Genomic DNA, 141011 nt, shown 5'->3' on the forward strand with positions numbered 1-141011 from the left:
CCCCTCCTCTCTCTCTCTCCCTCTCTCGCTCTCCCTCTCTCATTGGACCTGCAGATGTCATCTGTCATTCGTGAAGCGTAGGGAGAAGGACAATAAAACCTGGTTGTCTACTACAGGGGATGACACATTTTTCATAATTAAGAATATGCCACTTTAGTGTGCAGCACGCATTGCTTGACTATGTGGCTGTCTATTGATGAGTGAGAAAAATGACAAGTCTGGTGATGATAGGAGAAGGATAATTTATTTATTTTTTCTGCAACTTCCATTAAAACAGCCCTAATCACCCGCTGCATTAAGTGAGCAGATATAAACAGTCCTGCGGGATGAGGCTTCCAGGCCCTACAGGAGCAAGAGCTCGCTCATTCCTATTGATTTGCCCATATTGACTGCGATGTTTAAGGTATAGATTTTTCTATTTAAAAATCTATATCGACAATAATCTGGTGTGTAAGCGCACGGCGTTGACTGATGCTGGCCTGTAATTGACAGCGTGTAACATGTCGGTGCCGGGGAGGGAGAGGGCAGAAGGCGAGGAGAGGCATGCTGAGCTGAGGAGGCCGGCATGCGTGGCCGTGGATGGAAGGAATCGAGATCCAGGAGCAGGAGGAGAGAGAGGAGAGAAGGAGGACAGGACAGGACAGGAGAAGTGATCACTTGTGTCACACTGGAGCTCATCTGCTGACACAGAACCAGAGAAGAACAGGACTGATCTTGTGTTGTTAAAGGATGTGAATTACAGAGATGGTGCAGAGTTTCCACTCCTAAATATTCACCAAAATGCATTTGCAGCCTCTCATTTCTCATGCTTGGAACAGCAGTGGTCGCTCTTGTCTCCCTATGAATAACCTAATGATACACCCTCGTCCGCTCAGGAGGGCTTATTAAAAGCAGCAGTGATGAGATAACTTAATTGTGTGCATGCTGGGTATGCTGGCAGGCATTAGCGTTAAGCACCTATAGGTATCCATGGATTCTCTTATCGGGTGTTCATCCCTGCGCAGGCCGGCGGTAATGCACTGATCACCATTGGCATCATTATAGCCGGTATTATTAAGAGGGGGGGAAAAATCCAGAAATCAATACAGGATACCTTTTGCAGCGGTAGTGAAAACGAGGGAGATGGGGTGGGGGGGTAGGTGGGAGGGAGGGAGGCAGGGAGAGGAGAGGAGAAGGAGGAGGAGGAGGAGGAGGGGATGGGGATGGAGGGAGGGAGGTGCGGGGGTGGGGTGGTGATGTGTGAGTAGTAGCGGGTCCTCTCTCGCTTCAATGTTGCGGCCAGCCTAGTGGCAGATCGCTACAATCCTGGAGGGAGCCGGGTCGAATGAGCTATTGGGGTTCCCAAATAATAACGGGGACAAACAGACAGACAAAAAAAGACACACAGACGGATGGACGGAGATAGGCAAGTGTTCCGATAAAAACGCGAGATCATAGCCGGATTATATACGCTTTCTTATTTCCGTTGTTTTGTGTTGGTGCTTTTTTTAAAAATATATATATTATTATCATTTATTTATTTATTTATTTATTTATTTATTATTAGCTGTATTTATTTATTTATTTATTTATCGATTGATTGCGTTTTAATTACTGCCTTGTGACAGAGAGCGAGGGAGGAGGAGCGTCAGGGCCAAGAGCGCGCGTTGTGTTTGCGTGTGTGTGTGTGTGTGTATGAGAGAGAGTGTGTGTGTGTATGTGTGTGTGTGTCCGTGCAGCCTTTTCCACACTTGTTTATTTATTTGCTGATGATAGCCTTTAATGAAGCTGTTTTCAATGTGCTTGCGACGCGACCCACTGTTTGCGCGAGCAGATGAATGTCTTATGTAGCCTTCATGCAAAGGAGAGAGGACAAGGAGCGAGCAGCTAGAGACCAAATACAATAGATCAAACCAAATACTACAGAAATCCAAATAAGACTTTATAACTCCGCTGGCCTTTTACACTGTCTTATCCGTTTCTATGTATCATTATTTATTGTGCTGTTTTCAATTGCAAAGCAGATACCAAAGCTATCCCGGCCGGTGATGCTACAGAAGTAGGCTAAGCGACTGTTCTCATGCCTTTTCACACCTAGAGGAAACATTGCCGGTGCGGACTGAGGGGATAAGTTAAGCTCACGGGCCTCTATGTTTACTCAAGGAGAACACTTAAGCAGTGGAAAGGTAATAGAGAGACGCAGGTGCATCCACGACAGCCAAGTGACACACAGCCTTTTATTGCAAAGATACTCCAAACAGGCCTGGAATTGTAACCCAACTTTTTCTCTGTAGCTTGTAAAAGTGAGGTGTGATCTCCTCTCTATCCGTCTGTGTGTTAGTCTGGACTGTGGCAAACGCAAACTGCTGCACTCAAGGGACCATCGTCTATATATGTTCTATGCACATTCACACCAAAACTAATGCCGGCCACCAGTCGACATCCACAAATGTAAATAAAAGTGCGCAGCTGGGCTACATGTGTACACACCTAACGGCGAATGTTGTAAGCTCTCCATACCAAATATTTCCCCAAAGCTGTCTACTAGAAACACGGGCGAAGATACAGACTATTCAGAAGAGGAAGCATCTTATTTCAGTACTTCTGTCAGATTATTTGCATCAAAACAAGAAGCCGGAGGAAGATCATGTTTGTTCCATTGCCGGTGCCGTTCGTGTTTCAAAGAACTGCCCCTGACCTCAACGCCTGGCGTCTCAAGTCCCCTCTGGCTCTCCGCTCCAACTCCGGTAAGACATTTTTTCCTTTTTCCTCCCCTGCTACACCTCTTCCATGTCGGTCAGCCATGCAGACCCGCCCCGCCTTGCTCGGTCGGTGCCGATCACTTGCAAACGGGGTGAGCTTGTTGGTGCACACACCCACCCACTCACACACACACGCACACACACACACGCACACACACACTCACACACTCCGGATCCTTTTGGAAGCTTAAACGGAGTCCTTTACACTCCGCTGCTTTTTTTCCAATCATAGAAGCTCTCCTGAGCGCGCAGTGATGTCCAGACTGATAAAAAAAATATTTGCGTAAAACGTCCATTTTTGCTGTCCTTTCTTTGGAACGATGCGCCACGAAGGTTCCACTCGTGTGTTGGTTCATTTCCACGCCGCCTATATGCTCCTTTCTGCGAATATTTTTCTCTCCTGCCTTCGACCCCATCCTTCTCCTCTCCTCCACTGCCTGCGCCTGAGCCTCAGCCTCCGTCTCTCCCCAACTAGACTCTCGGCAGGCAGGGAATATTCATGCCAACTTATCGATCCTGCGGAGATCGATTCCTGGGCCGGTAGAAGCAGGGAGAGGGGGAGATAGAAGGAGAGAGTAGGTGCACGGAGGAGTACGAATGTAGGAGCGGAAATCTAGAAAACACCGCTTATTGCTCCGTTTATATCATGCTGTTATGCTATGATAGTTCTTTATCCTGTGGGTGATTTGCTTTTAGGTAACTCAAAATGTTTGCTGATATGCGGTAGTGGCTGCTTTTTGCGCCAGAGTTGCGTCCTGGCCATGGGGTGGAAGGCGTGCATTTTTGTAAACACCACTAGAAATAGACTTCCATTGACTACATCTCTGTGTCCCGTCGCTGCTTGGCTGATGCTCGGTTGAAAGCGGCTGAGCAGAGGGAGTGTGGAGCCAGGGAAGAGGGAGGGAGGGAGGAAGGGAGGGAGAGGGGGGAGGGATGGTGCCGGCTGGGGCTGGGGCTGGGGGCGCCGTCTGCGTTTCATCTGCGCTGAAGCGGAATAAAGGACGCATGGTGGTAGCAACCGGGCCGGCTTCAGAATGCCACTGACTGTCGCTGCGAGAGAGCTCTGTCTCAGTCCAGCTTCGACTGTTTTTTTCCAGACATGCAACAGCTGCTCAGCCTTGAACCCCCTCTACATATGAAGAAAAGGAACGTTGCTGTAGCTCTGTTTTTGTCCCGTATGCACAAAGTGAGGGGCTGCAAGGTTTTAAGGAGCCCCCAGAAATATCATGTGTGGTCACTTGTGACATATTTCACTATTAAAGTTATTCAGTAGTGCATACATACAGTACAGTAACGTACGCATCGGTGCGTAATTGTGCGTAAATGTGACTGGTGTGCACCTTAGCCCGTGGAAGGACTCTTAAAGGGCCAGGTACTTCCCCCCCCCCCCCTCCCCTACACACACTCACCCCTCCAAGCCCCCATCCAACCAAGAGCTTCCCCTCCCATTTCCAGATCAGTTCAAGCCCATTTGATTTCAAACATGCCAGGTATCAACTTTAGTCTCTTCCTCAGTCAACAGTGCACACAGCGTGTGACAGTGAAGGGATAGGTGATAGAGGAGAGGGGAGAAAGAGCGGAGAGGGATGAGAGGGACCTGTTACCTGCCATATCTCCAGAGAAATACACACTCAGAAGAGAGGGGAGAGAGGTTGGAGGGAGGACTGGGCGAAGGAGCGGAGACCTGAGAGGAGGAGTTTTCGCGCTCCGCACGTTGAAAAATGGCGAATGTCAGAATGAGATAAAAAAAAATGTAGAAAGAGAGAGCTGGAGAGAGAGCGAAGCGGGTGAAAGTAAGAGTAGATGACAGAGTGAAAAACGAGGAGGGAGAGGAAAACCCAGTTTGAGCTTGAGAGGTGAGAGTAAACCACGGATGAGCCATTATGTTGCAGTGTCCCGGGCCAGGGCCAGCATCTGAATAAGCAGGCAAACTGATGGGATGTATACACAAGCTGCTGGCTGCTGGATTCTTCAGATGGAGGGATAACAAGTGATTCACAATGCTATGCTGATTTTATTCCAATTTGATAAAACAGTGGAGGGTGCTGTCCTTTTTGAACTTGGATTGTTTGTCTCTGAAAGAGTCCGGGGTCAGGACAAAACATGACTGCACTGTTGATTGTGGAAAATTTTACATTAGAAAACAGCAAGAGTTGGCATTTCATTGGAAGTTTTTCAGAAATTTTAAGACAAAGATTCCAAGCTTCAGCTTCAATCTTATCTGTGCTTTTTCTGTCACAGAGAATGTGTTCATTTGTCTCCCACACACATAAGTTTCATGGCATTGTAGAGCTCTTGACTCAAGCTCTCAGTTAACTCCCTGCACTGACTGCTGACAGCTCCTTGACTCCTTTGAGTTGGAGCTCTGGTTAGGTTCAGAGGTCACAGCAAGAGTGTTTGACTCGGCCCCACCTGACCCTTCTCTACCCCTAGTGTTTTCATTCTCTTTCATGTTACAACAGGCCTCAAGCGCTCATGCACAATCCCTGTGGGGGCTCACACATCCGTGCACACAAACATTCATGCACACATTGTCATGAAACACTATCATATAGCATAAAACAGGCACGTTAAACCCTTTTCCACCTGAATAGCATGCCGCTCTAACTGATCCAGGTTTTGTTCTATTTTTAATGGCATTGTGTCTGAAGGTACAGGTCAGAGCCACTGCTACGTCAACTATTTGTGTGGTCGTGTGTGTGTAGTAAAGTGGTCTGTGAAGCGATCAACATTAACTGGTATATAAAAGTTTAATGGGACATAGAGAACCGCAGGTTTCCAACATAGCACAGGGCTTGATATGATATGATGTGATATGACGGGACATCAAGGAGACTGGAGACTGCTTTTCTCTCCCTCTGCCTCCTTTCCTTCTCTCTCTTCCACACACTAACACACACCTAAATTCAGTTCATCTCAGCTATGCACCTTCTGTCACACACCATTAAGCACCATCTCCTACCATATACCGTGTAACTCTGCCTGTCTTTAACACACGCACCCAGATACTTACACACACATCAGTTGTTCAGACTCTTTTGTTTTTTTGTTTTTTTTTATTCAGCTTCTGCATTTCACACAGAATAACACTGACACAGCCATCAGTCTTTTTCCAGCACAGCTCCTGATCTCATACGGCCACTGTGATGTTTTAATTCTGCACAGTGTGTGAATGCATTGCAATAGCACATCAAGTCTTAATCCATTAATCCACCTTTGTGTTTGTGTGCATCCCGGCTTCTTTGAAGACATTTCTGCACACATACAGGGTGGCTGCAAATGTCTTCAAACACTAAATCAAGTGAGATCATACATATTCATACCCATTTTCTGTCTGTGTATGTACGAGAGAGAAAGAAAAAGTATGTGCGCGCAAGCATGAGCACATGTGCAAACTAGTGTGTGTAGGTATAGATTGGTTTGTGGAGGAGCGCGCAAGTCGCAGTGTTAACATGATTGCAAATGACAAAATGTCAACCTGGGTTTGTTAGCAACATAATGGGGAATCAATAGACACGAGAAAGATGTCAATACTACATGCTTTATTGCATTAAGCTACCTCTCTCCTTCTCTGTGGCCCTCTCTCTCCTCGTCTTTTCCCTTTCCCTCCCACTCCCTCCTGCTCTCTGTCACAATACAATTCTCTCTCTCCTCCTCTCTCCTTGTAGTAGTAGAATTAGATTGCAGTGTATGAGCCAGCCATGGGGTTTTGAATGCAGGAGGCTGACGGCAGAATGCTCCAGGAACTAATGGGACTATTGCGTCGGCTATTTACGTATATTAGGCTCGCATAGATGTCTATGACACAGTTTGACAATGTGACGTACTATGTTAAGGCCATACATTTATATAGTGAGACAAACAGCATTTGAAAAGCAGCATCACACACATGCTCTAAGAAAATTACTAAAATGATGATCAGAGCATCATTTTAGAGCCTACCTGTTCTTAATTATGCACTTCAGGTGATCGGTTTATGCTACAATTGTAAAGTATTTGGGAATTAAACATGTTACATGGTTTTAAACAAATCCAAACAAATCCTGACTGCAAACACTTAATAATAACACCAGAGCTGCTGTTATATTTATACTACTGTAAAGTAAAAAAAAAAACAACCTTTTAATCCTATTAACTGTTTACCTTTTTATGGATTATTACAGATGTGTATATGCGCCAATAGCTTTTGCTTTATATAGATATATAAGATGTGTATGTGTGCTGTGTATTGAGACTAATGTAACGTTAATGGTGAATAGGTCCCACAGCTCATTAGCAGCAGTGAGTGGTATTGCATTTCTCCTGGGGATCAAGACGCACACACATACTGTATACAATACATCCTCATCACCCATTAGCCTATTGAAAACTATTAACACATGCACACACACACACACACACACACATACATATACATATATATATATATATATATATATATATATATATATATATATATATATATATATATATATATATATATATATATATATATACACATTCACATACTAGCTTCACACCAAACAGTGACCTTTATACAAATGCCCTTAAATATGCATGATCTGCCAGTAGCACTTGAAACGCACTCAGCAGGATGCAATGACAAAATTATGCAAACATATTCATCCAAAGAGTGTAATGAGTAGTATTTTACATTTGTCAACCACTATTCTTGATTGTTCTCGGTGAGGCCTGGTATTGGTGTATATACACACACACACACACACACACACACACACACACATGCTCGCTCACAGGAATAATTTTGCGTGGTCGGTCACTGTGTCCAGTGAAATACAGCCTAGCATTAGTCCTAATCAGGGGCCGGGTGAGCAGGCCACTTAATCAGACCTATCACCTGGAGAACACACACCGTGAGGATAGATGTAGTGTGTGTGCATGTGTGTGTGGGCAGTTAATCAACACATCAGTGGGAATAAATACATTCAAACCACCTGACTCTATTCCAGCCATTGATTTATCCCTTTCTTTATGTGTTTCTTGTCGCCTTCCTCTCCCTCTACTTCAGTAACATACAGATGATGTATACATACAGGGACTTCAGGAGTGCTTGACCTCTACGTAGGGGACATCCTGTTGTACCTTTGAGTGTGTTTAGATGCTCGGCCAGTGGTGGCCTGGCTGTGATCAAGGTTTGAGTGGACTTCACTACATGCTGCCAATCACTTACATCAGCCTAGGCAGTCAAAACAAGCTGTTTGAACCCCCGCTGAACATATTGAAGACTTGATTGGCTGATTTCGGTGCTAGTTTTCATTTGAGATTAGTCAAACATTGGTGCAGCAGGCTACTGACATTCTGCTGCTCAGAGGGACAGGCTCTTTAAACCTTCCTGCATGTCTTCATAACAAAACATGCACGGTCCGGACAGTCTATTTGCTGAGTCTCGTAAACACACCAACAATGTGTTTTCACCCGCCGCTGTCTCTTTTTTGTTGTTGATTGCTGCAGGCTGTCACCTCTGCCACCCCGCTCATGTGCCAGTACATTTAGATAATAAAAAAGCCCAATAAAACGCCGAGGTTTGATTGGGTGTCTCCCCTTAACCCAGCAGAGCGGACACCTAAATCAGGGGTCCTTCTCTCCATTTCATTTAGCTGATAAGATTTATGGTAATGAAGGGGTCCTATTAACCTTTGGGGTTCCATTGCTGTCCTTCAGAGTAAGGGGTGGATGAGAGTGCTCACTGATCGGCTTTTGAGGCAGAGGCAGGAAACATGTCTGGTATAACACACAGACTCACACAGCTTGTTCATCCACACACACACACACACACACACACACACACACACACACATACACACAACAAATACTCTCCAAAAGCTGCTCAGCCCTTTGAGAGAGTTGAATGCATGTTTAATCTCTCTCCTCTCTTTCTCTTCTCCACATTTTCCCTTTTCTTTATCCCCTCTATCCTTCCTGCTCTCCATCCTTCTCCCGGCAGGAGCGCTCTGTTCTGAAATTAATCTGTTGTACTCCACCACCTCTTCTTCCTTTCATTCCCTTGGCCAATCCCTTCCCCTCTTCTTGCTCTTCTTCTTCTTGTTCTTCTTTTAAAGGTGCATAGTCCCGCTCTTCCTCATTGCTTATAAAACCAAGTGCCAAGATATTAAAAATACTTCAATGAATTACTAAATGATGCTGCTTTTTACTGCAATTAATGTTTTATACAAGGCTGCAGGTTAAATATTTTATGTGATGTGAGGATATATAAGAATTTTTCAAAAGATAACTTTGAGTTAATTAATCATCTTTGTGTTTGATATGATTTTGTCAGGAGAGTAGGAAACTTAAAAAAAAATTATCATTAAAAAAGCTGAAAAATTACTCTGCCCACCATCCGTTCCTTAATACTGTACAGCTGCCTTCTTCACAAAAGCAGATGAGCACTGTGACAACTCTTCTGAACTGATTTTGGGGTGGAAATCTTGTTTTGTACACTGGCTGACTAGACATGAAATCTGAACAAAGCAGGTTTTTGTGGTCAGCATCATTTATTGTTTCTGAAATAATTCTATGCAACTGACATCTTTTTGCAACTGGTGTTTCGTCCCAATTCTTGCTCACTGTTTCCGATTGTGGTTGAGTTCATTTAATATTGCATGCTACCACAGTGTGCATGAAAACAATATATTTTGCATCCATAATTATAAACAAAATTACATATTCAGGCTAATTTTATCTGCTTGAATTAGCGTTTTTGACTAACTGATTCACTTTTGGTGTGTTGCTAACTACTTCAGCTCTTTCTCCTGCTTTTTCCTGCATGTATCCACACCAAACATATTCTGGTTGTGCATAAATATTAAAGGGCAGAGAAACACGGGGTGACAGAGGGAGGCGTAACCCCTCCTTCTTATGTACAAGGGCTGCACCCCTCTGTCCCTTTGTCTGCTTGTAAAGGGGACAAGGGAGGAGGTGCAGAGCAGGGGCTGCCCAAAGAGTGACTAAGTGACCTCTCTCTCCCCTTTCTTTTGACGCTCCCATGTTCTGTCCATTTTGTCGTGCACGTCCCTCTCCCTCCTCCTCTTTCATCCTCTTTCGTTCCCCCTTTTTTCAGCCTGGTTAAGTCGCCATGGCTGTTGGCCTCATATGTCCTGTTCTCTCTCTCTCCCTCTCTCTCCCTCTCTCACTTCTTGCATCTTTGACAGCAGCAGCCTGGTTGCCAAAGTGTCTGTAGGACACATTAAGGCCCATAAAAGCCTAGTCTGCGGTTGCACTCTTAACCACCAGTCAGAGGTAGTGTACAAAAGTGACTTTAAATGAGTCTGTGATTACCCTGGAACACGGAGAGATGCTCAAGTGGCCAAGAGTGTGTGAGACAAGGCCGGAGCGTCGGGAACAAGGAAAGAAAGAGCAACTTACCCAGTCTCTTAAGGAAAATTGAACAGACATGAATATTTGTTTTTTTTCACAGATAAGAACTCACAATGCTACCTGAGTAGAACAAGCTGCAAAAAGTTGTAACCTAAATTTCCTGCAGCCCACCCCCTTCATCCCCTCCCCATCATCCCCGTTCATAATTGGCCACATGCTGCCTTGAGTGACAAGTGTAATCATCAGTCAAATTATGATGGGGAGGAGAAGGTGGAGGCTGGGGTAGGTAGTGGAGGAAGAGAGGAAAGGCAGAAGGTGGTGGAGGGGGTTGAAGGGAAGTGCTTTGATCAGAGATAGAGAGGGGGTGAGTGGGCAAACAGACAGAGCGACAAGGAAACCTGCTGTCCACACACCTGCTGCTTCATAGATGGGCCACATTAGCACCAGAGACCTCAGCATACTGCAGAACATCCCACGGGTCTACTGGATCCACAGTTTACGGAAAAGTGTGGACTGGTTGTTGTTGAAGTGTAAATAGCCCTGAACTTGGACTTGTTTCTTTTCCAACCTGAATAGCTCCAAACTACCTCTGCTGTCATTACGATTGCAGCACAGGCCAGAACAATGAAATCACTGGGTGTGGTAGCACTCTTTGATTCTTTGGCCGACACACAAAGCCAGGTCCATGTTATATTTGGATGTACTTTGTTAACGAGAGCAGATGTTAGCTCTCCAGCCAGCTAATGAGGTTTACAGTAATTAGGAGTGCTGATGAAGCGCTTTGATTCTCCGGCTGTGGCGGCCCTCTCATTAGCGGCTAGCTAGCTAGTGCTGCAGCAGGCGCTCCAGTCACATCCTATTAGGCGGCTCAATGTACACTCTGAATTAGGAGCAGGAGATTAAGTGGAGATGAAAACTGTCTGCATACGCACAGATGCATACACACATATGTGAGTCCATGAGGGTACACACACACGTACACAAGCACTTCTAAATTCAGACTCTTTAAAAAAAGAACAGTTCAGTCCACATAGGCTGGCTTTTATAATGAAGAAAGTAGAAGAAAATTACTTGTCTAGCACTAACTTAAAAAATTAACTAATTCGAGCCTGTGTTGCACTCCCTTATATTTATGCCAGAAAGAGATTTTCAAATCTACTAAACAGGCTCGTGAAAGAATGATTAATAAAAAAAATAAATGAATGAAAAAAGAACATAAATGAATGAAAAAAGAACATAAATGAATGAAAAAAGAACATAAATGAATGAAAAAAGAACATAAATGAATGGAAAAAAAGAACATAAATGAATGAAAAAAAGAACACCTGCAACAAATAAAAAATGCATACATGTCACATTAGGATTTAACATTTCTTGCCATTTGTCTGTAGAATATTTTCCAGTGGTTTCTACAGATTAAAGGAATACAAAAAAAAGAACAACCTTGAAAATACTCCAATAACCCTTTTTCCTTCTGTTCAATTCCTTGCCATTCGTCAGTACTCTCTACATGCTCTCTCTGCTCTCGCCTCTTTCTCTCCTCTCGTCTTTTGTGTGATGGAGTGATTATTGAGGACGTGGCTCCTGTGTTTAACGCTGGTTGATGAAGTCTGCCTTTGTCTGTCTGCACTAACCTGTCGCAACCGGGACACCGCTTATAGCAAAATCAATACACAGAGTAGAAGAGAGAGAGAGAGGGAGAGAGGCCGGGTGAGGGAGGCAGGAAAAATAAAGGAGGGGGGCTAGTGTTTGTAGGTAGATAAATGCAACAAGACAGAGAGAAGTGGAAAGATTTGAAAGAAAATTTAAATACTTGACTGCTCTGTTGCCCCATGGTGTATGGCTGGTATCATTCATAGTGCCTTTGTGTGTGTTTATGTGTGTATAAATCAGGCCATTTATATGTATATGTTTGTCTTGCCTGTGCATGGCCTTGACCACAGGGCTGTTGTATCGCTTGTGATGTGTGTACATGTGATTGTTTAAGTGCGTGTACACCAACAGAATGGGACAGCCCCCTATCTGTGTGTGACCATCAGCTGTGTGTTTGTGTGTGTGTGTGTGTGTGCGTGTGTGTGTGTGTGTGTGTGTGTGTGGAGAGACAGCGAGCTTTGGTTTGCTTCCACTCCCCAGAGTCGAAGCCAGTGTGAAGAGAAGAGTGGAGCGACAGAGGGCCGAGGAGAAGGACGGAGGAGGAGAGAAGGGAGAAGGGGCGATGGGCGAGGGGAGGTGGTAGTGGTGGGGGGCTGTTGTGTGAGAGAGGCACAGCTGGGAAATGAGAAATGCAACCCCCCCCCACCCCACCCCTTCCCTCCCTTGCCTCCCCATACCACCACCTTACACTCACACATACGGCGCATACACACAGACACACACGATCCCATCTCTGGATCTCACCCTCAGGAAAGAAGGGGTTGAGGTGGTGGTGGGAGGGAGAAGAGGAGGAGGTGAAGGGAAGGGAAGGGAGAGCAGGGGGGATAGAAGAGATTGGAGAAGGGGACAGATAGGGGCATTAAAATTCATGGCCTTTTTTTTTTATTTTCCCTGCTGAAAATCATAGTTGTTACTATGAAATGAGTGGAACAGTGCAACAGTGGTGCCGGGGGGGACAGCGAGAGCAGAAAGAGAGAGGGGGGAAGAAAGGAGGAGAGAGAAAAGGAGGGGGGTGACTTTATTGCGATAGGCAGAAGCACCAGAGGCCAGGTTAAAGACCAGCAGGGGCAGAGAGACAGAGAGAGAAGAAGCACTAAGTAAATTCAGTGTCTTCTAAAACAGACATACAGCCCTGTAAAAGTATATTTACTATTGGCTATCATAATAATGTAATGCAATTTAAATCACAAGCCTCTCTCCTAGTACATTCCCTGCAGTCTGTTGAACTTTACCAACCTTCTATTCGACATGCTTTGCTTCAGCTAATTCCACCTTTCACAAACTGTGCGTGTGTTAATTGGCAGCCCGCAAACACAACTGACATAGGCTTTCACAACAGCAAAACAGCACACACACACACACACACACATACACATGTACACTACCACTCACACATGCACACAAACTCCAGACCATTTCACACTGAGTTGTTCAGCAACCCTGACCCTGTTTCCTGCTGCTGAAAGCCTCCAAGTTCAGGATGGCTTACCAGTGTTTTGATTAAGCACTGCCTGTGTGTCTCACACCACTTGATCAAAGAAGAAAAACAGTGTGTTTTTACTGGACCCTGGACCCAACATGTTGTGTACCAATCAAAGCTTTTAAAACATTTTTTTTCTTCCAGCGAAATTCTGACCGTAAATAGAAATACATCATTAAGGTTGCCAAACACTGCTTCAGAATTACAGCAAAGTTTTGTTTTTTTTTCCTCTGTTTTCTGACAAAAATATCCTTTTTCTTGATGTATTTTTTTTAAGCATGTATGGTATCAGATTCTCACCATGGAGTCTGTGTCTTTGGGATGTTTTGTTGGTGTTGTGGACTTGCACAAGTGTGGTGAGTGTGTATGTGAGCTTGGCCATCATGTACAAATGTGTCTGCATTGCTGTGTGCATGATAGCGTAGTTGTGCATTGTTGTGGTTGCGGATGATGTGTGTGTGTGTGTGTGTGTGTGTGTGTGTGTGTGTGTGTGTGTGTGTGTGTGAGAGAGAGTGAGAGAGTGAGCTGCGTAGGGGGTGATATATATTCAGGCAACTCATGCATTATGGAGAGTGCAGGTGAGAGCGTCTAAATGTGAACTGCTGGTATGTGGAGGGTTCAGGGCCCAATCTCACCAAAGCCTTTGTATTAGCATAGCATCTCCATTTCAAATCGCCCTGTCAAAGTCAGCAGCATGTTTATTCAGTAACAGATATTGATCAATATTATGCATACATACCAAATCTATATTGCATACCAACCCAAGCCTGTGATATGTATATGTGTTTGAAATATGCTGCATACAGAATGTGTGTTTGTTATGTGCATAAACTCAGTAACACTTTGTTGATCCAAATATATTTTTGATGCTGAAGTTGGTATTTGATGTGTTAATAGTATGCAGTAATGCTGATGAGGAGTTGAAGTTGAGAGCTGAGAGAGACCGGTTTACTGTTCACAGGAAAGGACAGAAGTGCATCCGTTCAGCTTCTGTATGTTTGGGAGTGTGGACATAGCGTTGTCTATAGGGATGAGGGGAGTTTGCTGAGGGCAAAAAGGCTCGCCCGTTCTTTCATGTGTGTTTGTTGCTCTGACACCTCAAAGGACCAAAGTGGTTGTTGTGTGCTAACTTCTCAGTGCACTTACCCAACGTCTAGCTTCTTGGTTGAAATGACCTCCACGTTCTCATATATACATTAACAGCCAGCATTCCAGGCTGATAGGTCCTCTTTGTCCATCAGCATGCTTTAGTTCCATCAATATTTCTTCATGTATTAAACCAGAGACCATCTCTGCCTCCCCATCATGTGTTGGTTTTAACCATCAGGCTGCACTAAATCTCTTTTCTCTAAATGACTGGTTGAGAGGTCAGAGTATATGGGGGAGGAGGACAATGCAGGCTTTAGTCGTGACGGAGCTTGCTTTTTCACCCTTAATGGGCAGAGGTAGCCCATTTGCTGAATGGGACACGACGGAGGAAACTGCTGGTTTGTCAGGGGCCGGACAATATCCCACCTCTGACACACACCGAACATGTGACTTTGTCCTTTTTCACTCTTTCTTGCCAAGCTTCACCCACTACTGTCACTAAATCTTGAATTTTTTTAGCATCTTGTCCACCTCTTTCTCTCTGTCCCCCCCTCTGTCACTCCCTCTCTCTCCATTTCCGTTCCCTTAGCGACCGTTTCCAAGGTGCCCATTCCCAAGGGCTGGAGGAGGGGTCCAGTGATGTCATGCATGCATAACTCTACACCTGTAATTCATGTCCTGTCCTCCTTTACACTTTGTCTTTGTCACAATTTTTCTGCCCCTGTTGCTTATTCAGTTGTTCTTTTTCATTTTTCCACACTATTCCTTTATCTTTTTAAAATGACCTCAAATAACATTTTTATTTTACTTGTCTCCAGATTCCTCGTACCTGGGCACCTGAAAGTACTTTTCCAATGTCTTTCCACAAGAATTAACTACACCTTTATTTGTTTTCTTTCACATTAGATTTGCTAAAATTTGGTGTAATGCTTCTATATTTTTTACTATATGGAAGAATGATGCTTATCTTTTCACTAGCTGTTAAGAGACAGACAGTTGAGCTGCCCTCTGTCCACAGTGTACATGACTCTCTACATCTGCTCCATGTTTAAAAGGTCATTTGTCAAACCTGACATTTTCTGCCCTTACCAAAGGTTTCCTCAATATCCAGCGCCGGCACCCCAATTCAGAGTTTATGTTTTCTCATCTATTTGTTTGCTTTGTATAAACCTTTTCTGACAATACGTTCTTCTTTGGTGTCAAAAGACATCAGCAGAATAGGACACTGAATTATATCATCTTGTAATGTTCAATAAACTAAGGAATGACAGATGTGGACCCCTGTGCTTATACGTGTGTGTAGGATGTGGGTCTGGGTTGCCTGGGTAATAGGTCCAAGGATTCCTAGAAATGTAAGATACAACCGGAAGTGTAGTGAGTGGGTACTTGCACAGACACTCAGCGGGGTCTGATGAGGGATTTTGGTGTGTGTGTGTGTGTGTGTGTGTGTGTGTGTGTGTGAATATATACGCATGCACGCCTGTGTGTGCACATGTGCCAGCAGGATGTTTTTACTCAGCACAGGTTGTCGTTCCCCTGTTTCCCCCTGTGTGCCTTTTGTTCCACCCCTATTCCACCATTTTGGTTTTTTTTTGTCCCAGACAAAAAGAGGCCCCACAGCAAGGCCCCCTACCTGAACACCTCCTCCCTCCTGATATTTTCAAAGCTCTGCCTGCCACACACACTACCACACAGTCCACATCTTTCCTCTCTCATTCTCACTGCCTCTTGAAATTGCATTGAAACATATCATAATTAATAATAGTATTGCAATAGCATGTTGACCAGAGTCACAGAAAAAGTCAAATTCATAATGTAAATATATTCTGTAATAGAGAGACAAAAAATACTTGGGCATTATTGCAATATGTAAATTTTGCAACACATAAATCTACATCACACCTAGAATTCTGTGTTTAGAGTTTGTTATTCATTTATTTCCAGACTACTTTATCCTCAAGAGGGTAGCAGGGATGCTGGAGTCTATTCCAGCTACAGACAAGTGAATTAAAAAAAAAACAAATATGTACAAGATTAATCACAAATTTTCATACTATTATGCTAATTATTACATCAGAATGATTTTTTTTAAACTATATCTAAAACCAATAATTGCATACTATTTCCTGGTAAATGTTACAGTATGGAAGCTGTGGACACTGTGTTAGCACAATTGTCCCATAATGCAATGCAGTCTTGGCAACAGTGGACAATGACAGGAGGGCCCAGCAGACAGTAGTATCACACCAATACCAGTGGAAGTGAGACTGGTCGGTTATCAAGGTCAGATGCTTTCAGGAAGTGAAAAATGCAACTACTTATTTACAAAAAAGTATGTTGAGGTTGGCATAGATTTTGTGTACAATATGTAGAAAATAGTGGGGATTTCAGTCGGACCATGTAATTTGGTTTTCCCTCAGACCTTCGCCAACTAGGTTCTCTTTTCATTAATGTGTGTTAGTTAACTTGTTTATCCATTTGTCAGCATTACACAAAAAACACTGCACCCATTTCATGAAACTTATGTCAGTGTAGGGCTGGGTTTAGGGACAGATTCTTAAGTTTTGGACCAAAAAATAAGGGTTGATCCTAGAGTTTTTTCACTTTTTCTAACCTTGACAGATTGCACTCTAACAAGTAACTCCCCAAAGTAATGGCTGTAAAAAATAACAACGCATCATAAGCACAAATCCAATAGGCCTAATAAAATCTAAATAGTTCTGTATACATGAATGCAGCTCGAGTAAATGCCACTCTTTTGAGAGACTATTTATTTTTGCTAATACAGACCTGATACTGTCCGTTTGCCGTGGGCTGCCAGCTGTGATGATGTCCGCCACTGTGAGTGGTCGGGTTTTTGTCTCACTCTGTTTTTACTTTCCCTCCCTCTCTCTGCTTAGCTGTGTGCTGTGGTGATGAGAGGGCACTAGTGGGCTTGTTGAATGAACTCTGTGGTTGTGCTGACAAATCAATGATAAAGAGTAATGACATCAGGAATGTAATGTATCTCTTTGTGCTTTCATTGACTCTCCCCCCTCCTCGTCTCCCCTCTTATCATTTATGCCACCCTGGGTCTTTGACTTTGCTTTGCACCATAAACTATGTTTCTATCTCTTTATGTTGTGCCGTTGTATGTATCTTTTATATCTGTCATTTGTTTCTCTGTATTGGTCTGTCTATCCTGTAACTCTCTCTCTCCCCCGTCCTCTTCCTCTCCCTCTCTCTCCCTCTCTCTCCCTCTCTCTCTCTCTATTGATCCAGTCATAGTTTTCTCAGTCTTCACAGTACTGGGCCGCTCTAATCAATACAGATAATTGTCTGCTCTCTCTCGATGCCAAACATAGTCTCCCCTTCTCCCCTCTCCCTCCCTTTCTCCCTTTTTATCAATGAACCCCGGTCTTCCCTCACCCCTCCTCACCCGCCCCGCCCGCGGCCCACCCCCCCTTCCAGTCAGGGTTTCCCCCTCCCCTAATGACGGGAGATAACCTGCTTTCTTTACCGATTTTCTCCCACCCGCCCTCCCCCACAGACATCCCTTCCTCACCCACTACCTCTCTTTCCTCCCTCGTTCATCGATTACCGTGAGAGTCAGGGCCCGGGCCGCCCGCCCTACAGATGTAAACACACTCAGTGCTCATGTTGTGGTTTAGTTGCCGTTCGACTGCTGCTCATGCGAGGGCCGTCTGGTTAATCAGCCAGATCAGCCGCTTTTCACCTGGTTATTGAAGGTTTCTGAGAGACTTATACCAGTGATTATCTGGAGGGTGAACTGGTGATCAGCTGCAAATATGACACCAGGGCAAACATCATCTTCCTGGCCATTCTCTTATAAGTCGATTAGATGGAACATTTTGGCATGAAAGTATTTTTTTACACTGTAAAATATGTCTCATTCACCCATTTGCATACCAGTGAAACAGTAGGTGGGACCAATATGGGGTTCAGTGTCTTGATCAAGGACCCTTCAACATGGACACAGATCGGGGATCACGCCTCCAAACCTCGGATTTGTAACGAATCCACTCCACTTCCTGAGTCACAGCCACCCCCTAGACTTATACTATATTTGGTTTGACTTCTTTACTGATGTTATATCAGATGTAATACATGAACAATCCCCATTACAACTGATAACCTTTAACATTACACAGAGATGTTTAATGAAAATTAAATAATGTTATGTGAGTTTATGCCACTGAATATAATCTAAATATATTAATTAATTAATATATTTAGCTTCAGTGATTTAGTTTCAGGACAGAAATCTCCTTGCCCAAAGTTAGTTTTTACTTTTCCCTATACCGTTAATTTTATTTTATTATGACACACCAGCAACCCTGTTTTACATGACATGCTTTCCAACGTCGCAGAGTTTTTCCCATAACATCTAACGCTGCCTACCTAAACTCTTTTTTTCCAGATTAACCAAAGTGCTTGCTTGTTCTTCATCAGCTTCCTCACCCACTGCCATTTTCTCAGCAGAGATGAGGATTAATCATGTAACTCCTCCCTTATTTACTTGTATCAACTCCCAAAAATATATTAAATATTCACAGCACCCCATTAAGCAAACATGCAGCCCTTATTGCTGAGCCCTGAGGACCTTATCTGTAAAAATAGTTTCTGCTTGAGTCATATTAGACAAGATTTTCATTGACAGCAGAGGAGAAAACAGCAGATCCCATGGCCTCATGCTACTCAGTCGTCATCATCATTATCATTATCATTTATTTCCACATCTTTTGTTATTGTTTTGATTCGGAGACCATTAGCTTCACAAATTACATATGGTGTGTTTGAAGTCTGCTTTTTATTTGGTGAAAACAACACAATTGTGTTTTTTTGTGTATGTATCTGAATGTTAGGGTTACTATTATAATTGATATGGGTCCATTTTATGTATGCTGAATCAGAAATTTGCCTTAGAGGTCTTTGCAGTTTGTTTAACATACAACTACTTTCAAATAGAGAAAAAAATGAAGAAAGTGGAGAAAAGGGAGAAAAAGACAATACATGCAATAATAATATTTATATACCGAGCAGACAAAGGTTGCAGACATTTTAATATTGAGTAAGAGGATGATGACATTTAGTAAACAAAGAGCATAATATGCAAAGTAAATATTAAATGATAAAAGATAAGAGTTTCTGGCAAAGCATTCTAGCCAAGTGTTAAGAGTGAAGGCTGGAGTGAACAGGCAAATGTACACACTCCAACCTCTGCAGCATTCATATTCTGTCTCTACATATGAAATCCTGTGTGTTTAATAATGCATCCACCCATCCAGCCAACAAGGCAGGTTATAGGCCTGCAGGTTGTTGCACAGTGTGTGTATGTGTGTGTGTGTGTGTATTCTTCTATGAATCAGACATGTAGCATCCAGCACAAGTCTCTAATGTATACTCTATCACTGAACTCAATCTGGAGCTGCACATAAACCACACAACCAATATCAATGGCAATATATATGTATACAGTATATGTATCCTATGTTTACACAAATATCTCATATCCACTCACATCTGCTGCGGCTGATAGCTGAGGCAATGCCGTGTTTGGTCTTTTCCACAAGAGGTGTAAGTGAGATGGAGTAGGAGAAAAACTGAAACATTTTCAATCATGGTGGATTTCAGAATAAAATGATTTGCTGTAATAGGGGAAAACAGAAGATAGCACAAGCAAACCATTTGTCTTTGAATTGGATCAGAGCGTGTTTTATGAATATGTTTGTGCGTCGGTGAAGCTTTGTTATTGGTATGATTGCCTGTGAATTTGTGTTTGTTTGTTTGTGGGCAGGGCTGCATGCATGTGTACATCTGAGACATGAGAGGGAGTCTGGAAGCGAAGCTCGGGTTTACACGTGTGTGTGATCTAACTAAGCAGGACTTAAAAGGGCTGACAGTGTGATGGGGAAGAGAAGGAGAAGGGTGGAGATGGAGGCAGTGGGGTATATTGTCCTGAAGGGAGGAAGGGGAGGGATGGGGCTCAGTGAGAGACAGCAGGGGATCCTCCCTTGCCCCCTGGGAGTTGAACCTACAACCCCCTAACCTTCCTCTAGCCCGCTGGTCATGGACTTGAACCCTGTAACCCCTGATGGACAATCTGTTCTCCTCCCCAGCCTCATCGTAGCACTGTGCATGCCATTAACAGATAAATAGGCTGTCTGTGTGAACACATGGACTCTTCTGTGTGTTTGGTCAGTTGGCTTTGGATCTGACGTTGGGTCTTGCCCCATTTTTATTTAATGCTTGTCAAACAGAAGAGGTTAAAAAAGAAGCAGGAAGCCTGTTATTTTGACTCCCTGATGTTAGTCTCTGCTTTTTTAGGCCTGTGTGATTTTTTTTTTTTTTTTTACACATTTTGTTTTATACCAGACAAGACAGCTATCAATTCTTTTCGTTGTCAATTAATTTAAGCTATCTTCTTGATCAAATGTTTCATTGTAAAATACAATAACATGTTGGTGATTATTTCCGAGAGCTGAAGATGTTGTCCTCAAAAATATTATTTACTTCACAACGCAAAGAAATTCAGTTTAGTGTCATAAAGGAGGGGAAATTTGAGAAGGTAGATTCTTTTTCCTTAAAACATGTTCAAATCAATGAATCAATTATGAAACTAGTCAGTGATTAATGTCAGTTGACAGCTAATCAGTTAACTCTGTACATAATGAGACAGAATGTGGAGTGGAATCCAGCGACTCTCAGTGGATCTCAGTGTCGCTCTAACGAGGACTGCCTGTGACACAGAAGCAGAGTGGTTTATGCATGCTCAGACCCAGCTCATTCTTCACCTGTCAACGCAATCATTCTTACCTTGGAAAAAAAAATGGAGATACCATAGGGGTGAGGTTAAGGTTGGGGAGGGGGACATTTAGTGGGGAGGAAAAGGGGAAAGATGTGGTGGAAGAGAGGAGAAGAGAATGGAGACTGATATATTCCTCCTGGCCATTTCTTGCTCTCCTTTATTTCTTTATTTCTCCCCTTGTTTGTGTTTGTGGGCTCTGCTTATCAGATCCCAGCTCCATTCAGGGCCTCAGTCAGGGGAAGAAACCAGACTCCTCCATCTCCCTCTTTCATTCAATCTATCTGTCTCTCGTTCTCTTACTCTGGCTCTCCTAACCTTTGAGAATAAGAGCCTTGAATTTGAATTTCAGAGCGAGCTGGCGAGTAAGAGGTGGGTTCGGAGGAGAGGGAGGGAGGGAGGGAGGGAGGTGGAGGGAGGAGGGGAGGAAGGAAGGAGAGGAGGGGGGCCGGGAGGGAGGCTGGTGGGGGGAGGTTGTTGGAGCTGCGGTCGTTGAGAAAGGGCCTGCTCAGCGCGTCCCCTGGCCTCTCCCCTCGGAGGGGCCCCGATCGATACAAACTCGGAGCAATAAAGCTTTCCCCCTGTCATCTCTGCAGAATACAAAGCAGAATAGAGAGAGGGAGAGAGAAAGAGTAGGGGAGAAAGAGAGAGAGAGAGAGAGAGGTGAAAAGCTGTTCCGCTAGCCAGACCAATTTCCTAACCCCCCTCCTCCTTGCTCGCTTCACCACCACCACCTCCTGAACACACCATCACCATCACCACCACCACCTCTATCACCACCTTCCTTACCTACTCCTTTTTTCTTATCCTTTTTATCCTGTTTCCCCAAATGCACAATATATACCCCACAGAACTGATATCTCTTCATAATAAATACAACATGAATAAAGTATACAATGGGTTCTCTGTTTCCAAAACTGTGGGAGAGAAACAGAGAGGGAAGAAGTGTTCAGAAAAATAGTGGTGTGGATGGTGGAAAGAAGTAAAACAGCGAGGGAGTATTATGGATGGAGAACAGGAAGATAGTTAAAGCTGGGGATAAAGTGTCTATATATGTATGGGGTAGGGGGAGGAAGAGGGACAAGAAGGGTCGGAGAGGGATTGGGTCCAAGAAAGATGGATGTAGCGATACAGGTAGAGAGGAGGCGGAGGAATATTGATAAGGGGGAGGGGGTGGATGGAGGAAAAGGCAAAATGTGCGGGGATGGGTTGAAGGAACGAGCCTGAGAGAGAGCGAGAGGGAGGGAGAGGTTAGGAGGTCAAACAGCAATCCCTGGAATTGAGAGCCAATTACTGTAATTGTAATCTGGATTCAAAGCATTGAGATACACTCCAGTGACAGGGCTCATGCACAAAAGAGACAAAAGACAGTGCGACTCTGTGTGTGTGTGTGTGTGTGTGTGTAAGGGTGTGTGTGTGTGAGGGTGTGTGTGTGTCTCCATCTCTTCACGCTGTGTAGATTGTTCTGTAAAAACTGCACATGTGCATGCATGTTTTTGAGTGTGTGTGTCTATGTCCATTCTTTGGCTGCTGAATGGCATCGCAGGAGTCGGCCTGCCAATCAACTATTGTACTCTTGTCAATTTAATAATATTTCTGAGCGGTGCTGACTGACCTCCGCAGAGCTACAGCCATCTCTCTGTGTCTGTGAGTGTGCTCCTATATATTTCTCTGTCTTCTCCCTCTTTCACCTCAGTCTAACCCCCCTCCCTCCCTCCCTCCCTCCCTCCCATCTCTCCCCTCTCTATCTCCCTCCCCCGGTCCCTGTCTCTCATTCTCTCCTTTATTAGAAGAAGATAGCGAGAATCCTTCATCTCTCCTCCACTAATTCTCTCCGTTATTGTCCCTCCGTTCGGGCCCCGTGCTCGCTCTTTCACTTGTGTCCTCTTTTCTTTTCTCGCTGTGATCTATATTGCTCGCCTTCTTTAAAACCGTGCCACGGCCTCCTTCCTGTCCTTTGCTGTTATGATTTTTCTTTTGCCTATTCTTTCTTTACTATATCACCTCACGTAGATGTCACAGCCCTATCTTTCTTGTTCTCTTTCCTCCGTCCGACCTCATCCCTCCATCACCTTATCTCAACCTCCACATTCACACCCTCTCTCCCTCTCTCTGTATGTATCTCTTTCCGGCCCACTGATGTTCCTTTCCAGGCCAACTCTTCCAGTCTCATTTTCAACCCTGTCCCTTTTTACTTTTTCATCATCATAGGCTTATTTTGTCAACTCTATGTCCCCCTCTCATCCCTCAGCCTCCCTCCCTCCCTCCATCCTTCCTTCCTCCCTCATCCCTCTCTCTTCCTCCACCCTGTTCGTTCCCTGGGGAGGTCAGTAATAATGGTAGTGATGGAGTGAGAGAGGGAGGTGCGATTATTGTCTTGTCGGGAGTCAGAGGAATCGATCGGCCCAGAAATATGAGGCGCGAGAAAGAGCCGCTGTGTCAGATACAATAACCACCCGCTCCCGGGGGCTTACACACACACACACATTTAGACACACATTCACACACAACATACAGACACGAATCTGTATTTGACACGAACATACACATTTATTTAGTTCGACGCAATTGCAGACACTGACACACGCACACTCGTACCATCTTTCTTTTTCATTAACGCAATGCACACACATCATTCTTCTTCTGTGGTGGAGGAGAGTGTTGAGGCAGCCCAATCATCTACATGCTTTGATCTGAGATAAAGCACAGAACTAGATCTGTTCTGATCATTCTTCATGCACAGATAAAGGGCAAGGCGAGGAAAATCGCTCACACACCTTTCACTCACGTAGCTATAAACAGACATAAACACACACATACAACGCGCACACCGCACACACGCTCACACTGAGACCTTTCACTGCTGTTGCCTGGCAACGTGGCCGAGTGTCCAATCCGAGCGGAGAACAGTGGCCAGTGATGTCACAGCTGCTGCTGACCAGCAGGTCTGAGAGAAAAAGAGAGACAGAGGAGGAGAAAGTTTGAATTGAGGAAAGAAAAGGAGAAGGTCGTACAACGAGAGTGATGACCATGATGATGGTGATGATGGTCATGAAGATGACTAGAGGATCTGAGGGAAAAATTCTAGAACAGAGAATGAGAACAAGCCAAAAGAGGAGATATGTATGTGGGCATAAACAGAAAAGCATCCCTTTAAGAGTCTGATTTTAATATGAAGACTGCGAAGGCTAAACCAACAATGCATTGTCAGTGTAACTTAACAGTTTGATCTAAAGTGGCCTCAGTGCTCCTTGTGCTGGCGATGAAGGCCGAGTCCCTCCCAGTAGACCCTCAACTCTTCTGTTAGGAAGGCAAAGAGGGCGAGAGGAGCAAAGAATAAAGATTTGAGCTTCAACCTTGGTAGCGCTGTGGGAGAGAGCGTTGTCTGTCTAGACAAGCCCAGCTCCCTATGGGCTGCCGAGATGATATAGAGAGGAAGGCGATGGTGTGAGAGAAGGATGGCGGGGCGGAGGGGCCGGAGGAAAAAGAGCGATTGAGAGGTATTAGGACACGAGAGGAATAGGTGTTGTAAAGGTGTAGGCGGTGAGTGTGTGTGAGAGATGGCTCAGGTCCCATGATAGCCAACAGTGTGAGTGTGTTTTAGCCCCTGCTGCTTCTCATACAAAACCTCAACCTCGCTAGTCTCCACACTGCTAGACCTACTGTTTATAATCCTACAACTCCTCATGGGGTTACACCTATTTACAGGACTGAATTTTAAATCTCTCAGCTTGCAGAATAGAGTCTTGCTGTTGGATTGTATAGGACTTGGTGGGACCATCACTGAGCCATGCTTTGTCCCCCTGTATAAGAAGAGGAATATGATGGATTATATGAATTAGAGTGAGTGTGTGCTGCAGGCCTGAGGCTGCGCTAGATGTACGGGGGGCCGAGCCATAGAGGAACAGGTTTGGAGACCTCAGAATTGTCCCTGCAATGACCCATTATACACACCATCTCCATCCTCCTCCTGATTTCCCCTCCCCATCCTTTCCTGATTGTTCTTATTTTCTCCCTGTCTTTCACATTCTCTCCCATCATCCTTTCCCTCTTTCTTCCTACTGTGCCTTTTTATAACTATTTTTCTATTCCTTATTTCTCTCTCTTTGTACCCCCCAATGCCCCCACCTCCCTGCCTCTCTCACCCTCTCTCTCTTTCTCTGTCCTTCTGACAGTGGAGTGATTGATGGTGCTCTAGAGGCTTCAGCCTCCCCCATCCTCCTCCCTAGGGTCCCACTATCAGATTGTGTGTGTATGTATGTGTGTGTGTGAGTATGTGTTGTCTTATGAACATAACTTCTCCGCAAGGCACACCACATGTAAACATATTAATATCCACCAATTAAACAAATTTAAATTATTTTTTTCCATTCTTTTCCCATTTGTTATTTTTTTTATAATAATACAGACAATAATCAATTTGTTTTAATATGTCATCTTTATTGAGATAATTTGTCCTTCGTCCTGTATCCAAAAGGAAAGCCTGGAAGTGTTGCTAGGCTCATCTCCATGGTAACGGAGGCTCAGACCTCCTTGGGGCAGGATGGCCCCCCATGGCCATGAACTGTAAGACACATCCAGAGCACACATCACCATCCTGGAGCTGCTCAAACAAATAAGCGCACACGCTGTTTGGTCGTTATTTGGGTAGATTGGGGTTTGAGCAAAGGTCACGGCCAAAGCCAGGCTGCCCAGACGACCTCTGACCCAGAGCAACGCCCCCTCCCCAGTCTGTCAGTCTGTCACCATAATCGGACAGAAGTGTCTGTTCAACGTGCATTTGCAATTATACGGCATTCATGCACTAACTGTCTTTGCAAATGATCTAATCCCCCATTTATTCAGTAATTAAAATTAATTATCCTTAAACATTTTTCTTCTGTGCAAAAATAGTCACTCTAGAAAGAAGACAAATGTTGTTAAATGTATTAAATATAATAAAATATAAATTCCAATGAAGTGGGCAAATCTTGCTTTGCTGGATTTCTTAAACTTACAACAGAAGTCTATCCACTGAAAGACTATAATGGGCGTTCAACATAGAAAAAAAATCTAAGCAAGTTGTGCCTGTTTAAATTAGACTTAGAATATTCTGAAACTGGGAAGTTGTCAAAGTGGTTTCACTGTTGAAAAGAGGAAAACGATCTTGTTCCTCTGCTGGGATATTATGCAATCCATTGTTTCAGCTGGTTGCTAGTTAAATGTATCTATCAGAATATTAGCTGAAATATGTTATTATAATAAACTTAGGTACGTTGTCTTAAATGATATCCCTTTTATAATAAAATACATGCTTGACAAGATTTTTTTCTTCTAGGAAAAAATATAAGGCACGTTTCCCCAGGCTTTTTAACCAGAATCAATGAGCCTAATGAAGTGGAAAAATTGTTCTGATACATTTGAGAAAATATCTGTCTTCAAGTCTGAGGCTGCATCTTTTAAGGGTCAGACAAGAATATTAGGGAAAAAAAGAAGTCAGCTGCAATCTTCCAATGCTCTAAACATCACAGAAAATTTTGCACAAAGTCATAGGTAAGCTTGACTTCTGATTCCTCAGAGCTGTAATGCTTTCTGATTTTGTTAAGATACACATTATCACATGACACAGTGCTTTCTATGCACTAGATCTCTTGGGTCAGATCTAAAGAAACAGTTGAGAAAGAGCTCTTTGAATGTACTGTAAGCAGTTCTTAGTGAGGGTCCATCCAGCAGTACATTGGACTGTTGTAAATCACCACATAAAGTATTTATAAGGTTAAACTTGGGAACTCTGCTGCCGTTAGCTTTTGAATTAGTGAACTTGGACCAGGGGAGAAGGTAGAATGAGGGAGGGGGTGATCAGCGGTCTGCCTCCTCTCCTCTTCCAGGGATGCAGTCATGTTTGTTCATGAGCATTAGAGAAGCAAGAGTGCCACCTTGTGGTTGGATTGGCCAAATGTTTCAGCAGCACATGACACTGTGGTGGGAAAATCTAAGGATTCTTTTTTTTTTTTTTTTTTTTTTTTTTTTTTTTGCTGAAACTTGCTATTTTGCTTCCCTAAAATCATTCCCTGATGTCAAATTTTATCTTCTTTAAAAAATTTAGTCTGTAGGTTGTGCTGAAAGGTTACATTTGTTTTATCTGCTGATGTTCCACATGTGGAGATTCATGGTGTGGGTGGCTGTGGTGTAACACTGTGTGCAGCCCACAGTGTGGGGCGGTCAGTGGTACAGTGTGTGAGTTTTTCCTTCCGTGCGGGTGGCTGGTAAACTTGGCTGGGGATGTCTCACATCTTCTGTCAACATCAAGACCACCTTTCACCCACAGATAGGACTCACTAACACCAACCCCATAGTTAGACTCCGACACCACCATTCAGAGATGATCATGACTCATGTAAATAAAAACAGGCTACTAGAGCATGTACTAGAAAACTCTGAGCTGACTTTTGAAGAGGTGTTGATGGTGCTTTGTGTCGTATGTCACGGGAATGTATCATACACTCTTTGGTCAGAATGTCAACTCTGCTGTTTTTCTTTTGCGTGAGTGAGTGTGTGTGAGTGAGTGGCTGTTTCCAGCCGCGCCATCACTTTCCATCGGCAGCCGTCATCCCCCTCTTTTTCACCTCTCGTGTATCTCTTCAATCTTCAATGTTTCTTTCACTTTCTCCCACTCTCTTAACCTCTTGCCTGTCCCCCTTTTTTTCTCTTGTGTGTTTCTCTCTGAGTTCCTACTCTTTTGAGGCTTACTTCCTGTTGTGTTGCAGGATGTGGGGAGGAGGAGGGGCTTTGGGGGTGTGTAACAGAGAGAGAGAGAGATTCTCTGTACCATATGATTTAATACACTCCTCCTTTTGGGTTAGAGTGACACAGAGAGAGGGAGAGTGAGAGTTTTCTTTACGTAGCGCGCACACACTCTCACACAGATATGACCAAGACAGCAGCAATAGCAGCAAAGGACTTCTCCAGTATGTGGTTGCCAGGTGAGTGACTGTCTGTGCAGCCCTCTCTGCTGGCCTTCATTTACCAAGACCAATTAAGCTTTGCGTGGGGGAGAGGGCACTGTGTGTGTGTCAGTGTGTGTGTTTCTGTGTGTGAAAGTGAGGGAGAAAAGGGACTGTGTTGATTAATGCCACTGGGTCTAACAAGCTCGGCTAATTAGAGAACATCAAAGAGTGAGGGGTGGTATGAAGAGAAAGATAGGGAGGGAGAGAGGGATGATGGATGGATGGATGGATGGGTGGACGCCTGTCGCAGGCAGAGGGAAAGGTCAGACACTTCGCCAGCCCATAGCATGCCTATGTGTGTGTTGGTGTGTGTGTGTGCCAGACTAAATGTTAAAAAAAATATAAATATATTCGGGGGAAAAATACAGAAAAAGACTTGAATTCTTTAAATATTTACAGTACAGCTCAGGTGTCTCACCACTATTCTTTGTTATGAGCATTTTTCATTTGTCATCAAAAAATGCTTTTTATAAAATTGCCAAGCTGTGGCAAAAGTGTGTGTTCATTTTATTAATACTTTCCTATTTGGCTGCTCCTTCCTGTGCAGCTTTAAAATAGATATTAACTTTCTGTGTGTTTGTGTATGGTGGGTTTGATTTCGGCTCTGTTCATTTTTATCTTGAATGTCATACATGAAGTGAATTTTAAAGCAATATCCAATTCATGTCAGTATCAACTGAAGATGAGGTGATTGAAAATAGGAAATGTCCTCAATAATAACATGGTTCTGAGTGTTTTAAAACTGATGTGATTATAAAGCAGAACAAAATGCTGCTCTCATCCTACGGCTTTGTTTTGGTGGTCAGATCAGCTGCTGTGGCAGATGTGGCAGATGTAGTCTCAGATGACCGGTAACAGGACTCAGAGAATAACACGCCACATTGTTATCTGACTCACCAATTACCAGAAATGAGTTTTTAAAATGTCAATTAGCTCATATTTCGCTGTCAACAGTCTTTTGATAGAATATCTTTAAAAAAAAAAAAAAAGTACATGTCTCTTAGATGATATGCTCTGATCATCAATGAGTGATTCATGGGTTAAAAATCACAGAGTCACTTCTTCGTTAAATGTGGTCACTGCTGGGACGTTCAGTAAGTCTAGCCAGAGTGACATATATTTAGCAAAATGCTGCTAATACTCCTTTACTTTACACTGCACAGACAATGAAAGATCAAATTAGGATAACATTTCAGAAGAGAAAAAATTTGAATTTAAATTTAATTATTATAAATGTTACATATTTTGTAGAATCATTTACACCTTCTGAAACATATTCTAGTTAATAGAACACTGCACTTGATTTATTAATTTATGCCAGAACTAAAGATAGAATGAATATAGGATAGTAAATGGTAAAAAAGTAGTTTCTGTCTAATTTAATTACTGTATGAGCAATCTTTTCTGTATAAAAAAAATGTATGTAAGAAAAAACTTTTTTCTGTAGACTGAATGTAATGTATTATTTATTCTGCATAAACTATAAATACGTACTCTGTAGCCCATAAAGTTGGAATAATTTCATTTTCAGACACATTCCTCTGTTTATTCCTATTTTTACACATCAGTTTCATCACCTTTCAAGAGAAAAAAAAGTAATCACCTTTCACCAGATGCAATGATTACGTTCTGAGTCCCAGTTACACTTTATCTATCAAAAATAAATCACATCATCACAACCATTTCATGAGAAGAGATAAAATATTTTATTCCAACTTTATTGGCAGCAGTGTTTACCTAAAATAGTACAAGAGTGTAGTTTCTAATGTGATTGTTTAATAGCAAGTGTCTTATTTTAAAATGGTTTATATGATATGGTTTATATGCAGTATTTTTTTTATTTTTATTTTTTTTAAATGATGATAATAGCAAACTTGTCAACACAGATTTTAATGAAAGGTCCCTGCCCTGATAGTCAGTTGTGACCTCTAGTTCTTTGCACTTTCATTAAACTGCTCTCTTCACCTCCTTGGTTTGTTTTCAGTTCCTTACCTGTTCATACATTTTGCATCTTATTTATATATTTATTTATTTTACCTCTAAATGCCAACCAAAGCACTCATTCTGGCTCAAATGTGCATAAGATGTTAAACTCTTAGTTTTACATGAAAATATTTCTTTACAATCACAGTTCAGGACCCCCTTGGCGCTGCTTTGTGTTTGGAATTCATAGTTAGCGGGCGTGATGACTCCCGTTCCCAGACACCCCCCTTGGCACTGGGGTTGTGTCCTGAATTAGGAAGTGAAGAGGGGTGAGGGGTGGAGGTGGTGGGCTGGTAGGGTTGGTTGCAGTGGAGTTTCATCTCAGCCAAAATACCCTGAGGAGAATAACAGAAACAGTCCAGACTGAGCACAGACACTGTTGTTCCTTGTTTCTTCTATTGCATCATTTATTCATGACACAGGATTATACAGCATTAAGTTTAGTCTGTTTTAGATACTGTCTGTGGCATGTACTGGTGTTGAGGGGTCAAAGATGAACCTTTTACCCTTGCTGGAAGATTAGCCTACGCTTAAAGTGCTTAAAAATGAATGAAATGGACACAGTAGTTACACTTGTACTGATGGAAAAAAAATTCTGCAGATGTAAAGTTGCAACAGGCAAAGCAGACACTTAAAAGGTGGACTATTTGTTTCTTATACATTTTAGCCACAGCTTTAGTTAAAAAGAAACAAAAAGGGAATCATGATGTGTAATTCTGTCCTGGTTAAATTGTGTATATGATTGGGTTTGTGTTGGGCGACTGTGTGTTCTGAAAGAGATAAAGGTTTTAGAATCTAGAGTGAAAGAGGGGGAAAGAGTGAGAGAGAGAAGGCTAATATTAATAGCCTCGCTGACAGTAAGTGTTGGGTTTAGCGCTCTGCGTTCAACCCGGTACAAGGGGAAGTCGGAGGGGAAGTGAGAAAAAGACACGGCATCTTGATATACTGTCCCACCACTGTATTACTGACCACATATCCACCATGCTACTGTCTGTAGGCCATTTGAACCATGAATCAATACACACCTTCCTGTGTGTCCTGTGAGCGGGCAGCAAGAGGCACACTTTAGAAACTATCCACATTACAGCTGTTTTATGACCTGGACAATCATTTTATAGAGTGGATTAAGCTTTGGCACTATACATTGCACATGTATGATGTAGCCCAGACTATTGCATGTGTCACATACATACTGGAAATATTTGTGGTATATTGTGATTCATCAGCAAATTTCTAAATACCTTACTTTCATCCCTAGTAACAGACTTTTAAGTAGATTCAGTGGTTTTACACTTGAGCAACACTGGACAGTTGAGGTCACTAATATCCATGCAATAAGACACCAACATGAGAGAGGGATGCAATGCTGGAATAACCACAAATTGACCAAAATAAGCGGACCATGCAAATGTTTGCATCCACAATCTTTGCAACCGAAATAGCTTTTTACAGAAGTCAGTTTATTTGAGGAAATCCTTGAGGTCAGGTGTGTGTGTCGTGTGTGTGTGTGTGTGTGGTGTGTGTGTGTGTGTGTGTGTGTGTGTGTGTGTGTTTGCTTGTTCTGACCCCAGGTTAAAACCAGAGTGGCAGAAGAGTGGAGGTTTTCTAACAGTTACCACTTCTCTCTCTCCCTAAAGACCCTGCATCTATCAAAGTCCACTGATTCTCACATCTGTTGCATTGACAGGAAGGGGTTTTCTTCTGCCTGCTTGTCAGCTTGTTATTTATAAACTGTCTTTATAATTAGTGCAGAAGCGATGGCTTGGTTATAGAAAATTGCTCAGCAGTTGTCAGTGGAGGAAGTTTCTGATTTTTCCATGTGTTACTGCTGCCCCCCAATGGTTGAAACTATGCTTGACCAGTTGCACAAAGTCAAATATTTTCCATTTTTGTCTGGAATATTCAAAAAAATGCCAATGAGCTGCCGGTAAAATTTTGTGCTCTCATCTGTAGCACGACAAACAACAGGATGAAGAGAGGAGCGATAAAGGGGCAAGGGGGGGAAGGAGGAGGGAGATGAGTGTTTATTATGCAGGTGGCAGATATAATTAGTTGGTCGTTGGGCAGATTTGCATGTTTTCACAAAAGGGAAGTAGCTCTGTGTGAGTGTGTGTGTGTATTTGTCAGAGACCGAGAGCAAGAACATGAGAAAAAGGAGGTTTCAGATGGACACATCAAAAAGTTGTCACACGGTTTGTAGTTTCAGACAAATAAAAAGCCTTATAAAGAGATATGTCTATTGGATAATTAAAAGGAAAACAAAACTGTTGCACACATAGCCTGCAGACATGCATACAACCACAAACAGACAAACAGACACACAAAAACATGCAGGCACTTACATTTTCCTGACTCCAGCCTTTCCTACATTTCAGCAGCCAGTGTTCTCCATTCATTTGTAATAATATATGAAATATTTTATTTCAGTGCTGATGGCCTTGGGACTGCCCCAGTACAGTATCAGCCAGGAAGTGATGTGGTCTTGTAGTGAATGACACACAGTGTGAGGCATTTTTGGTGCTGACTGCTCCCACGTGAATACCTCGGGTTAAATTTAGAAACCATGAAACACCTTTTTTGCAACCTACTCTACAACCACTAATTGGAAAGAATGAATTGAACTTGTGAGTGATTCAACCACATTGTTTGCTGTACAGTGTGTAGGCCTCAGTCTGTGACCTAAAAACAACTTACCCTATCTAAGATCAACGCCCTGGCCATCTCCTTTCCCCTTTCAATCAGTCAAATGTGCATAAGATCAAGATCACCCGCATTGTAAATGTCTAATATTTGGCATCTGTATGCATTTTTTGGTCTGACATAGATTTAAGAATCAGCCTGCTGACTTGTGGTTATCTGTGTTCCTCTCGTGACAGATATCAGGATGTCAAAGCCAGTAGAGGTTGAGAAAGTAGGGGCTGACTCACCACTGGAGAGCACAGGTAAGATGAGCTGCTGAGTGGCAACAAGTCAACACTCCCACATACAGGCAACACTTACAGTCTATATGTTGTAAATAATAACGCTTTACATACATTCCACCAACGCCGCCATTGTCGGATTGAACATACGGTTCCTTACCACTGTTGTCAGTTTTTGCTCTTAAGCTCAAACGCCTGATGAATTTGTCACTTTTTCCTTTTCCTCCCACACAGATTCAGAACGGAATGGACCTGAATCAAATCACCAGGTACATCTGACTCCTCTGGGTGTTTATCTAACACATCTCATCTACGTACTGTAATTTATCCAACACAATCATACAGTGGATGTTTTTATTAATATTTTCACAGTGAGAGTAAAGTATGAATGATTTTACTTTTATATATATATATACATATATATATATATATATATATATATATATATATATATATATATACACATATATATACATATATATACATATAATGAATGCTAAACACACTGAAAACACAGAAATTCAAGTAAAACCATGTATATAATGTTATTGATGCAGCAATTGGAATAAAACTTCACATTCATAAAGTTCACTGCAATGAGTAACTGACCAATCAATTTCTTGTCAACTCAAAATAATCAATAACTATGTTGCTAATCAATCAAGTGGTTTAAGTAATTTTTGAGAATAAAAGTAACCATTCTCTTGTTCTAGCTTTTTTAGATGTGAAGTTGCTTTTCGGTGAGCCAAAAAAGACAAGGCTCTGGGAAACAATGATTGACGTTTTTGATGTTTTGTGGCATCAGATAGACCAAATGACTAATCAAGAGAAAATAACTGAGAGATTAATCACATTTTAATGGCGTTTCTGAGTCACAAGTCATCCCTGTTTCTCTTCCTCCAGGCTCAGTCGATGAAAGTCAACCCCTTTCCACTTTCACCAACCCTGAGCAGCAGTAAGGTGAGTGTAATTATGTGGCTCTGTGTGTGTGTGTGTGTGTGTGTGTGTGTGTTTCTGAATTGCTGCATGTCCATACATATGTCTACGCCAATATTTGAGCATCTTTTGTCTCCCAACCACATAATAACTTTTTGACAGTAGAGCTCATTTCAATGCACTGAATTACTCTTTTGTCATGTTTGACTCTCCACCCAGTCATTAATGTAAACAGACCCACTGGGAGTAGAGTACAGAGCGTATCATGGCACTTTTCCTCACACAAAGGCCATTCAGAATTGAAATAAATTGTATAATCCTACAACTGACCAAAGATGGAATCTTTCTGATTTGCATACCACGGGAGATATGCAAATCAGTGAGCTGGTAGAGTCCCGTATGCTAGTTCAAACACGCCTGATCCTGGAAGAAAAGATCATCACTTTTGTGCAAGAAACAGAGGCACTGGTAGATTTCCAAAAGCCGAGTAGAGACACATTTCTGAAGAGCTTAGTTTACCCTGATTATTACTAAATTACACATTCATTTGAAATAATCAACACAGCATACCATGACCTTAAATAACCAGGTAAGCTATCGTTGTTTATGTTATACTCATAGAAGTTTGTAGTTTTTTTGGTATTGTACAGTTGAAGAATGTGCTGCAGCAATGGTGAAAGAACTGTTTTGATGGTTTAAGTTGTGCATATCTGTAAATGTTGACTAATGTTTTTTTTTTACTTTTTCCACTCTGTTCTCTGTCCTCTTCCCAGAACAAGATGGAGGAGTGTGGTGAGATGTCCCCGGCCCTTCCTCCTTCTCATGGCCCGACCCCTCCCAGACAGCCCTGCAAACACACACAGCTCATGCTGACCGGCTCTCAGCTAGCAGGGGTAAGATACAGTTATATGTTTACAGTGTATCCAGTACACACACAGACACACACACTTTGCTTTGCTTTGGTCTTGCTTGCTTCTCTTTTGCAGCTTTTTAAATAGTCATTTTCACTCTTTGTCTCTTCCTGTCCATTTCTTTCCTTCCTTGTCTCCTCTCCTCTCCTCTTTTCCTTCTCGTTGTCTTCGTCAGTTGACAGCTTTATTGCCGGCACAGCAGCAGTTGTTGCTGCAGCAGGCTCAGGCACAGCTCTGGCTGCAGCTGTGCAACAGTCCAGTGCAGCTCACGCTGCTCATGCTGCTCATGCAGCCGCCCAAGCTAATCAGCAAGCTCAGGCAGCCGCAGCAGCAAATCAGCAAGCCCAGCAGCAGCAGCAGCAGCAGGTGGGACAGGACTGGCCCGCAGGCTCAGTCCCAGTCCCAGGGACAGAGCACACAGGAACAGACAGCAGCCCAAAGTGTCTCTGTCCCACCTCCTCCACCACAGCTTACCCTCTCCAGCCAATCCAGCTCACGCACAGGTACTCACTGCACCTCAGAGAACTTCCTGATGCAAGGTTGATTGAGAGACCAATATCAAGCCATGGAAAAGTTCTTCTTGTATATATATTATATTTAATGACTCACAGTTTCCGACTTGTACGAAAGCTTTTCTTCTCTCTGAATACAATTACCAACATTTTCCCCCTACTTCTGTGTTAACTAGAATATTGAAAACATGCCAGTTTTTGTGTGTGTGGCTGAGCTCTAGTTTTATCACACCTCTACATTTATCACACTTTATATTCTCTCTGTGAACAGGATATCCAGCAGTTGCTGCAGCTTCAGCGTTGGTGTTGGTGCCCCGGCCACCCTCATCCCGTCTCCTGCCCAGTTCCTCCTCCCACAGGCACAGCAGGGCCAGCAAGGTGGGCACTGGAGCTGTTTTTAATGTTCTAAACACATTTTGTTGTGATTATTTTTAGTAATGTTGATTTTTTTTTGTTTGTTTGTTTTTTACCAGGACTCCTATCAACACCAATCTTATTCCGCTACCTCAGCAAACCAAGGGAGCCTGCTGTCTGCTCCGACTAGATTGGGACTCCAAGCACAGGTGTGAAACATTTAAGATGACAGTGATCAAAGAGGAATTAAAGTACATTTTTATGGTTTTCTTTTCTTATCATCATTTACTCTTTCAGTTAAGTTTGTGAGAATCTCACAGGTGAATGAATAGTTTCATTTTACTATTGTTTGAGGAACTGATAGTTTTAGCTTAGTTTGTATTTAGTTTTAGTTTTAATTTCCAGACATTAACAGGAAAGCCCTATTTTATAGCAGAACCATTGTTGTTCTTTCTGCCTGTTGGTTTGTTAACTTCTTCTTTTGTTTACTAATTTTTCTCTGTGGAATTGTTTCTCTGCCCTGCAGCGAGATAAGAGTGTGGAGGTGAGTGGTGGTGGAGGGGTGACCCACAGTGCCCTCCGTGACCCCTCACCCCGAGGAGCCCAGTGACCTGGAAGAGCTGGAACAGTTCGCCCGCACTTTCAAACAAAGACGGCATCAACCGGGCCTTCACCCAGGTGACGACACACATGCTCACAACACTGACTTAATGATTGTAGAAATGCATGAGCTACTTTCACTGTGTATGCATCTTCTGTGTTTTTTGACTTGTCTCGACTTCCTTTCTGTTTTTAATCTGTCCAGGTGATGTCGTGTCTGGCCATGGGAAAGCTTGTACGGCAACGACTTCAGCCAGACCACCATCTCCCGCTTTGAGGCCCTGAACCTGAGCTTTAAAAACATGTGCAAACTGAAGCCACTGCTGGAGAAGTGGCTCAATGATGCAGGTGAACCATCAGCAAAAGTCAAACTATATTCACATGGTTTTATTATAATGAACCTGACACACAGTGTGTCCTAATTATGTGTATGTGTACCTCAGCGACCATGTCCATAGACCGTACATTGCCCAGCCCAGTTCCTTGTCCCTCTCCATCTCTGGGCTTTGAGGGGCTTCCTGGTCGCCGCCGAAAAAAAGAGAACCAGCATTGAGACGAATGTACGTGTTCCCTAGAACGCGCTTTCATGACGGTAAGATCATTTTTTGGGAAATTAGAAATGAAAAATGCTGTTAGAAACTGTAAATGGAGACTTACTATCAGTTTGTTGTTTATCATTTACTTTAAAATCTGTTATTATGCTTCTCTTGTGCGGTAACTAAATAACTGACCAGAAACAATCTGCTCAATGATGTTCTAAAGAACCGAACAAAACAGTTTATTACTGTGTTATTATCAAACACTAAAGCATTGTTTGATAATACTAGACCTCCAATTGACTAGACACATGTTTTTTTTTTTTTTTTTTGTTTTTTTTTTTATTGAGTGATGCAGCTACATAACAAAACATGTGAAAGACATGACAACAATAATACAAAACAAATCAGATACTAAGTACATATCATTATACATTGGTTTGTGTGTATGTGTGTGAGTGAGAGAAAAATGAAAGAAAAGACAAAGGAATTTGTAACAGCAACAAATGATAAGGTCACAAACAAAAAATAATAATCATTATCATTAACAACAGTGATGATCATAATAGTGATGATATTACAGAAATCATAATGAACACAAAAGATGAAAGAGTAAATAACCAATAAACATAACAATAAATAATAATAATAACAGGAATTGACTAGACCTGACCATGCTAAGCCACGTCCTGTCTAATCAGTTTACCTATTGAGTCAGATAATGATAATGAATGAGACATGATAATGAAGATAATGAAATCAGGTGATATTTTATTTATTTTATTTTATTTTATTTATTTATTTAACCTTTATTAAACCAAGTAAGTTAGTTGAGAACTGATTCACCTTGAGATCCAGGCACATGTAGCCTAGTCTGAATATATAGAAGATAACAACTCTCATGGTGGAAATTGTCAACTCTTTGCTAGTGGACACATTTCACAGCTGCATGCTATATCCAACACAAACTGAAGCCTTTAAAATGTTTATCTCACCTCATCGCACAAGACTAAGTTGACAAATTAATCTTTACAGCACAACAGAAATGCTGGTAATAATATAATGTTATGCTTTATCTTTGTCAGTAAATCAACCATTCATTCTCATAACACCTTTGACAAGGTAAAATTCTGATGTATGTGTGCCTGAATACCTGGCTGATTCTCCTCCGGCAGAACCAGAACCTACCCAGAAGAGATCCCTACTGATCGCCGAGCAGCTCAACCATGGAGAAGGAGGTGAATCCGGGTCTGGTTCTGCAACCGCCGACAGAAAGAAAAGCGCATCAATCCCACCAGTGCCACCCCTCCCCTGCCCAGCCAGCCCCCCACTGCCCCGCCCAACGCACAAACCCCCCTGCTACAGCCCTCACATGGTAAAACCGGCATCTCTGACACAGTCTACTGGACCTGAATGCATCACAGTCCAGTTTAGAATCTCTCCTGTATATGCTTTAACCCTACTAACGCCAAAGGTATCATTTTTGATACATGAGTTTTGAAGCCCTCTACATGATCCGTGTGATATTTCTTTTCTGTGAAAAACCTAATGTATACAATTTGATACATGCAATACATGGATAATCCACCAGGGGGGGAGGAATATTCATTCACTAGATGCCTTTCCAGTGACACTACAAGATTGTGATAATGAGGAAGGAGGCAGAACTTGGCAATTTTCAGAAGGAATTATCAATTTGTTAGACATGTTTGTATTATATTATGTTTTTTGTTTGTTCAAAAATAATATATTTGAGCATTGAACCTGAGTATCAAATATGATACAAATTGAAACCATACATGGAAATTGATATTTGAAAAAATAATTTTGGGTTTGTTCAGAAGACCAATGAAGGCTCCAGTTTCAAAGAACTGGAAGTTTCTGTCAGTGACTTACTGGTTCAGGCTTTACAGGGTTAAAGATGGGCCCGTGGTAACAGTACAGTAGGTACAGAAATGACTAAATCAGTTTCCTCTTCTCTGTTTTGACAGATGTCCAGCCAGCTGTCGCAGGGCCGTGACCAGTCTCAGCAGCACAACAGTGACCACCATGTCCTCCGTCTGCCCTTTGACTTCTAGCCTCACCTCCACCCACCCCTCTCTCACCTCCACCCACCCTCCCTCAGCTCTGTACCCTCCCGGTGACTCCTCCTCCTCCTCCCCGCAGCACAGCCAGCCCAGCCACTCCCAGCCCACAGTACACTGAACCTCAACACAGGGTAAAAGATGCTCACGACATACATCAATATTCAGAAGTGGCAGAGTTGTCAGTAACAAAAACATATGTATAAAAAACAGTCTTTTACCGGATGTCAAACTTACTTTCAGCCTATGATGATCTCAAATGGACCATACCAGTAAAATAATAATGTAATCGCAAATATTAATGTCACTCCAAACTTTTCTCTATGAGTTAAATAACATTATGAAAATATTTACATCTACGACTATCTTTTTAAAACTGTGAATAACCTGAACACCATGAACAGCCTGAAATTTCTTAAGAAAAATATGTGCAATTTTAACAGTATTGTACCACAGTTTGGCCAGGTCACTCTTGAAAAAGAGATTCGCAATATTGATTAGGCTTTTTTACCTGTTTAAATAAAGGATATATATCATTTACACATGTGCATTACAACTTATAGATCACAGTGGATCTACAGATGCACAAAACATTTAGTAACAGGCAGAATATTGTTAAAATTGCACATATTTTTCTTAAGAAATTTGAGGTTGTTCATGGTTGTTGAGGTTATTCACATTTTTTGTGAAATTATAGTTTGCAACTGTAAATAATTTTATGTAATTTGACTTTTTTACACTAAAACAAAAATAATAATTTGGAGTTATTTGTTGTTTATAGACTATTATGACAGTGTTTTACTGGTTTAATCCACTTGAGATCATGTTAGGTCCATATGTGGCCCCCTGAACTAAAATGATTTTAACCCTTTAAGCACCAAAGTCACAATATTGAAACAAGCAACATTGACAACATTGAAATCTTGTTACCAAATTGAATATTAAAACATTAAAAAAATCTGGCGCTTAAAGAGTTAATGTCCTTGATTGTTAATGTCTTCAGTGTAATTTCTGCATTTCACGTATTCATCCCAGGGGCAGATTGGACCCTCTGGTGGGCTGGTTTTGGCCCATGGGCCGTATATTTGACAACCCTGGTCTGTTATATGTTTTACATTTCTTTTATTGTATGTTGCCCAATAGAAATGTTGCCTTAACATACCTGCCACTAAAGTTCTGTTGCCACCCAATATAATCGCAAACAATACAGTATGTTTATGCTGCTTTTAGTGAAAAGTTATAGTTTTTTTTTTTTTTAACTCAAAGAGGACCACTATATACACTGAATGCTGTGACAGCCACATACTGAATTGCTCTGACATCAAGTATTTGCATTTAGAGCAAAACATAGGCTTATAATGGAAAAAACATGAACAAATTCATCTAAATAAACTAAATAAAACATAGATTTTTGTAGTTTGGGTGAACTGACCCTTCAAGATTATGTCTGCTTTTCTTGGGAATGTTAATTTATCTTACTTGTAAAAGAAATCACTGTTAACTTGTCCACAATAGCCACCACAAATGATTATATTTAGGCAAAACACACAAACACACATACCATGCACTATGACTACACACAACCACACATTTACATAAACACATTCACCATGAATGCCACGCTCGGTTCACCTGCAGTTTGTAGTTAAACCTTTGATACACACACACAAATTTTGCTTTTGTATACATACACACACATACTGATATCCCAACATGCCTTTGGGCTTCACTGCTTCCTCAGCGCAGCAGTGCTTTCTAACCCTATATGTGTTTGTGTGTGTATGTGTGTGTGGTTCTTGTGTTCACAGCTTATGGCGTATGGGTAAAAAGAACGGTGACGTGTCTAACTACATCACCGATTTTGCTGCAAACTTGAGGTGAATACGACAAAGACATGCACGTTACACACACCATGCACAGACTGAGATGATTTAGATGTGTAGTTAATCCAAAATGCATATTCAGAGTTTGGTGTTTTCCAAGATGTTGTTTTCTTTCTATATTTCCAACCTCTTGTTTATATCTGTACTGGCTTTTTAAATGTACAGCACTGAATTTGTCCTCGACGTGTCCTTGCTGCTAAACCTGCTTCTTTCTCACCCTTCTCCTCTGCCTGTCTGTGTTATATATATGCCTGCACACGTATGGGGTGTATGCGCGTTTGTGTGTGTGTGTGTGTGACACAACAGGAACACTGTGATGGGAGTTAACACAGGGATGAACCAAGCCCTCCTCGTAACAATCCCCCTGGCCACTATCCAAGGTGTGTTGAGAGAGAGCATTGAAAGGCAAATGGGTTATTCCAGGAGAGAGAAAGAGAAAAAAAAACACACGAAGCTTAGCATCAGCACAACTGATTTATAATTTAGAGGTCAAACCAGAGGTAGAGGTGTATTTTATTATTTAATTTTAGCAAAAAATCTCAGGGTCACAGAATATATAAAAACAGAAATAGTTTGTGTTCAGCGTCTTTACATTTCTCCCCCACTCACACTGTTATACAAACGTTTGTCTGTCATACACTCCCACACACACCCGCCTCAACTCAGACACTCACTGTACACGACACGCATACTTACATCCACTCTTACACACCTTCCTACACTTGAGAACAAAACAAGAATAGCACAGAAGAGAAGAAAAAACTACTGACCACCAAACAGTCCCGAGAAATGGAAGATGTAGACGTATTAAAAAAGAGAAGTGTTATGATGAGTATACAGTTATGCATGGTAGGTGAATCAAATCATACTGGGTGAACTCCAGACATGGATGAATAGGCAGCCAAGCTGTTTTCTCATCCACAGTGACAAGGACTTAGACAGAAATGGCTCAAGAGAACAAGAATGACTTATTTCCTCATGTATGTCGCAGTCTTCATCTATAAATCCATCCCATCGTGTGTGTGTGTGACTGTTGATGATTATGGCAGCGTTGGCTGAGTTTCTGTTTGTGCGTCTGTGCTGTCTCATTCATCTTTAGGCATTCATCTCTTCATTGCGTAAGTCAAATGTGGGAATAAAAACATGGAATACTCATTTGCACCACAAGCTATTTTGAAAGTTTATGACTATGAGTATCAGTATCAGCAACCGGTTAACACGGTAAGACGAGTAATGGATTTGATATTCATTATAAATTACAATTATCGGTATTAGACATATTAGAGTGAAAACCCTTACACAGCAAGTTTTTTTTTTAACTCAACATTTCACAGCACATGTATAACAAGTGATTACAGGGAAAACAGCAGATCCATCAAAAGTAGCCTAAGCAGACCATAATACTGTCAGCATAGTGATGAGCGCACCCCTTTTATAAAGAGTATTATCTCCAAGCCTCTTATCAATGGTTGTTGTTGGAGCTGTACAACAGCAATTATTAGACTGTGTGTCATATGTGAAAGAAAGTCTGCGTGAAGTTTCATTTAGGGAAGAAAAACAAAGTCTAGTCATGCACCTTGTTTCCATAACGACATCATTTTCTACCTGTTGTCGCTCAGATACTGCAAGATGAAATTCATACACGTGGTTAAAAGATTTTATTGGCACTTGCAAAGTGTTGGGTGCAGAGAATTTTTTTTTTTTTTAGAAAAGTTTCTGCTCAGGTGGTGACACACATGTGTTTCCAAAGAGCAGCCGTGTTCAGCGTGGCCGCTCCCCTCTTTCCATTTAATAGTGGATGCCTATTCCCACTAAAAGTAACAAGTTGAGACACTATCTCTGAGTTGGCTGTGCAGCATGGAAAATTATTGACCTAATATATTTTACTGTGAAAACTGTCCGACTAGAAAGAAGGCAAATATTCTTAAATATATAATGGCTCATATTAAAAAAACAAGTAACAAATTGGAAAAAAAAAGAGAAAAAAATCACTGACATACAATGTGCCATAAAACTAGAAAACATGCCAAAATATAACCAAGGTGTGCTTATTACAAGCAATTAAAATACTTAATAGGCTACCTTAAGACTCAATATTCATATTTGCGAAGTTTTGCAAATGATCAAATAGTACTAAAAAAAATAATCCTGTGCTTTGTTGTGACATTAAACAAACCAATGTTTTGTTTGTTACTGGTGAATCTCAGTATAGTATTTAATTAAGACAAGGATAGATATATCTTAAAATGAGAAAAAAGTTTGATAGAGCATTGATGAATCATTAATCATCTGAATGAAAACTCATCAAAAGAACTGAATATTGATGATGACTTCTGTGAAACTGTCTGATCATCTTTCCTATTTGTTATTTTCTCTCCCTCAGCCCTAGCAGCCAGTGGTGGCCAGCTGCCTCTTTCCAGTCTTGAGGGTGGCAATAAAATGATGTTGGGGGCCTCAGGGGGCCAGGCAGGGGGCCTAGCCTCCTCCCTCTTCCTCAACCACCCAGCCCTCCTCCACCGGGCCAGAATCCCAGCGCTGGACTGGTCAGCGCTGCCGTAGCCAAAGCCTCCAGTCGTCCCCCTTTCCCGTCGGCCAGCAGCATCAGCCCCACCCCCTGCTCCCCCTCCCCCTGCTCCAGCCCCGCCTCTCCTGCTCCTCCAGTGAAATGGCACACAGCCCGCCCTCTCTGGGTGGGGCCAAGATTGAGTGACCACGCCAAGGGCCAATCAGAGAGGAGGAGGAAGGAGGAAAACAAAAAACCTCGCCTTTCACACCAAAGCTATCTCTTTCTCTCTCTTGCGCTCTTCTTCCGTATTTTTCTCGCAATGGCTCTCTCTCTCTTTCTCTCCCAGTCCTTTCGATGCCAAAAATACACAGAATGAAAGAGGAGAGACGAGAGAGAAGAAGTGGAAAGAGGAGGGGAGAAGGGGGGAAAGGAAAGATTGAAACCAAAAATCTTTATCTATCCAAACAGGAGGCAACGTGGGACTTTTTTGTCAATAACATGTGATATCGACATGGCACCTCTCCACTCTATGTCTCCAAAGGAAAACAAACCAATGACTCTTTAGCAAAGAGGCGGAAGAGACGGCAGAGATGCCTGTCAATGTGCATAAACCAAAATGACAAAAGATAACTTTACTATGTGACAAAGGAATGGTGGCAAGGACAGAAAAACCAAGAGGAGGACTGTGCATACTGTACGTTTTCCTTTTTCTTTATTACGAAAAGCTGCGGGTCTGAAGGAAGAGGAGTAGGGAGGATAGGTTTAAACCAAAATTTACCTGAGGAGGAGGCGAGGAGGAATACACAATGACAAAAAAAATGACAACCATACCAAAATCCCAAATACCAAAACCAAAAATACGGAGAGAAAAGCTTTATTCAAAGGACGTGTAAATACCGAAGCTATCCAGGACCAGGACTCTACTACTGCTACTGCTACTCACACATACTCCCATTGAGAACACCCTGCTATCAACCCATCTCATCCCATGTTTCGCTCATCTCCTGTGTCTTCATGCTGTTTTTTTTTTATTTGTTTGTTTTTTAGATAATTTTGTAAAAGATTGTTACTGAAGCTGAGCTGATGTTTGAATGTGTGTGGTCGTCTGCCACACCTACATGTACTGCTGTATCTTTACAAATCCATGCGTTTAGTCCTCTTTACCTACCTCTGGTTCTAAGAGCATAGAATAGCTTTCCTCTCGATTTTTATTTGACATTTCTTCAACAGAAGCTTGTAATTCAGTATCTATTTTTTTGCATTTGAGAGTTCCAGTGTGTTATTTGATTATTTATTAGTGTTAAAATCCATCTCCTATTTATTGTTGCAGCTTTGTTAGCGTTAGCTTTAGGGGTTGAATCATCATCTTCATGTATGTCATGCATCATGTTTAAATGTGACTATTCTTGACGAAGGGTTGATTGAGTGAAAAGAACTCCTCTCAGTCCCTCACTAAGTGCCAAAGATGAAAAAAAAAAAGAGTTGGCACACTGCGAGATGATTTCAAGGCGGGAATGAATTTATTAAGACCCATACATGTGATATTTTTTTGCTCCTAATCAGGCTACTCTCTCATCACTTGTAAAATAATCAGTGACTCCATGGCATAATGAACATGCCCTGGAAAGTTGGCACACCGAAATGATGTTAGTTAAGAGTGGCGACCATTTGAAAGTATGAAATAAGGCTGTGATTGGGGAGTTAAAGTAATAACCGTTGAGATCGAAGGCTAAATAAGTCAATAAAGCCAAGTTTAGTCACAGCTGGCTCTCATTCCTGCCTCGTCTATCAGCATAGATTCCCTGTACACCTGTCTGTCTAGACATGTTTACTGATATTTGTCTGTTTCCATCATCACTCCATCAATCACATTTCACTGTCATTTTCCACCTCAGACTGCCATTAATTCTCAAATGGAAACCAAAGCATTCTCAAGGCTGTGCTTTTCTTATAAAGAGCTTCAGCCAAGACATGACACATAAAGACACGAGGGTTGGGGTGGGGGGGGGGCAGCTGAGAACAGGACCCAAAGAAGCCACCCCCCCCTCCCCAGGTGTAAACCCCTCCACCTGACCTGTCCAAAAACCCACAGGGGGAAGCTTTATTAGGAAACTGATCCTTACTCCTAAACCCCCAAAGAGGAGTACGCTGGACAGGCAAAGGAGGGACACACTGTAATGAGTTGGGGGGAGGGGGGAGCAGGCATCACACTTTTTGTAAGAGGATACCAAAAAATTTACCCAAACCAAAAAAAAAAAAAAAAAAACCACAAAAAAAACACCAAACAACCCAAGGAATGACAGAAACAAACCAAAAAGAACCCTAACCAAATGTGGCTGGAGGGAGGAGGTGAGGAGGACGAAGCGCTTGAAGGGTTTGAAGGAAACGAAGCCCCTCGTTGGATCTGTCTGTCTGTCTGTTAGCTTATAGGGCTGCAGCCCCAATCTGAAACTGTGTAGCATGGTAGGACGGACAGACAGACAGGCAGATAGATGGATAGCTAGACAGGTGGACGGGGGAGAAGACGGACAAGACAATTCCTCCTGCTCTCTCCAGCTCAGCTCTCTGGTCCTGGATGGAGCTAAACGCAAATGACCTCACTGAACTGAATCTTCTAAAATCTGTTTTTATTTTTCTGTTGGTTGGTTCTGATTGTTTTATCTCTGCTGTGTCTCTTGATGCCGTTTTATGTACTGTACTTTAGTGCTTATACTCATTTGGAATAACGTACTCGCTTACTTACTACAAGAGCTCCTTATTTTTTTCGTAGTCGTGCTAGAGATTTTTATCAGGTGGTTGGAAAAAATACTGTGAAAATTTAGCTTCCAGATTTTTATTAGATAAAGAAACAGACTGTCTTGGCAGAAAAAAGACACACATAAAAAGCCAAAAACAAGAATAGCAAAACCTTAAAATGCCAAACCAAATACTGAACCAAACCAAACTTGGTAGAGAGGATCTGAGCGCCCCCTCTACATGAGGGCACTGGAGTGGATTTGTGTCAGTTTGTCTGAGGTGCAGCTGTGTGTTTTTCCTGTACAGAAGTGTTAACGCAAGGTCAGATGGTTAAAAAATAAGGGTCTGCAGTGATGTCTTGTCATTAATTTTGGCCCGCGGAGGCTCGGCTCTGACATATTTTACACTTAATGATACAGATTGACACACAGCACTGACCTCAGCCAAGGTGACGGGTTCAAGAGTTGGACTAAACGTATCCAAAGAATATTTGGTTTGATCCACACCAGAAAACAGTCGACACAAGGAGAATCGTTCATGAACCAAACTTAGATGTGGGGTTTGCGCCTTAAAGGTGAAACCTTCTCTCCACATTGACTCTTAGACGGAATGTATCTGTTAGTGCTTCTATAGATTTTGTAGAAAAAAGATCTATGTTCTACTGCTTACTTATCGCTAATGTATTAAAAAGAAAAAACTTACAAAAAAGACTTTGAGAAAAAGATCCTAAAAAACATTGATGATAATAACTTGATTTTAGACCAAAAATTTTAACTATCTCTCTTTGGATTTTTTTATTTCTCCTTATTAAGATTATTTAGACTTTTGATTGTACTATTTATTCAGGGTAGGGTTGATTTATTTGCTTGTTACCTTTTTTTGTCTTGCTATTTATTTGTTAATTTATTTCTAGAGGTGCTTTTTCATATTCTCAGATGTATTTGTGATTCTTTTCACCCCCTGCTGATGTTCTTTCTTACTTCTTTAAACCAAATATTACCAAAATGCAAACAGGGGTCCTTTAGGGACTTAATAAGAGAGTGTGGTTGACTGTGTTGTCTGCCATAGAATAAATCTCTTCCTCACTGAGACCACTCTCCTTATAAAGGAGACGGGACGCTCGCTGTAGTGAGAGGCAGCACAGTGTGGATGGACACCTCATGATTTACAGGGAAAAGAAAACAAATAAGATAGATCTCTGCCTTCAGGATACAACTGTTACTCTGTTTGTCCTGATCACGAACAGAGTAAAGCCAGTTTAGGTTCTGTTTCAGTAAAAAAAAAACTGAAGTATGATCTATCCTGCCTGAGATACCGTCCTAGGGGTGTTTCTGAAGCACAATGCTGCTTCTGTTCCTATATTTTCTCCACAGGGAGAACACTCTGAAAGCTTTACAGCTACACAACCAAAAAACAAAACACAAAAGAAGAAGATCAACCGGGGCAAAGGCTAAACATTTTAAACATGATTAAGAGGAAAGAAGGAGACAAAGGGAAAGAGGGTGATTTGGGATTCCTGACTGTAAGTTACCCTCTAACTTTCTGTCTTTTTGTCTTCTCTGTTTTGTTCCACTTTTCTATAAGTTGGTACTAACCTTTTTCCTTCATCCACTGTAGGATGTTAAAGAGAGATAGTTCATCATATACCTCATATCTTTGATGATAAACCAAATAGATGAATGCTTTAAAAAGCGGGGTTCAAGTGGGGATCAGGGTACCAGGCCGGTACGTGTGGACGGTGTGCTTGTGTTGGCCCGGCAGCAGACACAGTCAGACCAAAGGTCAAAGGTCAAATGTCCTAATGGAGGCAAACACAAAGGATTTGGATTGATCTCGGAAAGTAACAGATCATGGAGTAGATTGTAGTTTTTTTTCTCCGTGGGTTTCAGATTTAAGGCCAAAGGGTCGAACTGGTTCAAGCTCCGGTCTAAACACACACAACACGTCCCCCTGGAAAACACCCCCCCGCTGTCTGTGTTGAGCTTTGAACACAGCCCTCTCCTCATATCTGACCCTGACTGCTTCCTTCTTGTCAAACATCGGCTGTGGGCTTAAAGTTGCTCTTTGGCACAACACCTAGGATCAAATCTGTCCAAATGTGCTCTGGATCTGACTTTAAAAAAGCTTCCAGGTTCACACCTCAGAGCAACTTTATCACCAAGGTCACCCAGGCCCCTCTCGCCTTTTGCGTCTCTATTGCCTGATGAGGGGCGTACTGACCAGTCGATGTCCATGTCTGTCGGGGGGTACCGTCAGGCAGGTACCCGGGGAGTGGCTGAGACCGAGGTTCCTAGGTGACACATCCAAACACTTCTCATGACTGTGTGTGTTGAGAAAGTGGAAGTTGGAGGGAAGGGTGCACATGCTATCAAATTGTCTGGCCTCTCCCTTTCGTTGTTGTGCTCTCTGTCTCTCTGCAAGTATGAAGAGGAAGTAGTAGCAGATGTCCATTGCTCTGCTTTGTTTCTGATAGACATTTATCCATGGGTGTTAGGGTCTGAGGGACTGGGTGGAAAGTGTTGATCTCTGTGGTGGGGATACCCCCTTAGTGAAAATGATACCAAAGTCAATGCCCTGCCACGGGATTTAGCACAATGCACACACTCCCCAAAATCCTGCGCTCCACCTAAATGTTCAGAAACAACACCTTCCTCCTCATTTATTGAATGTTAGCAATTAGCATTAGCTTGTTTCCTATACCAGGGAAAACAGACTCAGACATGTACTTTATGGATGAAGTTAGCATTTAGCTAAGCATGAAAACTGGAACCTAAAAGACGCATTTAGCCTCAATGACAAGGTTCCAGGAATGCTAAAATTATTTGTTTTTACACTCTAGTTTTGTACAGTTTCAACAAGATAGATACAATGTCTTTATTTCCTGTCTTTAGAGATTATTTTTAGTTGATTTAATACCTGTTTCCCATCTTTTTGCTAGGTTAAGCTAAGATACGCTAAGCGCCTTCTTGCTCTGACTCAATATTTAGCACACAGCCATCAGTCTGTTGGCAAGGATGTGAATATTTCCTCACATGAAGGTCTTTCCTTTGATATGGTAGAAACCGAGTCAGTAAAAGGAGATTTTCAAGTTCATTTATTTTAGAAAACAAATATTTCTGGATCTCAAGGCGCTAGATGTGAATTGTGTCTGAGAGCGGGAGAAACAGCGAGTAGAGCAAAGAAAACAGCAACAAAAAAAGCTGCTACTTGTTCCCTCCACCCACTCTCTTCCACACTCTTCCTCTCCTCCATCGCCTTCTTCTTCTTTCTCTCTTTTCTTCTACAATACAGCTTTAGTCCAAAGGTTCTCCAGCAACACAGCAAAGCGAGTCAGATGTTAAAAGAATAAAACCAAAGAGCTCTAACATGACCTTCTCTCCTTCAACACAACTCTCTCCACTGCTTCCTTCTTCACCTTTCTTTCTCCATCCCTCCCTCCTGTCTGATCTCTTAGCCCTCTGTCACCTAGCGAGCCGGTCTTTGAAGCATTAACCTCAGCTATCCAAAGGGAAATAATAATAATGATAATAATGATGATAATTAAGATGATGATGATGATGAAATGTATATTTTTAAGTATTTGTCATTGGAAAAATAATCTTAAGCTTCTCATAATTATGATGATCATGATGATGAAGATGATGACGGCGATGATGATGATGATGATGATGATGATAATGAAGTTTCTCTTGGTATCTTTGTAGCTGTTCTGATCCTTCTTAAGTTCTTGTCCTTTCTGCTCGTGCTGCCAGAGTACTGCTTTACTCCCATCAGCCCCTTCTCACCCCCCTCCCCCTCCCCCTCGCCTTTCATTTGCTCTACCCCCAATGTTTGGTCCTAACCGTCTACCTGTGTGACCTTTGCCCCTGGTTATTTGTATGTGTGTGTGTGTGTGTATGTTTGTGTGTGCAACTGTGAGGATGTGTCAAACATTTACAAGGGGTTTCCCTGGAAGTTGGAGGTTTTCTTTGGAAACAGTCTGGTTCTTTTGCAAGCTAATAATGATGGGTAATCACATTTTCACCTGTGAGCGTGCGTGCATGAATGGGTGTGTAATTTGCAGGAAAAGTGGTTAGGGTGTGGTTCGCCGCTGCAGCAGTTTGCAAAAACGACAAAAAAAGATTCCCTATTCTTTGGACAACAACAAACCCTTGCACATGACCTGTAGTGTCAACTGTAACGTACTGTTTGCCAACTTCCTAGTACATGTAGCTAATTCCTCCTGTCACAACAGTTGATTTGTTTCCTTAACGTATGTGTGTGTGAGTGTGTGTGCAAGTATGGTTGTGTTTCCATCTCTCCTCCCTTTGTGTCTTCCATCCCTTGAGCAGTCTCACCCCCAACCCTCCACCTCGCCTCTCTTTCCCAACCCCGCCCCCCCCCCCCCCCCCCCCTTCCTTTCTGTCTACCCCTTCTTCTTCTCCCTTGTGGTAGCAAGTTAGCCTTTTAGTGTACTTATCTTGAAAACCAAAAAAAGACGAAAAATATCTCTGCTTGTTCATTGTACAGTGTTGTTCATTTTAAGTCATTTTTGTAACTGAAAGTGTTTCATTCATCCAAATAAAACAGGAGACAAAAACTGTACAGATGATCCTCCTGGCTCTTGTCTCATTCTTAGACTCTTTTTGAATGGGAAGACAGGGTAAAAAAAAAAAACATTAAAAAAAACAGCCTTTTTACTTCATTATACAATATTTGACAGTTTAAGTTACTTTTTATGGGGAAAATTTTGCACAGTGGGTGTTGAGCTTCTGACATCTTAACCCTCAGAGATCTAAACAAGTATCTCCTGATATAAGATGTTTAATAACTTTTGAACCACAAATACTATCAATGCATTAAACGCCGATAAAATGCAGTTTTTCAGCTATTTATTGTCATCATATTGGACCCATTTAAATGTTCAGCGGCTCTGTAGTGAACATGGTAACACTGTCATATTGTGTTGAAAAGGTCACTTGATTCAGTTTTCTAATAACCTTTGAATTTAGTCAGAGCTTTCATGAGCATCTGCATGATCAGTACATTACTTAAGAAAAATACCTGATTTTCATTGAATAATGAAAAATGCTGAGGATAACATTTTAATAAATGGTGATAAATCATAAGAACAAAGCATAAGAAAGGTTAAATGTAGATAAAATTCATTCGAAAGTCTCCACAAAAATAGCCCTAGATCTGTAAGGGTTAAAAAAAAAAAAAAACCTCACATGTCAATGAGTTGTTGACATCTCAGGCAAATCATGTCTCAGTCTATTAGGATTTAATCTCAATAAGCCTTAATGATCTAATCAAAAATCAAGATTCAAAAAAGGAAAAAAATATAGCAGATTCTCTCTAATCAATTAAATTTTATTTGTACATGAAGTCATTTCAGTTCAGTTTTATTTCTAAAGCGTCAAATCACAACATAAAATCATCTCAAGGCACACAACATAACAAGGCCACAACCTCCTAGTATTATACAAACAAAAATCCAACAAATCCCCCAACAGAAGGTCGGCAAAAAATCCCTTTAACGGACGTAAAAAAAATCTCTGTCAGTGCGAAGCTCTGGCTGGACTGCCATCTGCCTCAGCCGGTTGGAGTGAGTGGAAAGAGGGGAGGGAAAAGAAAAGGAAACAGAGAAGCAGCAGAACATAACACAATCAGACACAGGGTAGGTTCAAGGCCACATCAGGTGTGGACAGCTACAGAGGATGGAGGAAAAAGTACAAACTGTGAGAGAGAGAAAACAACGATATTGACATGTAATGGTGTAATGTATTAATATACTGGAATAATCCTGTTTTCAGACACATTCCCCTTTTTATTCCCATTTATACACATCAGTCATCACCTTTGACCAAGTACAATGACTACATACTGAGTCCCAGTTACACTTTATCCATCAAGAACAAATCACATTGTCACAATCACTTCATAAGAAAAGGTTTAAATATTTTATTCCAGTTTTCTCGACAACAGCGTACATGAAGAGATCCCCCAGCAGAGTAAATGTACGGCATAAATAACCAAGGACTTTACAATATGTACAATTTATAACAGGTTCAAGGAAAAAAAACTCAGAAAGAGCCATATCTCTTCCAGGACACACACACAGTGCAATAGGTGTTGTGTGTACAGAAATTTACACCGACTGTATAATATATGCAGCTATAACACCGATGTACCATTGTTAATAATCTAAGGATATGTATATACCTGGTAGAGCACATCCAACATGGCATATAGCCTTAATGTAGTGACCACTATCTCTAATAGTGTTAGTAGGTTTGTTATGAGCCTCACTTTTTATTGTGTTTTATGTTCAAGTTGGATGGACTGATCTTTTTACACTCAGACTGAAACACTGGTTTTCTTTTATTTAGGTCTGGTGTCCTTTACTGGTATTTACTGGTCTGTTGGAATGGCTTTAATAATTACAGTCTCCAGTCCCAAGATCTGTTTTCCCTATGTGTTCCAAAAGTCAGAACAGAACCAGGAACGAACGCTTTGAAGTGTTCTGCTTGGTACAACCTACAGAAGGAGCTAAAAAATGAAGGAGCTGGTCTCCTTAAATATATTCAAAGTCATTTTAAATAACTGAGAGAAAGATAAATCTGGATGTACATGTTTTTCAGGTTGATTGAATTGGGTTTTGGTTTAAGATGCTTTTAAGGAACATTGTGGTCTACTTTTAGACGCTTTTAAGTTGTTGTTGGTGTTTTATATTTATGTTTTTAGTATGGTGTTTTATGTATGGTTTTAGAATGGAGTTTTTATCGTGTTTTATGTCTGTTTTTTAGTGTGGATGTATGGCTGAACTTTCTATTTTCTCTAACTTGGCCAGGAAACTGTTGCAAAAGACATATTTAATCTTAAAAAGTAATCTTTCCTGGTTACAAAAAGGTTAATAGTAAAATAATAATAAATGCAAAAATGCCTCCAAAAATCTGATAATGGTGGATTTAGTAAGAAAGATCAAACCAGTATTTTGATTTAAAGGCTTCAACAACTTTTTCTGATAGCAGTTAATTACTTTGAGTGGGATACTTTTACTCCAATGGAGGTTTTTCACATTACTTGTGAATATATCCTCTACTACTGCTGTTCTATGAAACACTTGTTCTAGGCTGAACCACAGGCTTCTCCCACATTCACCTTGCCTTGCCACTTTGTGCACAGAAGAGGGCGCTGTAAGCCTGAACATCTGTGCTGCCACAGCTCTGAACAGAGCCAACTGATGTGCTCTTTGACCCCTTCACGCTCCTCAGATACATGCAGGTTGTGAGGCGATGGAAAGCTGTGATGGAAACAGCTGATAGAACCAGCTGTTGGACGCTTTGAGTGAGAGGAACACATGTCCCTGAGCACTGGAGAGGAGTTGTCACCCAGTAGACTTGTTGAGGGGAAGAGAGGAGGAGTCAGATAATCATGGCCCTCTCCTCCATTCATTTACTCTGAGCTAAGTCAGGGGACATCTGCTAATTAACAGGCAGTATTGTATATCCTTATACAAATGTCCTTGGGTGAATGTGTTTCTATCAGATGGGCTGTTTAGTTTCTTTACCAGTCTCTCTCCTTCCTCCTCCTCCTCCTCCTCCTCCTCCTTCCTCCTCCTCCACCTCCTTCTCTTCCTCGCCCTCATCGCCCTCTCTCTCTTGTTAACTGTCTCTCCTTCAGTCTGTCTCCCTCTCCCTCTCTCCTCCTGCCTCCTGCTGTGTGGCACAGTAGGTGGATGATTAGGTAGGATGCTGGAGTGTGTAAGTGTGACAGCTTTCAGACACCCACCTTCTAGTTGAGTCATGGCCGGCGGTGGTGAGCATGTGATCCTATCACCAGGGTGACGCGGGAAGATCTGTGTTACAGTTTGTCGTTGCTGTTTGTGGCTGTAATATAATTAATACTCATGCTTGTTCAGATTCATAACAGGGGAGGAGGATTTGAGGATCTTGTAAGATAAAACTACATTATTTCTATGATCCAATCTGTACCTCTTGTATCCTAGATTTTTGGTGCGTAATATTTAATTTACTTTGATTGCTTTTTTATCCTAATTTCAAACAGTTGTTATTTCTTCTTATTCCAAAATTAGACACATAAGAGCACTTAAAAAAAAGAAAAAAAGAAAAAAAAGGCTGTTGCTATGTAACAGCGCTGAGTCAAAATGTCATGGTATCTCTAGATAGTTATTACAGGAAGTAGCAAATTATGTGCTGCAGCTCTGATGGGCATCATAACTTTCTGCATGCTATTGTTGGAGCACTAATTGTTTGACTTCATCTCAAAAATGATATATATAGTTGCTCTCCATGACATGACGAGAGAAGCAGACTATGGCATGAAGCTGGTAATTGGAGAGGAACATATCTGGTTAGGCGAGGAGTCAGTTAACACAGTAGTAATTCTACTGGGTTTGGAAGAAGCCCAGTAAAGGTGGAATTGGCTCTGAATAAGGCCTCACTGCGTCAGTGGTACGAGAAGACAGAATACCAGCTGTCGGTTTAACAGGAATACTGCCAGAGAGAGAGAGAGAGAGAGAGAGAGAGAGAGAGCGAGAGAGAGAGAGAGAGAGAGAGAGAGAGAGAGTGAGTGAGAGAGAGAGAGAGAGAGAGAGAGAGAGTGTGTGTGTGTGTGTGTGTGTGTGTGCGTGTGTGTGTGTGTGTGTGTGTGTGTGTATGTGTTATTGCTTCTGCCAGTGAAAGACAGTGCCAGCGGTGAAGTGCCACTAGACAGATCTGGTTTCCTTCTGTAGGCTAAGGTGTGTGTGTGTGTGTGTGTGTGTGTGTGTGTGTGTGTGTGTGTGTGTGTGTGTGTGTGTGTGTGTAGGTTACAGTTGTGTGTTTTGTGTATTAGTCTGAGCTACCGTTGTTTTGCCTGTTGACCTCCTGCCCATTTAACACAGACGCAGACACATGTGGTGTGTTTTACTCAAACTTTACTCAGTGTCTTAACGCACTAACTAGTACTGTAAACTCATCAGCTAGCAAGTAAACAAGAGAAAAATCTTGTGCTTTTAAATGTGTGAATTCATTTAGTGTGTGTAGATCTTTTATCGAACATTTAACAAAGCTGTAAGTTATTATGGAGCTACATAAAAACATTAAATTTAATTGCTAAATGAACAAAGAGGTAGCGATGAACTTGCTGTATGAATTTGTTTAACCTCAGTCACTGTGTAAAAAAAAAGAAATATAAAGTACAGCACAGAATAAATATCTTTGAATATTTGAAAGAGGTGAGACAAGGACAGTGTTGCTGCTTTGTGTCACATTTGCAGAAAAATAACTAAATGAATGGACAGAAATCTTTTAGAAAAATACATTATGAATCATGAATCATTTCTTCCCTTTAAAAGCTTGACTGAATAGATTAAAGACAGACTTTGACATGTCTTATCAGGGGCGATGTAGTTAAACTACCACAAGGTGTGTGTTGACCGATTTTATCCTGATATCTATTTATATTTTCATATTTGTACGAATTAAAGGACCTCGGGTTAAATGTGGTTAAAACGAACAAAGATATAGTGGTGAAGTTATTTCAATGTAACTACATTTTTGGCCAATGCAGATAAAGGTATAAAGTACAGCATAGAATAAATCTGTACCATGTGAAATTAGAAAAGCAAGGACAGTCTCACTGCTTTTAGTCCATTCACTAGTTTTCTGTCCCTGTTCCTCCATCATATAGAAAAATAACTGCAGACTTCAATAAACAGGAAAAAGTACAAAAGCATGAATCAGTTTTCATTTAGAAAATGTCAGTAAAGAGGTTCAGAAAAACTTCTCTTCCGAGTGACACTGTAGTTATATCACATCAAGGTGTTTGTGGTTCAAAGAAAAAAGTGTCTGAAGCAAACATTTCTTCTTCAAGCATCAGGGTTGTTTCCTGATGCTGTTTGGTCTGATTCTCTCCTTTTGTGACAGTTTGGATTTTGACGTTTTTATAAATGATAGGGCTTGGGGTTAAATGCAGAATAATGCAGTGATGAACGTCATGTAACTGTGCTGCAGTGATATGTATGTACAATATGTTTGCCTCTTTGCTGTCATTCCTTCTGCCTTCAGCTTGTCAATAAAATGCCAAAAGCCTGAATGAAGGCACGATGCCGACCCTCCGTGGAAATTAACATGAGAGCGCAGGGGAGAGATAAGGATGTGACAGTCATTTAGTACAAGTGCCTCCTCCTCCTTCGTGCCTTCATCGCAACATCTGAACGTCACTCAGAAACAGACATGAATGTGGGCACAGCAGGGATGTGGTCCACCCCCTGAATGACACATACTTTAGCCCAGTGCACCCACTGCCCAGACAAAACCTCCGTAACACTCACGCCTCCTCTCTCTGCTGCTCTCTGCAGCCTTTCAAAGAATGGGTTTAAATTAAAAGGCTGATTTAGAACAGTCTGAAACCAAAGTTCTCAGATTCAAGGTTTGCAGTGTGACAAGTGGCTGATGAAAATGAATCTAGACCGTGAAAATATAACCAAAAAGATCTTTAAGCATGCTTTAACAATGATCAACAAGCTTAGTAGAATAGTAGAATTAGTAGAATTTAGATTTTTGATGTCAAATCTCAAAACGTGGGCTTTTTCAGCTGTTTGTATTCTTAACCCTCCCATTGTCCAGGTCTCAAATTTGACCCATTTTCTGATGGTTTTTTTTATCAGAAGTATACTTTTCTTTAATCTAATTGCCCTAAAAACACATAATGATGCCATACTATGCTCTTTGCACATAAACCTAATGATCTCTACTTTCATTTCATTATTAGTGCTCAGAACTGACCTGGTTTCATCTGAATGACTTGAACTATCACACGTATCTATTTCACACCGTTATAAAACAGACTTCATTCAAACTCTTGACAAAAACTTTCTTCCTTTTCAAATTTATGCTTAATAGATGTTATTGACATAAAATTCCACAATTTGTTTGTGAATAAAATAGTCATTCAGATTTGTTTTTTTTTACTGTGTGTTAATGGGTTGTCACTTTTTCTTGTTTTAGATGTTTTTTCGTTTCAGCTTGTTACAGATAAAAGTTAAACGGTCGACAGGAAGTTAAGTGTTAAATGAGCATTCATTTACACAATCAGTGAATCAAAGCAGCAGGCGGGACACATATAATTAGTTTGAGGACTGATGTGATGTAAAACATAAGCCGTCAAACCCGCCAGAATTCGCAGGTCAAAAAAAATGAATCAGTGCCACTGTATAACAGCTGCACCCACACTGTGAATGAGCCCACAGCAAAGCACCTCCACAAGGGACCTACACTATAGCTACGCAAAAAAACACAGAGGAACAAAACAATAACGCACACATACACAGACGCATGTATGAAGACAAAACCGACAAAGCAAAGGATGATGGTGATTATGACACATAGCTATGCCACCCACAGCGGTGCCTGTGCGAGGGCAGAGCACATCAAACTGAGCAAGTGTAACACATGCTCTGTGTCAGTCCTCCTCCCCTGCACTGGCATGTAATGCATGACACATAGCTGAACCACCTACAGGCCTGCTGTCTCCATGCCCAGTTGATGGTGACGGGAGGGGTGCTTTTGGGGGGAGAGGGTGGGGGGGGTAACATTGAAGGAGACGGAGCCTGCCGGATTCTGCCAGATTGTGCCGGATTGGGTGAAAGAAGGGGAAGTGTGTGTTTACAAGTTGGTGTGAGTGTTCAGGATGTGTTGGTGACAGGGCGCGATGATTACTTGTTTTTGTTAAATAAAATGTTTTAAAAATATCCCCAAATATCACTCGTAGTAGGGTGTATGAATGTACCCACCAAATGTCATCTGCTATTTCATCCCACCCCCAGTTCAGCATGTGAATTCATGTTTGAGACCAGTCCCTGGGTGTTATGTAGCTGAGCTCAGGGCTATTCTCTGCATGTGGCGAGCGTGCGGTATTGGATGGGTAGATGGGTGGGGTAGGGTAGGGTTGGGGGGTTGAAGGGGCTGATGGCCATGGAAGCACCTTTGGGTGATTCTATCCATGACTGAAGAGGGGAGGAATGACCCAGATGACACCCAGTGTGAACAGAATTATTATAATCTGACTTTTTCATTCATTTTTACATTTATTTATTGTTTCCGTTTGGTTTTTAATTTCAGTTTGATTGAGATTTATATGTGCATAAATTATTTTATATTTTTCTTCACGATCTCACTCATTTAATATAGTTTTTCTTATGTTTTAGTGTTAGTTTTTCAGGTACTAAGTGGGAAATCTTGAATTACAGAAGAAGTTAAATAGAGAACACAAGACATCAAATCTGATTTACAAATCACCTTTTGTTCTGCAAAGTCATTTTATTCATGTACACCATGATGCATTAACACTAGAGTAAAGTAAGCAAGTGATTCTTCTTGTTACATTAACATTTTTGCTTAGGTTCAAGGTTTATATATTTGTCATTCAGCATATTGAAAACATGAAAGAAAGAAAACTGTTTCTCAGGTCCATCATTTAAAATACATAAGAAGCACAATAACAATAATAAAACATCAACATAACCAAAAAGTCAACACTAAGAATCTGAAATTATATAATAAATAAAAACACAGAGATAAAAATGAGCGGCATGTTGGGATAAAGTACAGCAAAAGTGCAGATTTCACTATCTGTTCATATAAGTTTTAGTTTTCACATATAAGATTGACTGAATTAAGGTGGATCATTTTTCTCTCCATCTTTGTTATCCTCTCACATAAAAGCAAAAATATAAAAAATAAATAAATAAACTCAAGACAGATTTTTTTCAATCAGTTAATCATTGTCAGCTCCAACTGTAATTATTCCCTCATCCACTCACTACGATGTGGACAAGAAAAGCAGTGGCTGACTAAGAGAGCATCAGACTTTGGCAAAAGTTCATCTTGAGTGAGTGTTTAATCGTTGTTTTTGCTATGACTGGCTCCCATTCATGCAAGTAACACATAACCTGTTGAGAAAGAGGAAGAAGAGAGGAGTGTATAGTAAGCAGAAGAGTCAGAGAGACAGTGCATGGTGTGGAAACAGGTGTCCCCGCGACACAGAGTGTATTTAAATTAAAGATAAGGAGGAAGAAAAACAGCGAGGGGGTATGTGGAGAAATAGAGCGTGCACTTTGGTCATTGAGGGGCAGAGAGGGGTAAAGACAGAAAGAGGAAGCTCTGTACTGTGCCAATAGGAAGAGTTTGTTCCTCAGTGAGATACAGGAGACAGTGTCAACACACACGCTGTGCTCAATATAGCTACTGTCACACAGCCAGCATACCTCTCTCTCCTTTCCAGCCTGACACTTGCACCTTCCTCATCACCCCTCGTGCATATGCTCCTCTTCCCTCTCCGTCATCTGAACGAGTTACATTCCTCCCCTCCGTCCTCCCCCACAACCCCCGTCCATCAATGTCATGTTGCTGATGCTAAATTAACTGATCTCCCTGCCTTTGTTGTTTCTCCCCGTTACCTCTCCCCTCACTCTCTGTATATATTACAGGCTTGACACCCTGCCAGACATTGGTTTAATATAACACACATTCTCTGTGCCTTCCACCCGCTCTCACATTACCCTCTCTTTCCAGCTCCCACCATCCCGCTTTCATATGGGCACTGGCCGCTTGCTTTTTCCATACTTTACCCACCGCAAAAGGAGCTTTTTGTTCTTGAATAGCTCCCTCATTGCCATGGTAATCCAACAGAAAGAGAGTGTGGTTTGTGTGTCTAGGGCCTCGCAGATGAAAATAGTAAGTCACGATGGGTTTCTTGAAGTGGCCCTGAATCTGAAAACTCATCAGAGCTTTCATTAACAAGTCAGAATTTTACATTTATGTTTTTGTGTGTGCCCACATAGATGAGATTTGTATCAGTGTAACATCAAAATGTATCACCAAATCCCACATTTACTCCTTCTTCTTCCACCAGGTGAACTTCTCACTGTTGTCTCATGATCCCCCTCTTCCTCCGTCTCCGTTGTCCTCCAACGTCACCCTCCACACCTCCTTCTTTCCCTCCTTCACCACCGCACCACTCTGTGGTAATCCCATTACTCATGTGTGAATACCAGCTGGGGAAGAGAGGGGAGGCAGGGGAGGGAGAATGTGGACAGAGGATAACTGTGTGGAGGCCTCGAGTCTCAACTAGACCGTTTGTAGATGTTTACTCGAACTGTTGAAGGAAGAGAGAGACGTTGAAATTTCTAAGTGGCATTAAAAATTCTTTGACTGTAATTTTAAGTGTTTGAAATCAGACCCCTGATGAACTTCTGGGGAGTAAGGAGGGAGAAAAAGAAAGGCAGAGGGAGTGATATCTGGCTGTGTCTCCTGGCGGTTGGACTGGCAAACTTGAAAATAAACAAGCTCTTTGATGACAAAGAACCCATTGACTCTGTTATTCCCTCTCTCTCTCTCTCTCTCTCTCCCTCTCCCTCTCTCTCTCTCTCTTTCTCTCTCTCGCTCGCTCTCTCTCTCCCACTCCTTATTCTCCACAGCTTCGCTCCTCTCTCCCTCTCTTTTTCGCTCTTGCCTTTTTGGAGGGGTAAGGAAAGTGGGTGAGTGTGGTGTGTGTCAGGGTGAGGCATTAACCGCCACCCTGCTGCACTTGTTGTTCCCTCAGCTGCCGGCTCTTTCTTCCATCCGGTCTGCTCTCACCCTCTGTGCCTTTTTACTCGTCCTATGACCCATCTTCCCGTCTGCTTTCACCACCACACAGAAACTTAAACCTTATTCTTCTCGGTCAAGGTTCTCTACACGAAAGCTGAACAGACTTTTCATACAGTGCAGACTGATTTGCTGTTAATAAAAAATAATATATACAAAAAAAGGATAACTGTAGGAAAAAAAGGGATATGAAAAATCATTTGTGTACATGCATATGTTTCTGTGCATTTGCTCATGTCACTCATGGTATGACTCATCTCATACTCTATGTGCATATTACACCTCTGTAGATTGTTTAACGCCCCATCCAGGAATTATAATCCAGCCTGTTTTACACTGGTTGCTCAAATCGGTTTCTCTGTGCACATACTTTGTTCATGTGTGAGTGTGTGTCTGTGTGTCTGCTTGTGTGTCTGTACTGCCTGTGGTGGCACTGGTTAGTGGGCTACCACACCCATTGTCCATGGTAATTACACAGACTCGAGCCATCTGTGTTTTAGAGGCACAGACCAGCAGAAATCAGTGTGGATCTGTGCTGGCTGGATGACATGCTATTCAGTTGTGTTTATGGAAGTGTTTTTTTGTTGTTGTTTTTTTTTTTATTTCCATGTACATAAATAAGCAACTTCCTCAGCTGCCTCAGTTGCTTACATCCATGAGTGATTTCTGTGTAGAGGACTTGGGTCAGTTTTATGCAAAAATCCTGTGCACAAAACAGGTACATTTACAGGTTAATTCTCCTGTCAGCGCTCTTGACCACCATTCTGTTGAACATCTGGAGTTTGTCCCCAAATGCCGTCAATGGCAACTCACTGCTGTTAATGTGTGTTATGTGCTAATGCCAATGCTAGGTACTGTGTGTGTGTTAGAATGGGTAAAATGCATAGACCAAATTTCCCCACAGAGACAACAGAGTCAACTTTTAACCTTTAACCTTAACAAGTACTTCAGTGCATCTGTCTGCTCTTCTACAGTGGTGATAATCTAACGCTAGCTACTGTTAACTTAAACTAGGACTGTTGAGATGGACATTGACATTTGATGCCCAAACAACTTTACCTTCACCTGGTGATTGGCTGCAGTGTAGTCATAAATGTCCTTCAATGGTGTTCTTTTGGACTTTTAAAATCTAAAACAAAAAAGAATGAAAAAATTAACATCCAGTAATTTTTTTCTTACTGTGATTTTGTTGTTGGGAGACTGAATGCCTGCCTTGACCAGTTTCAGCTGGGATACACTCCAGCATCTCCATGACCCTCTTGAAGATCAAACGGTTCGGAAAATGGATGGATGATTTTGTATGTTTTAGCTAGATTTCATCAGATGGATATATATTAATTTGTCCCCTTTCTGGTCAGATTGCTTTAAATCAGTTCATTTTCTGAGTCACTTAGTCCCAGTGTACTAACCAAATGTGATGCAGAATCTGTCAGATGCTTACCTATATCCCCTTTTACACAGCACTTCTGTACAGGAATATTTCGCCTTTATTCCGGAAATACGTCTGTGTAAACAAAATGGTGGGATCATTTGGTCCCACCTCTGCCACGCCCCTGGAGGTAGTATCAGAGCTGTGATAAAGGTGAAATCATAATTCTGGAACACTATGTAAAAGGAACACCTCTCGTTCTGCTACCAAGGTGTTGTTTTGATGACGTATTGCGTGTGTGACCCCCGCACCAGGGGGATTTAAAAATGAGTGCAGGCTGTGTACAGTAAACAAACATATCGACGCGACCAGAAAGATGTCAAACTGGGGACACGCTGAGCTGTTGTCACTTCGGGCGGAGGACTCTATGTAAAGGACTGAGTACGTAAACTGAACCCACATGCATGACCCAGAGACGGACGTAAAAGTTCACAGTGTTTATTAAACACGAAATTCACTGACAGTTCTCTGATAATGAATATGAACAAAATCTTGAGAACACAGAATCCCGGATTCTTCTCAGGGTTAGTAAATCGGACCGGAGATGAAAACCCACAGTCCGGGTCGGTAAAGCACGTCGGGAATCCGACTAGGGAAAAGCAGAGGGAGGCCAGTGGCAGAACCAGGTCATACACGGGCAGGCAGGCAGACAGAAAGGCAACAGGACATATGGATCAGGCTAGTTCATGTACCGTTAAACAGGCGATATGGTCGAACACACGTTGAGTAAGTTGGAGGCAGAGGCACAGACAGGGGTTGGGCAAACAGGTGAAAAACAGAGATGGCAAACTGGGTCAAACACAGGCAGACAGACAGGCAGGATCCAGAAAACGCTGGTAAGTATCTCACAGGGAAAATACGAACTGGCGACGAACAGGGGAAAACACAGGGCTTAAATACACAAAAGGGAGGGAAGACAATGAGACACAGGTGGAACAAATTAGGGACAGGAAGCAAAGAGACCAGACATGACACACGACGAGAACTTAACAAAATAAAACAGGAAGTGACAGACAAACACACAAGACAGACAAAACCAGACTAACGTCTGGTGGCAGGCATGACACTCTATCCATGCTAACATTTGTGGGATGGTGAAAGATGGACTGACACTGGAGGGGTTAGCAACACCGCTATGCTCAGGGTATTTCCGATGTGCAAGTTGTACATCACACTATACGTTGCGCTGTGTCATTGCCCCTTTGATTCCGGAACGCAGGTCCACTGTGTAAAAGTCCAACCTGTCTCACCTCTGTTATTCCTTTGGCTTGGCTGTGGAAATTGGTCAATGGTGGGGAAAAGTTGGGATCACTATCTCACCTTTTTTCCAGGATCCCTGTGTAAAAGTGGCTTGTGTCTCTACTGGTCAGACTCTGATTCCATGTTTTATCACACAGATAACATAGTATCACTAGTTCCTGTTGGATTTTGGCTTCATCTTTACCAAGGGGTAAGGACATTGGCTATTAAATGAAGCCAATGTGGAAGTATCTTAAAGTTGTAATATCACTGATGGCCACTGCGGCTAGCTCTGGCTCTACTAAACTTACAGCAGACTTCTATCTAAAAATATAAGTTAGTATTTCTTTCCAGGAGTCATTCCATTCTCATATGTTTCATGTGGTGGCCCACCGTTAAATTTTTCTTCACTAAACTTTTAACATTTACTACAGGTTACTGTTAACCCCTTTAAGGAGTAGGGTTGCATTTGAGCCATGTTTAATAGGTTGAAGTTATGTCATTTAGATTTTGTTTCAATCACTTTCCAGTGAACAAATCTGATGTTGCCTTTCAAACGATGCCTAATGTCATGCTTATTAGATGTACAATTCATTTGTGTAAATTTAAATCCAACCCACTGCTACGACTTACATTAAGCTAGTTTTAGGCTAAGGTTCTCAAGAAAGAGTAGATAGATTAATAGATCACAAAGCTTTTATGTCTGCCATGTTGGTCTGGCATTGACAGATGTGTAAAGCAGCTCATTTGCCCGCCAAGTCAGACGTCCGGAGTTTGTTTAATAAAACACCTGATAAACAACTCCACTGTTGTTGTAGTTACAGGCTCCACTGACAAGACAGTGTTGTCACACAATGCTTGATGATATTTACTGTTTTACTGAGTGTCTAAGCCAGTGCTTTGCATTAGTTCAACTTTGACCCTTTGGGCTCCTGTGAATCCATCCCTTTTGTCCAAATGTGGTCACTTCTGGCTCAAAAAACACAATTCAGAAATAAATGAGTGATGTCATGATTCCTCTGTCAATTGATTGTATTTACATTACTAACTAGGATTTTTACACATTGGTTGCTTTTCCATTGACCCTCAAATTGCGTAACTATAGCTTGTGCATAAAAATTTGCCAAATGGAAAAATGACAATTTTGCCAAAACTCTCATTTTTCAATGAAAAGTTTTTGGCAAGAGGTGGATTTTCAGATGTAGCAAAATTGGTATATCATGTAAAACTGCAATGGAAAAGACCTTTTTCTGCAACTAGAGTCATGTGAACAAAAAAAAAAAAAAAACGGATGTTGATGGATGTTATAACAAGCAAAGAAGAAGAGTTTTAAAAGAAACATGGCACAGTATGTGTGAACGCACCAGGAAACCAAATCATTTTCAAATTTAGTACCCGATAGAGGGGTAATATATAATATTAATAATGAAGATCTATCTATCTATCTATCTATCTATCTATCTATCTATCTATCTATCTATCTATCTATCTATCTATCTATCTGTGACTTCTCGTGTCATCTTGCAATAATATGCAAATTAATGTATTTGTGATTTAGTGGAAAAAACAACATTGCGCGCTTCTGGTTTTTCGATATTTAGTAAATATCGGTAAAGTTTTGTACATATGTCCAATGGAAAAGACACTAGTGTGGGATAGTGGCAACACAGCATCCATTTTTATATACTTGGACATTCCCGGTGTTGCTTTTAGCTCTTGTTCTATGCTTTTCTTTTCTCTCTCCTCTTTCTACTCATCCCAACCAGTTGAGGTAGATGACTGCCTGCCCAAAACCAGGTGGGTTTATTAGGGAGGTTTTTCCTCCCCAGTTGCTCATAGGCTGTCTGTTGGAGCTTTTGTTGGCTTTCTTCTCTGTACAGTATTTTTAGGACCTTGATCTGAGTTTGCGAAGTGTCCTGATATAACCATGTATTATGACTGCTGCTATGTAAATGAAACAGGACTGAACTCAACTGAATTAGCTAATGCCTACAAATCACAGGTACCCAGCTTAACTTGGACTCCAACACCAACTTCACATTAGCATACAAGCAAGTACAAATAATAGAGGTGTACTATACGATATGTAAAACCACGTGTAACTGTTTTATCTCTTTGGTGAAAGTAATGTAACTTATTATGCTTGATTATTTTAAAAAAATCTTTCAACTCACAATAAAATGAGAAGTGCTGAAATCATACATTAATAGTCTACAGTAGGGAGTGTAAACCTCACAACTGTTTTCAGTGCTGCAATCTAAGTGGAATTAAAATTGAAAAGTTGTGATTTTCAACATTCTCTGTGGAAGATTTGTTCCTCCTCCTGCCTACATGAATCTGTTCTCTTTTATTCTGGGGGCCAATCATTTCTTGACATTGGCCGATATGCTTTCTAAGTTAACAACTGTTTTCAAAGGCAACAGTCATGATAAGACCTACAATACACTTATTTGTATTTCTCTGGTCATATTTTTCCACAAAAATCTTTACACTGACTTCCAAGTTATTCATTATATCTCTTTTACTTGTCTACAAAAATATTACTTACTTAGAAATGCAGTCTGCTAATGTTGAAATACAACCTGCTCTCAGCATAGCACAGATTCCAACACAAACTTTTTTTTTTTATCAGTAACTGTAATGGATTACTATTAAATATTCTCTTATTTCAGTACATTGCACTGTTGCGTGTATCTACTCCCCCAACACTGTTTATTTCAGATGGAAATCTCATTTGCGATGTTCGTTCCTACTTGGGATGACACAGTGACGATGGGGGATGGGGTCAGTTTTTGCATCTATAGGGAAGATAACTGGGGAGATTCAAACCGGCACCCATCCAGCAGCGAGCATTCACATATACACAAACACTTCAGTGACAAAATCTCTGCTCTCCCTTTCATTCTCCCTGTCTTTCTCTGCGGAGCGTCTGTCTGTCACTCTGATTAGGAACGGATGGAGTCTCATAAAGCGCGGAGGGGATGAAAAGGGCGGGATTGGAGATAAAGGCAGTTACAAATAATGTGGAACCAATGGGACAAGTCTCTTGTGTAATGCACTGTTTGTCCAACACCATCATCAAGTTCCCTTGCCAAGTTCCAGTCGGATCAATTTATAGGCTAAATGCTTGCAACAGTTTTGAAAAAAATGTAAAAATGACATTACAGATTTTCTAAACATGTATCAAACATTTTTAAAGAGCCGGTATTCAGCATTTAACAATTTACTCGACATGATTACATTAGAATTTGAATTTAAAACTGTTTTGATAGTGAAGCTCAAAATAGTCTACAACCTGCTCATTCTGATTAGGTATTTTAACCTCTTGTCTTTACTTTAACAGATGCTAATTTTGTGGGAGGAATGAAATAAGGGCAGAAACATGGAGAACTGCAAACAACAATGGAACAAAAAGTCTCATCACCAGCTTGAACTGGGATGTTGAGATTATGAGATCAACCCTGTAAAACCCTTAAGTTACAAGGGGTTTTAATATCCATCATACCTTTCTCCATATTTACGCTTAGGTAAGGATGGGAATCGAGAACCGGTTCTTTTTGAGAACCAGTTCCCGGTAGCTCAATTCCTTGGAATTGTTTGCCTGCCTGCTTAACAATTCTGCTTATCAATTCCGCCTTCGTTGCACATACGTGATGACGTCACACATACACTGCATTGTTTTGGTTTAGTATGTAGACAACATGGTGTTGAGGCAGAAATGCACCAAAGTACGGCTATATGTCAGCAAAAAGATGACACCGGAGCCACTTGTAACTCTTGCAAAGCTTCCATTTCTTCAAAGAGGGGAAATACCTCCAATACGCTAAAACATTTGTCCACACAGCATGTAATTCATTTGCAGGAATGTCACGTGTTTGATACACTACTTAGTGATGCTTGTGAATCTAGGGAGAGCAAACACCAGGGTGTCATCCGGGCCCAGTTCGGGGGGGGGGGGGCAACAAATGTCCTGCCCCCTCAAATAAAAGTTTCTGAAGGTAGGGAAAAGTTAAATGAGGTGCACGACAACGAGAGACATAGAGGAATTAGTACAGCGTCTTGACTTTCACTTTCACTTTGTACGGTCGTATGATGTGACTCGCCCTTGAACTGGGCCCGGCGTCATCTGTTATTATTATTTGTGCATACTGTGTTATATTTTCTGTGCAGAGAAGGAAATATAAAAGACATTTAATGCAAACAAACCTGTTTGTACTCTTTTATTCTCTCACCCAATGAGAATCGATAAGGAATTGGATCAATAAACTAAATCGTAATGGAATTGGAATTGTTAAATTCTTATCAATTCCCATCCCTACGCATAGGTTTCTATTTTATACTTTTGTTTCAGTTTTCATGATGGAATCTATAGTGGTATGATAATGTTTATGGAGAGCAATACAGTCCAGTAGTCCAACACTATTATTGTACTGAACTGCATTTACCTTTGATTACAACATACATTTGGTGTGACATCATTTTGATAGGGTTATGCAATGTTATTTTCTTCCAGAGTTGCATTTTGTTTTTCTTTTTGCCAAGATCTTGTGTTGATCCTGGGAGAGTTTGACCACTGTGGGAACTCTTCTCCTGCACATCCCAAAGATTCTCAACACGTTCATGTCTGGACTCCACCAATCCATGTGTGAAAATTACATTTTAAGCTCCTGAACCACACCTTTCACTCTTTTTTTTTTTTATCTTGATGAATCCTGACATTGTCATTTTGGAATATGTCTGGGTTGTCAATGAATAAAAACCTACCACTGGTATTCACTTCTGACCTGGTCATTCAGTACATTCAGGTTCAGCTGACTTCATTTTCTGGACACATAACATTACTGAACCTAAACCTGACCAACTGAATCAACCCCAGACCATCACACTGCCCCCACAGGCTTGTACTGTAGGAACTAGGCATGATGGGTAATTACTTCATCAGCCTCTCTTCTCGCTCATCATTCTGGAACAGGGTCAATCTGGACTCATCAGACCACATGACCCTTTTCCACTGAAACACAGTCCAGTCTTTATGTTCTCTATGAAACTGAATATTCCCCAAATAGCCTCAGCAATATATGGTTTTCTTAAAGCTTCATACCTGCTTAGTCTGAATCCCTACAGTTCTCTTTTAATTTCACTATTCAATATAAATGTAAGCTGTAATGTTGATTTTTTTTTTCTTTCTTTCTTTCTTTCTTTCTTTCTTTCTTTTTTTTTTTTTTTTTTTTTTTTTTTTACAGTTAAACCAAACATTTGGGGGATCTTCCTGATTTGATCCTCAAAGACAATGGTTCACCACTATCCTTCTAGGTTTTAATAATGCATTGTATAGCTTTTAACCCACTTTTAACAGTTTCAGCAACCTCCTTAATTGTTTTCTTTGCTTGATCAGGCCAATAATTTGACGCTTACATCTTTTTCATGACCAGAGGTTAGAGCTTCTCCTTGGTTGTTTACAAAGTGAGAATTTACTCGTGGTATCAGTTAGGGTTAAAGAACTTGTTGCAGCTGGGGCATATTAATCACCGCAGTAAATCTCCTATGGAAGGATGTGAACTGCTTAGTTAAATCTGCATGGTGACTTTTGTTTTTTGACTGAGCAGTGTATTTTCACAATTCATCTGTCCATCAACCTTGAGCTTGTGACTGAAATAATGACCTGATGAGAGAGAGTGAGTGATGAATGTGAGGGAGGGAAAGAGTTGGTAGAGCGTGGAGGCAGAGGAGCAATAAAAAGTGGGAAGTGGATGAATGTATGGATGGATGTGTGGTAAAGAATGACTACATGGAAACAGACAGAACTAAAAGAGTAGGAGCAAAGTAAAGAGGGAATGGGAGAGAGCAGATAAAAGATGTGGATCAGCCAGAGCGAGGAGGAGTAGGAGGAGGAGGAGTAAATGGGTAGGTGGGAGGGAGGGTGGCGCACTGTGTTTATCAGTGTTCAGAATGTACTGTGCTGTAGATTTGTCTGTAAATGTCATCTGCTCTGCTTGAGTTACAATAGAGTGAGCTCGCACACGTCAAAGACAGGTACGCACTTGCATAAACCCACACAGAGAAATCAAAGAGGAAAAGCTATTTGTCCACCATGCACTTAATCACCAACTCCGTCTCATTTCACTGTCTTTCCACTTGTCCTCTCTTTGATGTCTCTGCTCTCATCGGTAACTCTCTGGGATGCTAAGGAGCTCTTCAACTTCAGTAATACACCTCATTTAAAAAAAAGAGAAAAAAAAGAGGAAATTATATGTCTGTGAAAGCACAGCAAAACTCATGACAAGACATCAGAGAAAGACAGACAGACATGGGAACAGCGTGGTGTTTTTTCCCATCTCTGTTGTCAGCATGTGTGAGAAAATGCCTCACAGTCCTGCCCAGTGGTTTTTCCTGGTCTGAAGAAGACAGGACAGCAGTTTCCTGAATGTGAAGGTTCTGCATCCAATTTAGAGGCTGCTTCTCTCCCCCCTTCTTTTGGTCCAGTTCTTATCAGGCAGAACAGAATGGGTTTCCTGAGCCTGTCAGAGAATGGCCAGTGAAGGGAGGAGAAATCCTGTTTGTAAATCACACCACAGGGACATTGCAGCTGTCAAGGGACTTTGTTTACTTTGTTTTACTACTGCTGTCTTATCCTGTTGACAAGGCAGGGCAGCAGCGAGCATCGCTGATGTAACAACGCAGTCATGAGCACAAAAAAAGCGCCAGGTGCCTCCTGAGTACAAAAAGGCAAAAGAGGAGATGCACTTCATCTCCCATGTATGACGCCTCACCCACTCACATGCATTTCTGGATAACACATGACAGCTTCATATCAGCAGCACATGAGGAAGCAGGAGGTCAGTGTGTTTGAGCTGACAGGCTGAGCATGACACCGGTTCGCACAATCAACCACGCCACACCAAATACCTGATGAAGTGAAAGAGTTTACTTGACCTCACGTCTCTCTGCTCAGAGGCACTGATTCATATGAATTGTGGGAATTTATGTGCATGTGTGTTTTCGGCACAAATATGTTTGGTTTATTCTACCTTAAAAAGAGAAAAAAGGAGTTAATGCTCCACGAGAGATTGGCAAGAGAATCGGATGAAGCCTCATAATCAAATCAGCCACAAAGTTTTCTCTTCCCTTGTTTTTTATGTTTAAATTGATCATATTTTTGATACATTTTCATAAAATTGAAAAGGAAAAAGGCTTTTTTATCAAGTGGAGTCAGAATGAAAATTTGTAATGTTGAATTGTTTAGTTGTTTTGCAGCAGTAGTTCACATATGCAAATGCGATATGCAGTATGTACTCCTCACACATCACTGACCATATGAAACCTTTCACAAATTACAGCTACTTTATGTAATGCTGCTAGTACGAACCCAGAACCCAAATGCAGAACTAGGAGGTGGGTGTAAAAGTTTACAGAGTTTATTAAATTCAGGTATCACAAAAATACTGGCTGTGATAATGAACAGGATCTTGAGGACAGCAGCCAAGGAAGTCCTCGAGGGATTCGTCCTCCGGGCGAGGGACACGAACCCACGGTTAGTCTCCAGGTTTTGAGTCGGCACGCCGACTAGGGAGAAGCAGAGGGAGGTCAGGGACGGAAACAGGTCAAACACGGGAGAGCAAACAGACAGGCAACAGGACATAGGGGTAAAGCTAGCTCACGTACCAAAAACCAGGCGAAGAGGTCAAAATCCAGGAAGGCAGATGGAGGCAGACAAAACCGACAGGGAGCAGGCAAGACAGGATGACAAAACAGGTCGAAACACAGGTAGGCAAACGAACAGACAGGATCAAAACGCTGGTAAGTAGACTACGAGAGAATACGAACTGGCGTCTGATCAGGGGAAAGGACAGGGTATAAATACACAAAAGGGAGGGAAGACAACGAGACACAGGTGGAACACATCGGGGCGGAGTCAGGTAATCAGGGAAAAGGTGAACACGAACCAGGAAGGGAAGTAAAGACAACAGACAAGACACATGAGGAAAACTTAACAAAATAAAACAGGAAGTGGCAGACAAACATAAAAGACAGACAACACCAGACTAACGTCCGGTAGCAGGCTTCACAGTACCCCCCCCTCTAGGGACGGCACCAGACGGACCAGGGGCATCAGGATGGCGTCTATGGAAGTCCCGGATCAGGTCTGGATCCAGGATGAATGATGACGGCACCCAGGAATGCTCTTCAGGTCCATACCCTTCCCAGTCCACCAGGTATTGAAAACCCCTCCCACGGCGACGAGCTGCCATCAGGCGGCGGACAGAGTAGACTGGATCTCCGTCGATGAGGCGGGGCGGAGGCGGGGGTTGGGTGGGTGGAGCCAGTCGGCTCTCCCTAGCCGGTTTCACTTGGCTCACATGGAAAGTGGGGTGAATTCTCATAGACCTTGGTAATTTTAAACGAACAGAAACAGGATTAATCACTTTAGAAATAGGGAAAGGACCAACGAACCTGGGTGCCAACTTGCGACTCTCCACTCTCAGAGGCAGGTGTTTGGAGGATAACCACACCCGCTGGTCAGGGAGGTAAACTGGAGCTGGGGTCCGATGACGATCAGCGGCCAGCTTGAACCGTGCTGACGCTTGTAGCAGGGCCTGTCTGGCCCGGAACCACGTCCTCTTGCACCTCCGGATAAGCGCAAGCACCGAGGGAACACTAACCTCCCTCTCCACAGATGGAAACAGGGGTGGCTGATAGCCGTACACCACGTGAAACGGCGACAAACCAGAAGAAGCACAGGGAAGTGAATTATGTGCATACTCCACCCACAATAGTTGACGGCACCAAGAGGCGGGGTTCTGCGACGCCAACACCCGGAGCCCCACCTCCAACACTTGGTTTAATCGTTCCGTTTGTCCATTCGTCTGTGGGTGGAAACCAGAGGAGAGACTGACAGAGGCACCAATTAATGAACAAAACGCACGCCAAAATCTGGCAATAAACTGAGGACCTCTGTCTGACACAATGTCCTGAGGAAAACCATGTAGACGGCACACATTACTCAACAGCGCCTCTGCTATTTCCTTAGCAGAAGGCAACTTAGGCATAGGGATGAAATGAACCATCTTAGAAAATCTATCCACAACAGTCAAAACAGTAGTGTTACCGTCAGAAGGAGGGAGGCCCATCACAAAATCCAATGCAATCTCTGACCAGGGCCTCCTGGGGGTTGGCAGTGGTCGTAGCAGACCGGATGGAGATCTGCTTGAAGACTTACAGGAGGCACAAACAGGACAGGCAGCCACATACTCAGTTACATCCTTCTCCATTCCCCTCCACCAAAACCGCTGTTTAATAATAAACAGCGTTCTCTTAACCCCGGGGTGGCACGCCATCTTGATGGTGTGGGCCCAATGGATTACCTGGGAACAAAGGTTAGGGGGAACAAACAGCCGGTCTGGCGGAACACCATCCGGAACAGAGTAATTAACGAGTCCATCAGACAGTCTTTTCTATGTCCCACTGAAAAGCCCCCACAAAACAAGTGTCCGGTAATATAGTCTCGGGAATAGTAGGAGGGTCCTCAGAGTGAAACACCCTAGACAGAGCATCCGGTTTACCATTCTTAGATCCAGGACGATAAGACAGGGTGAAGTTAAAGCGGGTGAAAAACAGGGCCCATCTGGCCTGACGAGAGTTAAGACGTTTTGCTGACCTTAGATATTCGAGGTTTTTATGATCCGTCCAAATCAGGAACGGGACCTCCGTCCCCTCCAACCAGTGTCGCCACTCCTCCAGAGCCACCTTGATGGCTAAGAGCTCTCGGTTGCCGATGTCGTAATTCCTCTCTGCCTGGGAGAGTCTCCGGGACAGAAAGGCGCACGGATGGAGCTTGTTGTCCTTTAGCGATCTTTGTGAGATGACCGCCCCCACTCCTAGATCGGAGGCGTCGACCTCTACCACGAACTGCAGGGACGGGTCCGGCACGGCCAGGATGGGAGCCGAAGAAAAGGCTCCTTTAAGGCTGGAAAAAGCCTTGTCCGCTTCTGGACTCCATCTAAACACAGACTTGGGAGACGTGAGACTATGCAGGGGGGCAGCCACTCTGCTGAACCCCCGGATAAACTTTCTGTAGAAATTAGCAAATCCCAGAAACCTCTGAACTTCTCTCCGGTTAGACGGCGTAGGCCATTCCTTTACCGCACTAACCTTTTCTGGGTCCATCTGGACCCTCCCCTCTGCGATGATGAAGCCCAGGAACGAAACTGATGGACGATGAAACTCAAACTTTTCTGCTTTAACAAACAGCTGATTCTCGAGGAGCCTCCGTAGCACTTGACGAACGTGCTGAACGTGTGATTCCTCGTCTGGTGAAAAAATCAGAATATCGTCCAAATATACAAACACAAAAACATTTAACATGTCCCTGAGTACGTCATTGACCAGAGCCTGAAAAACAGCTGGGGCATTGGTTAAGCCAAAAGGCATGATGAGGTACTCGTAGTGACCGCTAGGGGTGTTAAACGCCGTTTTCCACTCATCCCCCTCTCTAATTCTAACCAAATGATATGCGTTATGGAGGTCCAGCTTAGTGAAAACTTTGGCCCCATGCAACAACTCAAAAGCGGACGACATAAGGGGTAGAGGATATCTATTGCGCACAGTAATGTCATTTAAACCCCGGTAATCAATACAAGGTCTCAGAGACTTATCCTTTTTGTCAACAAAAAAGAATCCTGCCCCTGCAGGTGACGAGGAAGGTCTAATAAGGCCGGCAGCCAGTGACTCGTCAATATATTTCTTCATAGCTTTAGTCTCAGGACCCGACAGGGAATACAATCTCCCCTTAGGGGGGCTGGTACCAGGGCGCAGTTCAATAGCACAGTCATATGGTCGGTGTGGAGGAAGAGCTGTAGCCTTAGATTTACTGAATACCTCCTTAAGGTCATGGTAACAATGAGGGACCTTCTCCAAGGCAGGAAATCCTCTTCACTCTTTTTAGGGAGGTTGACCGGAGCCACAGAAATCTGCGGAACTTCAGAAAATGTCACAAGAGAGTTAGTACAAACACGATGGGTCTCACATCCTCTTCCCCAAGACTGGACCTCCCCCGTATTCCAGTCAATATGTGGCTCATGTAGTTGAAGCCAGGGGAAACCCAAAATAAGGGGTTGTGAATCAGACTTGTACACATGAAAGCTGAGATTCTCTGTGTGCCCATCAGAAAAACGCACACTGACAGCTTGAGTACGGTGAGTTACACGACATATGACGTGGTCATCCAGGGCCCGGGCTTCCAACGGACGCTGTACAGGGACCAGATCAAGGTTCAGTCTCTTGGCCAGGTTAACGTCCATTAAATTAGCGTCTGATCCGGAATCGATCAGAACGGGCAGCTGTAGAGACACAGAATCAGAACAGAGAAAGACCAGTGGAAACTGACGAGGTGAGGATGAAAGACATACTGTCCTACTTAGCAGCGACCCCTCACCTGATTTGCCCTCAGGCTTCAGAGGACAGCTGGCGACTCTGTGGCCCCCTTGTCCGCAGTATAGACATAGACCCTCGGTTAGGCGACGTCGACGTTCTTCTGCGGAGATATGGGTACGACCCAGCTGCATGGGTTCCTCTTTAGGAGTTTTACCAGTTTCTTTAACAGGGAACCGAACAGACTCTCGAGCAACCACAGAACCAGACGAAGCAGATGAGTGATTCTCAGATCCTTCTGCCTGCCAAACTGAGTCCTGATCAGCGACCCGGACAGCCTCAGCAATGACGTCATCCAGAGAATGGAGCGGTTGACGAAGCGCCATCTCTCGGCCCACCGAGCGACACAAGCCGCTCAAAAAGGCAGTAATCAAGGCCTGATTGTTCCAGCCTGATTCTACCGCTAGGGACCGAAAATCACTTACATACTGCCTAATAGACCTTTCTCCCTGTCTTAGCCTCATTAGCTCGTGTCCGGCTAGTTGGCCTCTAACAGGGTGATCATAAACCCTTTTAAGTTCAGCCACTAAACATGAAAAAGACTGAACTGCCGGTGAGCCTTGTTCAAAAAGAGCATTGAAGTAGCTCAGAGGAGGGCCTTCCAACAAACTAGCAACATAGGCGATCTTAACAGAGTCTTTAGAAAAACGAGTGGGTTGGGAATCAAAAATGAGCTGGAGCTGGGTGAAAAAATTGCGACAAGTGTCTGGGTTACCTGAATACTTAGAGGGAGGAGGGATGTTAGGCTCATCCGAACCTCTCACAGGCGGATAGGTAACCCGTGACTCGCCTGAAGCGGCAGCGGCCGCGGCCTGGGTACTGGAGAGCAGCGTGACCTGTGTAGTGAGTTGGTTCATCTTGTCTAGCAGGGTGTGGAGGGCTTGGTCATGTCCCCCCAGTCGCTGCCCCTGAGACTGAATTGCCTCCCGGACCTGATTAAGTTCTGCTGGGTTCATGTTTTGGCCAGTTCGTACTGTAATGCTGCTAGTACGAACCCAGAACCCAAATGCAGAACTAGGAGGCGGATGTAAAAGTTTACACAGTTTATTAAATTCAGGTATCACAAAAATACTGGCTGTGATAATGAACAGGATCTTGAGGACAGCAGCCAAGGAAGTCCTCGAGGGATTCGTCCTCCAGGCGAGGGACACGAACCCATGGTTAGTCTCCGGGTTTTGAGTCGGCACGCCGACTAGGGAGAAGCAGAGGGAGGTCAGGGACGGAAACAGGTCAAACACGGGAGAGCAAACAGACAGGCAACAGGACATAGGGGTAAAGCTAGCTCACGTACCAAAAACCAGGCGAAGAGGTCAAAATCCAGGAAGGCAGATGGAGGCAGACAAAACCGACAGGGAGCAGGCAAGACAGGCAAAAACAGGATGACAAAACGGGTCGAAACACAGGTAGGCAAACGAACAGACAGGATCAAAACGCTGGTAAGTAGACTACGAGAGAATACGAACTGGCGTCTGATCAGGGGAAAGGACAGGGTATAAATACACAAAAGGGAGGGAAGACAACGAGACACAGGTGGAACACATCGGGGCGGAGTCAGGTAATCAGGGAAAAGGTGAACACGAACCAGGAAGGGAAGTAAAGACAACAGACAAGACACATGAGGAAAACTTAACAAAATAAAACAGGAAGTGGCAGACAAACATAAAAGACAGACAACACCAGACTAACGTCCGGTAGCAGGCTTCACACTTTATTGTAGTTTTAATAGGCTACATATGCATATCATAGTCATTTGACATAACTTGAAAATTTAAATCACCATACATCTTTGTCTAGAAAATATATATGTGGGACTATGTCACCTTATGAAGCAAATTCATGTCATACAGGGTGGGGAAGCAAAATTTACAATGAACATTTAGTTGTTTTTTCTCAGCAGGCACTACGTCAATTGTTTTGAAACCAAACATATATTGATGTCATAATCATACCTAACACTATTATCCATACCTTTTCAGAAACTTTTGCCCATATGAGTAATCAGGAAAGCAAATGTCAAAGAGTGTGTGATTTGCTGAATGCACTCGTCACACCAAAGGAGATTTCAAAAATAGTTGGAGTGTCCATAAAGACTGTTTATAATGTAAAGAAGAGAATGACTATGAGCAAAACTATTACAAGAAAGTCTGGAAGATACTATTAAAGAAGAATGGGAGAAGTTGTCACCCAAATATTTGAGGAACACTTGCGCAAGTTTCAGGAAGCGTGTGAAGGCAGTTATTGAGAAAGAAGGAGGACACATAGAATAAAAACATTTTCTATTATGTCAATTTTCTTGTGGCAAATAAATTCTCATGACTTTCAATAAACTAATTGGTCATACACTGTCTTTCAATCCCTGCCTCAAAATATTGTAAATTTTGCTTCCCCACCCTGTATATTACATCTGTGTATGAGTTTATTGTACAACTGGGTTTTTTGGAGATTTTAATTGTTAAATATAAGCTTGGGGGACTTCAGTCCTTGTGTTCAAATAGGAAGGTATAGCAAATCTTAAAGCTGAGAGGTGTTGCTCTCAAGCTATTGAAGAATACATTCATTTAATCCACTGTCAAGTTATTAAAGTAGTGCTCAGTGATACAATATAAGTGGAAATAGGAGCAGGCAGCTGTGTGATTACAACTATAATTTTCCCACCACAACAAATAGGCAGGGTTTGATCTTGTCTGAGTTTATTACATATCTACTATTGACTTTAAAGAACTTCTGACTGACTCTCAACATGTGATTTTAAACATATTTTGCATGGATCTGATGGATCTATGTAGTTGAGTAGATATATGTGTGAAGCTGTTGCTAGGAGTTGAAGTTTTCCTACTTCACTAGGACCAAAAATATATTATTTTCTTTTTTATATTGTTACACAATGGTTACAATTATCCTATGACAATTAATCTATTAATTGTTTGACTGTTCCTTGATCTGTGTCAGCATGTATGTATTTTGTCAAATGCTTAGTCTTTGCTGATTTCAGTGTTATTTTGTCATACGGTTTTTTGTTTGTCTTAGTGTTGTTTCTTAAGAGCTTAACCAGGGACATGGTCTGCAAATTAGCTTTGGCTACAAATTCTTTACACATTGCATTGGTGCATAGTTGCAAATGTAATAATGTATGCAAGCTATGCAAGGTATGTAAATGTATTCTCCCTGTAAAAGATTTTAAATAGATTAAAAAAAAAAAAGTGAATATTTTATTTATTTCTATAGTTTGTAGTTTTGTTAATTTTTTTCAATCAGCTCTGGAAATCATGAAATTTTATGATAGGCCTGCTTTAGTTTTAGCAAATCACAGACACAATGACACAACAAGACAGTGTCAAGCTATCTGTCCTTGCTTGTTTGTGGTTTGAATAGTTACATTTTGAAGGCACATTCATTTTTTTTTAAAATTTCTCTCGAAAATGGTAAAGTTTCTCAATAGTTTTATACCACTGTCGTAACACCGACTTTGAGTTTCCTGTTTTCAGCCTTAATCACTATCTGACGCTGTCTGATTCAATTTGCCACTTGATAATTATTATAATAGAAGTGGTCTAATTACCAGGCCGACCACTGATTGACGCAAATGAACACCGTGAGCAGAGGCACTCTCGCGCCGCTCTGGAAATCGCTGGACGCGGATGTGATATCACCACGACGAGCGCGCTGTGGCGGTCACCAAGGCAACGCCGCGTGCTGCAGTGACGCCAGCCCAGGTCCCGGCTCGTGGTGAGTGGGCGTGACTCGCCACGTTAGCCCCCCCTCCCCTCCCCGTCAGTGTGGGCGGGCCCCGCACAGAAACACGACACCCCGAGGACGGAGCGAGGCACGGGGGGAGGAGAGAGTAGCACTGAGTGGTGTGAGAGTGAGTGGAGGACTAAAAAAAGTGTGCAACGAAAGAGAGGTTCATCTGTAATTTCTGTCAAAGAAGTAACAAAGCTTTACTGCGAAAAGATGTCAAACAGCGACGAAGATGCCGGTGAGACGGAGTAAACAGCTGACGGACACTTAACGAAACAACTTGTTTCAAACAGGCTGTTCCTTCGGTCGGCTCGACTCGGGACGGTCGGCCGTTTTCCGCCGCAACTTGAGCAGATTTCATCGCTATTAGTTACGGGACGAGACGCGAGGACCGACAGTTAGTTCTGAACCGCTCGGCTCGCGGAGAAAGCCAGCCCCTTGGTCGGTTTGGTCGGTTGGCGGAGAGCCGGGGAAGCCGACCGAGAGAGCGCGCGGCGGCGGTAGCGGCGGCTGGGGAACAGAAATCCGCTGGAGCAGTGGCCACAGAAGTTTGCAGTGTGTCTTCACCTAGTTTTCCCGATTGGGAACTTGAGGGGGAGGAAGCGGCCGAGAGACTGACTTTTGTTTCCACAAACCAACTTTGTGGAATTCATCTAGTTTCGCAAACTTCATCCGCGAGCTACCCTGAGAAGTAGACACCGAAAGAATGAAAACACCTGGAGATAGTGGTAAGTTTACGTGACTCCAGTTGTGACTTTGTTGTCTTTTGTTTGCTGTTGTGGGTCCAGCTTCCATTGACACCATTACTGAGTGATTAAGAAGCCAGATAGTTACTAGCCCCGACATTAACCTGTTGGTTTCAGTTGCTCACAGTGTAGTCCGCGGTTCAGCTTAGATAAGACACTGAAATCTGGTGCAGGTTTAGCACTGTACTCCTGTTCGAGAGGAAGTGGTTTAACTACTGTACAGTTGTTACAGCGACATCCTCTGTGTCACCCTGACAACCTAATTTCACCATCCAGCACCTTTCACAATACAAAGTGAAAATCCTAGAAGCACTGACGGTGTGAGTGAGTGTGTGTTTGTTCTGGCTGACTCAGATGTGTTGATAAGTTAACGTCTATCCTCATGGTGGTGGTGTTGAGGTGACTGGATCCGGTCAGGTCCACAACGACCCAGCTGATATTAACCCAGTCACTGAGCCTACATTTGTCAGGTACTTGGCCTGTCAGCATATTGAAGTGAGACAGAAAGGAGGGGGGTTTCCAGTAGTCAGCTGAGCTCTGTGTGTGTCTGTTTGTCTAATTCCTGAAATGCTTGCATAAGTTTGTTCTTGCTTCTCTCTCCAGAAGTCAAAGCAATTTTTATTCTGAAAGGAGGAAGTTAAAGTACAATCATTTTCGCCAGCTATGCATTTTATTGCTGCTGAGTGACGGTAATAAAACTCACCTTTTTGACTTGACACTTTTAGATGACATAAAATAAATGTTTGTACTTGTGCACAAGACATAGCAATTGAAACCCTCAGTTATCTAAAAAAACAAAACAAGTATCACCTATTTTTAATGAATTGTTTTACCTCCAGGAATAATGCGTTGACACTCTAAGCATCTGGCACAGGACCATGTGGTGTGACTGACAAACCGTGTGGGATCCTTTTCCACTTGGGACGTTCCCCTGATCCCCTCCCTTCCCCCACCCCGTCCCCTCCTGACTCCCGCTGCACCCAGCCTTCGCCCCTCAACTCTCCACATTCCTGCACACACACACCCACTCCCCGCAGCAGCCCAGAGGAGCCTGCCATGACATCACACCACATCCCACCACAAAGTAGCCCTTTTATTACAAGGAAAGCTGTGTTTGTGTGTGTGATAGCAGCAGTCCGCTTAAGTGCTTCTGGGAAGGTACTAAAAATTAATAGTGCTTAAGTTATGGGTTGTAGGTATGTGGTTGGAGTGTATGTTTGTGTTGTAGGTTGGCTGTGTTTGTCATCTGTTCTGCAAATGTAAAGAATGTTAACTGGTCTTACTACCCGTTTGTGCTCTGGTTGGTTTGGAGTATGTGCTGCAACTAAGCAAGTACATTTTTTCACATTTACTGCTGTATAGTTTGTGTAAGGTAATTGTGAGATTGGTTATTTTCTGCAACTTCATTGATTTCTTCCCTAATTGCTTCAGACAAACTTCACTTTGAATCAGCTCCAGTTTGCTGAATCTAAATGTCATCAGGTTATTTATCAGTTATCAGCACTGAATTTGATTAATTCTCCGTTGATCATGTTAGATAAACCCCTTAGGACTCGTTGGTAAACATAGCAACACTCTTCCAAAGATATTACTTAACAACAGACTGATCTTATAACAGAACCTTTAAATAGTTGAATTATTGAACTGCTTAATCCGTGCTGCTGCCCTGCTCTGTCTGATCTCCTGCTGTTGCCCTGCTGCATTTGCAATCAAGAATAGTTTTAACCCTTAACCTGTGTGTAGATGGAGTAATTCAGAGTGGACACATTAGTAGAGTGTGAGGGGATACAACCTATAAGAAAGGATATGTGTAGGATAAAAAATGTAATCATCTTTCCCAGGATGTTTCGGTGCTTTAGGATTACATCCTGTGCGGTAAGCTGCTGCTGCCTCTGTGGAGTTTACATCTTCTCCTTTCTCTCCATCACTGGACACTTCCCATGCACTCCCATTTTGCAGTCATTTCATTAGCCTGGCAAATTATTATATTTCTGCTGATACTGAATTGATGTGATGACGCAGGAAATGGTATGGCTGCATCTGTTCTTGCAGACAGACACGTGCTGTTTCTGTGTTGTTGCAAAGTTTCCTGTTTTATTTCTGTTGATATCAAATCAGAGTTGCTGCCTGATGTTATCTGATCCTTAGAGGCAGAGTAGAGCTGACTGACAAATAACATTTTCATTGGCATTGTGATGAGTATGGGCAATAAACAAATTGCCAAAAAGTGATGCACAAGAAAGTCGAAAAGAAGTACAGAAATTAATAGATAACTGAAAATTATTGTCTTACTTGGTTGTGTGCAGTTTGTTCACTTAAGGTATATGTAAAGTTATTTACTTTCTTTTACTGTTTAGGGTCTATGTTAGCAATATGCCTATTAAAACAGAAAGACATAGAACCGGTTTCAGTATTTGTTCAATGATGTAGAGTTTCTTAATATTATGCAGGCCTAATTCAGAGTATTCCACAGGTGGCAGAGAGTTTTTCTACCTTAATATTCTCATTTATATGTACCTCAAAGGCTCTGATAATAAGTGATGAAACTCTACTGACAAGCAAAGACACACACCAGGATAACTGGCCCACTTTACAGTATGTATCTCCCTCTCTAATATGTCCACACCCACCCCACACACACTTACACCTTTTGTGTTTCACTCGTTTCCCTCCGTTCCTTCCCAAGGGATACAATTTTTTCTCCTGCCACCTCTGTCATTCTTTCCTTTCTGACGGGATAAGGACTGGTGTGTGTCTTTGTGTGATGGAATTGCATGGTGGGACCCCTGGCTCTGGAGTGGCCATTGTGTGTATGTGTGTGTGGAGTGTGGGACAATGGTGGGAGTGGGGCAGGCCCTGGGGGTGATTGTGTGTGGACTTGTGGGGCCAGGGACCTCTCATTGTGCTCATAATGGTACAGAGTAGCTCATAGTTTGGTGGTGCTTTTGACAAGTGAAGAGACCGCACTTCTGCATGCGTGTGAAACGTGGACGTGTGAAAGAAAGAGCCCACTTTTCATTAGTCATTCATTTACGTAGTTTAATCATGATTGTTTTTCTTTTTTTCTTTGTGCTCCCCACTGATTCCGTCGATTGATTGGCATTGCTGTGGATTTGTTGTAGTATTTATTTGAGATGCACACAGTCCCGCCTTATGATGTGATAAGGCAGTAGACAAAAGGGTAGTTTGTCAGTAAAGAATTGAGAGAGAACATTTCACCTTTTCCCTGTGTGGGTTTATGTGTGCTGTTGCGAGCATATGCTTTTCAATCTCAACAACCACTGTGATGATAAGCGTAGTGATTAGCCTTATCTGTGAAAACTCCCATGCAGTGCTGACCACAGCAAAACCGCTGCCTGCCTTTATCCCAATACAGTTTTACCGCCTGGTTTATGGGACAGTGCCCTGCTGTGATCAGGCTCAGCCAGCATACTTAAAGCCTGAAACAGATGACGTCCCACAACAAAACTGGTTATCTCTATTGTATGTTAAGCATGGACTGATTGCTGGTGTGAACATATGGTATATATTGCTAAAGCTTTAAGCAAAACATCTTTTACTAACAAGATTGTAGGCTAAAATCTTAAGCAGGCTTGGTTACAATTGTGAGATTTTTTTGAGTCACAGTTTATATTTATAAGTGGAGAAGATAAGGTTTAAAGAAGGCAAAACGAATTGTGTGGTGGAGGCAGTCTGACCCACTTTTTATTGTCGCAAGAGTTCTTTATACAACTTTTGATATGGTCGTCTGCAATGCTAAGTTGACAAATGACTTCTGGTGGAAGGGCCTCCAGTTGTGGAAATGTCTGTATTTAGCCAGGAATGTGACCAAAGTGAACAATGTGCTCAGCCAGTCGACACTAATGGACCTCCCCGCCATTAGTCCTGTGCCGCCCTTGACCAGGGAAACTGGGAAGACCACAGCCAGCAAGGCAGCATTACCCTTGACGGCCTGCGTGCCTCTGACTGCCTCTGACCGCTGTCCAGCGCTGCTGTTTGTCCCTGCCCCACAGACCCCCACGTTAACCTCAGATCTGGCCATCAAGTCCTATGGATTATCTATCGGCTGTTCTGACTTGGCCGTTTGATCAACTGCCTTGTTGTGATGTTCAACGCTAAAGAGGTCCATTTAAAATTCACTTTTTACGCTGATGACATGGCAGCAGAACTAAATGTGTCCTGAGGCTGTGTGTACATCTGTTGTGTGTATTGAGCCTAGTTTTACTGTGATGCCATTGGTTGTAGCCTCATCATGACCTTGTATTGACTGTATTGGTTATTGGTCAGCAAGGCTAATGGGGTGGGCCTGTAGTTTTCAAAGGACAAACCTTTCACAGATAACTGTTCTACTTTTGAGAAATGTGCGCAAGTAGAAATGCACAAAACGTACACACACAAACACACTGCTGCTTTTTATTGGAATTCTTGGACCTCCCACATTCCTGCTTAGAAGGTTAATAGTTGCCGGCTGTGCTGCATTACACATGAGGGGGAAACACAACAGTTCCTATCTTAGTAAGCCTTTTCTGAACAAACTCAAGAGTCAAGCATGCATGCATTAATACATTGGCATTTTGGTAAAGCTATACGTAACATATCTGCATTTAAATATGTGATTATGATTAGGCCTCTGTTATATAGTTTATTGACACATGTACGTCACATAATGTTCAAATACGAAACAATTCAATATGGTTTCTATCATTTGGTTGCCTGTCAGTGGCATCATTTCCCCTTCAGATTTAGGATTTGGTTACTTGCAGAACTTTTTTTTTTTTTAGAATGAAATAACACAACTTGAATATGTGCGTCACTAAACATAATGTGATTAACACTTCAATACATTACCATTTTTATCAACATTATCTGTGCCTGAATCACTTCAAATTTTCAGCAGATCATTGTCAAACTATAGTTTTTATTTTTAGTCAGAGTCCCCTAGTGGCAGAAAATCCATACTGTGAATATAATAGCCTACCTCATAAGTTAGTTATATGTAAAACTGGCTGTAGAATTTTTATAACAATGTGCATTATTTTAATAAGAAAATGCATTGAGTTAATATTAGCCACTGAAAATGTACTCAGCCATGTACATACACACACACTCACCAAGGGTTTCATTTCAAATGGGTATTAAAATACATTTTGAGAATGCAGTAGGGTGTGTAAGTGTGCAAGGATTGACCTACACTGTTCAGCAGCTGTTTGTGTATTTGCGCATGCATGTATTGTAATGTAATATGGGGAGTTTACAGGCCTACATTGTTGTAGAGGTGAGTCAGTGTGAGGCGCAGAATGGCATGTTTTTGTAAAAGAGTATCAAGTGAGTATATGAAGAGGAATAGGGATTATTAGGCGAGCAGTTCTGTTATGTGTCAGTGTGTGTGTTAATGTATACATCTTTGCTTGTTGGGTGTACTTTGCGCATAGCAGCTTCTTGGTGACAGCGTTGGCACTGAAACTGATCTGATGACTTGAATGTGCCTGCATACACACTAGACACACACATGTGATGGTCAGGTAACTCTATTCCCCTGATCCTTTCAGACGGGAGGTTTTATTTTGGATCCTCACAACACAATGATCTGTCCTTTAGGTTAGAGCCTAGAGTGTCACTTCTCTGGTTGTTAAGAGTATAATCACGGTGTAACCTGTCAACGCCATGACAGCACTTTGTCATTCAGTCAGTAAGCTAACTCTTCCCATAACTCTTTACCCAACAGTGGACCAATGCACGACTCCTGAATGCATCACAGCCATGCAGCCAGGGTTATAGCACATACATGCACAGAGACATTTCTTCTTATCCTTTAGTGATGGCGCTACACCCAATGGTGGCTTTTTTTTTTTTTTGTTGTTGCCAGTAGCAGAGTTCTGAGACTGGTGTTGTAATGTATACTCCTAGTCTACGTACTTTTAGATTAACCCCAATAATGCTGGTCATGCTGAGGGCATCTTTTCAGTAAGCAATCAGTGCAGTTAGGTTGTTAATGTAGCTCTATTCAGATCAATAGTGCTGGATCTGGTTAGTGAAAATTAAAATTGACTGGCAAGTTCTTTGTATCTCTGTATGTCATGTTAGGTTTCAGTTTGAACACAATACCAGGCAGTGTACTGAGTGGGGATGTATGGTTCACTCTAATAGTCTAGCAGTCTCAAAGTACATCATTGCATTTTCCCCTGCTATAACTCTAGTGTGTGTAAGAGTTGAGGTTACCAGTATGCTATGTTTTTCCTGTGTTTAAAAAAAAAAAAGGAAGATAAAAGTGCTATGTGTGCGTGATAGAGACTTGCTGTGTCGCTGTCCCAGAACACTGACTCTGTGAGGCAGTGGAGTGGAGCTCCTAACCCCTCTCTAACCCCTTAAGTCCAGTGCAGTCAGCAGACACTCCCTGCAGAAAGGCAGCAGTGTTTGAATAGTTCCTCTGGCTATTTTTATCTGGGAATCTGCCGCTGTGCCGGACCCAGGGAGCGGGGGTGGAGGGCAAATATCTAATCTAATTTCGGACGATGGGAAGTCACCAAAAGTACTTCTGTGCCACTTACATAGTGTCGATATTTTGTGTGTATGTTTTTGTGCGGCTGTCTGCCAGGTATTGAAATGCTGTCTGGCGCCAAATTAAACTTTCTCTCTTGTCACCCTCCTCCCATCCCATCCCCTCCCTCCCTCTCCCCCCCTTCCCCCCATTCCTTTCCTCTCTCTGTTTCTCTGTCTCTTTCGCTCCACCCCATGTAAGGAATGCAAGATCACGTTTGGAGCGTTCTTTTCGACCAGTCTTTCCTCTTCCTCCGACTGTCTGCATGCTACTCTATTCTCCTGCAGTCTCTCACCCCTTCCATGTTCAGACTTGTTCTTTTCTCTACGTCACTGCTCAGTTTGAACTTTGAGCCAACTCATCACAGGCTGGGGGAGCGAGAAAGTTATGTGCATACGCAATCCATGACAAATCTACGTTTAAAAAAAAAGCCTGCCTGTGTGCAGATCCTACAGTCAGAACTGCTAAACCTATAGTGTTCGGAATTTGACTTAATCATATTACAAGGGAGGTCGAAGTTAATCTTTTTTGAACCCCATAAGTAGTAGATTTTTATTAATCTTATGAAATTGCCCAAATGGTTGCCAAACTAGCCCTTCTGAAACAAATGCTGCTGTTTGGCTAGCCCTCTGACTTTTGAGCCAGATGGAGCCGTGTGTGTGTGTGTGTGTGTGTTTGTGTATTTTCATTTTCAACAGACTTGTGTGTTTATGCACCTACACAACGTCTCTATAGAGGAGTGAAACCTTTTTAAGCATCGATTGACCCTCCCATCCCACCATCCTCTCCTCCCTCTCACTATCATTTCTGTGTCACCAATCCATGGACTAATACCCCAGTGGCAGCTCCTCTTCCATTAGCCTCCTCCTCCTCTTTCCTGCTTCATGTCACCCAACACTTTCCCTCCGTCTTTCATTTGATGCCCCGATTTACCAGCCGACATGACTTGATGAACAGAGGTAACATGGTGGTCTGCTAACATGACTCAAATAGTATAGAAACGTGCCAGTCACTGTCTTTACAGTTCAAGGTTTTCAAGGTCTTTGGGAGTACCCTTGAATAGTGCAGACACGAGGTGAAAGTCAGACACCACAAACTGGGATATAATGCGAGTTGGCCTGAGTATATGTCGGAGTTTCAACATATGTCATACACCATTAAAACACATCCAGCTGTGTGGCAGAACCCAGTGTGGTAGATTGCACTTGCAGCAGGACAAACATCTGACTATTTTTGCCTGTCGGCCATCAACATCTTAAATGTTAATAAGATTTCCTTCCTCCAGGACTTTTTCTTGGCTTTCCAGGTCTGTGTATGTGTATGTCTGTGTGTGTGTCTCCCAGCCAGTATATCTCTGTGTGTGCGCGGCCTGAGAGAGACTGAATAATGCATTGGATCATTGGAAAAGTATTTATAGGAAAGCAGAGTGATTAAAGTTTAATGATGAAGCTGGCCATCAGTGATGCACATCATATAGCATATCCTCCTCCACACACATGCACGCACGCATGTATGCACACACACACACACACACACACACACACACACACACACATTTCTCAAGGACTTTGTCCATTGGTGACTGTACTTACCAGTCCTTTAGGGCCTCAGTGATCCAAATATCCAGCTTTCAGATTTCTTTTGTCATCTTGGTCATCATTTTTTCACTCCAGGCTGTCAAAGACTGGGCTGCATTTAAGATGGTTTTGTACATTTTCTGAGAATGCTGTTAAGTGGGTAATTTATACAACAGGCACTTGTTTGAGTTTCTGTAGTGTGAATTTTTTCATCTCAACAGCATTCCCTGTTTTCTCATCTTCCTTTTGAAGTATCATGTTGGTATTAGTACAGTCATATTATTAAATCAATGGTACAGGAGGCAGAGATCAACAAAACAAACCAAAATGTGAAATTGCACATCCTTTTCCTGTATCTCTCTCCTCTTTGTCTTTATCATAGACTGAAAATAAAGAGGGACAATACAACGCTGTTTCACGCTGTTTTGGAAATGTGTTTTGGGAGCTGCCATGTTGCTTCTGTGACAAGCCATAGATTCTGTATGAAGGCATCTGACAAATTCTTAAAATCTTGGCAGCGATTATTCATTATAGCTTTCAGTCACCCATTCTTATATCTTTGTCTGTAAAAAGATCACTGTTTTTTTTTTTTTGGAAACTAAAAGCAAAGCCAAGAGAAGCTTGGTTTTTGTTCAAAATTCAGACAATTGACTTATTTCTTCAACTATTCTCCAATTATTTATTGAAATTATTGCATTAAATAGAAATCTTTATTGATGACCATTCTATGACATTCATATGGTCGACAATCAGAAAAAGATATGGCATAAAATCTGAGTTTTTCTTCATGACATCAGAGTTATGCAGCTTGCCCAGTCCCCGTTGTCTGTGTACTATGTGCTGTGTGTGCACCAGTGCCTCTGTACAGTAGCCATACCCTGGGTCACAATAGTTTTATCCATGTCCATTTTTAGCATCAGATGTGGCCTAGTGAAATTGCATAACCAGGCAGTTGCATGCGGGTGGGCGCACACATATAGACCTACTGTACACACAATCACACATGCACACACAGTGATTGTTGTTTTAGGGGATTAAACCTTTTAATGAACAGAACAGTGAGCTCGATCCCCTGACCAGTCACAGGATGAGAGAGAAAATGTAAGCAAGAAAGAATCAAGAATGAAAGCACAAGGGGGAAAAAAGTGGAAGGGTAAATAGGGACAGACAGACATTTTGGCTCAGATTGTTACTGATTGAAATATAGACAGGGATTTTGAGATTTGAGGAATTAAAAGAGAGAGAATTGAATGTATTGTGGATGATAAACAGATTTCATTTGCATACTGTCGGGTACATATTGTGTCAGTCATTACACTGCCAGCATATGTATTTATGGTAAATAATAATATATTGTGTATGTGTAACCGTGGAAACAAGCCTTTAGCACAGAATCTTTCTCTTGCTAGAACATGCCAATCAAACATTCCGCTGTAACTACAGGAAAAAGAAAGAGTGAAGTGCTGTGGCCATAAAACACACACATACACATATACTGAGGTCTTTGTAGTTGCTCTCACACACGTTTCTATTTAACATCACACACATACTCGTGTACACTGCGTTCACTCCAGCTGGCCCCCAACCTTGTATCCTCACCGCGTGTGTGTGGGTGTTAACTTAGGAGGGCTTTTGTGCTGGTCTGGCCCAAGTATTAGCCGGGTTGTGCACTAAGGTACACTCTCTCCCTTAGGTTAGTTTTTACAGGAGGCAGAGTGCAGAGGTGTGTGTAGGAATGTAGGACCTGTGAGCGTATGTGTGTAAACAAAATTAAGACAATTTTGGTCAGTTTTTTGCCGTCATAATGCATTAATATGTGATTGGTCATGTCTGATCCATTTAACCAAATCAGCCCTGTCTACAGAGTGGGGAAGCAAAATTTACAATATTTTGAGGCAGGGATTGAAAGACAGTGTATGACCAATTAGTTTATTGAAAGTCATGAGAATTTATTTGCCACAAGAAAATTGACATAATAGAAAATGTTTTTATTCTATGTGTCCTCCTTCTTTCTCAATAACTGCCTTCACACGCTTCCTGAAACTTGCGCAAGTGTTCCTCAAATATTCGGGTGACAACTTCTCCCATTCTTCTTTAATAGTATCTTCCAGACTTTCTCGTAATAGTTTTGCTCATAGTCATTCTCTTCTTTACATTAGAAACAGTCTTTATGGACACTCCAACTATTTTTGAAATCTCCTTTGGTGACAAATCACACACTCTTTGACGTTTGCTTTCCTGATTACTCATATGGGCAAAAGTTTCTGAAAAGGTATGGATAATAGTGTTAGGTATGATTATGACATCAATATACGTTTGGTTTCAAAACAACTGACGTAGTGCCTGCTGAGAAAAAACAACTAGATGTTCATTGTAAATTTTGCTTCCCCACCCTGTACACAAAGAACATGACAGAACATAGCCTATGGCCATACCTTTAATATACCTATTTGTTGCAGAAATATTTACCTTGATTCACTGATGGGCCTGGCCAAGTGAGTAACGAAGTGAGAAAGCGCTGTGCAGCAATACAGCAATACTAATCTGTTTTTAAAAAATACTTTAGCAGCAACCATAATAACTCAAATTTAACATGCCATTAAGGAATATTAACCAAATATTTAATAAAAACATGAATTTAATATTATTGACAAAGAAACGGGATGAGGAAAAATATATAGCAGTTATTCAAGGTTTGGAAAAAATGCCAAAAAGTGCTGTTCCTCGAGGCAAGGGAAAATATTTAGCATATCACACTTTTCTTAATATATGAGAGTACATTATATCCAAAAATGAAACTGATATAATTTTTATTTTAGTTTTAAAAGACATTAATTCATGGTAATGGAGTGAGAATCCAAAAAATTAACAATGTGAGGTGTTTGTTAAAGTTTATTAAGATAATGATAAAATTATCAGTCTTTGGTGACATAAGTGTCATTACTATATTTAATACACATCTTTCTGCTGTTTTGTAGAATAAATAACATTCAAAATCCTTACAGTATTTAATTATTATGAAATATAAGATTAGACACAGGCATTTATTTTGAGCATATTTATTTTCTCATTGTTTTTTACATTCTGAATTTATGCTGTATACATTCATTTACAACCTTTACTGTTCTTAATTTGCATTGTATTCTCATAGATTTTCTAATATATCCAGTTGGAATTCAGGTACAAATTAAACACAGTTTTAGAAACTAGAGATATATGTCTTTCATGCTGAGTAATCAGAAGTATTGTTTTAGAGAAAAAGAAATTGACCCTGATGTTCACTTTCGCTTGGCCAGGCCATGATTACACACTGAATTACTATGTTTACATGTTCCAGTTTTATTCTGTATAGGGCAGTATTCCAAAAGTAATACGCATCACATAAACAGTACAATTAGGCCTCATTCCAATGAAAGGAATTTGTGATTATGACACATGGAATATGCTGATATTACTGAAATTTTAGGAGTATTCATTTTTACCAGTTTGCAACACACAGCCTCTTACGTGTTCATGGTCAGCTCTGTGGACTGTGCACAAACCAAATACCAAAGTGTTTGCAATTCTGTTCAGAAGAAGAAAATTACCTACTTTTAACACCCTGAAAGACTTTGTTATCAACAAAAATGATGCAAGAACAATTGGAAGGAATGAACGTGGCAGGCTATATTTACAAATAAGTCTACTTGAATTGAAAATTAGTTGTTTATTTTTTTCCAGGGTATGGACAACTGGGTGTAAATGGGACTTAGTGAAATGTACATTTTCATTAGCCATGTAAACAGCTTACTAGGAATACTGTCTTTTACAGAAGAAAATCTGCAATATTAAGTGCATACAGTGTAGTCCATGATCAGCTAGGAAGAATTTCAGTCAGTTTTTGGACTTTAACAGTCTCTGTTCACCCTATTTTTCTGAACTAAGTATAAGAAGTAGGCACTTTTATACAACACCTTTGACCCAATTACTATGAATAGTGTAACAAAAGGAATCACAGGGTTTTGTGGGTGTGCTAATTTAGAAATCACTGTTGGTATCCCAAATAGGATGTAAGCATCGATATCATTATGTTAATTATTCATATTAACAAAGATGATTCCATATTCCACAGCTACTGATCATATCTTTCTTTGTGTATGAAAAAAGTGATACATGCATGCAGTGATTTGAGATTTTGATGATTAGAAGCCTCTCTATTAAATCTGGTTACATTGTGACTATTAAAAGTGCGTGTGTAGGTGCTGAATCTAGCCTATTGTACCAAGGTGTGTGCATGGGTGTGTCATCCATTTTTGTATTGTGCAGGTGTAACTTTAAGCCCATACAGCTGTCACTGGCTGGGGAAACCCCCATGCTACCGTACACCTTGAACGAATGATCTGAGCCCTTGTGAATCAGCGTTCGGGACAATAGTCTGTGTACATGCTGTCTATATAATATGTGTGTTAGTTTCTTCTGTGTCTAACATGTAACTGAGAGGTCTCACCATTTTCACGTCCACACACACGTAACCCATGTACACACCCACACACTCACCACACACACGTACAAATAGAGAGGTAGTGCCTCATGTTATGAGTTCCACCGAGCGGAGGTAATTGGCGTGTGTTCATTCAGTTCTTACATAACACCATCCAAGCAGTGTACTGGCGAAGGGGAGAAAGTTCACTGCTCTTTGAGTCTCTCGTTCTCTCTCGCTGCCTGTCAGTCTTTAATTTCTTTGAACTTCCTTCCTTCCCCATCGCTCAGCCATTTCTCTCTTTGTTCACTTCCTTCTTTCTTATTTATTTCGCTTTCTGTTCTTTGTGGCACCTGTTACTTATGGTTTTTGCAAATTAATTTGTTTAAGGTTCACTCATAACGTTGGTATGTCAAGTTGTAACCCAGCCCAGGTCCTTTGTGTTGTAATCTTTCCCTCCCAGGCCTTGCTGTTAAAATATTACAATATTACCATTCCTACATTTGTCTAACCCCAGCATCTGTTAATGGAAAAACAGAAGTCAGCTAGCAAGTTAAAAAAAAAAGAAGCAAAATGTAATTAGTTTGAATTAATTAGCAGTTTCTAATATTGGGAGGTAAGAAATGTCTAATATGACTATTTCCGCTGATACACATTTTTTGCAGTGACAACTTATATTTGATGGTTGAAGTCATGTCACAAAGAAATTAAACTGTCAGGAAAAATTACTTCAGTTGTTATAAATAAATAAGCTGAATTAAGAAATTAAGTAAGTTTTTCTGCATATGTTCTGTAAGTAGTGTCTTCATATCAGCCAATATTGGAAAACACATATGCTGATAGTTTGATAGGCCGTTATTGCTTGTTTAGTCTGAACACCAGCTATGTATTGTACAACACTAGAGTGACAGATGATATTTCATTTGTGGTTGTGAATTTGTATGTAATTTTTGTCCTTGTGCAAACTATGGTTTACAGTTGTAATAATAATATTGCTAATTACATTGGACTTCAGTAAACATTAAATATATTTGGTCCATGTAGTGTAGGTATTTCTGAGGTTGTTGAAAGGCTGCAGTTGGTTCCAAGTCAAAGCTCAGATCAAGAACACAATCCTCTTTGTATTGTTTTGGAGGCACAACAGTGAGAATGACCTTACTTTAGTTGGATTTTGTTTGTGTGTATGTCCAGGATGAGACGGAGCAAAGAGGACTGGTCTCTTACAGTGCGGACCAGCTGTGTGTGTGCTGCTGAGCTCATTGCTTGGAGCAGATTGGCTGCATTTGTGTTGATGGGTGGCTGGCACCGTATAGTACAGCAAGGTGCGTAGAACAGGCTGTGATGGAGCTTGGTCACCTTGTAAGGTCATCTGCTTTATTCCTGTCACACAACTCTGCAGCTCTCCCTTATTCTCTTTCTGTATGGCTGTCCACTTATGTATTTTGCCACTCTTCTCTTAAGTTACATCATCATCAGCCTTTCTCTCTCTGTTTCTCTGTCTCTCGATTCCTCCCTCACTCTCTGGCGCTTGCATAACATCCAGCTTTATTTGCTCCAGCTGAGGATTCTAATCTTTCCCACGAGGCAAAGCGCGAGAGCAAAACGAGGAGAGCAGCGAAGAGGAGCTGGGCCAGCTGACCTTTCTAACCTGCCTGTGTGCACTGTCTTGTTAACTCAATCACTCCACCAATTAATGAGATCGAGGGCGACGCTTTGTTTACAGGCACCACCAACACAGTGCGAAAGTGTGTGGATGCATGTTTGTGGTTTTTGTCGTTAATGCCTTCAGTCTGTCATATTTAGTCTGTGTTTTGTGCTTGTGTACCGCTCACTGCTCCAGTGTGGTAGGTGCGTGGTCTCTCTTGGCAGCCCAGTGTGTTCATGGGGATAAACAGCCATTATCTGCACACACTGGCAGACAGACAGACACACACATTTTACACACACCTGGTAAGACCAAGATGATGTACACATCCTGCCATTGTGGACAAATGTGCTCATCACAGAGATAATGCACTCAATTGGCTTCAGTCCAACAAGACATATTATCACAGTAATGTATGCAAACACGATTGTGTGTGTTGCAGCTCCATGCAGAGCAATGTTCATTGATGCAAATTTTTCCTCTCTGACTTCTCTCAATCTCCTGTTCACAAGCACAAAAAAAGCAGTCTGCCGGTTGGCTGGTAGCGACGTCTGCGCGAGGTGAGCATTATGTAAGGCTGATCAACACTACTTAATCAGCTTTAGGAGACATGCTTAACAAGCTGACCAAGTGGGGTGGGGGTTAAAAGGAGGAGAGGCAAGCAGCAAAGAGGCAAAGGATTGTGGGACAGGACCAGGAGTAAAAGAAGAGGGATTGATGGAAAAACAGGAGAAACAGAGTGAAGGGCAAGAACAGTTGGGGAAGAAGAGAAAGTGGTGACAGGCGGTGACACGGCATGTGTCTCTCGTCACTGTTTACGACGGGATAAACACACACATAAACACGCTGTGCTCTGCCCTCTGTGTCCCCCTTCACAGCTCACTGTGACGCACAGTAGTAATTGCCAGTATCCTATATGTGTTTGTACAGTGTGTATAAAATATGCATGTACAAGACATGAAATGTATGTTTTGCTTGCTCAGTCATACCCACTCCACATCTTTGTGATAGAAGTAGTCCTTTGTCTCGGTTGGTTGCAGTCCATTTGTGTGCCCATTTCTCCATATTTGCTTGTGTAAGGCATGTTTTATGTGCTGGGATAATCCAAATTGTAGCAATTCACTAACCAAATTTAACTTAATATTGGTTACATCTGTTCAGTAGATACAAAAAATTATTCAGTACCTTAGTTTTGTAACTCTTGCAAATTTGGTTTAAGTCTTACTCATTCATATTTTGAATCAAGCATTAAACTCTTTGACTTTGATAAAACTATGTCCTTAATTTCACTCTTTATTGTGTTGTCAATTTGTTGCTCTTGTGGATTACCTCTGCTTAGAAAATTCAGAGTTAATTTCAGTCATGACAAGCATTTGTCGTGGTTTAGGACAATACATCTGTGTCTGTAACCTGTTCTATATTTCCTCTCCTGTTCAATACTCATCCCACTGCTTCTTCTCACCTCATCTCATGACCTTTCGCTGGTTTACTTTTCCTCCTCTCACAGTCCCAAAAACACGCACAAGTACACACTCACCTCTTAAGAATGACCAGCAGATGTGGACAGGGCTTTTTCCTTCATCTAAAATTAGACGCAGTAGAAGAATGGCAGGAAGGCGCACAGGGTTGGACGCACAAACAGGCGGGATAGGGTGGGGGCTGTGATGGGGAATCAGCAGAGTAATAGACTAGAAGTGGAGGAAGGAATAGGTTGATGGGACTTAGTGAAGTAGTGTGTATTTTTGGTGCTATTCACACACATTGCTGACGCACAGGAACCAGTCATGGCACAATGTCCACAAGCCTCTTGGATTCAGCATGTATTCCTGTGGGTTACTTTGTGTTGTGTATTAGTCCGTGCGTGTGGGGCTAGTGTGAAATAGATCTTGAAAGGCATTAAAAAGAAATGCATGTGAGAGGTTGAGTATTTCTTCCCAGTTCACTACCAGGACATATCACACAGCATTTTAAAACAAATATATACTGTATATGCTTCCTTAGTTTATCTCTATATATATTTTTGGAAGCTCCTATTTGTTTTATCAGTGCAATGTAGAACGAGACAAAAAATAATAACAAACAGAATACTGGAGACTTTCAGTCCATTGATGCCTCGTCCACACTAATGCAGATATTTTGCCAAACAGTTATTTTTCTTCTACGCTTGCGTAGTGTGTTATGTTGCAGAAACTGGGGTTTTCAAAAAAGCTTTCCATAATGAAGGTTTCTAAAAACTCTGAGATGTGTGTGTCCATGTGGACAGGGAAAATGGAGATTGGAAAGTGATTGCATCACACTCCATTTTGTGTGTGTCTGTTATTGCTTTGTTTGAGGAATCTGCACCTGAAACATCAAATCTACATGTATAAATGAGTGAATGACCAGCAATCGATTGACGTCAGCGTGATGAATACCTTTTGGAGACGTACTGGACCAGTGTTGCGTACAAATCCTCATTATGTAAAGAAATCACCTTATTAACCCAAACTAATGCTAAAGGTAACTGAAGTGAACTTTTCATTTCTGCTCACCTTTGTGACAGTTTAAAGCCTCTGCATCTGCTGCTTTCAGTATTATCCATAGTGTCTACAAGTTTAAGGCCAGAAACAATGGTTTGTTTGTGCATATGAACCAGTTTGTAGTCATTTTTTGCATTGTCATGTTCATTCGTTCATTTTCTGAGCCATTTAATTCTTGAGGGGGTCGTGGGGGTTCTGGAGTCTATCCCATCTATCAACGGACAAAGTCGGGGTAAACCCTGGATGTGTTGCCACTTAATCACAGACGCAGATCACGTGGACAAAAATTTAAAAAACATTTTTTATTTAAAGTTAGACAATAGAAAATATCCATGTAAGTGTGGACAGGTTTTGACAGGTCTCCCAAACACTGTGTTGCAGTTTAATTTGTCTGTGAAAAATCCTAATCAAAAGTAGAATATGCTCACTTCTCTAGTAACCAGTGAATCAGGCCTTTAAACTGAAGCCTGGTTGAGTTGCCATTACCAAGATGCAGTGCTGGTGTGTAAACTTGCCATCCCTAATTTTTTGTAATTACCTATTAGCACCTGTGATCACACAGCTCCAAAGCCGCTCCTTTCCCAAACAGCAGAAAGTTGTTAAACACAACACTGTTGGTTGGCAAGCTGTATGCCCTGTAAGTCCCCTGTCCCTGTGTCTCCTGTTCACTCAGCACCCGAGGGCCTGGCCACTAGCCCCCTGCTCTCCCCTTAAGTTATCTCTCCCTTGACGATTAGATAGTCCACAAATGTTTATGTATGTGTGCTGGATGGGTGCACATTGACTTCAAAGTTCTTAGCACACAAAAGCATTTTTTAATCTTTAGTAAAAAAGAAACAGAAGCTTAAGTTCTTATGTTTTAGTTACCTTTGTCTGGCTCAATGTGAATATTATGTGAAGGTAAGCTATCATTGCCATAGTTAGAACGAGAACAGTGAGAAAAACATGATTCCCCAGGGCCAGTCACCTACTCCTCTCTCACCTCTTGTCTGAACAACAGCACACAGCTCATAACAAGAAGTGCACACAAACACACACATGCAGCAAATCCAGAGGCTTCCCATTTGAGCTTTTGAAGATGAGTGTGAAGATGTTTTTCCGCCTGTTATGACTTGAGGATATAAAACACCGCTCCATCTGAACAGGTGTCATAGTGAAAAGGTGATGAGTGGAGGCTGTCTTTACTACACAGAGTAATAATGTCATTTGAGAGCAGTAAAATGTGATGTTACGTAAAGTGATAAACTAGATAATTGTGAATACACAGTGCAGAAGCAAGACTATTAAAAAATACTGGAAACAGCCTTTATGTCCAAACCTTATAGGATTAAAGGAAATGGAAGTAAAGGCTTTTTTGATACGAGAATCCAGCAACTCAATCTTTTGTCTCAGAATTTTTCTATCAGATGCATGTCCTGGAAGATACAGACGCTTATGTCATTAGTTCATGAGTGGCATATAATATAAGCAAAAAAACAGAAAAATAAAATCACACTGTTGCTTTTCCAGCATTAGGCTTGGAGCGTGCCATGTTTGGTTTTAACAACAACCAGACTGGACTGTCCATTAGTACATCACCAGTAAGTATCTTTCGAATAGAAAACAAGAGAGGATGGATACTTTACATTTTGATCAAAATAGACACATTAGTTTTTCATTATAAATTCAGGATCATATTATGTGTCACCGCATTGTTCAGTCAAATGTGAAATGCATTTTAAGGTGTACTACAGCACCTGCTTGCTGCACTATTAAGAGAAATAATTTGAATTGTGCAAGAATGCTGTTGCTCTGCAGACAGGAAAACCATAGACTGTTGGATTACATGCTTAGTATGTCAGACAGCAGAAGTGCATCCAACGAATTTCATGTTTGATTTATTATTGCACTGGCTCCTTAAATACATAAACACAAACTTCCCTTAAATTAACAGATGTCTGTGGTTCTAAATGCCACAACAAGAAGTTGTTTCTCCATGGTTTATTTATGGGGCATTAGCACTATTTCCTTTGCATTTTCACATGAATTTGCTGGTAGCAAACATGAATTTCAGTATTTTTGGGAGGATAACAGAACATGCTAGAAATAAACTTTTACTTTAAGTAACTTTTGCCAATCTTTTGTATTTAGTTTTATTCTTTCTCAAACTCAGCATGATCAGGTTTTTTTTTCCAAACAGCAGATGCTACAAGACAATGCATAGAAATGCATAGAAATGCATCATGCGCTACCGCTTTTACAATATGTTTTTCAATATTCAATAAATCTACAGAGAGATATCCAGAGGTAACAGAGGTAACTTTTCTGGAAGTGAGGGACGGTGTATGCCAAATTGTATAAATACTGAATTATACAACCTACTAGACATGACCTATTAACTGAAAAGGTGTGAAAGCTGAGTTAACACAATTCTGTTTCATATAGCCTTTAAGTCAATGTAGAGATATTTGTTCAAGATCATAAAAGGAACTGGATAACACACTTGTAAACACACTGAAACTTCAGTGAGTGCTATTGTCCTTAGCAATTCTACTACATCTATCCTTCTATACAAACAGTCTTTAAAGACATCTACATGTCCACACACCATTCTACTTCAGAGTGCACAGTTCTTTCATTTTTATTAACCTGAAAAATATCACAGAGACTGTATGCATTCACTGACTTTGATTAAAATAATGGCTTTCTAAAATTTTCTGGACAGCATAAAGTACCTGTGCCACAACCTGACGTGATAAGACTGGCCATGAAAATGGCACGACATAGGGCTGGGCAGTATGGAAAAAAATCATGTCATGACAATTTTTTTCATATCAGATGATATCGATATGTATCATAATATAAATCAAATCACTATTTTTGTCAAGCTTAAATTTCCCGTTACTCATAAGTTAGTTGTGAAGACATCAGAAGGTTGTTTTTGATTTAAATTTGATTTATTTTCTGTCAGAGATTGAACATGACAGATGTGCTGAAAAACATTATACAACTTTTTCAGATGAATAAAACAGGTACATATATTTAAAACTAAAAGTCTGACCAGCAGGCAAAATCTTTCAAGTTTTAAAAGGGAACACAAACAAAACAGACCATCTTCACGAAATAATGCCAGGGATATTTACATGGGGGTGCCTTCCTTAATTGCCATAACTGACGCAAACCGAAAATGAAACTTAACATACTTTGACCATCTGACTCCAGGCTCCTATTTTGCACCCTACTTTTCAGTAACCTGGTCGCCCAAGTTCTTGGTCAAGTTTTCTCCTGAGGGAACACTCATTATTTCCTGCTGCAGACCAAACATTAGTGTGTGTGCTAAGGCTGCTTTTGCGCCTGGGCTGTGTACGTCAACCTAACTTCCCGTGGCTCTAGTGTGATTGGTTCGGTGCATGGCTGTTCTTATGTCTGTCAAAACATGGATGAATGAATTCTGTTGAAATTGCATTGAGCATGTTTCATATTTCTATCGAGGAAAAGTTATATTGCAGTATATATGGTTATCGTTTTATTCCCCAGCCCTAACAGTGCACTAATGTGCTTTTTTAGAAGAATAATCAAAGCGTTAATCCTTAAAGACCTAAACAGTTGCCAGTGACCAAAAGCATCTACTAATCTACAGTGTTTAATACCTTCTGAACCAATAGTCCTATCAATACATTTAAATAACTCAAGACTCAGTAACTCAATAACTAAGATGTAGTTTCTCAACTTTTCATGGTTATCAGATATGAGCCATTTGGACGTTCAGAGACTCTATTATGAACATACAAACACCATCATTTTCTGCAACCTGAATTTACCCATGACTACCCATGTAGTCTGATGAATAACAGTGGTTTTAGATGGTTGTTTTTATGGCAAGTTAATTATATATTTTGCAGTCAATGTAGTTTTTCTTTGTTTTGATATAACTTCTGAATTTAGTTTGGTAAATTAATTAGAGAAGAACAAAATATACAGATTTTTCTTGAAAAACACAAAATGCAGAGGATGATGTTATGATAAATAGTGATAAATATTTAAGAAAAGATTAAATGGACAGAAAAATTCATTTGGAAGTCATCACAAAAATAATTGTAGCTCTTTAAGGGTTAACTTAAGTTGGTAATATAACATTTTGTCATTCGGTTTGATGGTCTCAGACCCATCATGACAGTTACATCAAAGACAGCGACACTGTTACACCTTGGAAAATTTAGTAAAGCCCAAAAAAAGCTAAGAACTCTTTTCCAAACTGTGAGAAGTCTGGTGTAAAGATCAGGTGTCTCACTCCTCTGTCTCTCACTTGCCATCACGCATTGAGAATGTTAATCCACCGTGGAATGTGTTGGCTTCAGATGCTAGACAAGCAGACCTCGATGAATGTGTGTGTTCATGACTCGGTTGTCTTTTACAGAGTTTCATAACATTGTTTATATCATAACATTGTAATAAGAAGAGAAATATCACAATAGATGTGTGTGACGTACTGAAAACAGAGGCCTTGTAAAGTCTTCAGATATGCTGCGTGCTATTCTCCTCAGACTCTCTGTAACACTGGCCTTGTTGCAGGGCTGCTGGGTCGGTTTATACTGGAGCCTTGTTTGCCTTGAGCAGCCACTGCTTTTGGAGAGGTGGAAAAGTTCTGTCTTGTTCCCAGCCAAGGCTAGTGGGCACACACACACACACACGCACACACGCACACACACACACACACACACACACACACACACACTCTTACTCCCTGTCATGTAGCGCAGAACTGTGTCTCCTGACGACTACCTGTTGCTGGCAGATTCAGCCTCCCACTCTTTCCCTCTGTACTCTCCATCTCCTGCTCGTCTACTCCTGCCCTCCTCTTCCCTTTCTAATGCCTGGTCTGTTTGAGTCCGTGACCCAGGCTTGAAAGGATTAATTGCCGTTTATGCTTTATTTTTTTGTTCTGTTCGTTTCTGGGGGGGTTATTTTTAGGCCTTAAGTGTCTGGTTGCTAGGAGACAGTATGTGTGTGTGTGTGTGTGTGTGTGAGAGAGAGAGAGAGAGAGAGAGAGAGAGGCAAGAGAATGGGGGAGAGTTTGTGTTGTGAAGGCTGAATTACAAACACATTCACACACTGAGTCAGCACTGACGCACACTCACACACATAAATAAAGACACACAGGGTGTTTTAGTCTGTAGCAGTTATTGTGGACTTGTTTTTCTGGTTCTGTGTATCTTTTCACCAAGTCTGAGTTCTGTGTGTCATTTTCATTTATGTTTGGATATTCTGCCTCTTCTAAAGTTACTGTTATCATATGCACACCTGAGTGAGTGTATAAATTTGTCTACTGGCTGGTAGCAGTAGGAGTGTATAGTTGTTTAAAAGACAATGTACAGTGGCTGTAGATTCTTCTAGTGTTATTTCTCTTTTTTTTTTTTTTTTTTTTTTTACATACCATAGCATGTTTTATATTTTTTCCTACCTCCTCCTCTTATATTTTTCTTTTGGTGTACATTGGTTGTGATTCTAGCCAGATTTTCTGAGATCAGAAATGACATGCACGGACACACACACACACACAGGAAACAGATCTGTCGTTGTGGTGCATAACAGTTGCTAACTTCCTGTCCCGCTTTAGTGGCACATTCCAGGAAACCACCTCCCAAAGGTGCCACCTTTCTCTTTGACACATACACACACACAAATTTAACCTTTAATTTACTCCAGTGTGACAAAAGTCACCCTTTGACCTCTTGACCTTAAAAAGAGATGGCGTCATTCCAACTTTACGGCAGATGACAATGTCTGTGTAAATCCAGCACCATAATAACTCAGTGAGTGCTATTGTTAAGATCTAATTGTGGACAAATGAACACTTTTATTGTTTCACCACTTACGAGAATCATTATGATCCATCAACATTTTGTCATTTGTTTAAGTACAATCATATTTATTCATTTGCGATATTGATTTTCTTGTGTCTGTTGAACAAGACTGTAGTATGTATCTCGTTCTTTATCATCATAGAACACAGTTTTATCCCAAAATGAATTAATGACTTGCACAACATTGAATCACACAACACCAGATAAATTATTGTCACTGCCTTCTCTTCGCAAAATATTATACTATATTGTTGTTATCCTTGAAAGACTATGTTTATTTCCTCAGGGAGAACAAAAGGACTGAGATCTGAGTAATACTGATGATCCACTGCAAGTAACAAAATATATACACTACAGCTTCTTCCCCATAATCCTCTGTGGCTTGTATGTAACATCATTTAAGTTACACAGATCCCTTGCTTTGAACTTTTGAGTGAAAATGATCAAACCCATATCGTAAAGATATTGGGATAGCGATGCATTATCAATATATTTATTGTAATTCTTTTATGTGCTTCTGTACAAAAGTGGGCACGCAGTAAAACGCGCTCACGCAGGCAGTAGTGAGTGTAGGCAGCGCGTTGTTGAACCAGAGGTGAAATGTCAACTGGCAGTTCTCTGCCAAGCTGTTGGCTGGAGAAGTACATTAACATGAGGCTGTGAGGTGGAGAGACAGAGTGAAGAAGAAGAGAGGCGCCTGTGGCCTCTAACGTGTAACTGTTGGGTCTTAACAGGTTTTCAGAGTTATTTGAAGGAAATCATTAATCCATAATGAAAAAGTTACTAAGCACTTTTTTCTTTTTGCCTTGACATGCATTGAGCATAGTTTAGCTGCAGTGATTCTGGGGCAGTGTTGATACCAGTGTTGTTTTCTGTTTCTTTATATTGTTTTTGTAGTTAATTATTCCTACTGTTGTGGGTCTTCATCACATGATCTTTGAAAAGAGCACAAATTCATTCATTCATAATTCATCACAACAAATAAACATTGGTCACTGCCATCTGTGAAGTGACATCTTATTTGCAGAAAGCTGAGGTAAGTCTAGGAAGCCAATACTGGCTGATGCCAATGTTTGGGCATTACATCTGTGCATCTCTATTTGTGAAAAGAATATGGTTAGATTGGCTTTTTTATGTTAAAGATAAAAATTAATTCAAGTCAACTCAGAGCATGAAGAATAGCTCAGTAGAAGTGAGTAAATTATTTCTAATGTACTGAATTCATGGTGAAATGTTAGTTATAAAATGCTTAATGTCAACCTTCGGTGTAAATATGAAAAAATAGTGTATAAAGTGCAGTATTAACAAAACAGTGTTGAATATGCAGTGGTTTAAAATGGAGAATGTGTAATAGGATTCATGTTTAAGTCAAGGGGATAGGGAGAATCTTGCTGTACACCTACGACATTGTTTTGGGTGACTACTTTATATTCATGTGTAAGTTGTGTTTTTTTCCCCGTGGCCTCTCTGTGAGTTGCATGTAGACATATTGTAGAGATGTGTGTATGTCTAAGTCTAAGGGTTAATGTCTTGGGAGCAGTGTGTAACTTTGGTGAGAGTAAATATATCTAACAGCACCCTGAGAGTACTAGGCTCTTCTCTCGCTTGACACAATATTATTCTGCTCTTCTTAACGCTCTCTGGGGAACATGCACACACACAGAACCAGCAGGCTTGTTTATGAGTGTGATTACACAGAGAAAGTCCAGTTGTCCAGCCCACCTGATGCTGGGTGCATCAGGTGCGCTGCCTCAGGGTTAATGTGTGTTTGTGCGTGGACAGTGTGCTCATCCTACAAGCTTTTGTGGCTGCGAGTGACTTTTGCTCTTTTAGACTCCCAGTTCCCGTGTGAAAAAGCCAGAGAGGTGTGTGCCTGTGTGTGTGTGTGTGTGTGTGTGTGTGTGTGTGTGTTTGTCTTTTCTTAGAGCTCCCATGTGAAGAAACGACTGTTGTGTGTGTATATGTTGGTAGTTACAGGAGCTGGATAGTGTCTTTAGTCGTCCCAAATGGTCAGGGACTACAGCCCAGGGACCTCGCTGCCAAAAATCAAGCTCTCTCCAGTGGATTGAGACTCTAGAAACTCAGGATTCTATATTAATTCAGCAACATTTACCTAGTGGCATATCACTCTAGCAGCAGCAATCTATGTTCCTTTTTTCTGTTTCTTTGTGCATATTTTTTTTAAATTAATATGGGTTGGGTTCATACTCTTTAGAAATGCTTGCTTGTTTTATTTGATTGTCTTGTATACTTTTCACATATATCATTTTCATTTAAGTGATATTACACTCAAGGCTATGCTATTATACTGAACACCAGCATGGGTGTGATTCAGTTGTAGGTACGAGTGTGCAGGTCAAACTGAAAAAAGCACAACGTTCAGTGCTATGTTGCTTTTATACAACAGTTCTATATGCGCTGTTTATTAGCTAGCCATGAGAGGTGACAAAATGTTATGATTTGTTTATTTATTTAATCATTTCTTTGCTCCTGTGAACACAAATAGCTCAGAAACTGTACTGGGACTGGACTGTTGCCAAGCAACACATAAACATTTTCCTGCACACGAGCTTGGTGCTTAATGTAGGTACAGTATACACCTTACTGCAGGCCAGGTACTCTGCACAGTGTACTGGAGCTTGGTACTTAATGTAGGTACAGTATACACCTTACTGCAGGCCAGGTACTCTGCACAATGTACTGTTCACTTATCTGTGTTTCCACTTATTTTGCAACCAGTGAAAGTAGAGTCTATCTAATATGGCTTTGGTGGAATGTATGATTCTGTTTGTGTTATATAAAGAAACCTGAAGTATTCAGGCTTCTCTTTTCCATTTGTTGTATCACACTCATTAACTATTATTAATGTACATAAGTTAACAGACACCTCTTAAACCTGAGTAATACATTAATAGTACATGTATATGTATTATAGTGTATTATGATTACGTATGATGCTCATTTATTTAAATAAGTCTCAGTGCTGTCATACTCAACACTCAATGTAACAAGTATTGTTCAATCAAATCACTTGATTGGCACCATAATTGATATTCTAAACAGACCTCTTCAAGTTAAAGTTAAGTAAAACTGCTTTAAAAATGCTAGAGGTTAACGGTTAACTCATTTTATTATCCTGATAAGGAATTTCAGTCTCATCCCATCCTACCATCCTAATGGACACATAGTACCCAGTATTAGCATTAGTGACTAGCATTAGCATGTAGCACCTTAGGAACAGTGAGCTGACGTTGAAGGTGTTTAGGGACCAACTCCTGTGTGACACAGAGAAAACAGGTCATCTCAACGAAGAGCTAGCCACTCCACCACTGCACCGCCCATAGTAGTATATAGTACATACACAGAGTACTGAAATAGTACATAAGAGCGTAAAAGACTTGAAACGGACAACTTGAATTAAACCACATTTTGGTGAATGGGTTTATGTTTTTCAGGAAGCTGCTATTAGTGTATAAAAATGCAGATGTAATTAAAAATAAAACAAAGATTTGTACCATATTGGGTAGTGTAATTTTCATTCTCTTATAACATATAAATTGGTATTGAAAAGCTATCATTTAGGATCAGATATCAGCACTTGCTTTTGAAAGTGTTTGAGGGACACCTAATCCTGAATGTTGTTTTATAAATTAGGTTGTTTGGATTGACCTCTTTGCAGTTTTCAAAGGAGTCTTGAATCTGTCTGACGGGTTTCAGTAATAGACTGATATTTGTAGATTATGCAGTCACTTGTGTAGACGTAAAAGGATGATGTCAGAGATGGAGGAAAAAAACATCTTTTTTAATAAAGTTCTTGGTAAGTTGGTAAACCACATGTAAGTTTGGCGTCTACTTTCAAAGAAAAGCCTCAAACACACACTTCAAAGCGTTGCCTAAACTAATGAATATTTGAAGCATGTTCTGACTTAATAAGCTGTTTATACTGTAACAGACCATCATATGAGCTCAAACAACTGCAGGAGGAGATCTTGTTCTGAAAGAGAAGATCCCTGTGGACGCTTGTGTCTTTATTCCCTCCTTTGCTCCTCCCCTGCAATTTCCTGGAAAAGATGTGCGTCCATTCGCTTTATACAAACTGCAAAGCAATGAACAGGGCCAGAGGTTGTTGAGTTTACATCATGTCCTTCACATTCTCTGTCCCACTTGTGTCCTTATCACTTCCTCCTCTTCCTCCTTCAACACTTCTATACTTTCCCTCTTCTCCTCATCCATGTTGTGTGTTCTCGCTCGCTCTCCCTCTGTTGAACAATAACCCCGGTCTGTGTGTGTGGCGCTATTTTTGGTCCCTTCAAGGCCACAAAGCACTCTCCTCACTCTTGCTCTTTCTCTATCTCCATGTCTCTTTCCTCTAGCCACATGGCCGTTAGTAGGAGCCTATAGAAAATGTTAGACCACGGTGACCTCCAAGAATACTTGAATAGCCTTCGAGGCTTACATGTTTTTTATGCACGATGTGTGTTTAACCCCTCACAATGCTCTGGTGCAGTGGGATGAGCAAACGTTAACATAACTTCCAGGTAGAACCATTCTTAGAAAGAAAATGCAGCTCCATCTGGATTATTTAGCAAACACATTTTTGTTTAGGAGTCCTAGCAGCAGCACAACCTTCAAGGGCAACTCGAGACTGATTCATATCCATCAAATGAACATCCTTGTGCAAAACTTATACTTGCACTCACATTCATAGTTCAATCCTTACCAACAATGCTGCCTCAAAGTTGCACTCTTACGAAATACATGCTGACTGTTAACCATTCACCAGCATGTTTTTTCTCTAATCCAGAACTTTATCTTTCCTTTGTAACTGTCTCTCTCTCTCTCTCTCTCTCTCTCTCTCTCTCTCTCTCTCTTTCTCTCTCCCTCCCTCCATCTCACTCTCTAGTCTTCCTCTAGTATTGGACTAATGAATTTTTAATGGACTTTGTGGGAAGAGTCCAGACACTTTGGGATTCAGGCATATGGGCTCTGATTACCCCCTCCTCTTCCTCCTCCTCCTCTTCCTCCTCCTCCTCCTCCTCTTGTGGAGCCCACCCTTTTTTCTCCTTTCACTCTTACTTTCTCCGTCTTACCATGTCCGTCTTTTATTATCCCTCCCCTCCACCTCCTGGTCTTGTGTTTCTGTATTCTCTGTTGCCCAAGCCGGCGCTTCAGGCAGTTTCACTTATCCAAGCATCTGTGACAAAAGCGGGGCTGTGTATACCTGTGAACCAATGTGCTATAGGCAAATACTGTTTCTTTTACAGACAGACTCTCAGAGCCGACAGTGACCTCACCCCTGTCACACGCACACACACACACAAACACACACACACACACACACACACACACACACACACACTTGTGCTGGTCATTTTCCACATCCATGTCTGACTGACTGACTGACTGACTGAGGGAGTCAGACATGACTGAGTTGGGTGACAGTAGTCTGGTGCCAGCCAACTGCAGCTAATGGTCGTTCAGAGGCCCAGGTCCCATGTAAAATCCCTGAGTCTGCAACTCGGCTGTTAGGTTGGCACGGGCCTGTTAGTTGATTTGCTGCTGAGTCGGACTTGCAGCTCTGGGAATCTCTTCTCCTCGTCTCTTTTTCTCGCTCCTCTACTTTGTCTCACTGCCCGTCTGGCTCTGCCTCCTTCCCATCAGCTCTCCTCCTTTCCCCTCCGGTCTCGCCAACAGCACTAGACACCTCACTATCAGATCACTGAACCAGTTGACATTTCTTTTCATACAGTGTAGGTGTAAATTGTTTCAAATTCCATTTTTTTTTTTGTCTGAATAGATAATGTCCTGACAAGAGCTTTAGAGATAATACAGGTCAAAATTTTGTGTGAAAAGCAATGTTTCCGCCACATGGTACTTGACTCTATTGTATCAGTGGTTTGTCATCAGGGAAAAAGTTGGGCATTGTACCTGGAATCTAGTACTTTTTTTTTTTATGACTTCCAACTTTCCAAGTGAGCAGTGGCAATACTAAATATGGAAACGTGAGGTGAAAACTACAAACTACTTGCTGCTCCAGCCTGTTCTAAAAACAAAATTTGTTTACTTGGTGTGACGAACAACCACGTACAGAAAATTATGAAAAGCGTGCATCACACTGAACGAGGTGTAACAACAGTTTCATGTTGCATCATGTTGTATCGCTATGACGACCGGCTACATTGAGGGGGTACAAGTTTAGATCTACAGTGGAAAACAAAGCACAAAATGCGAGTAGAGTTTTGGTGAATATGCGGTGAGACCTTCAATTGACTTGATTATTTTCACTTTGACCAATAACAAGTTCATCTCCTGGAATATAAATTATGTAGTGAACTTTCTTAACCTATTGGCCTAGCAGCAGTAAAGTTAATGAACAAGTTGGCTAGTTTGGAAAGCAAAAATAAAAAAAGGTCAGGGAGTTTTTTTAGTCTTGGTGTGCTCTTGACTTAGTAGCCTATTAGCATCAGCTGCAGTAGTTCATCAACTCACCCAATATCATTCCTTCATCACTGCTTTTATCACAAGGACGCTAATGCAAACTTTACCGTGTCTCTCCCTCTAGTGCGATCAGGCTTTTAACAATCTGTTGGGTCCTTCACAGCTCAGCATCATGTCTCAACTCTTTTGTCATCTTCTCTTTCTCTACTTTCTTTCTTTATCGCTCTTTTCTCACTCGGTTTCTTTTATCTCCTTGCTGTCGTCGTCGCCCCCCCAGCTCTCCTTCTTTCACGGCGTGTGAGAGAGTGGAGGTCATTGTTGGACTTGGTGAGCGGCGCACATAGCTGGAATAGCAGCAGTGTTAGAAGTCTGTTAGGGGCCTGCCACCAAGATCACATAGAGGAAAAGAGGCATCCGCACTCCCAGAGAGGAGGAGGAGGAGGAGGGGGGATGAGGAGGGAGGAAGGAGTGAAGGGGAGGAGGGATAAGCAATCTGACCTGGATGACAACAGACTACCAGACGAGCTATGATCTCATCGCTCCCTTAATCCCCCTCCCCTCCTTTCCTTCTCTCCTCCCCCTCTCTTCTCCCACTCTCGCCATTGTCTTTCTTTCTCTCTCTTCCCACTCTTGTTTCCCTGATCTCCCTCCCCCGTCTCTTTCGCCCCTACTTTCTTTTCTCTGTTCTCCGCTTGTCCTAGTGCTCACCCCATCTCATCTTGCCTTCTTCCCTTTCAGTCCGAGCCCCCCTTCCCTTCCTCCCTCCAATGTTCCTCCTCATCCCCCTTCTCTACCCCCCCCGCATCACTTTCTACCACCTGCCTCTCACTTGTCCCAAGTCCTTACCCCCTCCCCACACACACACACACACACACACACACACACCTCTCGAAACACTTGCACTCTCTCTAGTGTCCCAGGGCAGAGATTAGGCACACCCCTATCGTCAGCCCTCCACGCCAGTCTCTACATTATTGATGCTCAGTCTACGTGGATGTGTGTGTGAGACAGAGTGTGAGCCTTGTGTATGCATGCTGTAATGGCTATCTGGTATCACCCCTGGGAGGGAGAGGGAGAGCAAGGAAAGGAGCCAAAGAGAGGGAGAGTTGAGGTCAGAGAGGTTAAGTGTGGTGGTGGGGGTTAGGTCATCCTCTTCAGCCCTCCTCCCATCTACATCCACAGTGTTGCAAAGATTCATGCACATATTTTCTAAATAAATCAGATATTGCAGGTTGATGAAACAGATCAGTGTGTGTGTGCTGTGTCACCCTGTGTGTGTGATAGCTGATCCAGTGTGAGTCAGAACAGCTCAGCCCGGGTTGGACTCTGGGTGGATAGAAGGACAAAGACACCTGTTCTTGCTCTCAGCATTCCTCTGAACATAATCCCTACCATCTCTGTCTCTCTCTCACATACACACACTGGGTCACTTTAGTAAAGGGAGTTGCTGCTGCATATCTTAAAACTATTCAGCAGCACCCATCATGTATGCAGACCTTTGATGTAAAAGTTTTGACAGGTAAACTGACATGTTATACAAATCCAGAAGCATGTCTGTTAATCATTGTCAGTGGTGGAATCCAACTAAGAACTTTTACTCAAATATTTTTTTTTTATTAATTTTATACTAATACTCGATTACATCTCAGAGGCAAGTATTGTGCTTTTTACTCAACTGCATTTGTCTTACTTTGACTGTAAATTTTATCCCCTTCATGTCTATGAACTGAAAGGTGGGGGTTCCTTTAACCCTTTACAGGGTACTCATTGAAATAGTCTGAAATTCAAAATTTCAACCTTAGTGTGTTATTGGACATGGTCATCTACCTCCTCGTTGGTTGGAGTGACAATAGTCTCCTTCCTCTTGCCATAAAGCATCCGAGTAGCACTTGCTAAAAAGTAAACACATGTAATAAAACAACTGTCATAAGGTCATAAACTGACAAAAAATCACTCATATTCACTATTTACAGCTTAAAAATTTCTATAAGATCTCTCTGAATCAGTGGATAGTGTTATAAAAACCAACATGCTTCTTGACCTCACTGAGACACGGGAATGGCCCCATGTTTAATGTTTGCAGAAATTAACAAAAATAGTCACTTGCCAGATAAAGGGTTAAGTATTCTCTTTTTTTGTAAAGTAAATAACCTCTTAAAAGTTAATAAACTCTCTCTGAGGATAAGGCCTGTTTTCCTGAGCTCATGAAATGGGTTTTTAGATGTATGTCGTTGTCACAGGAACACGGCAACGCTACCAACATTATGATGGATCTTGTGGAATATGATACATTGTTTTCGACTAAACCGGCCCAAAGTATAGAAAGTGGTTCAAGCTCCACTTCAAACACCTACAGCAGTAAATGCAACATATACATTAATGCAGCAGTAAGATTAATCTTAAAACCTGAAACTCATTAGCATTTAAAAAAGGTAGAATATTCATATTTGCAGGTCAAATCACAATGCACTTATGTATTTGGGTTGCATCGCACAAAAAGTATGCTGATGTATTTTGGCACAGAGCCTTTCATTTTGGGCTTGGCACTCCACTGAAGAGACACAGGTGAACCACAACCTTCTCTTTGAATATTAATCCAATGACAGAATATGGACTATATGAATAAAAGTATTAGTGACACATTTAATTTAGGTTTTTCGTCGCTAACAAGGGGCCGTGCAACAAAAATGTCATATTATACTTTCATATTAAGATGAATATCATTGTAATAAGCATTTTATTTTGTATCTGTGCTTGCAAAATACTTCAGTTTGCTTTTACTGAATTATTCTCAACACTGAAGTTTTCCATCACTATAACAGTTTTAAATATAGTATTTGTTGTGTTTTGACCATAAATGCTCATGTTAAGCCACAGGTAACAAACACTCACCCAGCAACAAAAATCGGCCTTTAAACTAGATTCTGATTTGACAGTTATCATTGTTGACTGACACAAACATGTTAACATGACTATTTAAGCTCTAGGTGTGCTGTGTTCCAGTTTGCTTGTCCATATTTGATTTTTGTTCTACTTTTAGATTCCATACTTTCTAACTTACTCACTAACTTTCCTTTTTTTCGTATGATATATAGTTCTACGCAAGTAAGGTTTTGATTGCAGATCTTGTAGACTTGCAGTGGAGTATTTCCACAGAATTTAACCACAGATCTGTATGGTAAACTTGATTTGTTTTTAAAGACCAGCTGATGGTGACAGAGAATGTTTACTTGTATATATTCTCACACACCACGGCCATTCCGGCTGGTATTTACAAAGTATCCATTTCACTGTGTGGCCTGAAATATGATGTGTGTATATACTGACCGCTGTGGCCCATGCCAAAGTCAAAGAGATCATTACATATGCATCACGCTCATGAAGAAACTCACACACAAGCACAAACACTGGACTTGTATCTTAAAAGTTCACATTTCTTCCTGCTTGTTTGTTTTTTTGTACCTTCTTTATAAGCCAAGTACAAACTCCACACATCTACTGTAAACCACTGAACGGCTCCAGTGGAGCAGCTCAGGGTCAGCTGTTAAGGTACCATCAACACTACTCATTTATTCATCTCAGTCAGATTGGGGATTTGTTCAGTAGCCTCTTGACTTAACTTGACACACTTCAACAGGCTGAAAGAGAACAGTTTACTGTGTCTGGAAAGATTTGTGTTTTCCTTTGTAGTAGGAGTGTGTGTTGTGATGTGTGTGTTTTTGTAGGAGTGCGGTCCGACTTGTGTTTATGGTAGCCCCCAGTGTGTTCCACTGTAATCGCTGTTCACTAAGTGCTTGATAACGCCACGACTGTTTGTTTGAATGTTTAAAAGGGAGAAAAGAGGAGGAGGAGGAGGGTGGGAAGAGAAGAAGGAAATAAAATGACCGCGTGCGAGTGTTGTTTCATTTGTATTCAAAGTGCTACCTACATGTGCAGTCTGGAAAGTCTGAGAAATTACACAAACAGACTGCACTGTTTCTTCGGCTTTTCATGCCAACATCATTTCACACAATGTGTTATTTGTTATAAGGAACAATGGTCTGTAATTGATTGATTGCTGTTGACCACCTACTATGCAAAATATTCAACATTAACAAAATGTAGTCTGCAGTTTTGACATAGAAGACTTTGCATGTTGGTTAACTGATTTTCAGACATTGTCATTTTGGCCATTTACCAAGCACAGCTAATAGCTCCTCTATACCAGGAAGGATGATACGTTTTCTTTTCACATAGTTTTCACTACATAAAACAAAACCTCTAAAGGTACAAAATTAAAACCCAGTGGGCTACATGTGTTGTTTAAGCCTGTGTGTTCAATACTTGTACACAGTTACATAGATATCTGGCAGATGTGCCCTGGGCATTAATTAGTGTTATGCAACAGTGACTAAATAGTAAGAGCAGGCCAGCGCTGCAGATTATCAGGGCTATCTATCTCCGCTTCAGGCTGCGGCACAGTAAATCCATTGACAGGCCTGTACATCTATAATCTGATGATTTGAGCCCGTTTGTTTCTCCATATCCAGCCCAGACCGTCTCATTTCCTCTGTTGCCGTTCGCATGCTGAGCAGTTAAACACATTGCAAACACTGGCTGTGGGCTAGCACTGTATGTCTTTCCATGTCGTCCAACAGTCAGGGATTAAGAAAACACACACACAAAGTATGTGGAAATCATGTCCATTTATAAAACAGTTTTCAATTATTTTAAATGTTTGTAATGTGTTGTATATTTTTTTTTATGCAATACAATAATCTTTTTGTATGTATATAAATGAGATGGAACTGAGACAGAACTGTAGAAACACCTCTCTATTTAACATCCACTCCAGTTAATCATACTGTGAATATTACACTGTATTGTCTATTGTTATATGTTTAATTTAATTTTTTTGGTATATTTTGCTCAGACCAGTCAGATAATGTTGACCACCCAGGCAACAGAATGTTAGTGGGAGACGTGCACAAACACAAACACTCCACTGGCACACAAACCATTTAAAACTTGTACATTTGGGCACTCAGGCTCATGCAAACAGTCATGTTACCCACGCCCACATTCTTGTTCTGTGTCTCTTACTCTGCGTTTCCTTCAAGCAGCGGGTGGAGAAAGATGCATGGATAAAAGAGGCAGAGAGATGACTGGTCATGTTGTTTTCCTCCGGTCATAGGAAAGAGTGACTGCATGAGAGGAAAGAGGTGGAGGAGAGGTGGAAAGGTTTTTCATACACCTAAAAGTTCCACAAGGCCTACTAATACTACAACTTTCAGTGGCGTACGTGCGGTGGTTTCAGTGAGTGTGTGTTTCCTGTGAGGAGCTACTGTGGTGAGGTAGTGATCTGATGACAGCAGAGGACGGTGTTTTATGTAAAAAATCAGTCAAAGACGATGATGTAGAATCAGAACATATTGGTGTTTTTCTCCAGATTTTTAAAACATTTTTTAGTGTCCATCTGTGCATAAAATAATTAAAATGGAAATGGATAAAGAAAGAGAATATGGCAGTGAAGACTTGGGGCAGTGGTTAAAATTAGATAGCTATGTAAAATATGAAATATAGGAAGCGCACTCGACTCAAGCTTCAGCGATGTATGTGAAGTATACTTGGCCGGACACCTATAATCCTCTTTTCTCTTGCCGACTTCACTCACCTGAACCAGCAGCTGCTCAATCCTATTTATACTCATATCTTGACCTTTTCTCTCATGTTGACCTAAAGCAGCTTTAGTCATCTGGATTTCCCTACAGAACCAAAAAAGGTTTTTCTGGCCTTCACATTTAACCCTCTGCTCTCTCTGTTACAGGGTTTGCTTTCCCAGATTGGGCCTACAAGCCTGAGTCAAGCCCTGGGTCACGACAGATCCAGCTATGGCATTTCATCCTGGAGCTGCTGAGGAAAGAGGAATACCATGATGTGATCGCTTGGCAGGGGGACTATGGCGAGTTCGTCATCAAGGACCCAGATGAAGTGGCCCGGCTGTGGGGGGCTCGGAAGTGTAAACCGCAAATGAACTACGACAAGCTAAGCAGGGCACTGAGGTATATTTTATCAGAATCATGTATTTCTTGTGTGATCTTTAACTTCTCTGAGGATCTATAGACTTCAGTGGTGCATATTCCTTTTGCTAAAATGTCAGCAGCCCACATACTTCAATTATTGACCAATTTACTAGTACATTGTAGGAGTTGTGGGTGAAGGAGAAACAAAATTAACCATGATAAAAGCAAGTTAAGATATTCATTGAGGATTTACTTTAAATGTAATACTGAATCACACTAAACTGTGAATGGTTTAAAGACATCTGTAAATCAGGGTAATCAGGGATGTGCAATGCAAACACAAGCAGTGCAGGGAACTATACAGGTCAAGAAGGAAGTTCTTAAAGCTTCATACACCAAGGACACTCCAGAATCAGCTGACAGTTGAGCAACTGCAGCTTCTGTGGTCTCAGAGGTAAAGACTTGGTAAAAATCAAGGACTTCATTCGCAGTACTTCCCCTAAAAGTACTTCTTTCAAACTTTGAGCTGATCTTGGAAGGAGAAGCAGCACCCTGCCCTGCTGTTTAGCAGTGGGAGTAGAAGTAATGAGCCCGATTGGGGATATTGTCAAATGCTGAAACACTTTGCGAAGCTCCTGAACCAAAAACACTCGTCAGTTTCTGTGGCTTTTATAACTGAGACAGTCTGTAGGCTCCACAGTGGTAACACCTGAGGAGTAAGAGGGGTTTGTGGGGCACCAGTGGCAGCATTTGGAGCCTTGTACACACTGATCTGTTGTGGGGAAGAGGGATTTAAGCGTGACAGTGCATCTACATTCCTACGGTCGCAAAGTCCTCAAGCGCCACTCTTTAAAATGCTTAATCATGAGGCCATGCACTCTATAATCTGCCTCCCCTCTGACAATGCCGGTTCCATGCTCAAAAAGATTTGTAAGCAAAGGTTTAGAGATCAGAGAGTTATTTAGCACATGCAGATAAACTAGCAATGAACTATGCGCAGCACAATTTTTTTTTTCTACTTACATGATGGGCTCAGGACTGAAATGCTTACAGGCAATACTGAATCAAGACTCACTTTTAAGATACACACTGTAATCCAGATTGAAAATGACCAGCAGTGACTGTTGCCAGGTGCAGTACTGACCCACTGGAAGTACTTCATTCAGCATGTTCTTCCAGCATTGACTCTCTGGTTCTGTTTCCCTCAGACAGTCTATTCTATTAGTCATGCCTGCCTAGTTAATAATAGTACTAACCCTAAATCCTTAATACTGTTGTAAGAATGACATTGGCCGCATGTCCTGATGTGGTATTGACCTGCACAAAATTAGCCACTATAATACCCTAAATAGAGTTACAACACTGTCCCATTTGGACACTCACACCTCTACACTTTTTAGTTACGTACATGGGCAGTGACTCAGTCAAACCCATGAGTGTTTCATGATAATAATTTGGCACCGTGTTGAACATGAGCCTTAACAGTAATTGTTTTACATCTCTTTGGAAATTCATGGATTGTATGCTTCCTATACAATTTGTTATAATGAAAATAGCTGGGGAGGAAATATTACATTTTGTCTAATTACAAAACAACATCTGCTTTATTATTTTTCACATCTTTTACTGTTTGTTATGTAAGACTTGAAAAAACAACATTAAACAGGTCTAATCTGTGCTACACAAACACATCCCACACTAACTGTGTCCTTTTGCCTTTTATAAACAACACGACACACTATTTTTTGACTGTAAGAAGAAGATAGAGTTGATACATTCTGATGTGTACTATTATACAATGACTTTTCACACACACACAGAAGGATTCAGTATTATAGATGTCCCACATCCCTGGGGAATATATCCAGTGGTCGATCATAAGTGCTTTTCCTCAAGTATTGTAAACATTGAGGTACTTGTACTGTACTTGGGTCTTACAATTTCATCCATATTCATACTTCCACTTCACTGCATCTCTGAGGTAAATACACATCAAAATTTTAAGACCAGTTGGAAAATTGCATGAATTTACATTTTGCACTGTTGGATCTTAAGAAGGTTCTACGTAGAGTGTCAAAATGCAAAAAGAAGAAATGGGAGTGAGACAAAAAAATGTGAGCAATTTATTGAAAAGAATAATTAAACTGAAATAGGTTGTTCATCAGCTGATCAAAAGTTTAAGACCACAGTCTTTAAAAGCCAAAATCTGCACAAAAATGTGGCTTCAGTGTCATTTTCTGTCAGGTATTCACACTATCATGACCTACTGATGACAAAGGCAAAAAAGCTTTCTCTCTTTGAACGTGGTTGGATTATTGAACTGCATAACCAAGGCCTCTTGCAATACTCTATCAGGTTGGATGCACTAAGACAGTCATTTTGAATTCCTTAAAAGATCCTGAGGGTTATGGAACAAAAAAGTGTAAGTGGTAAACCCAAAAAAATTTCAACGGATAAGGACCAATGCGTTGCGCTGTATTTACTTTTAATTAATTTTTAAGCATTTTACAGTGTGACCTTAATACCTTTACATACAGGTGCATATGTAATTGTTTTGCCACTGAATGCTTTCACTTTCACATCAGAAAGCACATGTCATCCACTGTGTTTTTTGTCCCTAGCTGGCCATTTAAACCCAAACAAGACTACACTTACACTAAGCAGTTTAAAGAAAACCACAGACTATTAAAGCAGTGAAAGGCATTGAATTACTTAATTTAAAGCAGAACAGCTTATGTACACTCATTTATACTGTTCAGATAAAAATAACTTCTGTTACAGATGGACGGAGGGAATTAACATGGTACGGTAATGTGCGCCGACATGCAGTATACACATATAAACACACAGAGACCCTGAGTGCAGATTTAGAAATCCTGAATCAGGGAGAAAAAAAAGAATGTGGATGGGGATACTTGTGGTCAGGCCGTGTATTTATAGCATGTCCATCCTCTGAAGCTGTAACAGATTTGAAGCTTAGTGTGCAGTAAGTGCATATATATAGTGGGTGTTAGTGCCCTCTGATGGATGGCCTTAGAGGCTGATTATCCACAGGTTTCTACAGAGGAGTTTTCCTTCTGTATATCTGATAATCTTGTGTCCTCATGCAACCTCCTGCTGCGAGCATCACTCCCTCTTTGCATATAAATTGATCAGAGTCACCACAGGCTGAGGGAGCGGGAAGGACAGGTCAACAAAACAAAATGACACAAATACACACGCACATACACATAAACACCCACCCTGCGTCCATGTCGTCACCTGATTTGACACCGGAGCAGTCGTCAGGTCTTCACCACAGGAGACACTGTAGCCTCTCAAGATGCACATCAATAGTAATGCGGCGAGAGGATTAATGGCACTGAAGATTAATGAAGTTATAGAAGAGGTATACAAACACACACGTGCATGGTAAAAGTCCCCATATGGTGCATACTGTTGGAGAGCAGGCTCCTCTTGCCCTTCATATGGAGAAAACCTGGAGTCTGCTAATAATGGAGACCAGAACCAGCATGTGTCATTTAGTGCACACACACTTCCACACATAACTTGAAAAGGTGCGCCTGCTCTGAAGTGTTTCTTCCTAACACTTAGTCTCAGGGATTATTATTTTTACCTCAGTGATCTTATTCTTTCCTGTCTGCCATGCACATGGTGGAAATTCCCTTAATCAGGACTGATTGTGTGTGTGAACGTGTTGGTGTGTGTTGGCTTTCCGTTGAGGGGACACAGCCTCAGTCCATGCGTCATCTTGGCGTCCCGCTCCCACGGACGCTGTGAAATTCCCACTCCTGTTGAGAGGATTACACTCACACTGTGCACACGTGTGGCTATGCACTGTGTGTACATGTAGACATGGACAGACGAGGCCATCATTTCAGTTTATTAATGAAAGTCTCTAATGTCTTGGAAGGGTAAAACAAAAAAAAAAAAAACTAAAAACAGAACAGTAAACCAAGTGGCAATGACCACAGCTTGAATTTGAAGCTATTGAAGTACCCTAAAGTGTAACACAAATGACAGTGCCCGTCTCCAATCAACACTCATTCAGTAAAGCATCAAATTCTGTGTAGAGTCAGGAATTTTCAGCTACGAGTCATTCTGGTTTCAGTTGCCTTATTTGGATGCGTTAACACATGTACTGGTGGTTCTTTTGAAAGTTATTGCTCCATTAGCAGGATTTTAGGGCCGATTGAAGGCTTTGATGTCTGCCATGTGTGCTTTGACTGTTGTGATTGGCAGCTTGCTCGCCTGCTGACTTAGACTTTTGTGACTTCTGTTTATTGAATAAAACATATTTTTCCCCCACAGACAGTTTTTACTGCAGTTGTGAATCAAATATTACGTTAACAAGACCATCAAGGGATTTTTCATACACAACTGTTTCATGGAGTTGGTCTTACTTTATTATACCCATCGTGTTTGCATAAGTTAGCTATATTGGCTAATGTCAGCACTGATTTGGTATTTTACTAATTATAGTGTGTTTATACAGTATGTGAAGGTTGCATTACTGTTACTGCTCTATATATGTTTACATTTACAATAGGGAGTAGCTTAAATTGCTTGGAAGCATTTAACATAACATTTCTTAGTGAACTGTGTGGTTGGTGTTGTAAGTAAGCTTGTGGTAGCTTCACACCTTGCTCTCAGCCAAAATGCTAAACCTGAGCCTTCAAAACAGTTACCAACTAACCAATGTCAATGGTTTTACAGTGGATTTTTCCTGTTCTTTTAAGCAGTTTATGACCCAAACAAAAGCTATGAAGTAGGCTATTGTATTTTACCATTTTTACATACTTCTGACCTGCTGATCTTGGTGATGTTTGACATCTAAGCACTATTAATGCCAAAAGTAGTGACACTTTTTGCATGGTTTGTAATAAAACCAGCCCAGCTTTTTGATTTCTTACACCATCATTTTGTTCATAAATGTGACTGGTGCCAACCCACAAAACACAGCAGGGGAAGTGAAGCCTGTTGCCAATCAGTCATTGCAGAGTGCTGGCTTAATGAGGGTAATCATGCTAAGAGGTCCCAGCTCCTAGAGATCTGCGGGCCCCCCCATCCTTCAGTCAGCAGTCAGAGCTGACTCTAACCTGGTGGTCAGAGGTCAGGGGGACTGCCATGCACAGCTGGCAAAGATTAACAACACAGCACATGTGCACACACACATACATTCACATAAACAAATGCACCATTGTACATCGACTCTTGGCCATGCACGCTTGCTTGGACACATGTTAAAGTGTTTGCTTGCATTCATTTAGTTGTGATGGGCCATTACAACTGGAGAATTGCCTCAGCAATTCAAAAACAGAAATAGCATTAAGATTTTCCAGGTATGTAGATACTGCAAATAAAAAAACTTGTATTTATTGTAGTGTTAAAAGAGTATATTAATTCAATGCTTAGTATGAAGTTGTCCTTTGTTCTTCTAAAAAACAAAGTTGTAGTGGTTTGAAGTGTAACACATACTAACATGTTTGGCAAACCACTCAAATGGAGACAATGTACATTTCTACAACACAGGGATAAGTGTAATCTCAACTTTCTGAACCAAAAAAATGTTTCATACCAAGGCCAAATGACAACGCTTGTGGTATTTGTCTTTCATGGACTCTAAAAGTTTTGCATCCATACATGTATCATTTCAAGAAATATCAGTATCCAGGTGGAAACGGGGAAAACTGGGTTAAAACAGTGTAATACGTATGCCACACCTATATGTGGCACTGTACACAAACACAGACAGAACTTTATCTAGTCTGAAAATATTAAACAATTTGTGAAGTTTAGTTTTGGCACTTATACAGTGTAATTTAACAAATGAGCAACATTTAGACAAAATGAAAATTGCAACCCTAGTGTTTTTAATGTTTTTAACCTACAACAGTCAGGATGTGAACTTCAGTTTCTGATGCTGATGTCCTAGATTATGGCAATCTTTCACCCACTTAAAACACCTCCTTCCTCCTGAGACACAGCAAAGAAGTAGCGTTTTCTTTAAAGCGAAATTAGATTTAGAGCACATTTATGTGTATTTTGCAAAAACAATGCAACATTTTATTCCAACAGTCAAGTTTGTGAATAGAAGAAATCCTAGTGATCACAATTAGAGAACTGCTGAAGGAAATAGTGCTGCACATGCAGACTGTGTTAGTCACCTATCTGGCTGGGCCTGTTTGTAGGTCAGAAGGCCTCTCTCCAGAGAAGCTCATTGTGTGGAAGCACCCAGGGCCAGAGAGAAAGTGTGGAGGGAGCGTCCAGGGACAGTGTCACTGTATGACTTTGTGTTCAACGTATGCTTGTGTGCATTGTCTTTCCTTTGTTTCTACTTGCAGTATGTACGTGTTGCCTGTATATGAGCGCTGTGTGTATGTCATTGTCCCTGGTTGAATGAAGCTTTTATTTTCTGTTGGGCAGGATGAACACGAGCCATGTGCACATACACACCAGAGTGTGCTCGAGTACATATTGCACCCACGGAGCATGTGACCGGCCTGATCAGACCCTGACCAGATCCTCTTCATCCACAAACACACATATCCCCCACCACCACAACATGCACATGGCATGTGACATCTTGCTTAATCACACTCCCAACCATCACACATCACTACACAAACACATTTTATTTCCTTTTTCCGAATAAACACTCGTCAAACCTGGGCTACACAAAGCACTGACACATGTGCAACTTGGACACACACGCACACCTGAGTGTGAGCAGCTGGTGTGTGCATGTGTGTCAAGGAGGATCTGGCTGAGATGTGTGTGTAACAGCCAATACTGACGAAAGAGGCAGAAAATAAACATAGGGGCTCATGGGGAGTATTGTAATCCCAACTTCCTGTCACAGTCAGCGCCTATTTACAGCCCAACAATGGGCAAGGCACAGCCTGTGCACAAACACAAGTGGGTTACTTCAATTCTTTCTGTGTGTATGAAGTGATACTGAAATAGATTGGTAACCTAATGCAAATATAATGTAAGGAAATAGAAGGTGTTTGTTAACAGAGTATTTACTCTGTTATTATTTTAAGAATATCCCTCTAAATGTGACAACATATTTATGTGCACTTTGTTTTTTTTTATCTGTACTACTAGTGCATGGTATCAAATCTCCAACACTCTCTTACCAAAATGTAGCAGTAGACTTAACAGTATAGGGTCAGATTTAAGCAGAGAGTATCAAAAAGTACCAAAAGTAAGCAGTTGTTTTGCTAGGTCTCGTCTATATATGCCATCTCAAATCTAGACTGGATCATGAAGAGGGACAGTCCACTGTGGGTGAAGTTAATGATTTGAACAATGCAGACAAGGTGATGCATCTAAAAAGATAAGCATTTAAGTAATTTTTCGTATCAAAATACCAATGTGTTCCAACATGTGAAATATGCAAATATGCTTCTTTTTCTTTGAGTAATGTAGATCAGTTAGATATTTTGCTTGTTTGTTGGACAAAACAAGCATGGTGTCACTCTGAGACCTATTGATAACATTCATGCTTTCAGGGCGGGCTATAAAATCACATTTCAGAGTTTTGTGAAACTTATGTAGGCTACCCATCAGCAGCAAAGCAGTTTGGCAAACCGTTCAACAAGCACCCTACCTGAATCCATAACTGCCTGCTTGGTTAAGAAGTAAGGGCATTTAGCTGCTGAGTGACCTTCTAGAATTCACCAAAGCATCATAAGCTGCCTAAATATGAAACTGCCACTCACGGCAGAGTAGCTCCTTGCTCTTGTTAATGTAATGTACCACTAAACTTCAATCATTTGATATTTTCTGGTTTCCTGACATTGTACTTCACCTTATTTATTTTGTACTTTAGTACAGCTTGTACATGCATTTCTCTATATGAGGTGTTAAAAAAAAGCTCTGCCACAAAAACATTTTGTATAGTGTTATATGATACACAAACCCTATCTCCAACATGATCCAATATTTTTCGCAGATGTGTTTATAGACGCTTTGATACAGTGAAAAGAATCCTCTCCTTCTGTGCAGAATTCAAGCGTCTGTGCTCATTCATTGTCATGGAGTTTTTCTGCTCCTGTGTGTGTCTCTCAGCTTTGATCATTATGTTTTGGACCACAGTAGGTCTGTGTAATCACAGCCTTAATCCTTGGCCTAGAATCACACACAGTAACAACTGACTTGATAGAAAGCCTCCCCTCTGTTTCCCAGAAGGCTTTGCTCAAATCCATACTTGCATTGATTGTTCAATCTACTTCTTTGGTTAAACAGGGTAAAGGATAAAGCTGCGTCTCTTGGATGAAATGTTCTGGGTGTGTATGTGTGTGTGGAGGAACACATGCATCCGACCATGTGCCTGAATGAGGTGGCAGGATACAGGAGGTGTGTGTGTGTGTGTGTATGTTCTTGTGTGTCTCGGGCGAGTGTGGTGGGCAGCTAAACACAGGCACTCAAAGAATCTCTTTCTTCTCTTTTGAAGTGAGTTCAAATGCTCTTCAAAGACTGTCTGCCCGTATGACGGCGCAGAAAAGGGGGGGCACACAGAAAGAATGGGTGACCATGTGCTCTAAACACAGCTTCAGTTGCTACAGATAGGATTACGCAAAGTGGTCGTCTGCCTCCAACTATGTATTTCAGAATTATGTGTATTAGCAGCTTGTGTGCAGCCAGGCATAACAAACTTTTAGTTGTCTATGCTCCATATTAACTGACTGCCATGAGCCAGACTCACACAAGTGTTGGCATAGTGTTTGTATTATTGGCTGTTTGTTTACAGTATGTTGATATTTACACTAATTGCACACTCAGTTTGTAGTTTATCAGGTAGCAACAATAATCCAATCTAATACAATGAATCAATGCAGGTTATAATGACATTTACAGAATATATCATTTCAGCATCATTGTGATGTATGAATGTGAAATGTCAAAGAAGGCAAACAGCGGGCAAATATTCCATAATCATCTATCAATGTATTGCAATTGATGTGGTCTGATGTGTTTTCAGGCTGTAGAAAATCTGACCTGTGACTCATATTTTTCAACAATCACCTGTGTTTTTAGACAGGTAGAGGGGTTAAATATGTGACTGATGGTTTTAATTGCCAATCGCAGATTACATTCAGTCAGACACAACCCGGATGTAATTCAACTGCTCTACCCCATACTTGAAAAAGTGGCTTAACAGCATGAAACAATGTCACTTGTCAACAATGTTCATCAATATTTGTATGTAGTATTTTGATCTGGACCAAGAGGAGACGGCTGCAGGCAGAAGGAGGGCATATATTCTCAAATTCCATCATATTTTCCCTCAGATATCAGCTCCTGCAGCTTTAACTCCTACGTAGCATGGATAAACTTTTTTGCTGCCTAAAGTGAAAAGCAAGAGTGTTCTCATGGTGCATCTAATCCACAAGAGAGGCCTGTGTGACATTTATAGAACCACAAATAATTCACATTTTTACATTTATACACAGCACTGTACATTTTTTTTTCTCCCTGTAATATGCACTTTTCTTTTTCAACATGTTGCAGCCATACTTAGAATGTATATGTAAAAGCTGTTGTTTTGCGTGCTACTATGCAATAAACAGTTGTTACCATAAATTTCATTTTCTGCTGCAGCTCCCATTATTCACATTGGACCCACAGAAGAGCTTGTTGACTTTTCTATCATGGGCTAATTTGATCACGGTCCTGTCGTGGTTTTAATTCTGCTTGACTTCCTGCCTGTCTCTGTCTGTCCCCTCGCTCTCTCCTGCTGCCCTCCCCTCCTTCCCCGGCCCTTGTGAGTGTCTTCCCTAGAGCAGAAATTACATGCTGCTCTGTGCCTGGCGTAAACAATGTTTTCAACAGTGCGGGCCTGTCCTGTCTCTCACTGTCTCTCCCTCTCGCTCGCCCTCACCCTCTGCTTCTCTCATTGCCTCGGGGGACAAGAGGAGAGCACAGGGAGAGAGAGAGAGTTGGGATAAAGACGAAAAGAGGGGGGGTGGATTGATGAGAGAAAGAAAGAGAAGAGAGGTATCAGTAGGATAAAGAGGAGCAGAGGGGGAGGGTTGAAGAGAACAAGTGAAAAAGAGCAACAGTCTGTTCCCAGAGCAAAAACGGCCCAACAAGTCTGTATAATAAGCATAATAAGAGGGGGTGAAGGGCGCACCTCCCCACCACCAAACAGACACACACACCGCCGTCTGGATAACTATCATTCAGCGTAATGATAGTCAATGGGCTCTGATTAACTCAGCATTACCAACATACCCTGAAGCCCCTATCTTTGCCAGCACACTTCACTTAACTTCTGCCAGCAGACACATGCTGAAGGACGATAAAGCACAGACTAGCCCTATAAAAACAGGTAGGCATCCAGTCACGAAGGTCCAAAGTCCAGATTAAACCTTGGATTTGACAGCCAGGATTGTCCCTGGAGCAGAACAGGTGGCAGTTTCGGTAGCTTGTTCTCTCCCTGATGGACAAACATGTCTTCTCTCTTTCTTCCTTGCTTGGTCGTGAGCTTTATCTCTGTTTTTGCTCGCTCAGTTTCCTTGTGTGTGTGTGTGTGTGTGTGAGAGTGAGTGAGTGAGTGAGAGTGAAGGTTGCCAGCCAGGGATCTAGAGGTTACATAAAGTGGAAGTGAATCTGGGGAAGAAAGCAGAGAGATGTTACATAAAGAGCTGTAGCTGGACAAAGGTTAATAAAAATGGAGCCTTGTACTGTAGGCAGGAGCCATGGGAGAGAGAAAGCTTGAAAAAAGGAGAGAATGGCCCATTATATAAACAGATAAAGAAGGGGTGAGTTATTGGTGGCTTTGCTTGGGTGTTACATAAAGAGATGGGCCCATCTAGTGACATTAATGACAGAATGCGCTGTTGTGTGTACCTTCAAAAACACTTCTTTTTACTTTACTGTTTGGATTTCCATTTAACCACAATTTATGTATGATAGTGAAGGTTATACAGTAAACACAAGTCACACACACCTGTCAAACATGCATACAACTGCCTGCACACCCTTGCACCCTTACAATTGACAGAAGCTGAAAATAGGCTCATGTTCAGTTGCACTGGTGTCACTGCATACACTGACCTCTGATCCTCTAATTGTTTGTTTATCCCTCCACACAGCGTCATTCAGTTGCCTTACAGCCCAGTCCAATCCGCCTGCCTCTCATCTGCAGTGTGTGCTCCCTCTCTTCTCTCCTTCTCATCCCCTTTCTCTCCCCTCTTCCTCCTCCGCCCCCTCCTCTTATGGATCTGCTTTGTGCAAATGTCATACAACACTCTGTAATATCTATCATTAGAAGGGGGTGACATGAAAGGCTCGTGCTGAGTAGTGTGTGTTTTCCAGTGTGCAGGCACATCTGCCATAGGCTCATTGACTTCAGGAGCAAAATTATATTTTAATGAGCAGCACGTTTTCAGTTAAATGTCTTAGTGTTAAAAGGCCAGTATTCTACATTTATTGGTAAAACAAAATATGGATTAGTTGTGTATGCAGTTAGTTATTTGTCTCCGCACTCACAGCCAGTGTTGGGAATGCTACTTGTTACTGTAACAGGACACAGATTACTAGTTACTCTACTGCTATTTTTAATAAGTTATTATTATATTTGAATAACTTTTCCAACAAATGTTTTAAGCTGTGCTTAAAATGTCCAAAAAGCAGTGTAAATCTAATGATCTAATATAAATCTAATGATATACTGTTAAAACTTAACCCTTTTGTAATAGTGTAGTGTTTTATGTGTGTCTAGTTATTTGCAGGCATTTAAAATTGCATGCTTTTTGTCTGCACTGTATAATGTCTGTGTGATTTAACCATGTCTGTACATTTTTGCCTTACAGATACTACTACAACAAGAGGATCCTCCATAAGACCAAAGGCAAGAGGTTCACATATAAATTCAACTTCAACAAGCTGGTGTTGGTCAACTACCCCTTCATTGACATGGGCTCTACTGGTAAGCCTAGACTCTCTTCTACTCTGTATGCAAGCCTGTGCATGTTCGGATTTCTCCTAAGATCACAGTAGGGGAATGTAATTGCATGGGATTACACAGGTGAATATAGTTTGCCATTTGTTATTATTCTTACCTTTTTTCTCTCTCCTCTTGTGTTTTGACACCTCTAGGAAGTGCTGTTCCTCAAAGTGCCCCTCCTGTCCCCACTGGTGCCGGTACCCACTTCCGCTTCCCCCCTTCTACGCCCTCTGAAGTGCTCTCCCCTAACGAGGACCTGCGAAGCCCTGGGGTTGTGTTCAGCTCTGTGGCCCGGCGTATGGCACGAGGCTCTGTCAGCGACTGCAGCGACGGTACCTCAGTCAATTCTGAGATCGAGGAGGGAAACACCGTGGCGGGCGAGGAGAGGGGTGGAGAGAGGGGTGTGAGTGGAGGTGGAGGAGGGCCTGGTGGTGGTGGTGGAGGGGGAGGAGGAGGAGGAGGCTACCGGAGCATCATCCATCCACGTCTATCTCATGAATCTCTGTTTCGCATGTATGGAGGACCAGGAAACCCCACTGGGCATCCAAGCTCGCGTGGCCCCACAGGGCACCGAATCCACCCAGAGCCCTTGTCGCCGTTCCCCGTGTCCCCTCTGCCAGGGCCCGGAGGAGCCGGCCTCTTAGCACCTCCTTTATCGCCTGCCCTCTCCATGACTCCCACGTCTCATCTTCCCTACACTCCGTCACCGACCCTGTCACCGATGCTAGGCTCCCACTTCTCCTTCAACCCAGAAGACATGAAGCGCTACCTGCAGGCCCACACCCAGTCAGTGTACAACTACGGCCTCAGCCCCAGAGCCTTCCTCCAGTACCCCAACATCGTCATCCCTCAGCCTCACCGGCCCGCCACAGAGAAGTCTGGCCTGACTGGAGAGAGAGGCATGCCTGAGAGGGCAGACAGAGCAGCGACAGCAGGGGGGAGGAGAGCGGGGAGGAGACCGACACCACCATCCATCCCTGGCCCACTCCGCCCACCACCACCCGCATCCACCTCACTCTGCCCACCCTCACCCCCATTCCCATCCCATGCATCACCCGCTGCACCTGGGCGAAGAGCCCCCGCACATGTCTCCCTTCAAGTTCAAACTGCAGCCACCGCCACTGGGCAGGAAGCAGAGGGACGGGCAAAGCCAGAGTAAACTCCGCCAGAGCTCCCTTTCCTCCGGCTCAGGATCTGGGTCCATGTCGTCCACATCTGGTTTGGGCTCCTCGCTGTCGTTTGGGAGTGACCTTAGCTCTGCCAGTGGCTCAGGCCTCATTTCTGCCTCCTCATCAACGCAGTCCCTAAACAGCGCAGGACTTCCTAAGATAAAGGTGAGACTAGAAACGTAGAACACCTCCAGCATTTTCCACACCAGGACTTTACTTTGATGGGCCACCCTGGTTTATGAACACCTACCTAAGGATTTAGCAAGTAACCTTAATACATACACCTTTATGGGGGTTGTACAGTACAGCCTGCTGTAATCTAATTTGACCTGCTGTAGTATTATAATTAACTGAAAATACAACACATCTGGGGTATATTTTTTCCTGATCTGCTCCATAATGCATTTGGTTTGACCTTGTGTGATGCCCTCCCTTTCCAACCAGGTTTCGTAAAAATTTGCACAGTAGCTTTTGCTAATCTGAATGTGAGACAGACATATTGGGAAAAGGTAATAAATATATAATATATGCTGCAATTAATTTTTACTTGGATTTTATTTGAACAAAAAATCTGTGCTTTGTAACCTGGAGCTTTTCTGTCACTCCTGTGACCTAATGCGGTTTTGGAGAAAATTAAAAAGTTATTTAATAGTCACTATTTCATTATGAAGAGACAACTGAATTTTTCATCAAAGGAAAAAATGCACCTCAGACTAAGTTAGGAATCAGAATTGGCGAAGAAAATAGCCTTTGAGTATCTACATTTAACCATGCATTACTTTCAGATTTACTTTCAGGTTTTTTTTCAGGTCTCCCACTTTAAGGTCACTCAAGTATTTCTTGAAAAAACAATGTGGGACTAGTTCATGTTTATCAAGTCTTAATATATTTTGTTGTAATAATCTTTCATTCATTTCCCTTTTTGTGTGACTGTACAGGTGGAGCCTATCTCTGACATTGAGTCAGAGGAAGAGGTGGAAGTGACTGACATCAGTGATGAGGATCCAGATGAAAGAGATGAGGACTTTGAGCTCTTCTCCTCCCGCCACTCCAGAGCTCCTGACCATCACCACCACCACCTCCACCACCACCTTGCTAATGGCACAGCTGTAACGCCACATCAATCCCATCCTGATGAGGACCTTGATGAAGATGTGTTTAAAGCTCCTGCTCCACCTCCGCCTGGCCTGATGCCCTTCCTCACCTCGATGCATACACACTCCAACCGTGGGCTGCCAACCCTTAAGACCGAACCTGTCGATCCAGGAGACAGTAACACGCCACCACCACAGACGGGCTCGGCAGGAGCTTCTCAGACCAAGTGCATCCCCCTGAAGTTGCGCTTTAAGAGGCGCTGGAGTGAAGACCAGCGCATGGAGGCCTCACAGGAAGAGTCAGACGACAAGAAAGTACGACCAGAGGACGAGAGGCAAAGTAATGGACGGATGGAGATGGACGAGGATGGGACAGGCAGTGGAGAAGGCGACAGTCCTCCTCCTTTAGCATATGAGGGCTCCTTAGCCACTCCGTTGGCCACACATCGCAGGGTGAGCGCCGAGTTACATCGTGCCACTGCACAGCTGTCTCTGGAAAACAAAGACTGCTGATGAGAAACACTGTCCAAACACTACTGCCCTAGTAACACTGGAGGTGGTACAGGAGTTTGTAAATCCGTAATCCCTGTACCACACTGACAAACTAGAAAAGACCCCTGAAACCTCCAGTGAACTGGGAGAACAGTCCAGCATACATGCATCAAACTAACACCTCAAAGACTGCCAGGCTCTTGTTCTGCCACATCCACAGTCTCCTTGTCTAGGTGAGGGGTCTTCTGGGACAGGTTGTTGAGGAGGAGAGAGTCGCAGCTATCCCAGGCTAACAAGGCTGAAAACAAAGAGAGGCTCCGTCTTAGAACTTCTCTCCCACGTGGCCAGTTGTGTTCCAGATATTGTGCCCCAGAATTCCAGCTCCTGCCTTCATCCCCCAGCAGTAGAAACAGCAGTCGGTCAACTCTTTCCTCAGGGGACCTGCACTCCCTTAAAGCCCAGCAACAAGCCAAGGCCGACGGCTTCGCCCTCTCCCTTATGCTACTTTCCTTAGACAGCGGGACTTCAATAAGTGCCTGTATGTAAAACCCACAGCCATGAAGGGACAGAGACGAGCACAAAGAAGGGAGAGTACATAGGAGGAGGATCGGTTTCATTTATCATTGCTCCATTCATTTAGCAGATATTAAAATCATGGGGATAAAAAGGAAAGTGTGTCTCCAAGACTGAAGAGTGGGGCTGTTGGGTGTGTCCTGACAGGACTCTTTAACTTGGCCCACTCCACTCAGGGAAGCTTATTGCTGTATGTCTATTGGATTCATGCACACAAACACACACATGCAAAAAAAAAAACAAAACAAAACAGAAAAAACCCAGCCAATAGTGAATGGATGTTGGGGGATGTGCAGTTGCTGATAGGCACTAAACAGTGTTCACTGTGGTGCAAATCTGTACACACATTAACACTCTGACTCTGGCACACTGTTCTTTCAGAGCTTTTTGACTTTTGTACATCCTTCTTTCTGCCTTTCTCCTATCCTGCCTTTCTTTCTCTTGCGGACCACCTGTGGAAAGATCATGATTCCACTCTCAGAAATAATTTGAATCCCCAGGGAGATGTGAGGAGACAACTGCAGAGAACGAAGAGAGAACGAGCTGCTGAGGGGACCACAAGGGGAAAGCAACTGCGGAGGAAAGGTCTGAGGTCAGGAGGTGGGAGTCGCAGTCACTGCTAACTTGTTAACCAGCCTTTTTACCTCTCTCACATGTAAAATAGTTCCCCTTCATCTCCCAGCGGCCCAGAGTCCTAATTCACCAGCTTACGCTCCTCTAACAATCATAGATAGTGTTCAACTAAACCAGCAAATGTTCATACAAACATACACACATGCACGACACTGCCTTCGGCTCTTAAAAATGCTCCCTCTCTCTCAGTCTTTGAGGAACTTCAGCTCTGGTCGTAGCGGGGTCGTCCTTGGGTCCTGAGCGAGTCGACTACACTAGGTCCAAGAGCCTGAGAGGGCAGGGATCACCTAAGACCTCACACACACTGCCTCTCTATGCCTTGTTTTTATAGCATGTACAAAAGTGCAAACTGAGCTCTAATAACACACACACAGACTATATCTTTATATATTTTAAATGAAATTATTAAAAAAAAGAAGTGAGATTTTAAAGAACCATAGCATTTTACAGATACGGTTGATTCAGGAGTTTTTAAGTGGATTATTTTTGAGTGGTAGGAACATTCACACTTGGTAGTAGTACGGTAAGGGTGGGGTGAGGGTGTCAGGAACGAAGAGTGGTGGGTGTGTAGGTTTTTGTTGTACATTTGTTTCATAGATATAACAGCACAGGCCAGTCTACCAGAAGAAGACCAGCAAGAAAAACAACAAACATAGGAAACAACAATCAGTAGTCAGACTGGTAGTGATTCAGACACTCCCTTTGCTTTTCACTTCATTTGCCACAGGTTATCTTTTTAGTACACAGCGCTCATTTCTGTTCACGCAGTTTAGTCTCAGCACATAGGGTCTCTCATTTCCAAACCCTGTTCTTATGGGTGAATTATCAGCTCATGGACTATCATCAGTGAAATCTGTCCCTTTCTGATTAGTCCAGGTAATATGTACAGAATTTGAGATATTGTATTTTGCATCATGTTTCCTGAACCACACATGATACCGCCGAAAAAGCGGTGTCTCCTCCCCTATGTTTTGATGGTCAAGGATAACAACAATACCATATACGACCCCACAAACTGTTCAGGTAAATAATTAATGGCGAGTTCAGGGATGTGAGAAGGAAATCGATGTGGAGGAGACAGCGCAGGAGGCAGTGAAAAATAGGCTCAACAACAAAACGATCATGTTTCTGAAATAAAGGTTTTAAGTAAATCTTTGACAGGTTCTTTTTTTTTTTTTAAAGTTGCTCCAGTATTGTTCTACATGTTACAATCGTCGTACTGACAGGGTTAATTAAAAAAAAAAAAAGGATTGAGAAACACATCTAATGTGACATTATGAAATCTAATGTAGTTTCTTAGTTCTTCTTACTGCATTCACAATTAATTATTCATCTGAGCAGTTTATGATGTTGTATACATTGTCTATTCTCAAAGGGAGACTGAAGAGCCCGTTACCTCCAGTAATTTACCCATATGTTTTTAGCCACATTTACATGACTGATTTTAGGGATTCAAAGTGATGCACAAATAATCAAGGATGTTAATTTAGGCTCACAATTTATTGGTAAGACGTTGCTTGTTTGGGAAACACTGGTATATGGTGTCATTAAACGTGTTTATTTAAAATGTGACACAAATTTGAAGCAAACTTTTGGAAAGAAAAACACATCTGCATTTTTCTACTGCATTACTTCAAAATTCACTGAAAATACACTTGTGGGAAACGGCATCAAAACACAGGGTTGAGTTCACATATGCTGTGATAGTAAGAGATATGATATAAAACACTGAATTTATTTGTGGTGTAAAGTGAAATGGCTGCACATGATGTTTTGGCTCCTTTTCTCAAAATGTTTCTGTGCTGTAATGTACCAACTTTAATGCTTTGAAGACAAAAAATAACATTTCCACACATCACCCAGACTAAGTGAGGACAATGCTCCAACGCTGACACCAGCTTTAGACTAAAGTAACAGGAGAGAAGGGATTAAAAGGTTAATTATTACTGTAAGAGAACACTGACATGTCCTGAAATGCCCTCTCCTCAAACTATGCACACACGCAGAAAAGAATCTTCACAAACATAGGCGTAATTATGTTTTAACCTCCTGGAGCTTTTCATCTCTGCAGCCCGGCTTCTGATTGGTCAACCAGGCCACATGTTGACCGGCGTCCTGTCCATGCCTGGCCACCCACAACACTGATCTATAGCAGGACTGTGGGATTGATAGCCTCCAGGCATTTCTGTGTAGCTAAGCAGACTGAATTTCCTCAATCAGACCCCTGTGGTCTGGACTGGAGCATGTCACAACATGCACACAAACACACAACACACACAAACACACACACTCCGTCACTCCCACCAAGTCCTGTGTCTGTATCTGAACTGACAGCTGCCTTATTACTACTTTTCATATCTCAGCAACAGATGAGGCATGAGTCGAGCCACTCTGCACTCTTTCTTTTACTCTTCTTTCCATTTCTTTTCCCCTTTTTTTTTCTGCTAAAGTCAGGAAAAGATGTATCCGACTTCCTCTCATCCCGTGTTCAGGCCTCTGCAGTCGACAAACAGCACAAAGAATACATTTCTCCATCAGACTATGTTAAGAATAAACATTTCTGGGTTTATTTTTCTGATGTCAATATTGCTATCGATTATCGTTGTTATTATTGTTCTCATTGGGTTATTTACCTCTCCACCTGGCATTATTATTATTATTATTATTCCACGGCTCTGTTAGCTGTTGCTTTTTATGTTGTGGACATCACATCAGATGATCTTGAACCCCCTTCTTCCTCCTCCTCCTCCCTGCAAAAACTCCATTCCCTGTTTCAAACCTTTCTAGACCCCGATCCAGAAACCTTTTTTTCCCCCTCCCATCTTTTAGTTTTTACATATGTAATATAACTAAAATGTGTAATATTAATTTTTTGAGAGCAGTTGTGATGCTGACAGAGAAATAACATCGGGGACTTAGAGGGACGGGCAGGGCTGGAGGAGTTTTATTTAGCAGCAGGCGGGAGTGATTTTATCTTTTTTGTCATGTATTGTAATTTTTATTTTATAATGTTACTTTTTTCTCTCTCTCTCTCTGACGCTCTTTCTCTCTCGCGCTTGTATATTTTTCATTTACGGGGGTGTGGGGGGGCTGTATCATTTTAAAAGAAGAAACAAGATGTGTATTGTTTTACTGTGTAAAAGTCTATCTTCTCCCTCTTTTTTGGTCTATTTTTTTTCCCCTCATCTCCCCGAGCAGTTATGTAACACTCAGATGGAGAGATGAGAGTTAATACCATGATGTAACATTGAATTTCTCCACTTCTCTCATGTTTTTTTTTTTTTTTCAAACTTGTAATTAAGCTGTAATCAGGGTTAATTAAAACCAGTTAAAACCCAATGTGAACGTCATTGTGTTTGTGTCGGCTCTGCTCTCATATATTCATATTTATTCATGAAACACACCCAGACAATGGGGTTTTATTACCTGGTTATTTGTAAACAAAGAGATTAACCTCTGACTTTTTGTCTCGCCAACAGCGGGCAGTCAGTCATATGAGGCCTTGTGGTTTCTCTATGTAAACTTTAAGATTACTGTTAATTAAAATGACAACAGAATAACTGGAAAATGATCTGTACTGTGTGTTTACACAGAAAAACTGCTTTAATACACATGTACAGTGCATGTGGGTCTAATTCTTTTACCTTTTGCATACATATGTGTAATCAGCCTGTTAAGAAATCATTTAATTTAATTTGAAAGGAACAAAAGCACGTTTCTTCAAGGCCTACGTGACCACTGATGGGTGATACGTTTAGCAGTGATAAAGAAAAGCACTTTGTCTGCGTTGCTGCTGCCCACTCAGCCACATAATGCTTATATCAGACACCCATTTACCTTTTAACGTGACGTCAGTAGCTCCCTTGTTTTAAGCACACTTTACAGGCAAACAGTGTAAGTGCAGGAGGAGGAAGAAGAGCTGCTGGAGTGATGGTGAAGAGTCACTGCTCTTTAATGGTACACTTAGATTTCTGTTGCCACATTAAATAAGGCAACTTTGTCTGTGCAGCACTTGTCATGCACAGACGGGTGTTCATCTATTGTTAAAACACATATGTCAGGGGTGTCAAACATACGGCATGCAGGCCAAAACCGGCCCATAGACTGAATTTCTGGAATCCAAAAATTACACTGAAGATATTAAGTGGTAATCACTGGTGTCAAAATGATTGTAGTTCAGGGGCTACATAAAGACCAATATGATCTCAAATGGATCAGACCAGTAACATACTATCATCATAATAACCTTGAAATAATCACAAATCCAGTCTTTTTTTCTCTGTTTTAGTGTAAAAAAAAAAAAGACAATTACATGAAAATCTTAACATTTGCAAAGTATCCTTTCACAAGATATGAGTTACCTTAACAAATATGAACAACCTGAAAAGGCTTAAGAGAAGAAAGTGAAATTTTAACAATATACCTGTTACTAAATGTTTTTGTAGATCTACTGCAATCTGTAAGTTGTAATGCACATGTGTAAATGTTAAGCTGAGGTATGACATTGTTAAAAGTGCACTTATTTTTCTTAGGAAATTTATGGTTGTTCATACTATTCATATTTTTTAAGGATAGTTTGTAGATGTAAACATTTTCATAGTGCAATTTTAGTTTTTTCAGTCTAAAACATAAAGAAAAGTTTGGAGTTTTCATTATTAATTGGTTATTACTGTATTATTTTACTGGTCTGGCTGACTTGATATTTAATTCGGCTGTATGTAGCCCCTGAACTAGAATGAGTTTGACACCTGAGTCGAGTCGTCCTGTAGATGTGTCCAAAAAGTATTTGTTATACTTAGACACACACTTTTTTTTAAAGTTTTTTATAGCTTTGTAACCCTTCGTATTATAAGTAATAATACCAGAAAAACATTTATAACTGGTATTGTATGTGTCTTTAGCCTTAGCGTTAGGCTCAGTGTATCTCATATTGCTTTAAAATCTCACCAAGGTGACATATTAACAACAAACTTGTAACAATTGGCAATAGTTTGAGATCCACTCTTATGTCCTCTTGGTTTTTCCAGTGGTGGCTGGATTTCAACAGAAAGCCTTTGGCAATAATATTTAAAGCATTTAGGAAAAACATAAAATTGGTCCACAAGTAAAATGCTTCCACAATAAAAATTTGTGAAACTTTACAAAATTTGGTCACTAATGTGAAAAAAAAAAAAAGTCAAAATTGCTAGTTGGCTGTAGTTTGAAGTACGGTATTCTGTGAATTAATGAGATTGGTTTTACTCATAAAGGAGGTTTGTTTCTGAGCTGCAAGTTCTATGCCAAAACACTGTATGCACATTAGAATACATTCACTTTCCAGATTCCATCCATTGTAATATTCATGAATCTATTATATTAATATACATTTATCTAAGTATGTATATTAACACTTTATCATATATCTTGAAAATCACTTTGGTCATTTATTTCACGCAATTAAAGTCTAGATTTAGCACACTTAATTTCTGAAGCAGACTTGAGAGCCTGAGGTGTTCAATCTAGAATGGACTTGTCTCAAAGAATTGTAAAATATTGTTACTTTCATAGCTTCTTGACATTTATTTGCTTAAATATGTGTTATGTAAAGTATTTGTTTGGCTGAACTTCTCATACCCCACAGACATATCCAACCACCACCTTATTTCTTACTGTGTATGAAGTATTTATTACCCAAAAAAGTATCAGTGCTGTAGAGAAATCACTGGCAGAAACCTGTGTGGTCCTGTTGTGTCTGTGTGGCACATGTGTAGTTTCACCCACTTCAACCCTGGAGGGGTCACTGTATGAACCAACAGATTCTGTCCTCACTCTCATCAGCCATCCAGGTGTTGCATTCACAGCTCAGAACAGAGCGAAACACACCACAGGAACCACTTTTTCTGTCTCACCCGGGCCACATCCCTCTCTTCTGGCATCCTCCCAGCGCCTGCTTTCGCAGAACCCTTTGCAGAGCCGGCTCTGTGCTCCACATACAACCACAGCCTGTGCATTATGCACACACTGCACGGCATTTGTGAACGTACACACACATAACACCACCGTTGAATGCTCTGTGAGAGTCAGAGTACAGTGACATACAGAGGCACGCTAGTAAGTTCACCACATCCTTTACCATACAGAGAAAAACTGCACCACACAGGAATGAGGCCCTTTTACACCGACGGCACTATTTCTCTGAGCACAGATGAGCAAATGCATACATTGATGTGGTTTGTTTGAAACTACTGCTTGTATTTCCTTTTTCTCCCTCCTTCTTGCCAATCTTTTATTTCATAAATATCTTAATCAACTTGATCTCACCTAAAGGGTATTGAAATATTACATATAAACCTGAAATGCTAAAAAGAAATAATTTGATGTGCTTTTTGTGCATCACTGAAACAAAACTAGTTTTCTTAACTTTTTTAGGTCTGTCATTTTACATTGAATGTCTCCCCCTGTTGTTAGATTAAAGCATAGCCACGACACTGAGAAGCTGATTTACATGACTATCTTTACATTGTTTTTGTCTTTGAGCTGTTTCATTATAACAGGAATTAAAAGCTTTTTCTTTATTCACTTTCAGCTTTAACTGGCATGTAACATGAAATACAAAGAGACGCTTTTCTCAAGCTTAATCTAACTGAACATGTCATCCATCCAAAACACTTGCCTTGTCTTTTACCAGATGTACATTCAGCTGGACTTTTTATTCCCCATCCTTCCTCTAATACAGGACGGGAATCCTTGTGTACAAGTATGCCTGTTCGTGAGAGTCCTGTATTCATGACGTGGACCCCCTGGAACAGCTGAGCGGTGTTAAATTACTGTGAACAAGAATGCAGTGAGCACAAGGGCCTACTGTTCTCTACATCTGAACTTGTGTAGACCAAGGCCCTTTTTTTTTTGCATTGTATCTATTAGACTTTAAGATGCTGTGATGTGCCTTTTACCTCCCACTACTCATCACATCATGACGTCAGAATTTTGCAGGATGTATCGATAAAAGCAGAGATGAGCATTCACAGTTAAATTGTTCACACTCAAACTAATATCATGTGCAGTTTAGACACCAGAATGTGCAGACATGATCTCTCCTAAATCCTTAACCTTGCACAGCCTGAGTGGAGCACTTATCAGTCGTTACTCGACACAATGACTCCGAGCTGCCTCCACTTGTTAACTACAGGAGGAGACTTGTCCTCTGCTGACACTTGATACACAATGAGCCTTTCCATTCCTCCAATAACAAACCGCCTCTCAAAAAGCCCAAGGTAAAGAGTCACTGGGAATACTTTACTACCCATCTATTCACAGATTTGCCTCAGATGAACTGCGTTTTCATTAGTTTTCAGTAAAAAAAGTAAAATTGCAGTTAACTGTGCCTGCACTGATTTGTTAAAATCCAAGGTTACTTTACGTCAGTGAGTTACAGCAAAAAGAAGAAAAACAGAGACTTGATGTGAATTTACTAAAAATCTAATCTAAGAATATTTGATGGTTTTTATCTCTGTGACTTGAGAGGCTTTTCAGCTTTCTATTTTCATCATGCAATGCTTGATGAGGCTTTGATGGGATGTGGTCTGAGCGGGTTGGGTGAGGGGTTGGGACGAGGGGTCAGGGGTTATGCTACAGTGAATGTCTGCTTTAAAGAGACCCCGAGGTGAACGACATTCCTGGTATTGCCTTGGGTTTTGTGTTGACTTTTTCTGTGGAAAGGAAAGTGATAACTTGGCATTTAAGTGAATGGTTAGTAAGAATAATATACATGCTATGGTGCTGCTGATTTTTCATGTTTCTTCCAAATCCACGTTATCCCTGTGCTTCGTCTTCTTCTTCTTCTTCTTCTTCTTCTTCTTCTTCTTCTTCTTCTTCTTCTTCTTCTTCTTCTTCTTCTTCTCATGCTTTCCCCGTTTTCTGTACCTGAGGCTGGTTTGACAGCGGAGCGCAGCAGGAGACAAGAGGCTCCGGTGCTTGACTGACAGACCAGTGATGAGCGCACAGAGAGAGGGTGAAGGGTGGAGGTCAAAGGTCAAGCTTCCGTGGAGAGGGCGAGACGAAATCGAGAGGGTGGGGGGGGCATGCTAACTAGACACCGTGGTTTCATGCAAAGAAAACTATATCATGAGACGGTCTTTATCCTCTTTGTGGGACAATGGAGCCATAACAGAACAGAGTTAGAAGATACCACAAAAAAAGCAAACATATAAATAAGATTACAGCAAAAGAGATTAAAAAAGCAAATGTTCCAGTGTGTAAAAATATTTTGAAAGATAAAACTTCATTGAAGGATAACAGATAGAGAAAAAAGAAGAAACTCAGAAGAAAAATGTAAATATGAATGTCTTAGAGATTCTGACTTGTTGCAAGTTTTATGCAATACTATAATGCTTTTTTTTTATTTTTTTTACATAGTTCGTACACACTTATCTCTAAATATAGGCCTACTATGGACACAGCTATGGGAAATTTACCCTTATTTACATACATGTCATTGTCATTTTCCCCAGTTCAGAAGCTGAGAGTCTAAATGCACATTCCTGGCTGATACCCGACATATTTGTCAAAAATCTGACTGCATATTAGGTTTAAAAGTTCATCTTCTCCGCCCACCAGTGTTTCCAGTCATTTCCAATCCTCTTTTTACTTTGCATCCTCCTCATAAATCCTCTTGCCATTCCATAAAATAGTTCCAGCTCCTCTTGTACAGTTGGCACAGTCCAGTTTGTTGTTAACATGTCAAGATATCAGGTAGTAAATTAAAGGAGAAAACAACATGAAGTGTCTTAATAAGGTGCTGGGCCTCCACATGCTGCCACAACAGCTTCATTGTGCCTCGTCTGAGAACCCTACCAGAGGGGTGAACACCAACCTGATGAAAGATATTCCCTCATTTGAGGTTTGGATGATAGTGATGGGGAGATTTTTCAAGGCCAGTACAATCAAGGCAAAAAGGACAATTGTAAATAAAATTAAAATAAAACAAAAATCAGTCATCAATGTTCAAAATGTAACCAAAAATAAAAAAGATCTTCCTTATCTATAGTACAGGTGTCAAACATGCAGCCCAGGGGCCAAATCCACCCCACCAAAGGGTCTAATCTGGCCTGTAGGATGGATTTGTGAAATGCAAAAATTACACTGAAGATATTAACACTCAATAGTGTAAAAATCATTTTAATTCAGGTTCCATACATACAGACCAATTAGATCTCAATTAGATCAGACCAGAAAAATACTAGCATAATAACCTAATAATGACAACTGCAGATTTTATTTTTGTTTTAGTATAAAAAAAAAGTAAAATCACATGAAAATGTTTGCATTTTAAACTATTCTTTTACAAAAAATGTGAATAACCTAAACAAATATGAACAATGTGAAATGTCTTGAGAAAAGTAAATGTAATTTTATCAATATTATACCTGTTACTAAACGTTTTGTGTATCTGTAATTGTAATGTCAGTTGTAATGCTCATGTGTAAATGATAAACTGATGAACTGAGGCAGAATATTGTTATAACTGCACTTGTTTTTCTTAAGACATTTCGAGTTGTTCATGTTATTCGGATTTTTAAGGAAACATTGTAGATGTAAACATTATCATAACGTAATTTTACTTTTTTCACTGGTATTATTTTACTGGTCCGGCCCACTTGAGATCATACTGGGGTGAATGTGACCCCTGAACTGCAATGAGTTTGACACCCCTGATCTATAGGGACACCATCATCTAGGCATTTCTACACAATCTTCATCAGGGTATATTACAAAAGACATACTCAGTTTTAGAACCTCAGTGCATCATGGGATGCTAATCATGCTGATAATACTGCTTCCATTTTATCCTTGGACATACATGTGTAAAATCCAAAAACAATATGGCCTGTGCTCTCAGAACATCCTACAAATGGTGGTTCAGTGTTAGCACAGCGCTGGGTGAAAAAGCTTTTAGATACACTGCCCCTTCTTCATGGAATGATTTACAGAAGAAAACTGTCACAACTTGTCACTTTGTGGGGATGTAAGTCTATTTCAAAGGTCTGAAGAAACAATAAGCTTATTCAATGTGATTATTTCTAATTTTGCATTGATATCATTATTGTATTGAAATTTCCTTTATCGTATATGACTAGATACTGTATGTTTTTATTTGTATTGTATGAAAGTTTTTTGTTTGTTGTGTCTTCTTTTATTGTTAAATTTTTAATCTCAATTAGGATTTCCAATAGTAAAACAAAGCATTTATCCTCCTGAGATACAGGAAGTAAACATTTTCGCATTTTTACATTAAATAATTGCCTTAATTGGAAACAACGGGATGCAACAGTTTTTTCAGATACATTTTTAAAAACTTAATATAATGTCCTTTTCAGTGGACTTTTCAGCTGTGAAAGCTGTGAAACTCTTGTCCACTACACAGGACAAAAATGCATTGCTGGGTCTCAGGAGTATTTGCACTGTTGCCCATAAAATTGGAATAATTTTGTTTTTTCAGACACGTTCCTCCTTTTATTCCTATTTAGAAACATCAATAATCACCTTTGACCTGGTCTAATGATTACATACTGAGTCCCAGTTCCACTTTATCAAGAATAAATCACATTGTCAATCATTCCATGAGAAGAGGTAAAGGTATGTAATTCTAGCTTTATAGGCAGCAGTGTGTGTGTTTATAATGTCAAAAATTAATATCGCAATCAATGACAAAATGCAGAATGTTTACTACTGCGGAAAACCTATTTTCCCACCTGTATTTTCTCTGGTTCTGGGCTCTACATGTTTTCCATATGCAGAATCCTTTTAGGAGTCGAATACCTCACCC

At 41.4% G+C, this 141011-nt stretch overlaps 2 protein-coding genes across 2 annotated transcripts; both read left to right on the forward strand.

Annotated features, from left to right (window-relative positions):
• Nucleotides 1-1298: 1298 nt before the first annotated feature.
• Nucleotides 1299-50645, forward strand: LOC115435803 (POU domain, class 2, transcription factor 2). The gene is given in 23 exon segments (XM_075353519.1): nt 1299-2726; nt 32952-33017; nt 33231-33265; nt 33900-33956; nt 34706-34825; nt 35019-35346; nt 35627-35733; nt 35829-35918; nt 36236-36277; nt 36279-36387; nt 36515-36540; nt 36543-36657; nt 36753-36901; nt 38021-38086; nt 38088-38180; nt 38182-38220; nt 38837-38903; nt 39012-39063; nt 40738-40806; nt 41119-41192; nt 43196-43326; nt 43329-43458; nt 43461-50645. Coding segments are annotated over 23 exon segments (2127 nt in total). The 5' UTR covers nt 1299-2626; the 3' UTR covers nt 43523-50645.
• A 27947-nt stretch (nt 50646-78592) lies between these two features.
• On the forward strand, nt 78593-133546 carry erfl3 (Ets2 repressor factor like 3). The gene is given in 6 exon segments (XM_030158756.1): nt 78593-79248; nt 114092-114326; nt 126113-126228; nt 126399-127180; nt 127182-127580; nt 128354-133546. Coding segments are annotated over 6 exon segments (2223 nt in total). The 5' UTR covers nt 78593-79226; the 3' UTR covers nt 129023-133546.
• Nucleotides 133547-141011: the final 7465 nt, after the last annotated feature.

Source organism: Sphaeramia orbicularis, chromosome 16, assembly GCF_902148855.1.
Source record: "Sphaeramia orbicularis chromosome 16, fSphaOr1.1, whole genome shotgun sequence".
NCBI classification, from domain to species: domain Eukaryota; kingdom Metazoa; phylum Chordata; class Actinopteri; order Kurtiformes; family Apogonidae; genus Sphaeramia; species Sphaeramia orbicularis.